General features: G+C 55.8%; 5 protein-coding genes and 1 long non-coding RNA gene across 14 annotated transcripts; 5 read left to right on the forward strand and 1 right to left on the reverse strand.

The window, feature by feature from the left end:
* Window positions 1–12,284: 12,284 nt before the first annotated feature.
* On the reverse strand, window positions 12,285–24,862 carry LOC118535169 (uncharacterized). 3 transcript variants are annotated; one of them, XR_004917076.2, is made up of 3 exons: window positions 24,603–24,862; window positions 19,132–24,255; window positions 12,285–18,926 (listed from the first exon to the last, which is right to left on the reverse strand). It is a non-coding gene; the product is annotated as an uncharacterized LOC118535169 (long non-coding RNA). The 3 variants fall into 3 exon arrangements; XR_013450000.1 differs by having other exon boundaries at window positions 12,285–16,626; window positions 17,080–24,255; XR_013449999.1 differs by having other exon boundaries at window positions 12,285–24,255.
* A 5,905-nt stretch (window positions 24,863–30,767) lies between these two features.
* SLAMF9 (SLAM family member 9) lies at window positions 30,768–33,539 on the forward strand. Its single transcript, XM_036091426.2, has 4 exons — window positions 30,768–30,936; window positions 31,385–31,726; window positions 32,504–32,776; window positions 33,159–33,539. The coding sequence occupies exons 1-4, from the start codon at window positions 30,891–30,893 to the stop codon at window positions 33,359–33,361; spliced, it is 864 nt and encodes a 287-aa protein (XP_035947319.1). The 5' UTR covers window positions 30,768–30,890; the 3' UTR covers window positions 33,362–33,539.
* A 4,319-nt stretch (window positions 33,540–37,858) lies between these two features.
* Window positions 37,859–55,952, forward strand: IGSF9 (immunoglobulin superfamily member 9). Of its 3 annotated transcripts, none has more exons than XM_036091468.2 (21): window positions 37,859–38,304; window positions 40,287–40,536; window positions 40,747–40,935; window positions 44,978–45,130; window positions 45,810–45,964; window positions 46,222–46,339; window positions 48,913–49,054; window positions 49,152–49,297; window positions 49,398–49,540; window positions 50,556–50,696; window positions 51,203–51,319; window positions 51,498–51,648; window positions 51,854–51,977; window positions 52,203–52,378; window positions 52,679–52,929; window positions 53,100–53,184; window positions 53,284–53,460; window positions 53,684–53,726; window positions 54,048–54,905; window positions 55,158–55,285; window positions 55,488–55,952. In XM_036091468.2, exons 2-21 carry the CDS (start codon window positions 40,479–40,481, stop codon window positions 55,667–55,669), a joined length of 3,537 nt encoding a protein of 1,178 aa, XP_035947361.2. In that variant the 5' UTR covers window positions 37,859–38,304; window positions 40,287–40,478; the 3' UTR covers window positions 55,670–55,952. The 3 variants fall into 3 exon arrangements, with proteins under 3 accessions (XP_035947361.2, XP_035947367.2, XP_035947364.2); XM_036091471.2 differs by lacking the exon at window positions 37,859–38,304 and adding an exon at window positions 38,743–38,865; XM_036091474.2 differs by lacking the exon at window positions 53,284–53,460.
* Window positions 55,953–57,474: 1,522 nt separating this feature from the next.
* Window positions 57,475–64,171, forward strand: TAGLN2 (transgelin 2). The gene is made up of 5 exons (XM_036091475.2): window positions 57,475–57,608; window positions 62,371–62,578; window positions 62,932–63,106; window positions 63,373–63,475; window positions 63,760–64,171. The coding sequence occupies exons 2-5, from the start codon at window positions 62,399–62,401 to the stop codon at window positions 63,899–63,901; spliced, it is 600 nt and encodes a 199-aa protein (XP_035947368.1). The 5' UTR covers window positions 57,475–57,608; window positions 62,371–62,398; the 3' UTR covers window positions 63,902–64,171.
* Window positions 64,172–79,967: 15,796 nt separating this feature from the next.
* On the forward strand, window positions 79,968–102,835 carry CFAP45 (cilia and flagella associated protein 45). Of its 5 annotated transcripts, XM_036091438.2 has the most exons (13): window positions 79,968–80,073; window positions 82,913–83,030; window positions 85,101–85,226; window positions 87,635–87,771; window positions 89,600–89,744; window positions 90,041–90,211; window positions 91,283–91,461; window positions 93,283–93,412; window positions 96,339–96,485; window positions 97,995–98,108; window positions 98,708–98,901; window positions 102,049–102,273; window positions 102,637–102,835. In XM_036091438.2, exons 4-13 carry the CDS (start codon window positions 87,755–87,757, stop codon window positions 102,713–102,715), a joined length of 1,401 nt encoding a protein of 466 aa, XP_035947331.1. In that variant the 5' UTR covers window positions 79,968–80,073; window positions 82,913–83,030; window positions 85,101–85,226; window positions 87,635–87,754; the 3' UTR covers window positions 102,716–102,835. The 5 variants fall into 5 exon arrangements, with proteins under 5 accessions (XP_035947331.1, XP_035947328.1, XP_077934602.1 ...); XM_036091435.2 differs by lacking the exon at window positions 82,913–83,030 and having other exon boundaries at window positions 79,980–80,073; XM_078078476.1 differs by lacking the exons at window positions 79,968–80,073; window positions 82,913–83,030; window positions 85,101–85,226; window positions 87,635–87,771 and adding an exon at window positions 87,793–88,851.
* Window positions 102,836–112,137: 9,302 nt separating this feature from the next.
* Window positions 112,138–119,023, forward strand: VSIG8 (V-set and immunoglobulin domain containing 8). The gene is made up of 7 exons (XM_078076889.1): window positions 112,138–112,186; window positions 115,411–115,586; window positions 116,022–116,223; window positions 116,311–116,532; window positions 117,097–117,216; window positions 117,523–117,733; window positions 118,518–119,023. Exons 1-7 carry the CDS (start codon window positions 112,138–112,140, stop codon window positions 118,792–118,794), a joined length of 1,257 nt encoding a protein of 418 aa, XP_077933015.1. The 3' UTR covers window positions 118,795–119,023.
* Window positions 119,024–130,225: the final 11,202 nt, after the last annotated feature.

Below are 130,225 nucleotides of genomic sequence, written 5' to 3' on the forward strand. Positions count from 1 at the left end.
AATCTCCGCGGCATCCCCTGCCCGGGGAGCCCCCAGAGTTATCTCCAGGTCCACCTTCTCTCCCTTCCTGGAAGGAAGCCCTGGAAGACCCCGGGCCATGATCTGCATCTTAGAACCATAAAGACCGGGGTCGAGGGGCACTACAGCCCTGATTCCCAGCCGGGCTGCTGCAGCCACCAACCCCATAGTGAGCGGGCCCCAGAGGCCTGGCTGTTCCAGATCCTTCTCACGCCCCCTGTGGCTCTGGGGCACCTTGCAGACCCAGTCCACACAGGGCTAGCTCCCCGCGAGGGTCTCTCTCCAGCAGTTTCCCGGGCTTCTCCTGACCCCCTGGATTGAGGCTATAAAGAAATCCTGGAGACCTCATCGGTTTATCAGGGACAAGAGGATACGAGGGGTCGTTGTAGATGGTCAGTCAATACCCATTAGCTGCTCAGAGACTGCCCAAGCACCTCTCAAACTGTAGTGTGGGTTAGATTGGCTGGGGGTGCTTTACCCCCATAGCTCTGCCCCTGAAGAGTCTGACTCAGCAGGGCGAGGACTGTGCATTTTCAGCAAGTACCCCAGGAGACTCTGACTCAGTGGCTCTGGGACGCCCCGTGCCAGAGCTGCTCTGAGAGGCTGGGGAGCCCCTGCTGTTTGGGAAGGTGGGTGGGTGGCTCCCAGGCCCGGGCCTGGGGGTGGTGGGCATGGGGTCTGGGAGGAGCTAGCCTTCCCGGGCAGCCTCTTGGGCTCCCCCCCAGCGTCACTGCCTTCTCAGCCCGGGGCCAAGTGGAAGATTCTTGGCTTAATAGAGAGAAGCTCAGGCTCTCCAACTGAGAGGCAGAGAGTCATTTATATTAAATTACATTAAATTCATCACTTCCCGGCTGCCTTGAACTGAGGCCCTTTCCTTCCTCTTATATTGTACCTCTTCAGAGCAGTGAAAGCCTCCTGTATTAGTCGGGGTTCTCCAAAGAAACAGGACAATCGGAGATACACAGATATATGCAGAGATTTATTATAAGATTTGGCTCGTGCGATCATGGAGGCCAAGAAGTCCCCCAGTCTGCTGTCTGCATGCTGGAGAGCCGGGAGGGTGTCGTTCAATCCCTGTCTGAAGGCCGGGAGCGCTATCCACAGAGCCGCGCACCCCGTCCGCCTGGTCCTTCTGCCTCCGGGGAAGGGAGCAAGGTTTCCATCATCATCGTTTATGAATTGAATACTTCCCATGCAGAATGTATTGAATATAAAAATAGCACCTGACCCTGAGTTTTTCACAATCTTTTCTCAGCCAGGCAGTGCAGGCGCTGAGGCTGATGGGTCAGATTCACGCGCCCTTGGATTAGTTTCCAGGTGGCACTCGCCACGCTAATGATGCTCTAGCTGCACCCAGAAGCGGGCACCTCTTCCCCCAGCAGCGACATGCTCTCCACACTCCTGCTGTTTCTTCTCTGTGATGGGAGTCTGAGGTCACCCATCAATCCCGATCCCCGAGGCCTCAGCTCTCTCGCCCGGAGGCCGGGGCTGCCCAGCGAGTGCTCTTGCACCCCTGTGCTCTCCTCCTCGAGGGCGTCCGGTAGTGTGGGGGCTCCCTGGCTCCCGGACCTGGGCGTGAGTGCTATTTACTCCACCTCAACGGGACTCACATCAATTCAACCGAGTCTTAGTATAGTCTCTCCTGCTAATTAACCACACTTTCATCTCGCATGTATTCTCTTCTAAGTTCACAATACATTAATGACATCTGCAAAGACCCTATTTCTGAATAAGGATGCATTCTGAGGTTCTGGGTTGACATGAGTTTTGGGGGACGCTATTCCATGCACTGTGCCCTCCCACCACAGTGTGTATGTCACCCACATACATACCTGATCTCAGCCTGTCTGTTGTCCCTTATGTACTTTATCAAGACAAATGGCTGGTATAAATATTTTTTGAAAACTAAACATCAAGATTGATAGATTTTATCAAATTTTATCTTAAAATTCATGGGCCATGAATCTGGCCAAATGTCTACAAGTTTGATTGAATACTGCTGAAAGACAACCCACAGTATAAATCCAAAAAATGAGTCTTCGTCCACATTTTGAGCCTAAGAATCAATGTTGCACATTAGTTAATAGTTCCTTTTTATTCATCTTTGCCTGTGCACATCTTTGAAATGCATACTTTATACTATTTAGGTGTTTATAAACTGTTCTTCCTTAAGTGTATTGCTGAGTGTCGGGGGTGGTGTAAAGGAACCTAAGAATAAGTGAAAGGTATTTACATTTGAGAGGTAAAACTGTAACAAAAGAATTTTTTGTTGGTACATTTGATTACTCGAAAATACAAGGTTCATATATAGAAAATTAATATATACTCGTTGCAAAAGACTTGGAAAACCATATCAACAGGAAGAGAAAAGAAAATGCTCTTGTACTCCCAACCATCAGGAGTAACCACTGTTAATACTTGGGGTATGCTTTCCAGTCTTTTTTTGCAACCGTCGTAAATAGTGAATATGTAAATATGAAGGGTAAAGGAAAGAGATCCATGTTGACACACATGCATTCACAGGATGGCAGCTTCTTCTGCCTTTACGAGGACAATAGAATTCATCTCAAGGAAGATTTATTTTAATTTAGAGACATTCCTAACGTGTGTATACAGTGTGAATGGTGGGCACCTCCCACCTCTCCTCCCTTCCAGGGAGTGGAAAGAAAAGGAGATGCTGAAAGAGTAATGAATGGCAAGTTTGAGCTGGCAGCTGAAGAGATGGGGATGCCCGAGGGCCTGGGGTGCAGAGCAGGGGGCCCGCGGGGGAAAGCTCTGCCAGCGTAGAAAACGGTAGAACCTCCAGAGGAGCACGGCCGGTGAGGAATTCCCCATCGCGGGCAATGTTTGTTGTTAAATGGGAAGTGGTTTCCTGCCCTGGGCCGTAATGTCTGCCATGACTCAACATTTCAGTAAAAGTGTGCTATTAACAACACCCTTGGGTTGTGTTGCTTTGGTTGAAACGGAGCATGGAATAAAGTAGAGAGGCAAGAGAGCAAAGGAGCAGAGGCCACGGAGGACACTGTGGGTAACCAGAATATACTGGGCATGTAGAATTTTGTGTCATTTTTGTGTTTAGCAAAAAATGTATCAGCATAGCCTCACGTCACTGATAGTCTTCCACATCCCCGTGGTCCCCAGCCTGATAGTCATAGCACTTTTCAAAGACTAGCATTTCCGGTGGGACAGTTGAAGGGATGACAAGACTCAGGACAATATTAAACGAGTTAGCAATAATTACAGTCCAGGTGCAAATGTGGTGGAACAGTGTCTACGGTTTCTCTCCCCCGGAGTCTAGATAGAGACCCTGCGGCTAGATACACATGTGACGCTGTAATGAGCATCTCTGTACCTGCTGGTTGCCCACATCCCTAATTATTTCCTTTAAAACCCCAGACGTGGAGTTGCAAGGGTCCGAGGAGCATTTCAGAACGTGGTGGACTAGCATTATCAATTGTCTTTCCCAAAAGTGGTATCAATGTTACTTCAACCAGCCAATTATCCTTCCCAAGACTGGGTGATATCCTTAGTTCATTTTTCCCCATAGTGTATAGTTTAAAAATAGCCTTATTTATATTTTTGTTTTTTGGTCACTACTTATGAGTTTGGATGCTATTTTGCCCATCGACATTTTACTTCTATGAATTGTCTGTTTCCATCCTTTGCCTATTTTTCCTATTAGGGTGAGCATCTTTTTCTTAATGACTTTTGTCATCTCATAAAATAAGAATGTACCTTGGGTCGCCTGGGTGGCTCAGTCGGTCAAGTGTCCAACTTTTGGTTTCGGCTCAGGGCATGATCTCAGGGTGTGAGATCGAGCCCTATGTCAGGCTCTGTGCTGCGCATAGAGCCGGCTTAGGATTCTCTCTCTCCCTCTCCCTTTGCCCCTCCCCACCCTGCTTGCACTCTCTCTCTCTCTCTAAAAATAATAATAATAATAAAAGAATGTACCTCTACTGGTTAATTATTGCATGCACTTTGTCTTGATTTAGTATTTGCCTTTAATTTTAGTTATGGTATTTTGGGACTGAGAGATGTTTTAAATTTTCCTGCAGTCAAAATTGTCTATCTTTTCCTTTATGGATTTGGTGTTATAGTTTAAGAGTCTTCCAAACCCAAGATTACAAGTTTTTGTCTAGCTCCTTTATGATTTCATTTTTTAAATGTTCAACTCTTTAATCCAGTGGGAATTTATTTTGATATAAAATATGAAGTGGCTCTTTAGCTTAACTACTCTAAGGGCTAGCTGATGATCTCAGCACCCATTATTAGATAACCAGCTGTCTCCACTGACTGTAAATGCCACCTCTACGTTATGCTGGATTACACTAAATGCTCAAGTGTATGTTGGTCTGTCCCAGAGGCATCCCAATACCCCTTCTCCTCTTCATCTTTAGTAATGGAACTTCCTAATTTAGCTGGGCACGTGGTTCCCCCAATTCAAAACTATAGTCCCCAGCCTCCTTTGCTGGTAAGTATGGTCATGTAGCTTCAGGACTTGTCCTTAATGAGAAGGACCATGCTCTTCTTGATGTCTTTTCCTCCTTTCTGACAAATGTACTGCAATGAAGAGAATTCTGGCAGCCTTCTTGGACCATGAGTACAAGTTACTTGTTGAACATTATTGCAAAATAGAAGTCTTGGTGCCAAAGGAGTTCTTGATGACTTCCTATCAGCTGTGGATTGTTTACCTTGTTTGGTTTTGTTGTTATCTTACATTGTTAATTGCTTTTTCTGGTAAATGAGAGAAAAATAAACTTCCATACTGTTTAAACCATTGTTAGGCTGTTTTATTGGTCATTGCAGATGAACTAAATTCTAACTGATGGGGCTTCTTTTTAAGTTCCCTTAGTATCTGCATATTCATGTAACAACATTATGCCATTTGATTTCAACATTGTAACACATTTGAGTAGGTGACAATGCAGATACCTGTCTTTCTTCTTTTTGAATATTTTCTTGGTGATTCTCATTTGTTATTCTTCATGTTACACTTTATGATAATTATGTTGATTTGCAAACAAAGAAATTCCCTTGGGGTTTTGATTGAAATTGCATTAAATTTATGAGTTAATATAAGAGCACTGACATTTTTACAATATTGAATTTTATCACCCAGGAATATGATATGTCTCTCTCAAATCTTTTTTATATTCCTCAATATAGGTTTATAGTATTTCCTTATATCCGTTCTATATACTTTTTATATTTATTATCGAGCATCTTTTTTATTGTTTATATTTTTAACAGAATTTATCCCCATAAATTCTTACACTAAAACATAGTTGATTTTTGTAAATTCATATTGTGTAAGAGAGCAGACAAAAGTAGATTTAAAGAAAGAACTGCTACTTCTGCCTTCTAGCCCAATGTTGTAATTCATCTTCGGAGTTCATGAATCTGTGTATTTTTTTTTTAAAGATTTTATTTATTTATTTGAGAGAGAGAGAGAGAGCACAAGCAGGGGGAGCAGCAGGCAGAGGGAGAAGCAGGCTCCCCGCTGAGCAGGGAGCCTGCCATGGGGCTTGATCCAAGGACCCTGGGATCATGACCCAAGCCAAAAGCAGACGCTCAACAGACTGAGCCACCCAGGCGCCCCCATGGATCTGTGTCTTAAGCATATGCCTCAATGGGCATTTTTGCTTGAGGAAGTCACAGCCTCATATTTGGTTAGGCAAAACTCAAAGAGGCCTGAATGACATTATTATAAAGTGAGAAGAATTTTAGTATATGCGCTGCCGAAGCGAGCACTAAGTGAGAAGAATTTTAAGTGTCAGCAAGCAGGCTGGGAGATGGGGTGAGGGGCCAAGAGCAGGAAGGTGAGAGGAGGGTGAGGGACATCTGGAGAGGGAGGAGGAGGAGGACTGGAGAGAAAGAGGATGAGATGCTCATGTAGACTGGCACCCAAAGTCAAGTTGCTAGTGTAGACTAGTGCCCAAGGTTGATACGCTAGTGTAGACTGGCACCCAAAGATTATGGTCAGTGAGAAAGTCCCCATGTTGAGGAATAAAAGATGCATTTTTAAGACAATGATGCTTATACTCAATGTTGTCACCCACACTGTTCTGCAATAAAGAAGTCTCTTTCTTAGTTGCTTTGGCTCACAGCCTGCTATATACAACAGGTTTGGATTCAGTGCTCTGGTGATGAAGGAATAAGGCAGTGTCCAGGGTGGAGCTAAGGGATGATGGAAGAATAAAATTGTCATGAGAGGCAAAGACTAAGAATCCAGTGAAATGTAGGAGTCACAGCAAGAGATAGATAACTGGGAGAAATATAAATTCCTCTGAGAATCTCATTTAATTGGATGCTGAGTTTTCCACATGGGATGTAGGATCAAGCTGTTTTGTTTGAATTAATGAGAAAGGTAATTCAAGAAGCCTGAACTACTCAGATACTCTGGTGGCAGAAATCTAGGCTACAACTGTACTGCATTACCTTATTATGTTATTGGTTTTCATTTCTTTTTTGGCTGATATTAACAGATTAAATATACAAATGAACAACAGTCACATCATATATGACTGTAGCACTCTGACCCACAGCCTTTGCAGCAAACAACCAGGGAAGTCAAACCAAAACCTCTGTAACAATCAGCTCAGGAATTGAGGACTTGCTCAATGACAGCCATCCGCCCCAGTTTCTGCCCCTGATTCCAACTCAAGACCAACCAGAGAAAACCAAATAGGCTCCCCAAACCAAACCTATAGGATGCACCTCATTAGCCTGCCCCCAGCCTCCTCATGCCAACAGCCTCCTATCTGAGCACACTTGAACCCTTCCCTGTTTCTGATTTAAAGCCTTCCTGTCCCTGACCTGCCTTTGAGTTTCCACCAAAGCAAGGGAAGGTGGTTAATTCCCATGGGATAGTAAGCTCTGAGCAAAATAGCCTCTGTTTTCATTTGGGTGGTCTTCGTTTATTTCCACAACACTCTTGGATTTTACAGATAGGCAATTATGTGAACGGCAATTAAGACTTCCTCCTTCCCGATAGCTATACATTTATGTTTTTTCCTGTCTTACTGCGTGGGGTTGAAACCACCACCACAGTGTCACCTGATGGGGGCAGTAGCAACTGTGATTTCTTACTCTTTACTGTATTGGGAATGTTTCTACAGTTTTGCCTTTATTTTTTATTTTTATTATTTTTTTAAAGATTTATTTATTTATTTGAGAGAGAGCGTGCATGCACACAGTGGGGAGGGGCAGAGGGAGAGGGAGAGAGAATCTCAAGCAGGCTCTCTGATGAGCGCAGAGCCCAACAAGGGGCTCGATCCCATGACCCATGAGATCATGACCTGAGCGGAAATCATGAGTCAGACACTCAACCAACTGAGCCATTGAGGCTCCCCTAAAGTTTTGCCTTATATCCAACATTGCCTATTGGTTTGAAATGGATATTCCTTTTCCTATTAAATAAGTATATTTTCAGCTCTAGTTTACATAAGTTTTTCTTTTTTAATATCAGAAAGCAATGTTTATAGCGTCTATTGAGTTAATCTTTTAATGTTTCTCTTTATGGGCAATAACATATTAATAGATATTCTAATTTTGGTCCTTACTGTATTTTATAAAAATAAACCTACACGATCACAGTGTGTTATTTTCTTAACACACTGCTGCATTTAATTGGCTAATATTTTATTCAGAATTTTTGTATCTATATTCATAAGTCAGGTTGGTCTGTAATTTTCTCTTTTTGGTGCTATTTTAGTCAGACTTTTGACTTGAAATCTATCTCATCCACTATTAATATTGTAGAGTCTACTTACTTTTTCTGCTAGCATTAACAACTGGCTGTTCGTTTGAGCTATATATTTTTCATTACGTTAGGGGACTCTGTCTAGACCTACCATATTTGGAAGATGTAGTTCTTTGGCAATGATTTACAATTTCTCCCATGCTTCTTAGTTTTCTCAGACTTACATTCTTTTGGGTCAATTTTGATAATTGTATTTCCCCATAAATTTGCCATTTTGTTAAGATTTTCAAATAAGCTGGCATAAAGTTTTACATAGAATTTTTAAAAATTTACTCCGTATATGTGTGGTTATAACCTTTAGTTTAAATCTGTGGCTATTATCCCTAATTTGGTACATTTTGGTTTTCTTTCTTTTTTTCCTCCCTCTATAGGTGCAGACTCTCGTTTATTTGTTTGTTTTGGATATTTATTTGGTGTACAGTTAGGGTTTCCCCAAGACAAGGATTTGAGTTCAAGCAGGTTTTCTTTTTCTTTGTTTTTTTTTAAGTAAACTCTATGCCCAACATGGGGCTTGAACTCCCGACCCCGAGAACAAGGATCACGTGTTCCACTGACTGAGCCTGCCAGGCGCCCCTGAGTTCCAGTAGTTTATTTGGTTGGTGCAGGGAAATACCGGAGGGGAACAGGGAGGTGACCCTGGGGAAGGAAAGCAGCCAAAAAAGATGAATTGTTCAGCCAGCCCCCACCATGGGGACTAGAACGTGATCCCGGGGACTCTGGGGAGTAGAGCCTATCTCAGAGGCATCCCACCCAAGGGATGGTGGAGTGGAGTGATTTACACACAACTCTGACAGTTATTGGTTGAGGGCTACTGTGAGTGGAGGTGGGGTGTGTTGGGGGGGCTTAGGCATGTGCGGAAAGGCCTCCCACAGTCTCAGAAAAAGCTGTCGTGTCCTGCAAGAGGATGCAGATCCTGACGCTGGGATTTCTCCAGAAGACGCCAAAGGGATTGTGCCCTGGGTATATGGGAAGCCGCTGCTACACACCCTCTGGGGCTTATTTATCAATTCCGCTCTTTCACGGGATTAAATAAATAAATAAATAAAAGATTAATTTCATTTTTTAGCTTTATTAATTTATGTCTTTTTTTTTTTGAGCTTTAATGTTCCTCTTTTTAACCTCTTCGATTACATGCTTGATTCATATTTTTTTACTCTCCTATTTGATAGTAAAAGCATTGCAGGTCGGTCATGAGAAATAATTGAGAAACTACTTAGCACAGTGCCTGTCACATAGTAAGTGTTCGACAAATGTTAATTATTATTTTTATTGAGCACTTCGAACTTGCTTCTAATTACAGATTTGGCGATCTCCTCTTGATGTCGACACATGGTATTTTCATTGCCATTATTTTCCAAGGTTCTGAAAATTACAGTCTTGGTTTCCTCTTTGATCCATGGCTTATTTTGAAGAGTGTTTTCCTACCAAGTAGTTGGGCATTTTTTGTTTACATATTTTTCCAATTTCCGGTTTTACTGTATTGTGGTATAGGATGTAGCCAGGTGTAATTTCTGGGTTTGGAATTTAAAGTTTTGGTTGGCTTGATATATAATCAATTTTTATTTATTTATGTATTTTTAATTTTTAAAAAAATATTTTATGTATTTATTTGACAGAGAGAGAGAGAGAAAGCACAAGCAGGGGGACCAGGAGAGGGAGAAGCAGGCTCTTCGCTGAGCAGGGAGCCCGATGAGGGGCTCGAACCCAGGTCTCTGGGATCATGACCTGAGCCGAAGGCAGATGCTTAACCGACTGAGCCACCCAGGGGCCCTATAATCAATTTTTAAAACAATTCCATGGACATTGAAAATGAGTGTGTTCTTTTTTACTCATTTCCCATTTGCTGCCCATATCCCGGCAATGACTTCTGTCAGAGGCTCTACACCTCTGTGTTTCCTTTTTCCATCAGTGGGAACTGACAAAGTCACCCCAGCAATTGTGTTTGGACCACTTTCCCTGTTATTCAGGAACTAAAGTTTCATGACAAACACGTCTTCATTGCAGATCTTGGTTCTCATTAATTCTTCTTTATTTTGCCTCAAGTCTGGAACTTTAACTCTCCTTTGCTTAATATATCTTATTCCATCTTTTTATTGTTGAACACGGGGTTATTTGTTTGGGAAGTGTCTTTTGTGGGCAATATCTGGTGGGATTCAGCATGAGAATCTTTGTCACTTCACAGGGCGGTATAACCTTTAGACATATTGTCACAACTATTGTGTTTGACTTTCTGATGAATTTGTCTGGGTCCCTTGGTGTGGCATAATAAGAAAAAAATATCTGATCTTTGTCCCTGGTTCTTGGCATAAAGCTCCTAAAACCTCTGGATCTCTGCAACTATGGGGTGACGGGGACATCTTTTGTTACTCATAACGAGCCCCTTTCAACCATGTGTGTTTACAGTAATGAGATGACCCTAGAAAGCTTCAGGATAGGGGACTGGTCACCAGAAGCCTGGAACCTTCAGCACCTCTGGGCCCCCCACCCTGCCCCCAACCTACAGGGAGTTGGGGGGGGTGGCCAGAGATTGAGTCAATCACCGATGGCCAATGACTGACCAATCATGCCGTCGTAACAAAACCCCATAAAGCCTTAAATTATGGGATTCGGGAAGCTTCTGAGTTGGCAAAAACATCCGTGTGCTGGGCAGGTGGCTCTGGGCCATCCCACGGGGACACAGGTTCCCAGACGGCAGGACTCCTCAGGACCTTGCCCTCCGGCCGTCTTCATCTGGCTGTTCACTTGTGAGCTTTATGATAAAAGAGAATCTGAAGCATATTAAAACTTTGAAGAGTTTATTTGCGCAAACATGGAAGCGGTAAGAAGCGCTCTGCTGAAGACATACAGAGAAGGTGCGGAAGCAAGAAAGGGAAGTATTGATCAGCTGTAGCTTCAAGCTCGTTGGCTGTTTGTGTTTGTCCTGAGGCTTTGGTTTCCTAACCCGGAGGCATTTATGAACTTAGGTTTGGGTTTGCTCTCTAGGCCGCCAGAGGAGTTAGAGCTACCTCAGTCTAACTGCCTTTTTGTCTAATTAACCAAACCGTAATAAATTGTAATTGCAAATATAGAATTTTCCAGATTCTGGGAGTTTTCCAGCAAATTATGGGACCTGGTTGGGGGCGGGCTTGTGGGAATTCCTGATTTTTAGCCACGTTGGACAGCTGTGTGAGTGAGCCGGGAACTGACTGAAGGGAGGAGAGAGGAACGGGACTGAGCCCCGCCCGCGTGGGTCTGGTGCCGGCTCGCGCACTGAGTCTACGCACCCAGTGTCAGAATCGAGGGGAAGCGTGCAGCATGGCGGGGGGGCACCCCCCTGGTGCCAGAGAAGCAGAGAATCAGTGGGCGTGAGGACTAAAACCTCATACTTGGCAAAGATGGAAATCTACTTGTATGCGTTTGCTTACATTTAGGAAATACTTGCCATTTAGGCTGTAGACCCGTCCATGCCCAGCCTCGTTGCTGGTGGGGCCACACAGAACCCAGACGTGATTCATGTTGCTTCTTTGCTGCTGCCGCTTTTTATTTACTGTAGCTGCTCCTGCTGGGCCTCCTGCGTGGCTCCTGGGGAAGCTGTCCCCCTGGACTCTAGCTGCACCCTTCCTAGCCCTTCCCGGGGGCCTGCCCTCGTGTCGGCCCTGGCCTGCGCAAGAGCAGGGGAAGTTGCAGAGCTGGGGGAGGAGGGACGGTTGTGCTTCCTCGGGGAGGAGAGGTGAAAACCACCCTGTCGTCTTTCTCCAGGCTCTCAGTCCCACCGGAGCTTGTCTCATGTAGATGCACCGAAGTTTCCGGCGTGTGTTTGGCAGTCTTCTTTGGACATTGGTTAAAGTATAGTTTTTCAAACAGATAAAAGCCCTATTCTCATGCAAATATAAAATAAGCCATGTCAAAAATTTTATTCGGCCAACTCGTGAATTAATATGGGAACCAGTAAGGTGTTCAAATGGGTTCAAAGAGCGTGCGAGAAGTAGATATAGATACGTAGACACAGATACGCGGTTTAATAAGGGAGTATTAAGTTGAGATGCTGGATTAGGTTCAGAACAGGTTCAAGCGTTTCAGGGCAATAAGCTGCAACCTTCAGGGTTGTGTGCTCCACCTGAAAATAGATTATTTATTGGATGAAGAACTTCAAGTTAGCTTCTTAAGTATTGTGAAATGACCCAGTCGACAGGCATCAAGCCCGGCGCTGCACTGGGAGACTCTTAGAAATCTCTTAGGCCTGAGTTACAGATCGTTTTTGTGACATGCTCTTTTTCACTTTTCACTAATTATTTCTGGCCTGGGTGGAGATGGAGGACCTGCCCTAGTCCTTAAATATTCGTGCTCTGCTGGGGCCATCTCCTGGGAGACTGTTCTCGTTTCTTTTACTAATGGATTATTGGCAGGCTCCATATCGTCTTGGCTAAACGAGGTGTCTTAAATTATAAAAGAAGCTTCTCCAAAATTTATTACAAATGTCTTATTCATTTAAAAACGCGAACACCAAAGCTCAAATACAGGAGAATTACATGATATACTTGTTTAATGAATAAATGTGAGAATATAGTGAGCCAGAGAGCACTTTGCATAGGAAGGGAGGCTGCACTTGCTGTCCCATTCAGTGTCTTTACCGCCGGGAAGGGGATGAGAGGAGACACAGATCTGCTTGCATCATTAATCTCAGCTTTCTTGTGTGAGTCGCGGTATGCTGAGTGTGATTGTGGTGTTGAAAAACACATATATTTTTGAACCACATGGTCCCTAAATGAAAGCCACCTACTTCAACTGGTACTATAAGTTCCAATCTAGAAGGGAAAAACCTAGCTCTCATGTCGGCTTTCTTAAGGGATTTTCTTGCGTAATTTTTACACCGCATTTCCTCTGCCTCATGCAATGTCTGCAGACGTTGTATTAATGGTTTTCTTGCTGTGTAACAAATTGTCACACATTTAGCAGCATGAAAAACACATGTTCATTAACTCACAGTTCCTGAGGGTCAGGAGCCTGGGCGTGGTTTAACAGAGTCTTCCGCCACGGTCTCGCCAGACAGCAATCGAGGTTTTAGCTGGGCTGTGCTTTCGTCTGGGGGCTTGGCTGAGGGCACCTCTGCTTCTGAGCTCATTCAGGTTGTTGGCAGAATCAGTTCCCTTGGGGTCATAGTCTCCACGTCAGCTGGAGGCTATGCTCGGTTCTTTGCCGTGTGGACTTCCTCCGAACGGCTCTGACTTCGTCAGGTCAGCAAGGAGATCCCTCTGACCTTAGGAAGGACCTCGTCTTTCTCTTAAGGACTTTCACCTGATTAAGTCAGGCCCACCCAAGACCCCCTCTCTTTTTATTAACTCAAAGTCAAATGCTCTGGGACCTTAATTACGTCTGCAGAATTCCTTCACCTTTGCCGTGTTCTCTGGTTGGAAGCAGGTCAAAGGTCCTGCTCATGCACAAGGGGACATCATACAGAGCCGGCACACCAGGGGGCAGGAGTCACAGGGGTCACTCTAAGGGTCTATCTGCCACAGACCTTAACCCCTCCCATTGCAGTCAGGGTCCGGCTACCAAAACCCCCACCATGCTAGGTATTCTGGCAGAAAATATTTAATGTAAGAAATGGGTTAAATAGTTATTGGAGGACTAAAAACACAGACCAACGGTGGGTAGCGAGGTAACAAGGGCAACGGGTGCACGCACAGGAGGGCTGAGGTCAGGCTTACCAGGTGGTGAGCTTGAAGGGCCACTGCTGCCGTTGCTGGGCCTACCTGCCAGGAGGAGCAAGCCTGGGGAAGAACTGTGCTCCCTCCTTCTGCCTTCCCGCCCCTGTCCAGCGTCCTTGTGGGCAGAACCCAACAGTCTCAAGCGGGCAGAGGGGAAACCTAATTTGCAGAGCCGTGCACCCAGCACCACAAAGCAAGCAGGAAAGGGCACGCTTGGAACCTGGAGACAATACCTTCCTAACCAGCGTGCACCTTCCTTAGGTAAGCCTGCCCAAACCTCGGCCGGCAGGAAACTCTGCACGTGGCCTTCTGGTCCAATATGGGCAGCGCTGGGATTTTAGGTGGTCATTGGAAAATACCTCTCTGCCGTGGGCTTGACTTCCGAGCCAGTCATGGGAACATCTGTGGTTAGAAGAAGAGACAGATCTCGGCTTTATCGCAACCGGGCTCTGCTGTCAGGCGTGAGGCCCACGGTGTTTGCCAGAGTCTCAGGAGCCGGGCTTACCCCCTGCGCCCCCCGCCCCCCGTGCGGGCCCCGCTGTGCGGTCGCACGTGCACTCCTGAGGCCCAAGGGCAGGCCAAGAAGCGTGTGAGGGAAGCCCAGCAGGAGGAGTGCCTGGAGCGGCCGAGAGAGGCCCGGGGGTCCCCCATGGGGGCTCCTCTACTCCAGAAAGGGAGGGGTGAACGAGGAGTTTTCCAGACTGGTAGACTGAGAGATCTGTTTGGTCACAACCTGGCTCTGGTTAGAGATCTAGAAACTCAGATTTTTCTTTTTCTAAGTTGGAGGCACTTTTTGTTTTAAATTGTGGTAAAATATCCATAACATAAAGTTTACCATTTTAACCATTTTTAGAAGCGTCCAGCTCAGTGGCATGAGGTACGTTCACACTGATGCGTGACCCCCTCCACCAGGACCCTCCAGCACTTCCTCATCATCCCAAACTAAAGCTCTGCACCCTTAAACAGGACGTGCCCCCCCCACCTCGAATCTGCTTTCTGCCCTAGGCACCGGACTCCTCTTCGGCCCTCATCTAGTGGGTCCTACAGTAGCCGTCCTTTTGCGTCTGGCTTGTTTCACGGAGCACAGTGTCCTCGAGGCTCATTCGTGTTGCAGCAAGTGTCCGAATGTCCTCCCTTTTTAAGGCTGGAGACTGTTCCACCGCGTGGATGGACCCCATTCTGTTCACCTGCCCACGGACACGCGGGTAGCTCCCAGTGAATAACGCTGCTGTGCGTATACTTGGAAGGTGGGCGCACTCATATCTGTTTGGAGTCGCTGCTCTCGGTTCTTTGGGGTCTAGACCCAGAAGGAGAATTGCTGGATCTGTGCTAATTCTCTGTTCCTTAGAAACACAGACTTTCATGGGGATTGTGAGGGGTGTCCCGCGGTAGGAGCAGGGGGTGAAGTGTGCATCCCCCAGACCAGAAGCCGCCTTCGGGCCTGGGGTGGTGAGCCCCCCCAGCAGTCTGGGCAGTGGTGGCCGCCCACCTCAGTGCTGCAGCTGGGACTGGTCGCCAAGAGCCGAGTGGGGCCCATTTGCCCGGCTCTGTCCTCCGTGGGCAGCGTCCTGTCGTGAGTGGAAGTGAGGCCGCAGGTGCGGGGCTGCACGCGTCTTCAGGGACAGAGTGGACACGGGGGCTGGGAGCTTCTGGCCTCAGGCCGCTCTGGGGGCCAGAGAAGCCAGGAAAGCGAGTGGAGGCCGTGGGTTCCGGAGACTTACCGGTTGTAGGACCCATGCTCCGCACCCAGATGGGGTTCAACGTCCTCTTCACAAGCATCGCCCAAACGGTGCACTTTCAGCTCTGGGGCAGGCTGGGGGGTAAACATTTTGGAGCAGACGGCCGGGATTAAAAGAACAGTCCGGCGCGGGGGGTCCAGGCGCCGGCTGAACCCCACGTGAGGCTGGTGCTCCCCTCTCACTGGGTGTCTCAAAGACACGGTGGCGGTTACCCATTGCCGCTGCCCCGGGGGCCGACCCCACACTGGGTCTGAGGCCACCTGGACTTACTCTCCTGGTCTCGCTGTACTTGGCAGTCACGAACCAAGGGTGCTCCCAGAACGTCCGGTGGTCATCATCATGGACTTACCGAAAAGAAGGAGCAGGTGAGCCCTGGGGGGGGGGGGGTCACTTTCCCTGAATGCGCCCGGCTTGCCTCTTTGCTGGGGCCAGCAGGGGCCCGAGACTCCGAGGACACTGCCTAGTGGAAATACAGTGGGAACCACGGACAGAAACCTACATGTTCTAACAGCTACTTTGCCATAAGAGTAATGCCAAGGTGACAGGAAACAGGTGAAATTAGTGTTAATAATTTTTTTACGTATCCAATACATCCAAAATATGATCATTTCGATGTGTACTCCATATAGGAATTATTGAGCCATTTTACGTTCTGTTTTTCTTGGTACTGAGTATTTGACATTTGGGTGTATTTTACTTGCGGCCTCCCTCAATTCAGACGAGCCAGGTTTCAAGTGCTCAGTGGGTCCGTGTGGCTTGTGGCCCCATTGTCGTGGGTGGTGCAGCTCTAGCAGCCCCACGGATAATTATAACAATGAGCATTTATTGAACGGCTACCATGACGGGTATTCATCACTTAGTCCTCCTTGACTCCGGGGTAGCGATGCTTCGAGGCAGTTGCCGTCCACTAAGGAGGGCCAGTGTAGCTTTGGTTTGCAGACCCTTCTCTGTCTTTAAAGAGCCCGTGGCATAGCATCTTCTGATGCTGGCCTCCTTTGATGGCGACCTCTCTGGAGTCCCTTTTCTCAGGACCCTGTGGTGACATCAGGCCTTTCCAGATCATCCAGGATCATCTCCCCTTTGCAAGATCCTTATTTTAATCACATCTGCAAAGTCTCTTTTTGTCATATACTGCAGCAGTGATAGGTTCTGGGATTAGGGCGTGGACACCTTGAGGGGACATTATGCAGCCTGCCCGGAGGGACGGAGGGACAGGGCCTCTGTTTTCATAATCACAGCAGGGGGATTTTGTTCCACCAGATCTGAAGCACCGGCTGCTGCTGGGGGAAGTATGGCCACTCCGGTCCCTCCTGTGGCCCTGGTGGCTTGCTGCTGTGCGTGACTCTGTCGGGGTTTACATGCGTCCCTCCTCCAAGGGAACTGGAGATTTGTGAGGAGTCCTTATTCCTGCTTTTTGCTCCTCATTTTGGGGGTAGAAGAGGGAGGAGACTGGTCAGCATCATGCACCAGAAGAGACACCTCTGTGCTCCTAGAAGGGACCTCAAACGTCATCCAACCTGCCCCCCAGCCCTGCCCTGCCACCACCCTGTCCGCTGTGTCCTCGCCAACACTGACTTGCAACCGAAGCTTGACCTCTCGAGCAGGTCGTTTCCTTTCTAACAAAGATCTTTCAAATGAATTCATTAAAGTCCTTTAGTAGCAAGTAATAGAAACGGACTTGATTTAACTCATGCAAAAAAAAAAAAGAAAAAGGTGGCCAGGAAACATCTCCTTGGGGGGATCTGATCTCTTGCTTTTCCTGGGGTAACTCGGGGACTCCTTCTCTAGAAAGGGAAACCTCCCTGTCCACCTCTGACCCCCAGCACACACTCACACCTATGATGCTTCAGGCTGTGGTTCCTCAAATACCCACCTGCCATATGTGCCGGACTCCACGCAGGGGACGAAGAATCACAGACCTGTGAGTGCCCCGAGGCGGGTGCTGAGCGGCAGGATGCGTCACTAAGAGGAGCCTGGCCGGGGTGCCTGGTGCCTGAGCAAGACAGTAGTAGGGGAGCCGCACCGTCAGTGTTCTTCTGTGTGTGTGTCTTGGGTGGGACGGGTGCTGGGGAACGGAGAGCAATGTCCCAGGAAGAAGGGATTACATGGCCCTTCCTGCGGGTGCGCCTGGAATCCCCCTTCTTGCAGGCAGTTGGGGAGGAGTTCTCAGCAGAAGAAGAAACAGGAAGGAACGGCAGACATGCTGCTGATTGGCCCCAAGCCCCTTGACCTTGGTCTTGCTCTGAGGGTCCAGTCTTCGCCCCCACCCTTACCTTCCCCTAACTCCCCGCTCCTGCCCCATGCTCCATCTGGAGCCGACCATCTGATGTTTCCTGAAGCGTCCTGTGACTTCCCATCTCTGTGCCCTGTTCCTGCTGGTGCCTTACCACACAGCGTATCCCACCTCGGGCTGTCTCCAAATCCCTTCCGGACGCCGGCTGAGCCCTCCGACTGGGTGGGCTGCCTCCCTGCTTTCAGCTCTCCCGCTCCTGCTCCTCCAGCCCTCGGCTTTGTGTGTCTGTGTGTTTGGTCTTGCGTGGCCAGACCGCCTGGGAATGGGGCCGCCGTATGCCATTTTGTCCCCATTTCCAGCCAGCACAGTGCCTTACTTGTGGTAGCATTAAAGAGATCTTTGTTGAGTTGAACTGAAGTAGAAGAAGATGTTATTTTCTCTGGGTCATTCATGGCAAAGAGGCCCACGAGGGGCTCTTCCAGTCAAGAAGGTATTTTTTTGGCGACCGTCCTTTGACTCTTAACTCCTGCCCTTTGAAGCTTAGATTGATTTAAAGCCCTTTGCTTTAAATGCTTAAGCACATTTGCCTAAATGAGCTCACGGCTTCATCTAAGCCTGCTCGCTCAGGGACATTTACATTTTTCTGCACATTTACAAACATATGAGAACGGTTTCTAAGCAGAGATATGTTGTGGTTTCCTCTTATCTTCCTAGCACTGTTTGCATGTTAAAAGAAGAACTTGGGGAAAGTAGTGACCAGAAAGAGATCAGCGGGATTTCGTGTGTGTGTGTGGGGGGGGGGGGTGGTGGACCCCAGAGACATGTGATTGGAGGAGCTTCTCCGAAACAACTGGGAGGACCCCAGCCTGCAGCCTCTGCTCTCCCTGCTCTGTAACCCCTGAGACCCCCCCACCCCACTTCTGCAAGGTTTCCTTCTGGCAGCCGTGCCCAGCGAGGCACGGACAAGGAGAACTGAACACGGCCAGCCACAAGTTCAACGGACAGAAAGCTGCAGCTTCAGGGGACCCGTGTATTTACATCTGGGACTCAGGGGGCGCCTCGTGGTAAATAAGCACAAATGAATCCCCTACACCTCAAAACCCAAAGCCGCCTGTATTTTCACAGTCAAATGAGGTATTTTCTGGGAGCAGTTTGGGGAGAAGATGGAGTGGGTGAAGCCCCCTTCCTGCAAGAGGAGAGGGCCAGTTACCGCTCAGTCTGTGTTTTCGCAAGGAAGCGTTGCCTTCTTAGATAGTAACGGAATTCAGGACTTAGCCAAGTTGGGCCTGGAACCCGACTCTCCAGTGGGGGGGAGCTCGGGGAGGCAGCTGGACCCCAGAGACCCCACATTCTCTCCGTCCCTGAGGCTCGCCTTCTCTCGGAGGCTCTCCGTGGTTCACCGCCGATGTCTCCCGTGCTGGGCTCTGGGGGACCGTGCTTCCCCTCCAACACATGGCTGACCCCTTCGGACAAGCATCTACTAAAGACTGGGGTAAGCAAAAGAGAAACTTGAGGAAAAAATAAGAGTACCAGGAAGCTGTCTTATGAGACATGATTTAGGCATCTTTAGCTGCCTCCCTTCTGAGCTCCTGGTCCGTCTGAGTGCCATCCTAGCGTCTGTCAGCCCCGTGACTCCAGGTTGGAGCTGGGCTCCCAAGGGATTTGGAGTCCTTTCCCCCCGCCGAGACCCACCTCATCAGACCTGGTGTGCTGCGTGGAGATCTGCTCTTCCTGCAAAGCTGAAGGAGAGTCAGCTCTCCTTTGCTAAGTGCCCACCCTGGCCCCGGGGCTTGTCCTGCTTGGGCTTCTTAGGGGACAAGGTGGCTGTCATCGGCTTCCTTTTCCGTGTGCCTCCCGAGGCCGGGCGCACAGACTGTGGGGAGGGGTAGGCCCTGGGGCTGCTCCGCCGAGCCCCTGAAGCCAGCGTGGCCAGATGCCGTGTGGGAAGCTTCCTGGGACGCTTATCGGGAACGACGACCAGGAGTGGGGGGCACTGTCCGGATCTGCGCGGGAAGATGAGTCAGGGGCTCACTTATCCTCCTGTGCCCACTGTTCCCACATGTAACCACTCTGTCTGCCGTGATGGAAAGCTGCGTGCATCCTGAATTTCACATTCCTGCTGTTCCTATGTGTTTGCCAGTGTTCGCATCCATGCTGACCACCCTGGCTGTTTGGAAATATCTGTCTGAGGGGCCACTGTCTGGCTGAGGTCTGCATAGCCCTTGACTCTAGATTGGTCAGAGGGCTGGCTCCACCCTACAGGGCTCAGGCTTCGTGCCCATCGGTGCCGTGGAATGTCCCAGATCTGGAGGCAGGAGAGGTGGCCTGGGACTGGGAAGGTGACCTTCATCCCGCACCTGGGCGCACAAAGGTCAGAGATGACCACGGTTCAAGTCCAAGGTGAGTCACCAGCTTCGGGGGGTGGTGGGGACTAGGGTGCTGCTCAGGGATCTGGTCTCTAGAGGTCAGCAGCCCTCCCTCTCGCTGCCCCTGATGCCGGGACGACCACAGAGCCCTGAGATGTCCACCATGCTGTCCAAATGCCCTGCCCCCGCGGGGTACATCTGGAGCTCGGGGAAGGAGGGGGATGCCCTGGGCTGCGGAATTACCCTGAACCAGCCTGGCCACTCGGTCCCAGAGACCCTGGGCCAGACCCTTCCCTTCTGGGGACCAGATGCCCTATAAGGCCCTCTGGCTCTGGCTCAGGATTCCAGAGGGGCTAGGGTGTAGTCATGGGATGAGAGGTGGGTCCTGGGGGACAATGACAGTGTCTGTCATGGGGCACAGGGCTGTGGCCTGGGATGTGCCCTAGCTTAGACCCCCGCCTCTGGGGACTCAGGGTTCAGGAGTCCCCCCTGAGCCTGGGCCTGCTTCTCCCCAGAGCTGTTCCCACCTCCAGTGCTGAGCTCTGTCCCTTCTCCCGAGCTCCTTGAGGGGAGCCCACTGACCCTGAGATGCCAGACGGAGCTACACCCCCAGAGGTCGGCCTCTAGGCTCCTCTTCTCCTTCCACAAAGATGGTGCACCTTGCAGAACTGGGGCCCCCACTCAGAGCTCTGCCTCCCAGAAGCCGGGTGGGAGCCTCTGGGCCTTACTGGTGCCAGGCCACCCCTGAGGGTAGCAGAGTCCAGAAACAGAGCCCCCAGCTGAAGGTGAGGGTGCAGGGTGAGTGGCAGAGGCCCCTCCGCAGAGAGGTCCACTCCAGCAACAGGGGAGAGGGAATGCGGCCAGCTCCAAGGAGAGGGCGCCTGCAGGCCCGGGGAGAATGGAGCCAGGTGGCAGGTCTTCCTGCGGGTCTCTGGGTCCCCGGAGCCCCCCCTTCGCACACAAGACTCCAGCTCCCGCGTCACCCTGCTCACATCTTTCCAGTGCGTGCCTCCCCACCTTTCTGTGTCACGGACTGTCTTCCTCGGCTCAGCTGCCATCCCAAAACACCACAGACCGGGTGGCAGGGGGGTGTTCAACAATGAAAATCGTGTTCTCACGGTCCTGGAGGCTGGAAGTCTGCTATCCAGATGCTAGCGCGCTCGGTCTCATTCAGGGCACTCTTCTGTAGGCCTGGGGACGGGAGGAGGGATGGACAGAGGGGGGAAACTCTCCGGTACCTCTTCTTAGTCCCACCGTGGGGGCCCCACCCTCATGAGCTCCTCTAACCTTGCCTACCCCCCAGAGGCCGCATCTCCAAGTACCATCTCACTGGGGGGTTGGCTTCAACAGATGAGTTTGGGGGACACAAACTTTTGGCACATAGCACGCCCGTGGCCTAAGTGCAGGAGAGAAGTCGCCACCAGGACGCTCATGAGAGCGACTCTGAGGCTCTGGACCCTGGGTACCAGCTGTGACCTTGACCCGGCGTCCTTTCCAACAGCTCTGCAAAGCTGCCAGGACTCCCCTTGTACCGCAGCATGCCCACGGCCCCGACTCTGCCTGGGAATCCCTCGGCTGGCATAGACGAGATGGGGCGAGGCCTCGTCCGCCTCTGTCCACGTCAGCACGTCTGAGCCTTCCTTGCTCTCCGAGGGCACCGAGAGATGACCCCCGTCCCCCCACTCAGGGCCGAGCGCAGCCAGCTCGCCGAGGGGCTCAGAGGCTGTGGGCCCAGTGTCCCTGCTGGAGCCCCTGTCCCTCGTCGCTCCCCAGGGCTGTTATCGTCAGGAGTTGGTCGCGCCTGGAAGGAGGCGATGTAACGGATTGGCTCATCTCGTCTTTCCTTCTCCTCACTTTGCTTGAAAAACGAATGTAACACATTGTGTAGTGAAGGATTCACTTTACCCGAAGAGAGGTCTGGCCTTTGCCGGGGGCTACTGGGTTGATCTTTCGATATGTCATGTGGATGGGAGTGTCTCTGTTTGCGTGGGGACCTTGGCCACCAGACGGTCTAACGGTGTGATTTATGATGAGGGCTCTGGGCCATGCGGTATCAGGTCTACCTACGAGGGTCTGGACACTAAAGGTCTGAGCCCAGCCTTCGGAGGGACCAGACGCTGACAGTCGGCCACGTGGCTGCACATCCTCGAGCTCCAACAGCGCTGGGCGCCACGGCTGGCGTGAGCTTTTCCGTGCGTGTGGTCACGTGGACGCCAGGCGTGTAACCCAGGGAGAGGACAGGTTCGTCTCTTTTCGTGGGCCTACGCACTTCTCCCCTGGGCGGAGTTCAATCTGTCACCTTTCCCTGTAATAAACCACAGCTGTGAAAGTAAAAGCTTCCAGTGTGTTCTAGGAGTCCTTCTAGCTGATTATTGAAACCACGGTGGTTCTGGGAACCCCTGGACCTTGCACTTGGTGGTCTTGGGTGGACCGTGTTCTCTAACTGTACGTGGGGCTAACCTCTTGCACGTGGTCTGCAAAATGCACGCAGGATAAGACACCAATCAGCCAGGAAGATGAGATTCAAAGCAAGCAGGGTGGGATGAGGAACTGGAGCCAGGAGCGAGGTCAGGATCCAAACAGCATGCGTTAGTGCTCTGTCCTGGCTGTGGCCGGGCGGCAGGTGTGGCTGTCCCCTGACGGCAGGACTCTGGGAGGGCAGCGAGATCTACGCAATCACAGGACTGCTCAGGGCAACGGCCCTGGCTGGCGGCAGCGAACAGTACCTTGAGCTCATCTTTTCCATAGCCCCGCCGACTGTTCCTACTTCGTGGGCGCCTCCACACAGGCTCTGGGCCTTGCAGCAAAGCACTTGGGAGAAGGGCAAGTGGGCAGGGTCCTTGTGTGACGTGGTTTGGCTTTCAGCTTTTGGGACTCGGCCCCTTGCCCCTCCTGCGTGCCCTTCCAGCGCACAGTCAGCCTACCTGGACGTCCCTGGAGCCGGGAGCTGTCCATCCTGGGACCATTCTCTCCACCGCTTCTCCCCCTCCCACAGAGCGGCCTGGTGGCTGCCCCCAATCCTTCACTTCTCCTTATGACCTTCCATTTCCTCTTCTAGGAGACGGGGGGATCCCCGAGGCCTTCCCCATTCCTCAGCCATTTCCATAGATGGAGAGAAAATGTCTCATTGTTGGTGTTCTGTTACCAAGCTGCTGTCCCCTTGGAGAAGGGAAATCTCTCTGTTCCAGGAGACCACCTAGCCTCCAAGCCACCTTCAGCGTTCTGGGTCAGGACTCCAGACAGCCCCTCTCTTGCCGAGGAAGGAAGATTTGACCCAGAGAGCAGACTGACCCCATAGGGTGTCATGAAACCTCTCGAGGGGATCAGCTCTTTGGACAGGGTAGAGGGAGCCTTCCCTGGTGATAGCGTTTTGTATCTGAGATGAGGAACTGAAACCTTTCTCAAGAAAAGTATTTAGAGGGGCGCCTGGGTGGCTCAGTTGGTTAAGCGACTGCCTTCGGCTCAGGTCATGATCCTGGAGTCCCGGGATCGAGTCCCGCATCGGGCTCCCTGCTCGGCAGGGAGTCTGCTTCTCCCTCTGGCCCTCCCCCCTCTCATGTGCTGTCTCTCTCATTCTCTCTCTCTCAAATAAATAAATAAAATCTTTAAAAAAAAAAAAAAAAAAAAAAAAAAAGAAAAGTATTTAGAGTGTGTTGGGGGGCGGTGGGGGGGGCAGGGGGAGGACCAGGTAGCCCTGGAGAAGGGGAAAATGAGGTTGTCTTCTGAGTCCCAAATTAGTAAATCGATACTTAGTGGATCAGAGATGAGATTTGCAAATTATCCCCAAAGAAACAAATGATCAAATTGAAGTATCTACCTTATTAGGAAAAGGAGATGGGGTGCTTGTGGACTCATTGCAAGGAGAGTCACAGAGGTGAGCCCTGACCGTGGCTTCTGGCTTCTGTCTGGGGCTCTGGCGGCCCAGACAGAGCCAGGCAGAAGGAGCGCCATGGAGATGGACACAGTAGGTCGTCACCAAATTGTTGAACCCCAGACCATCTCCTTGCCCCAGACCCCATGCTCCCGGCAGCCTTCTGTTGATAACTCCTCATACTGACTGTTCGTGTGGGAGACGTTGGGGCAGGGGGGCTGCAGCTGGTGTATGGGATCTGAGTGCCCTCAACCACGTGGACTTCTTGCCCCCATCCCTGGTCATTCCTTTGTCCAGCTCAGTTCTTCTCACTTTATTACTTGATGTTATATGTTTGTTTGCTTGCTGTCTATTGCTGATCTCCCCCAACCCCACTCAGTGATGTGGCCTCCATGTTTCCCTGCTCACTGCTGCGGTCCCCATCGAGGGCTTCATAAATACTTGCAGGATGAGGGGATGATTGTATACGTCAGTTCATGACAGCTCTGGTAAAATGAGGCTGCCTCCCAGATTCTGATCACCCCTGGGACGCGGGAGAGCTGGAGTTTTGAGCCTGTGCTGTGAAAGCCGGGGTCTGATCTGTAAGAAAAATACCGTCAGGTACAGACCTGCCTGGGCTCCCCGCCACGGCTTTCTTTTCTTTCTTTCTTTTTTTAAAATTTCTTTAAATTCAATTAGCCAACTTAAAGTACATCATTAGTTTCAGATGTAGCGTTCAGTAATTTATCAGTTTCATATACTGCCCAGTGCTCATCCCATCACGTGCCCTCCTTAACGCCCGTCACCCAGTTACCCCATCCCCCCACCAAGGCCCCGGCTTTTCTCTGCGCCCTCCCCTTTAAGCGCCTCCAGTCTCAAATACAATGAGCAATAACAAATGAATACAAATACAAACTAACAATTCCCTCAACCATGATGACACTTACTGAGGATTTTCTGTGCGCTGGGACATCACCAGATGCAGGTCTGTTACCTCCCGAACTAGTCCAGTCCATCCGGCCAGCAAGACACCAGGTGACCTGGATTTGGGCTCAGCTTTGCTTAGGCCTCTGATTCCGGGCCCTCTGGTTTTTGTTTTTGCTTTTTGTGGTTTTAATTTGTAAAATAAGGGGCTGGACAAAACCCGTAGATTCTAAACTTTTCTTCTTTTGGCAATGGTGCCCTAGTCCCCAGCAAGTTCTGCTTTGGCACCCCCGATGTCGACAGGAAAGCACACGTGTCACGTGCCAGCTCCCAGGCCTCACCCCTGCTTCCGGCCGCAGTCCGGGAGACGCGCCCCCAAGTTCCCCAGGGACCCCCCAGGAGGACAGACCGAAAGCCCCAGAGCCCCTCTCATGTTCTAGGAAGCCCAGCCCAAGAAGGTGGCAGTCTCACCGCCCTACTCACGGGGAAAGAAACCTTTTGTGACACAAGACAAAGGCCTACATTGGGGAACTTCCTCTCTGTTTCAGTGAAACACAAGAGCAGACAGAGGGTGGTTTTCTCAAACTTTAGCGCACAGTGGAATCCCCGGGGGACCTGGAGCAGCAGGTGGATTTGCAGCCCCTCCCTCCACAAGCCCCACCCGATTCCCTGGGTCTGGAGTGGGGCCAAGGGAACCAGCACTGTGCCCAGCCCTCCCCGGGACTGCGTGTGATTTCCCGCCTGTACACGCTCCAAACCCCGCATTCTGAGAATGAGAGCATTTGGGAGAGAAGTTGTGGGAAAGGGGGGTGTGGGAACCCACTCTGGGATCCGGGATGAGACAAGGAATGAGTTGCCAGGCTGACCTGGCGCAGGGTGGGGGCACGCCGACTCCCAGCTGGGCTGAGCATCCCGCAGCACCGCCCACTGCCTCCCAGACTGGGGCTGATTGGTGCTGCCAGAGAACGTTCTTGAATAAACCCATTCATGTGTCCCATATCATAGACTTCCTGGGTATTCTCCTCAGTAGTCAGAGACCCTGGCCAGTGACGCGGGGGCTCCAGGTCCTCCTGGTACCAAAGCCCTCGATCTTTCCACTTCACCAGCCATCAGTGATAGGCACAGCTCACAGGCGCCGACCCTCGCGGTGTGCCAGGCTCCGGCCCCGTGCTTGGCAGGCTCATTGTCTTTGTCATCTCCTTTCGTTGCCCGGCTGCCCCACGGAGCACGTGTGGTGAGTAGCTCGCTCCGCAGAGGGAGGAACCCAAGCAGCGTGGCTGCAGGTCATTCTCGTACCCCTGCCCCCCGCCGCCCTCCAGATCTGTGAGGCAATTCGTTGTCCAGAAAAGCTAAGGGTGGCCCCGGACTCTCAAAGCTTAGCTAGCTCACCAAGTAAGATTTTGCTCCTGTTCTAGAGTAAGCACATAATGTATCCTACAAACAAGGCACTTTCTAAGAGTGATTATTGATAATCAGGCTGGACAAGAGGCTTAAACTGGAACAGTCCCCAGAAACCTGGACACACAGTCACCTCATCTGTTTCAAAGCCTGTCCTTCCTCCCAAAATACCTGCCTTTGACACACACTCCAACCTCAGTTTCAGCCGATAATGTGACCTCTACTTTGCAGAGAAAATGGAAACCACTAGACAGGACTCCCCTTAACTTCTTGCCCCAGACAAATCTCCCTTCATATCTGACCAGCTTATTATAATAAAAGACCATCTTGCAACCTAAGGCTGGGTCTTCCTGCTGGGCTCTGAATCTGAGTCCCTCACCTCTTCCGGGGGCAGTGGGGGCCTCGCTCTGTCCACCAGCTCCTTTATGTCTTGCTTCCCCATCCCCACTCCCTGCTCAGCATTTAGGTATGTTCAGATCTCTCCCATCTTAAAAAAAACCAACAGCAATACAACTTTCCCTCTACCCCACGCTCTCCCTTCCCCTCCCGTGCTGTGTTTCTCCTGCCTCTGAAAGGTGAATGCTGGAGAGAGGGGCCTTATAAACCCAAGCGGCCCGTGAGGCCCAGGGAGCTGACTTCTGCCCCCTCCGTGCCCGCTCAGCTCCTCCACCCCAGTGTCTCGGCCCCACCAGGTGGAATCTGTGCGCTTTCATGGGTGGGTGCTGTTCTCTCCCACCTCAGGGACCCCGCAAGGGCTGGTCCCTCCTCTGCAGGGAGGGCTGCTGTCGCCTCTGTCCCTAGTGGCCCCTCTGGGTGCACCTCGACTGTCGGCACGCTGTTTCAGAGCTCTCCTGCTGCCTTCCTGGTGTGGCTGAAAAACCAGCCTGTTAACCCTGACATTTAAAAACAGAAGGCAAACCCTGCGGGTAGAATAGAATAGAAGACATGTGCATGACCCTATATCGCCGCCCCTCCCCTCCGTCAGAGCAGGACCGGCTTCTCCCTGGTTCCTCTTTCCCAAGGTTGTTATGGCAGGAGAACTGGGGCGGGGGGCTTATTTCTCATTAACGTATTTGCCCCTAAAAATCCAGGCAGAAGATCTAAATTTTACTGGCTCAACTACTTTATCATGTACGATAGTATCATAATCTAGGTTCCTCCCAGAGCAGGGCCTTGGACATGGACTTGGGTGGAGGACGTCTTTATGGGAGGTGATCCAGGAAGCCAGCCGGGAAGAATGAGGAACACAAGCCTGGAACGGGACGAAAGCCAATAAAGGGTGTATCAGTGGCTGGGGTTGCTCAGGGGTCTGCACACTCCCTCCCCAGACTTCCCGCGGCACTGCGCCGGGGCTGAGTGGCCTTCCGCTGCTTCCCAGAAAGGCCCAGAAGGGAAAAGCAGAGGTGCAAACAGGGTGGAGGGGAACCCTCATGGAGCTGTCCAACAGCAGAGCAGAAATCAGCGGGGCCCGGGGCTGCGGGAGGGGAACCCCAAGTGTCTGCTGCATGCAGGATGTTAGCTGGAAGCCTCCCTGCGTGGTCCCACCAAGGTGTCTAGGAGACAGGTGTCAGCAGATCAACGGGAACAAAGGGGAACTTGTATCACTGCTCTGGAACCCCTCACCCCGGGTGGGGAGTTCACAGTGGGAGACTGGAAAGAGATATCTTTGGAAACAGCTGTTATTTTATTGTGAGTCGGCACCACTTCCAATGGAGGGACGCGAGCCAAGTGAGAGGGTGTCAAAGAGAGGACTTGCGGAGGTTTGACACGTGGGCCTCACGGGGGTGGGTCCAAGGGGACAGGGACCTACACCAGGCCTGAGAGAGTGGAAACCATCGTACACTGAGATCAGAGTCCTTGCAGGCAGGCAGAATGCAGTGTATGCTGTAGATTTTGGTGTCAAGCAAGGAATATGGCGGGCCACCGAGCACCAGCCATGAGACACAGCCTTGTTGCTGGGTCTGGTGCCACACAGTGGGGACAGTTGGCCAGATGTCCAGGGGCTGTGGGAGGACCTTCAAAGGACCAACCCAGAATAGAGATGTATCCACCCTGGGTCAAGGGTAGGAGAGATGGAACCGGTGGAAACTCTTAAGAACCCATAAAACTGCTCCTCTAAAGAAGAGACCATCGTAACCATCTGCCAGACCCACAGAGAGCAAAGCCACTCAGCCAGGTGAGAACGATTCCATCACCTCTCCTTCATGCCCACCCTCCTGGAGACGGGGGTGGGGGGGTGGGGGGAAGGAAGTGAGTTGGGGGAAGGAAGTTCAGGGCAGCAGAGGTGCCGGGGTAAGCTGGGAGTGAGGAGAGAGAATCTCTCCCATTCCCCAGTGTAGGCTTCCAACCCGAGACAGACCCAAGCCGGGGGAAGGGGAGAGTGATTTGAATTTAAGTTTGGAATTTTGTATATTACAAGAGACAGGAAGTTCTCATTTCTGAACTGAGACAGAAATCAAGACCAGAGTTCTCATTTGGGACAGGAGAAGACCACCCTACTGAATAAAAGTGAAGGGGTGGGGGGTGCCTGGCTGGCTCAGTTGGCAGAGTATGCGGGACTCCTGATCTCAGGGTTGTGAGTTTGAGCCTTATGTTCGGTGTAGAGATTACTTAAAAATAAAATCTTTGGGATGCCTGGGTGGCTCAGTTGGTGAAGCCTACGACTTCCATTCAGGTTATGATCTCAGGGTCCTCGGATGGAGGTCCAGGTCAGGCTCCCTGCTCAGTGGGGAGCCTGCTTCTCCCTCTCCCTCTGCCCCTCCCCCTGCTCGTGCTCTCGCTCTTTCGCTCTCTCTCAAATAAATAAAAAAGCTTTAAAAAATATTTTAAAAAAATAAAAATCTTTTTTAAAAAGTGAAGGGATGGTGAGAGACAGAAATGGAGTTGAGTTTGGATCACAATCCATGAGCCAGAATGAAAATCATCTTCTGAGAAGTCTTTTCTCCACATTGGACTGGGAGGGTGTGTGTGTGTGTGTGTGTGTGTGTGTGTGTGAAAATTATCTCCTTCTACTCAATAATCATGATGTGCTGTTTGTTCTTGTTGATGGAGACAGGTCTAATCAATCTGAACACAGCTCCTTTTGGTGGACCCCCGTGGAACAGCTGTGAGGTGCCCCTGGATCCCCTTTCCAGAGAGCTTGTCTTCCACTGCAGGGGTGTAGTTGACGGACGGCCTCCAATGCAGCCTCCAGCATTCCCGCTCCTCCTGGGCAGGCCCAGCCGGGACAGCACAGTGAGGGGGTGGGATCTTTGCCCCAGAGCCCCCACCAACTTAGCAACTTGACTTAGCGGAGAGTGAGATGATCTGCTTTGCATGGAGGGGCTCCCCCTGCCCGACTCTGTTTCCTTCCCTTTTATCTTCTACAGGGCGTTCCCCTCCACAAAGAGGAAACCTCCTTCACACCCAGCCCCGGCACCTGCTTCTGAGAGACCACAACTGATAGACTCACACTTTAGACTCTGGATATTATGCACGTGACCTTGTTTTCTTTTCTCCTTTTTTTTTTTTTGCTTTAATTTTTTTTAATTGGGAAGACTACATAAGAAAGTTTTCATCTACATTTAAAAAAACCCCACAACCTCCAAGGTTTGATGCTCCCAAATTGAATTTTCAGAACTGCCCACCTCATTTTCTTCTTCACTTAGCAGATCCTAGTACCCTTGAGGTCATTTCTCCTGGAAGGCTTTCTCCGACCTCCTGACTTCAAATTTGCTAAATCCCCTTGTCCTTGGCTCCCCAGATGAGTCCTTGGGTGAAACTCATCAGACTCGCAGTTAGTTGTCCACGGTCAGATCTTAGCCCCTGATCTCCTCGAAGTCATGATCTAAAGCTCTTGGTCACTGCTAATCCCTCAGAATTTAGGACAGTGCCTGGGCCACGGAAGCTGCTCAGTAAGTATCTGACGGGTGCTGAATCTGATACCCTGAAGACATGAGGTGCTGCCACAGGACCGGGGCTGATAGATCTGCCTCTGTGGTATCATCTATCTTGAGGGCTTCACTCTTGCTTCCCGATCACAGCACAGACCTGTAGGATTGAGTATTCGAAAAAACGTAAAGGTTCTCCTGTCTGAGTACCCATCCGATGCCAGAGATGCTGTAGACACCCACCGATCCAAGACTGGCCCGTGTTAGCTTGAACACCAGCGATGGAGACTGGTGTCTCCCAAGGCCACCACGGTGTCCTGGGCAGCACTCACTGTTGGATCTCCTCCAGCTTTGGTCCACGTCATAGTCTCACAGAACAAGTTAGTCTTTCCATAATATTAACAACCTAGATGGGTTCTCAGGCCCAAAGTGTGCTTTTTTTTAAGGGGGTTATTAAAATTTTTCTTCCTCTGAATAGTCTCTCAAGTGGGAACCTAGCAAGCTTAACATAGGACTACTTCATTTATTCATCTATTCCAGAAATACCAATTGGGTGCTACATGCGTCTAGCATGGGACATACAGAGATGTCCCAAAAGACGGAGTCCATCTGGGGAGACCAAAATGCTTATAAGGTCAAAGGATCATAGCAATATAGGAAGTGCCAAGCGAGAGCTGACCCAGAGTATGCTGAGGGCCAAGAGCTCCAGGTGGGGCAGCGGTGGGGTGTCTGGGAACACAGGGGGCAGGGCGCCTAGGAAGGTTTCTCGTAGGAAGTAGGATCTGAGTGGTGTTTGATGGACAGGAAGCATGAGTCAGTGCGTGAACCAGCCGGGCAATCAGGCTCGGAGAGAGAACTTCCCAAGATGGACAGGGAGGGGCTTAGTGGGGATGAAGGAAGTTGGAGGCTGCTGGGGGGTGAGAAGCATTTCCCCTCCTAGAGACTGCCAATCAGTCACTGTCTCCAGCAGCTTCCTGACAGCTTGTCTCCTTCATTGGCTTGGGGGCCGAGCAGGTCAACCTCCTGGGGCACGGGGCTGCTGACATGGGGGCCCTTCTGTGGTTGCTCCTGCTTTTGCGGCTCCAGGCAGGTGAGAGAGAGAGAGAGAGGGCAGTCCTGGGATGGGAGCGTCTCCGTCCCTCTGCTCTCCTGTCCCGCCGCGGTTTGGGCTAGCAAGTCTTGGGGCTGGATGCTTTGGCTCTTCTGCCGTAGAGAGAATAGGGTGTGGCTTCGGTGCAGGGCCAAGAGGTGAGGAAGCCTGGAATATAGAAGGGGGACCAGCCCACTGCAGTCAACGGCGAAGGAAAAATGTGGAGGGTGAAGGCCCAGCCAGAAGCCAAGCCCTGGTAGGTGCTCACATCAGGTGTGGCGGAGAGCCAGAGAGGCAGCTGGGCGCGGGATGGAGCACGGGATCGAGCACGGGGCCACGGAAGCCGCGCGGTGGAGACCGGTGCGCCCACATCAGTGCCCCGCCGCCAGGCTCAGCAGCCCGGAGACACGAGCTGGGCTGTTTCCATCTGTTCTTCCTTTTTCTGCAGCCAAAGGGTATTCTGGAGATGATGTGGATACAGAAGAAGTAGTTGCGGTCCTTCAGGAGTCCATCAGCCTCCGCCTGGAAATACCAGCCGATGAAGAGGTTGAGAACATCATCTGGTTCTCTTACATAAGGCTTGCCACCGTGGTTCCGGGGAAAGAGACACAGCCGGCTACCGTCATGGTGACCAACCCTCGATACGAGGGCCGAGTGAGCTTCCTGGACCCCAGCTACTCCCTGCACATCAACAATCTGAGCTGGGAGGACTCAGGGCTGTACCAGGCTCAGGTCAACCTGAGGACATCGCAGATCTCCACCATGCAGCGTTACAATCTACGTGTCTACCGTGAGTCTAGGCTGGGAACTCTAGCGCTGCTTGTTTCTGGCTCTCCTGAGCTTTGCACACAAAGGAGCGGTGGTCTCGGGACTGAGTTATGGTTTGAGGGGCGGGGACTGGAAGGCTGACAGTCTCCAGCGTGCCCAAGCCCGGTGTCTGAGCTGCGGCCACAGGCGGAGTGACCCGCATCAGTGAGGCCCTGGGCACGCAGGCTGTTCCCCTGGACCTTCCCGATGGAGTGGGAGGGGTCCGGAGCTTCGTGTGCAGACCTCCAGGGCCCCTTCTCCCCCACTGAGATTCTGCATCCTGGGGATGGATGCCATCTTTAGTCCCGAGCCTTTTATCCTCCTGTGCCATGGGAGGGCTACTAATCAATATCTCCTCTCTGCCTGAGCCAGATTTCTCAGTGCCTGTGACGCTGACTGATATTCTAACTTGAATCTTGCAGAGACACTGATTAAAGTATAAATGCCCCCAGGAGGTGTGATAATATTTTCTGGGATCAAGGAGGCAGAATGGGGTTTGGAGGAAGGTGGGGTGCACAGGTGAGGGAGAGAAAGCAAGGACATGGGGGGGCACGTAGAAAATGCCATAGGCAGCTCTCTCTGCCTTAGCAGCTGCCCGGGGGCCCTGGCACCAGATTTCATGGTGGCTGGGTTATGTTAGTTTCTGTTTATGTGAAGAGACCTTCAGAAGGCACACCCGTCACCCCAGGATTGAGGACCTTAAGAGAACAGACCCGAGCCCTGATTCCTTGGAGGGTCTTCATGTCCTTCCTTCATCTAGGACGGCTGTCGGAGCCTCGTGTCACCGTGAACTTTGAGATTGCTCAGGAAGATGGCTGCAATATATCTCTGACCTGCTCTGTGGAGAAGGCAGGCCTGGACGTGACCTACAGCTGGATCTCCTGGGAGGATGGCAGGGACACAGTCCACGAGAGCTCGGCCCTGAGCACGTCCTGGCGGCCTGGGGACGATGCCCTCTCCTACAGCTGCAGGGCCAGCAACCCTGTCAGCAGCATCGCCTCCCGCCTCATCCCTGCCGGGCCCTTCTGTGCAGGTACCAGGCCCCCGGGGGCACCCCCTGAGCGACCGCAGGCCTCCAGCTACCACCACCCTCCCCCCGTTCTTCCCAGGTGTGTACCTGGAACCCAGAACCGCACTCCTCCCCATGGGGCCTTGCCCCCTGGACTGGGGCGGGGGCTGGTGCTCCCACCTTCCAAAGGCTCTCGAGTCTCTCGCTCAGCTTGAGATTGCTCCTCGCATCTCAGCTCCTGAGCTTCTGTGAGCAGAACACATAGTTCCAGAGACACTGGCAAAGGAATATCAACTGACTGTGAACTTGAGACCCCTCTGTGGGATCTGGGCTGGGTGTCTGCCTCCAAATCCGGACTTCCCCTCCCCCTGGCGAGCCCCCCTCTCTCTCCCTTCTTCTGTCCCAGATCCCGGTTTTCCTTCGGAGAAGGCGACTTACTTCTGCCTCTTGGCCAAGGGACTGCTTCTTCTCTTGCTCGTCGTAATTGTGGCCGCGGGGCTCTGGCTCATCCGAGCTCAGAAACGATGCCAAACGCCAAGGATGAGGAAGCTCAAGAGAAACAGACTCAGACTGAAGAAGAAGGAGAAGCCCCGCCCCAGCCTGGCCTGAGCGCCCCTGGGGACCCCTGTCCTGAGCACTGTTTCTCCCCAGCCCCTGGGGAGTCCTCCCCCGCCCCACCTGGGGGCTTCTCCTCCCAGGGGGCAGCGGGGTGGGTATCCAAAGGGCCATACTCCTCAGGTCGGGGGGCATGATTCTCTGGCAATAAAGTCCTATCAGGTGACAGCCACTCTGGAGCAGCTGCGTTTGGTCCTTTGCCAGGTGACTCACAAACCTGCTTCCCCGACTTCCCTTCCGTTCTAGGTGTCCTCCCCCCAGCCCCTGTGCTTTCCACACTGCCTCTGCTAAGGAGAGTGAGTCCAAAGCCCCCTTCACAACAGTATTTATTCTTCAACGCCTATCCCATTCCCACCAACACACGTAACATGTACACTTCCAACAGCGAAGTGAGCGATCCCTGTGACCCAAACTGAGTCTGTGACCCCTAAGCAGGAGAGTTCCCAGCACTGAGCAGCCACGGAGGGCGGGGGTCTTCCCGCTGAGACTCCTCTGCTCTCAGACTCGGCTTCCGCCCTGGCTCAGTGCAGAGGCTGTGAGGCACAGGGACGTGTCCAGCGTCCTGGGCTGTCCTCCGTCCTCCCCGGGGGCTGAGTCAAGCCCGATGACCCTCAGTCATCTTCGTGTCTGCCTGACGCTAGCCGCACTGGGCCTCTGGGGCCGGCCGCAGACGGACGACAACTCGGCTGGACCGGTAGCTGACGTCTGGACCCCTGACCGCCGTTCGTGGTTAGTATCACTGTCCTGGCCTCTTCTCAAGATTTCCATGTCCCAAACCTTCTCTCTGGACTCTTGTCCTGAGTGCATGCCCACCCCCTCCCCACATACCCATCCCGGGCCAAGGCCCTTACGCTGATCCCCGCCAGCAGTCTGAATCCCTCACCTGGGTCTGCTGAGCCCTGTCTTGGTCATCCTCCCCGGACCCTGTCTTGTGGGTGTTATGCAGGCCGGGCAGGTGGGGAAGCGTGAGGGGAGGGCCCTGGAGGCCAGCAGGTGACAGGACACATAGGTGGTGAGTGAGCTGCAGGAGGTGGTGTAGGACGTGGGGAGAGCCCTGGGTGGGATCACAGGAGCTCTGGGCCCCTCTCTGCCACTCGCCTGGGACACTTTGTTCAGCAAACACCCATCAGGCTCCAGTCCCTTTCTACAAGGAGCGCTCTGAAGGAGAGGCGGGCGTAGGTGGCCCTGAGTGGGCTCTTACAGCGAGGTGGCTACGGAGGCGCAGGAGGGCTGGCTGGTTCCCCCTGGGGGTCTCCGTGGAGTCTGAGGGACTAGGGGAGGGCCAGTGGCAGAATGCCTGACGTTCCTCCTGCTTGTCTTCCCCTCTTTCAGTGAGAAGGATGCTGATCTCCAAAGTGACTTCCAAGAAAAGAATTATCGGACTGTGCAGGGGCAGTGGGATGCATAGGGGAATTGTGGGGACCCAGGACACTGCTTTTGGGAAGACAGGACAAGTGGGCCAGGCACTAGGACACCCGGGAGGAGGGTTCTTTCCGGGTTCCAGACGGGAAAGGAAGCAGGGCCAGGAGGCGAGCAGGGATTTCCTCCATTTCTATGCAGGACATGGAGCCCCTTGGGGCCTGGGAAGGAGTTGGTGAGGTTGGGAAACCAGTCCCCAAAGAGCTCCTCAGGTGGGCAACAGATCAACTCTACTACCCCCTGAGGGCCTGAGCCCTTGTCCCCCTGGAAGACAGTCCCTGCTGCCCCGAGGCCGATTCTCTGCACCTCTGCCCCGCCCCCCAAGAAGTCCCACCTTCAAAAAGGCCTGAGGTTCAGGGCCAAGCCTGCAGCCCCAATTCCTCTAGCTCCTGTAATCCGTTTCTGGAGGCTGACTGGGAAGACACGCGGGGCCGCTGGTTTTTCCTGTATCTCAGGGTCAGGCCCACGGAAAGTGAGTAAAGAGATGGACGGTCCCTGTGCAGCTGAACCAGGGCTCTCCCTGGGAGCTGGCCAAGTCTTTCTCCCACCATCTCTGAACAGAGAAGGGCTGAGGCCCCAGACCGTCCAGGGGGAACCTGGAAGAGGAAGGCAGAGCCCCTCAGAAGGTGGAATCGCAGCTCAGGGAGGCCCGGGGCCTCTCCCTCTGCAGGAAGCCAGGATAATGATCGCCTGGTAGCACTTTGCAACGCTTGCCTGTCCTTTGAAATAGGTGGAAGCAAATGGGGGTGGGAGTGGGGTGCGGGGGAGGGTACTATTTAGGGATCCATTAAGAGCCAGGCACTGGCTAGTACTGCAGGGGCAGGAAGGACACTGCCTTCCCTCAAGGAAGTCTTCCTGCAGCGTGTGAAGATGTAATTACAACGAGGTGTGACGGGTGTGACACGGGCCGTGGGCGAAGGTCAGGGCCCGGTGGGAGGAGCGGGACCGTGCCCCGGAGGAAGAAGAGGTGAACACAATTCTGACCCCAGATTAGCAGGGGGTCCCGGGAAGGGACATTCTCGCCTGACAGAAGATGAATGGGAAGACACTGGTTTGTGGGAGAGCACAGTGACTTCTAGGGACGGCGAGGCCACGCCCGGTGTGGGGACAAAGGCGGAGGTAAGAAGCGTGTCTGGAGAGGCTGGGCCCCTTGGACGGACTCAGGGCTGTGGGGGCATTCAAGCACGAACGAGACAAGCGCCACACCGTCCTGGACCTACGGCCTCACGGGGACAGAAGACAGGCACGCCCACGGCGAGGGGACAGTCTGTGAGAGACCACACCGGGTGACAGGGCCAGTGCTCCCAGGGGTCAGCAGTGTCCCTGGGACTGACCACATTGTCTGACCTTCTTGTCAGCAAGTTGAAAATACGTGGGCCGGTTGATACTTGGGTTACATGAAATCCTAGTTTGTTGGTTGAACACACTTTCCCAGAGAGTTACAACCACAGATCGAGGACGAATCAGAAGAAAATCTTAATTTTGAGCCTCAGGGACTATTTTTATCAAGTTTCACTTCTGACACAGGTAACAAGTTTCAGGGCTAGGTTCCTGTTCTTTCCCAAAAGCCCATAAGATACTTCAGAATCAGAGCAAAATGACAATAATAATACAATTCACAAAATAAGCATTCGGGGCGGGGGGGGGGATGACCATATCGTAAACTTTTAAAAATGGAAAGTTATTCTAAATCCCAAGTTTACAAAAAGTTATTTATTTATTTATTTTTTAGAATGGATATATTATGATTTATTTATTGATAGACATTCAAGCTTATTACAGTTCCATGCCATTAACAAATTCCATATTTGTATAGCAGACTCATTTCTATTGAATAGACCCTCTAAAAGTGGTACAAAAAGTTATTTTAACAACCAAACGAAATTAGCTCTTCCTCAAAAAACACTGGAAAGAGCAGAAGTGAACCTTCGGATCAGAGGTGTGCAGATCCCACCTGGGGGGAGGGAGATCTTCCCTGCTGGCTAGTGAGGGGCCACGGGGTAAAGCCTGGCCTGGCTTTCGCACGGTGTCCCCTAACCTGTGCTCCGAACGGTCTCATCACTGCCAGGTAAGTCTGTTACCTGGTCAAGTAATGCGGGAAGCTGCCACTTTGGGAGACTTTGCTGGAGGGATGGTGGGAGAGACCACACCACGGCTCCTGCCTCCCCTCCTTCTCACCCTTTCCCGTCACATTTTCATCTCAGGCTGTGGCAAGAAGCCCCCAGCTGTTCACACCTGGAAGAACTTTCCAGCAGTCTGTCTCTAAGGATGGAATGGATTACTAGGGGGGATGGTGAGCTTCCTGGCCCAGGATGTGGGCCGATGGGGCCAGGGGCCACCTGGAAGGAGGATGTGGCTGGGATCCTGGAGTGGTTCAGTGCATCCTGCAGGGTCTCTCTTGGAAGAAGTTGAGGCCATGATTCCATGAATCAGATGCCTGGGAGGCTCTTTTGGAGTCACAGGAGTTCAGACTGGGGTGAGGGCAGTGAACGGGGAAGACCTGGACAGATATGGCTGCTTAAGCCTGCTGAGGAAGGCATGATGACCCTATATCCCTAAGGGGGCCCCCAGCTCACCAAGGAGAAAGCTCTGAGGGGCAGAAGTGCCAGATATCTTCTGGCCTTAAGTCTCAAAGGAAGTGGGTTTCATGAAGTCCAGGTCGGTGTGCGTTCAGCTCTGCGCAGTCCGAGATGGAAAGGCTGGGGCAAATCCCCATTTTCTCATTAGTAAGGCAGAGCCGTGCCTACTTCCCAGGGTCTCCGCCCAGGGGACCTAAGCGCTACAAAGCCTGCAGTCCAGGGTATGGCACCCTGCAGCGTTCAGGAGGCGATCTTTCCATGCCCCGCGTCGGGATGCCTCTCGTCCTGCCCCCCCGGGCCTGTTTCGCTGGGTCGCTGGCGCTGGGAGCTGCAGCGGGGGCGACTTGGCAGCCTCGGCCCGGGCGCACGGTCCCCTCGGCACCCTGTGGGAGGCGCCGGGGCAGGACCTGGGAGCTCGCCAGCGCAGACAGGTATTTCCAGTCGGGCTACCCCAGAAGCGGGTGGGTGGCGGCGGGGGTGGGGCGGGGGAGGCGAGCCCGGGGCCCTCGAGCTGCGCGGATCCCCTGGGGGTCCTGTTGCCGGCCGGGCGCTCCGGCCCCGGCTCGGCGGTGGGCCCCGCGGCTCTCCCCGGCCGAGCGCGGACGGCGGGGCTCGCGGGCGGCTGGCCCGGGACGGGGGCGGGCCGGCTCCGGCCACCGGGGGCCCGGGTCCCGCGCGGCCGCGGCCCCGGCTGGCGCCTGGCGCACGGAGCTCCGCCAGGGGGCGACCCGAGCCCGCGGCCACGCGTCCCGCCCTCCCGAAACTACAACTCCCAGGCCGCTCGGGGGTCGCGGCCGCCCCGCCCCACTGGTCGGCCCCCTCGGCGGCGGGCGGGGCGCGGCGGTCTCCAGGGCGACGCGGGCGCTAGGGCGCCGGGCGGGAGGCGGGCCCGCCCCCTATTGTGTGGCTGCGGGAGCCGGGCCGCGCGGCGCCGGGCAGGTGAGGGCGGGGGCGCTCCGGGGGCAGGGACGGCGGCCGGCGGGGCTCGGGAGTCCCGGGGGCGCGGAGCAAGCGGGGGCTGGGGCACCGTGGGATTCTTTGGGGAGCAGAACTAGAGTTCTGGGGAGTGAAGTGGGATTTTTGATGGGCGGGTGGTGGGGGGTTCCCCGAGACCCGGAGGCGTCTGGAGGTAACGCGTGCGCGTGCATGCGTGTGTGTGTGTGTGTGTGTGTGTGTGTGTCCGCGCGGGCGCGCGTCTGTGCAGGGGGTGGGTCCTGGGGGGTTCCGGAACGGAGAGTTCAGGGGTCCGGAGCAGGGAATTGGGGTGGGGTATCAGAGGAGTACTGTGGGCTGAGGCTGGAGAATTTTGGGAGGGAGGTTCCGGGGAAGAGGATGGGAGAAGTGGGAGGATGGGGATTCTGGAGGAGACAGGAAGGGAGTTCCTTGAAGCGCGGAGGACCTGGTGCAGTTGGAGATCAGGGGTGGAAGCTGGGAATTTGGGGGGGACTGTGAGAAGTAGGGGTAGCTGGAATCGGAGCACTTGCTGGGGAGACCCGACAGGTGAGGACATGGTGGGGGGTGTGGGCAGAGGAGTAGGAAGATGTAGGAAAAGCAGAGGAATTCGGGGAAACCCGGGAGGGAGCTGGGGTTCCTATCCACTTGGAAAATGATGTCAGGGAAGAATGGGAGAGCTGGCTGGGGGCAGAGGGAAGCAAGGGGGAATGTTTGCTGGTGAGTTGTCAGTTCCATACCCGGGGCCCCCAAGTGGAAGCCGGGGTCAGGCTGAGGGACTTGGAGGATGGTTTACGGCCAGTCCAGAACTGGGAGATCTGGAGTGGGGTGGAGACCACAGAGCAAAGTCCAGTTGGGTTTGCGGGGCCCACCCAAGGCCGCCGCACCCCTGCCCCCAGCCCACTGTGATTACCCTAGATGCTCTGGGGCTGGAGCAGCCAGGGTTCCTACCATCCGTGCCCCAGGGCTTACTCTGTACACCCTAGGGACTCGCAGGCTTTTTGGCTTCTGAGTCTTGCCTCTAGGGTTGGGGAAGGGAAAGCCTGGCAAACCTTGGGCCCCCAGGTCACTGGAGGACAGTGAATGGGAAGCCCTGGGGTGAGGCACCTGGGTCATGGTGGAGGGCTGCCTGGCAGCATCATGAAGGAAAAGTAGTACCAGCCGCCTGCCCATGGACCTGCCCAGACCTGGAGGATGCTGGGGGGGGGGTGCTTTCCAGCGGGTTGGGGAGGCCGCCCCTCTTCTCCCAGTGCCTGACTCACTTACTGCCCAAGCAGTATTGACAGCCTGAGTGGAGAAAGAGATGCAAGGTTTCCAGCTTCCAGGGTTCACAGTGGCTGGGGAAATGGGCAAGGAATTGTGCGTGTGGGTTCCCTGGGGGCCGCTTTGTGGGGTTCTGATCCAGGCTTTGCCCTTCACTGGCTCAGTGCCCCTGAGCGAGCCTGTCTGGGATCCTGGGGGTCCTTATTTGTCACTGTGGGGTGGAGGCGCTGTACCCGTTCTACCTTGCAATCTTGTTATTAGCAGCAGGACTAAGGAAGGAGCACAGAGAGGAGGCTGAGCCACGGGGCCTCTTCATCTCCCATTTTCCTGACACATCTTTTTCCAAGTGGATAGGAACCCCAGTTCCATCCCAGCTCAGCTTTCTGAGCACTTAAGTAACCCCGAGTTTCCCTGGAGTTCCTCTGCCTTTCTTAAGATCTTCCTCCTCCTCTGCCCCACCCTCCCCATGTCCTCACCTGTCAGGTCTCCCCACCCAGTGCTCCCGGGCTCTTCCAGCGCTCCCACCCCGGCCCTGGGGGGCCCTTATTCCCTAGGCTGGCAGGATCTCTAGTCTCTGTGCACCTCCCCTACTTATCTGCTCTCCTCTCTCTTCCTTTGCTCTTCTCCTGGCCTTTCTGTAACTGTGGGGTTTCTTCTGGTCCCAAGTATTGGCCAACTCTGTACGTTGCCTTGCATTTTGCATTTAGATCTGGTGGTGCTCCGGGGAGCGGCTTCATCAGGTGTTATGTGAACCAAGTCCTAATCGTCCAGAAGAGTGAGAGCTGAAACCTGCCACCGATCAGAAGGCTTTGTGGGGCTTGCTGGGCTGTGGACACCCCCGGGCCCCTCCATCTGGGCCCCCGTGGATAGGAGGGGCCGGGCGAGCAGGCAGCTGGGCTATGGTTTGGTGCCTCAGTGTGGTCATCCTCAGCCTGATCATCAGCCAGGGGGCTGACGGTGAGCCGGACTCCCTGGGCTCAGGAGCTCCCCGCTGGCCTTGGAATGGGGGACGTTCCCCAGGAGGGGTAGAGGGGGAATAGGGCTGGTTCTGGAGAAGTGGAGGATTCTCTCAGTCGCTTCACAAAGTCCTGGGGAGCCCTCAGAGCCAGCGAGGAGCGTCCTCTCCCAGCCCTGACTGGGGTCCCTGCTGTCGGCCCCACCCTGCAGGTCGAGGGAAGCCTGAGGCGGTGTCAGTGGTGGGCCAGGCTGGCGAGAGTGCGGTGCTGGGCTGTGACCTGCTGCCCCCGGCTGGCCGGCCCCCCCTGCATGTCATCGAGTGGCTGCGCTTTGGATTCCTGCTTCCGATCTTCATCCAGTTCGGCCTCTACTCTCCCCGCATCGACCCTGATTACGTGGGTAAGACTTGTCCTCAGGTGGGAGGTTGGGAGGTGCTACCAACGCACCAAAGAAGGTGGGCTGGGGGTGGAGGGCAAGACCTCTTCTTTACTGCTCTGCTTCCCCCTCCCCACTGTCTCAAATGCCAGTTGGGAGGTTCTAGGGCTCTCGGGAGTGGGCTGATGGGCAGCAGGGTGGGTGGGTCTGTGACCCATCTGCTTCTCCAGTGGGGGCTCAGTCTGGTCTGAGTACAGAAGAGCATGTGCGTGGGGAGGCGGGGGTTGGTGAGGGCCAGTTTCCCTAAAGATCAGGGAATGGATGAGGCCAGGCTGGGTTCCTGCTTCAGGTGGCTCCTGTCCGGATTTAAACTAGTGTATAGGCCTCCCAGGGGCCGCCTTCTGCGCCTTCTGCGCCCCCGCTGGCTGGCTCCCTCAGAGGGCTTGGTTTCCTCCTAATCCCAGATGGATCCTTAATCTGAGCGGGTTTTCTGCAGGCCTCAGAGGGCAGTGTGTGGGAGGGCCCAAGGTGGGGGCTGGGGCTCCTGCGCAAGACAGTCTTTGTGCCTTCTTCTTCTGAGGGAAACCCGGGAAGGGCCACCTGGGCAACGTTGGTGGGGGAGGAGACCCCCACCTTTTCCCTCGAGTTTGAATCCTGAGAGCAGCCCTAGGATTGGCTGAGCTCTTCCTGAGAGGCAGGCTGAGCTCAGGCAGGTGCCGCCAGAGGAAGAGTTTATTTTCAAACTGGGGGCAGTTGTTGGCAAACAGCCTGGTGGGAGCGTATGTGTCTACACAGGCCCTGTGAGAGCTGATGAAAGCAGGCCCCAATTAGGACAGTGGGGGAAAAACAGCTGTGCCCACCAGCCCTCCCTCCCTGCCTCTGCAGGCTGGCCCGGAGGAGTTTGGGTCCTGGGGCGGAGGCTGGGCCACTACAGAATGTTCCCTGCGTGAGGACGGAGCAGGTGCAGGTGGGGCGGTGGAGGGAGAGGGCTTTTCCTGGGGGATGTGAAACTGTCTCTCCAGCCTCTGTCCTGGCTTGGGATTCCTCCGGCCGACAAGCCACTGGGTGGCTGGGAACTTTGTGACCGGAGGGTTTCCTTTCTCTCTCTTGCTCCTTGGAGCTGCAAGGGCTGTGAGCAGTCACCCCTGGGGCTCTTCCTACCCTGCCCTTTGTGTCCACCCCTGCCCCCAGTCTGGAGCTCCTGGTCTGGCCAGCGCTAGTCTGGGGAGTCAGGGCCCTGGGGGGAGGCCCCCCCCCCCCCCCCGCCCGCGCCCATTAACTCTCTTACTGCCTCCCAGTGTGGAAGGGGCCTCTCAGCCTTTGTGTAGGGGACGGGAACTGCGGTTGCTAGGCAACAGGAGGTGGAGGTTGCTAAGGACAATGCTGTCCTGTCATAAGCCCTCTGGGCAAGGGAAGGAGAGATGGTCCCGGACCCGTGTGTGAGGCCTGTGGCCTAGAATGTGGGAGGGACCGCGCCTGTGACCAAAGCTCCCCATCTTTGAGGACTCCACAATCCATCTGGTGGAGGAGCCGGGATTTACAGACTAGCACAGAGTAGGAAAGAGCAGTATGGACAGGCTGAGAGGGCATCCGGGAGGAAGGCAGCAACTGTCTATCAGGCCCCCGGCACAGAGCCCACACGGGGTGCCTCCGTGGCCCCAGAGCCCAGAGGGATGGCGGCCTTGGCTTACTTACGCCAGCTCCCCGGGTGGGACCTGCTCTTCTAATCCAGGCGCCGGCTTTGGTCTTTGGTCTTTGGTCTTTGACTTTCGTGCTGTCTTTCTCGGGAGTTTGAAGGTAGCCCGCGCGGCAGAAAGTCACGGGTTTTCTCTCTGCCCTGAGTTGTGTGGTTCAAAGCACACAACTTTCTGTTCTGTTCAGAACCCCTGCTCTCTCCAGTCATCTCCCCTTGCTACCCTCCCCGTGGTCCCTGGAAGCCCTCAGTATTCCTCTCGCTCGGCGGTCCTTGGAATATCTGGACACGGCAAGCACCATTTCCTGAACTGTGTGTATGTGAACTGTACATGTACATGAGTGTGGGTTCTCTGCCTTCTGAGAGCTTGAGAGCAGAGTCTGGGTCTCCTGCTCTCTTTACACACCCCTGCATGCGGGAGGTCTGGAGCCCACCAGGCTCTGGCCCTGCGGGTCCTTTCCTCTAAGTGAAATCTTGGGAGGATTAAATATGGTGCTGGTACTTAATGCCCGTGGTCCAGGTTCAGTGCTCAGTCTCCCTTCTCTCTCCTTCCTTCCCTCTAGAACTTGAGGGTCGCCATCGTGAAAAGTTGCTATCTTATGGCACTTTGGAGAGGTCATATGCTGGGCTCTGCAGGGCTCTGTGGCCAGGCCGATTAGGGTGACGGAGGAATCCCGAAGCGGGGCAGAGGGGTGTGATTATGTTAAATATTTACCTGCAAAGTCTAGGCTTATCTCCTGGGTGGGGATTTCAACAGCTAGCCCTTGAGGTACCTAGTCCACACCCATTCTGGAGAATCCACACCCCTGGACCTCATCCTTGGAAGAAGCAAGTCCCTTGCCTAAGGTCACCAGGCCAGCCTGAATGGGATCATTCTCCTCCTCCTCCCTGACAGCACTAGGAGCACTGCAGGCTTCGATTATATTTTGGAAAGATCACCCTAGAGGTAGAAGAGAAGCAGACACACAGTGTCAGAATTTCTAGTATTAGGAAGGGCTGATTAGGGCCTCTGTCTGGACGGTTGGTGTGGGCACGTGGAAGGGACTTGGCTTAGGGCTGCGGTGGTTTTGTGTAACCCCAAAGATTTAGAAAATCTCATCCGTCCGCATCAAAGGTCAAGGTGTGGTGGACTGATGCTTGTAACAGAAGTAACAGAAGGTAGGCTCAAGGCAGGGAGACGACCTAGCGGGCTGTGGAGTAACTCAGGGGAGAGGTGCTATGGGACCACACTAAGGTGAGGATGCTGGAGAAGAAACAGATATTGAGAGGGCAGAATTTTGAAGATTTACTGAACACGTAGGTGTGGGAGATAACGGATAGGAGTCTAGGCGGTCCCAGGTTTCTGGTAGGGCAGCTTGGTGCCTCATGGAGCTGGCCACTGCTGGGGGCAAAGGAGAGGATGTGTTACCAGGCAAGGGGCAGGGTCAAGCTCGAGTCCAGCTTCTGATTTCAAGTGTTGTGCTCATGTGTTTGTTCAACAATATGCGAGCACCTGCTGAGGCCCCGTGTTCCCTGAGCTCCAGCCCGTCCAGATTTGCCTTCCCTCTCTTACAGATGAAACTGAAGCTGTCTAACTTGTCCAAGGGAGTCTCTCTGGCTCCCGAGTGCGGGCCTCTGTCACTAGGCCGCCCTGCCAGGGACACCCGAAGTGGTGTGGGGAGTGTGCTGAGGGATTTGTGGGGGCGGCCTCCGTCTGAGCCTGGTGGTGTGCCGGATGCTGACCGAGGGTGGACATGTGTGTCTGCCTGTGCTGGGCTGTGTGTCCTTGTGAAGCTCCACGTGGCCAGCCAGCCGGGGCCTGGGTGCCCTGGGGCGTGAGGGGATGGGGTGAGGAGGCTGCTGACCTTGCTGCCTGGCTGGGCTGGACTCTGGCCACCCTAAGGCGCTTAGGCCGTTGATAATAGCCCCGACGGATTAGGGGCTTTAGGAGGCGAGGTCTGGGTCCCTGCTCAGGGCCCCAAACACTGCTGAGGTTTCCGGGGACCGTCCTCTGGCAGGAGGAGTACTCTGGGAGCCAGACCTTGCCCCTATAAAGAGTCGTGGGGTGGGGCAGGTCCTGTAAGAATCACGGGGAGACTAAGTGTGGCTCTTAAAGCCCCCTACCCCAAGAGCCCTTGAAGCCCCCTGCGGTTCAGTGGAGTGTCTTGTCCACCTGCTGCCACTCTGGGTTTTTCTTTGCCTAAACTGGGTCCCAGCTGCTGAAAGGCAGAGGTGACCCGGGGCTGAATGGAGGGATCTGCCCTCAGTGACCCCAACCCCACTGTGTCTCTCCGGGCCAGGCCCCACTTGATCAGGGTAACTGGAGGAGACTGGGCCTGTTCTTGAGCTCTGAGAATAACCAGTGTGACCAGAGCCTTGGGGCTCCTCTCCCAGGGCGAATCCGGCTGCAGAAGGGGGCATCTCTCCAGATCGAGGGGCTCCGAGCGGAAGACCAGGGCTGGTACGAGTGCCGAGTGCTCTTTCTGGACCAGCACAGCCCGGAGGACGACTCGGCTAACGGCTCCTGGGTGCACCTCACAGTGAACTGTATGAAGCTGGGAGCAGGTGGTGGAGAAGGGAGGAGAGCAGCAGGATGGGGACCTGTGCCTGGGGGTGGGGTGTGGTTCCCATGCCCCACTCTTGCTGACACCCCTTGTTTGCTGGCTTGCTATCTGCATCTTACCCCTCCCACCCCCACGCCGGCCCTTCCAGTTCTTCAGTCTAAGTCCCAGCTGCCTGCTAGGCTCTGTTCCCGTCTCCCCTGTTCCTGCCTCTCTGGCCAGGAGAGGGGAACGGGACGGGGGCTGTTGGGGACGGGGGCTGTTGGGCCTGGAGTGAGGTAGCTCACTTATATACACAGCATGTTGTTTTTTCAAAACACCTTTTAACCCAGTACCTCATGAATTCTCTCTCAGCCCTAAGAAGGAAGGGATGTCCTAATCATTCCCATTTCATTGTGGAGACTGGATCATGCCATGGATAGGGGCAAAGCAGAGTCTCCCAGAGCAGTGCCAGAGGCCACTAGCTCCCCCCACCCAGCCCCGGCCCGTGTGCAGCTCCCGTTGCCAGCTCTACAGGCCTGTGCAGAGATGGGCTGGCGCATTCCTCGCTTGGCCCCGAGTGCAGCAGGGTGGCCCTGGGCTGACGGGCTGACCTGCCGCCTTGGCCCTCGGACCCTGCTCTTTGGACTGATATCTGGCACCCCCTGATGCCTCTCTCTCTGCAGCACCCCCTCAATTCCTGGAGACGCCTCCCCAGGTGCTGGAAGTTCGGGAACTGGAGGCTGTGACCCTGCGTTGTGTGGCCCGCGGCAGCCCACAGCCCCGTGTGACTTGGAAGCTCCGAGGACAGGACCTTGGCCAAGGCCAGGGTCAGGTGCAAGTGAGTCCTGGGCTAGGCAGGGGAGTAGTTAGAGTGTGAGGGGCAGGTGGAGGCCTGGGGGCGGGGGTGGGGGTGGTGGCTAGAGGACAGGGGCAAAGGCCATGCTGGGAGACTGGCTTTGCACTGGCTTCCTGGGCCTGGCGTGCTGCCTCCCTCTGCCGGTCAGCCTCGGGAGTGCAGGGTCTGAGGCCGCCCGAGGGAAGGGGCGGGAGGGGAGGGGAGGCACGTGGGACCTTCCTCATCCCCTCCTACCCTAGGTGCAGAATGGGACGCTGTGGATCCGACGGGTGGAGCGAGGCAGCTCCGGAGTCTACACCTGCCAAGCTTCCAGCACTGAGGGCAGCGCCTCCCACGCCACCCAGCTGCTGGTGCTAGGTGCTGTCCGGTGGGGAGGGCTGGGAACCGGGCCTGTGACCTGTGTGACCTGTGGCCAGGGGGGTGCACACAGCAGGAGTGGGGACGGGTGTGTGGAGAGAGAGGGAGCTCCCAATGCAGGCTGGTGCTCCAAAACCAGCATCTTAATTTTAAAAGGATCAGTGAATGGACAAGTAGATATTTAGTGCCCAGCAGTGTGGTGTGTGACCCCCCCCGACCCCCAGTTTCCTCGTCTATATATAAGGAGGTTCAGATCTGCATTTTAGGACTGTTACAAGAATTTAACCGAGCACAGTGATCAGCACTTAGTAATTCCTGTCCAAGTCCTTCTGAGGAAAGCTGAGCCCCAGGGCCTGGACTCTGCTGCGGGGAAGTCAGAGGACCGAGCCAAGTGTCGCTCTCCTTGGTACTGGGGGTGGGCGAAGTCGGCTGGCGGCCCCAAGGCCCCAAGGAGCCTTGCCTACCCTGCTGACCTTGGGTAGCGCTCCTCACTTCTCGGCCTCTGAGCCTTTATTTCTTCATCTGTGAAGGGGAGACAGTAATTCCTCCCACAGAAGGCGCCGGTGAGGATTGAAAGAGATGGTGCGGCAACGTGCTTACGCCAGCTCGAATCGTTACCTCTTAGGACTGATGCTGGTGCAGCGGGGCCCGGGAGGGGGCGAGGGCAGTGGAGCAGCAGATGGGAGAGACTGTGTGGCCTGGCCAGACTCTGCGGGAAGAGCATTCTGGACGGGGTTCGGAGAGCAGAGGCAGGGCAGTGGAAATGAGGCTGGCACGGGACAGAGCCCGTTGCGCATACTGACCTGAAAGAGTCTCTAATGGTTGGCCAGGCCGGGAGCAGTTGTGAGTTCTTGAGCAGGAGCGTTCTGTGGCCAAAGGGGGCATTTCTGCATGAATGGCCACTGGAGTGGCAGAGATACGGGAGCCGGGGTCAGGGCTTGCTGCAGTATCTTGGGGTAAGGTATTGGGTATCCGCAGTAGGGTAGGACGCACAGAGGTGACTTCAGATGTGACAGATGAGGATGTAAAGGGTAAGTGAGCAGAGAATAAAACCGATTCCCCCCCCCCCCACACACACGCACATGCACACACACTGCATGCATGGTGCACGAACACACAGCTTCTAGGCAGGGGAATCTGTCCTCCCCCCCCCCCCCCCACGCACATGTTCACACACTCCATGCATGGTGCACGAACACACAGCTTCTAGGCAGGGGAATCTGTCCTCCCCCCCCCCCCACGCACATGTTCACACACTCCATGCATGGTGCACGAACACACAGCTTCTAGGCAGGGGAATCTGTCCTCCCCCCACCCCCCCCACGCACACACACTGCATGCATGGTGCACGAACACACAGCTTCTAGGCGGGGGAGTCTGTGCTCTCCCCCAACACACACACACGTACATGCACACACACTGCATGCATGGTGCACGAACACACAGCTTCTAGGCAGGGGAATCTGTCCTCCCCCCACCCCCCACGCACACACACTCCATGCATGGTGCACGAACACACAGCTTCTAGGCAGGGGAATCTGTCCTCCCCCCCCCCCCCCACGCACATGTTCACACACTCCATGCATGGTGCACGAACACACAGCTTCTAGGCAGGGGAATCTGTCCTCCCCCCCCCCCCCCCCCACGCACATGTTCACACACTCCATGCATGGTGCACGAACACACAGCTTCTAGGCAGGGGAATCTGTCCTCCCCCCCCCCCCCCACGCACATGTTCACACACTCCATGCATGGTGCACGAACACACAGCTTCTAGGCGGGGGAGTCTGTGCTCTCCCCCAACACACACACACGTACATGCACACACACTGCATGCATGGTGCACGAACACACAGCTTCTAGGCAGGGGAATCTGTCCTCCCCCCCCCCCCCCACGCACACACACTCCATGCATGGTGCACGAACACACAGCTTCTAGGCAGGGGAATCTGTCCTCCCCCCCCCCACACACGCACATGTTCACACACTCCATGCATGGTGCACGAACACACAGCTTCTAGGCAGGGGAATCTGTCCTCCCCCCCACACACACGCACATGTTCACACACTCCATGCATGGTGCACGAACACACAGCTTCTAGGCAGGGGAATCTGTCCTCCCCCCCCCCCCCCACGCACACACACTCCATGCATGGTGCACGAACACACAGCTTCTAGGCAGGGGAATCTGTCCTCCCCCCACCCCCCCCACGCACACACACTGCATGCATGGTGCACGAACACACAGCTTCTAGGCGGGGGAGTCTGTGCTCTCCCCCAACACACACACACGTACATGCACACACACTGCATGCATGGTGCACGAACACACAGCTTCTAGGCAGGGGAACCTGGGTGAATGGTGGTGTTCCTGGAGGGAAGGGGAGCTGGTCTGGGGGAGAGAAGGAACTTTTCTCACCTACAGGGTTAGGGCCCGTTGCATCTCCCCGGGGCCCTGTAACAGCCCCTTCTGTATTCCAAGGGCAGATCCGGGAAGAACTGCAGAAGTGACCTCAGGGTTCTGGGAGGGCTGTGGGCTGAGGCCCCTCTCTCCTCTTGTGCTCCCCCCACAGGTCCCCCAGTCATCGTGGTGCCCCCCAAGAACAGCACGGTCAATGCCTCCCAGGATGTTTCCCTGGCCTGCCGGGCTGAGGCGTACCCCACCAACCTCACCTATAGCTGGTTCCAGGACAGCATCAATGTATTCCACATTAGGTGGGGCTCTGGGCTGGGTGGGGGACTGGTAGGCAGCCTTTGAGGAGCCCCTCAGCGGAGCAAGCCTGGAGCCCGGCCCACATGTGCCATTTTGCAGCCGCCTGCAGCCCCGAGTGCGGATCCTGGTGGACGGCAGCCTGCGGCTTCAGGCCACCCAGCCCGATGACACGGGCCGCTATACCTGTGTGCCCAGCAACGGCCTCCTGCGCCCACCCTCGGCCTCCGCCTACCTCACGGTGCTCTGTAAGCCTGACCCAGCTCCCTCCCCAGCCTGCTCCCCCTCCCCTGGGCCAGGCTGAGCTCCTGCCCTCCAATCTGCCACTGCTTCCCCCGCCCCCCCCAGACCCAGCCCAGGTGACAGCAATGCCTCCTGAGACACCCCTGCCCATAGGCATGCGGGGGGTGATCCGGTGCCCGGTCCGTGCCAACCCCCCACTGCTCTTTGTCAGCTGGACCAAGGACGGGCAGGCCCTACAGCTGGATAAGGTAGGGGCCTCGGGCCGGGGGAAGGAAGGGCATAGATTGGTGTTCTGGTCAGGACAGCTGGGCTGGGGTTAGCTCCGTGGAATTCAGGTCGGCCACTAGGGACACGCTTCTTCCCTGGGGCTGTGTGGGCTGTTCGGAGAGCAGGAGCACCACATCCGTCCTTAAGGAGGGCACAGCCTGGAGGAGTAGGACAGCGCACACGCTCTGTCGAGTTGGGGGGGGGTCACAGTGCCTGTGGGGACATGAGGCTACCGAGAAAGCTCGCGGGGCAGGTTGGGGCCAAAAGGGAGCACTGTGGATGCCAAGTGACTATTCCCTCGTTCCCAGGCAATCTTTGTTTGTCTTCAAAGAGTACACGTTCTGCGTGGGCTACCACCGCGTCCTTGAATCCCAGTGCCCCCCAGGGCTTCCGCAATAGGACTCAGTACATTTTTGTTGAACATTAGAAAAAAAAAGTCTGCAGGCAGTTGGAGTCCGTGAAGTTGTCTGAGCAGAGGTGTGATAGTTTTGGAGCTTGGAGCAGGAGTTGAGTCTCTCAGTGAGTGGAGGACAGAGTGGACGCAGGGAGAGGGGTTCAGAGGCTGTTGAGAAGGTCCAGGGGAGAGGTGAGGAGGTCATGGGGGTGGACGGGCTTGACGCCTAGACAAACGCCTTCCCAGAGGACAGAGCTGGTGAGCATTTGGATGGGGGAGTGGGGAGTTAGGAGTCTGTGGTTAGTAGGGACAGTGAGGCCCTTAACACAGCAACAGGGAAAGGAAGGGCTTTGGGGTGGAAGATGCTGACTTTCATCATGGAGTGCTGGAAAGACAGGCGGGGGACACCCCAGCAGGCAAGGAGCCCCCTACCAGGGCTCAGCTCCAGGGGGCGCCCCCAGAAAGAGAAGTGAAGGACTGGAGTTCAGAGAGGGGTCAGGCCTGGAGGAGGAGTCCTCTGCAGGGAGGCGCCTTTCTCCTCCCTCTCCCGCCCCCGCCCAGCTGCTTTGACTAGTGGCCATCTCCTCTCCTCTTCCCTCCAGCTCCCTGGCTGGTCCCAGGGCCCGGAGGGCTCACTGATCATTGCCTTGGGGAATGAGGATGCTCTGGGAGAATACTCCTGCACGCCCTACAACAGTCTCGGCACCGCAGGGCCCTCCCCGGTGACCCGCGTGCTGCTCAAGGTGAGGCTGTGGCCGGGCCAGCAGCACTGGGCCAGGTGGCTGGGGATGTGCCCTGGCTGACGCCGGCCGACCAGGGGGTGGGACAGTCAGCGTGGGGAGGGGCTTCCGAGTCTGTTTCCCACGGTGGGCACAGCCGTAGCTACCAGACGCCGTCCCAGAGGTTTCTGCAGAGATGGTGCTGGGAGGTGGGATGGGAAGCACACACATCCCCGAAGTAAGATACCCCGCCGGTCCAGCTCACTAACCTTGGCCTCTCTGGAGGGGGAGGGGTGAGTAGCAGAGGGGAGGGTGAAAGTTCTGTGGAGGTTTATACATCCCCAGAGAGGCCTCCCAGCCCCCAAGTCCTTGTGCAGCCCCCCATTTCCCTTCAGCCCTGCCAGGGAGCAGAGACTACAGGTAGGGAGATGGGGCCTGAGATGGGGCATGACCGGAGCCCCCCGAGAGAGGAGTGTGGTCCTTAGATAGCAGGGTGAGAGGCCCCTCCCGATGCCAGATCTGGCTTGCAGGCTCCCCCAGCTTTTCTAGAACGGCCCAAGGAAGAATATTTCCAAGAAGTAGGGCGAGAGCTACTCATCCCCTGCTCAGCCCAAGGAGACCCCCCTCCTGCTATCTCTTGGGCCAAGGTAAGGCTCCGGATCCTGCTCTGCCCGCGTTCACGCCCACTACGCCCCTGCTTCTCCCTGCCCCTGGTCATTCTGTGGGAAGGAGGGGGCGGTCAGGGGCAGGGTGGGGAGGACACTGGAGCTGCCCTTGGTGAGGGGTGGCTGCGTGTGTCCTCAGGGCTGACCAGTGGTTCTGTAGGTGGGCCGGGGGCTGCAGGGCCAGGCCCAGGTAGACAGCAACAGTAGCCTCATCCTGCGGCCACTGACCAAGGAGGCCCATGGGCGCTGGGAGTGCACCGCCAGCAACGTTGTGGCCCGAGTGGCCACCTCCACACATGTCTACGTGCTGGGTTAGTGGCTGGAGGGCCGGCCGGGGGCTAGAGGAAACCGTGTGGGACAGGAGATGGGGGGATTATTTTTGGAGGTCCTCGTGGGCATGGTGGTTGAGGGACGCTGGGATGATAGGTAGAGGTCAGAGGCCCTGGGACTCCCCTCAGCTCTTCACTTTCCCTCAGGGCCCTGACCATCGTCCCTCCCTCAATTCCCCCTCCCCAGGCACCAGCCCCCATGTTGTCACCAACGTGTCCGTGGTGCCTCTGCCCAAGGGTGCTAATGTCTCCTGGGAGCCTGGCTTTGATGGTGGCTATCTGCAGAGATTCAGTGTCTGGTACACCCCGCTGTGAGTGACCTGCCCCCCATTCCATCTGACCCTCTGCCCTTTCCCCCACCCCTCCAGCCCAGCCTTGCCCTAACTCTGCCCTATTTCCAGGGGATCTGAGGTGTTCAGGGCCCAGGTTCTGAGACCCCGGAAGGCTGAGGGGAGGGGACAGGTCAGATCTCTGGACTCCAGACCTTCCTGGCCCTTCTAGTTCATGAGGTGCCCCCATTTCCTCCTGTCCTCCAGGGCCAAGCGTCCTGACAGAACCCACCATGACTGGGTGTCCCTGGCAGTGCCTGTGGGGGCTGCTTACCTCCTCGTGCCAGGGCTGCAGCCCCATACCCAGTACCAGTTCAGCGTCCTAGCTCAGAACAAGCTGGGGAGTGGGCCCTTCAGCGAGATCGTCTTGTCTGCCCCTGAAGGTGAGAGACCTCTGCCCCGAGAGCAGCTGCCAGGGTGGGAAAGGACTGGTAGGGAAAACCCAGATGTGGGACGACCTGGGTGGGAGGGGTCAGAGGTGCTGGGCGGCTTGGGGTCCACAGGAGTTTGTGGAACAAGATTCAGATTCGTCTTTAGGGGCTCTGGGAGAATGGTTGGGTACGGAGGTGGGGGCAGGGGTGGTGGTGAGAGGGGTTGGAGGGCTGGCATGTGGTAGAATGGTCAGGGGACAGGGGAAGGGCACTGGGAGCCCTATCTCCATCATGCCTATCCGTCCTGTTCAGGGCTTCCCACCACACCAGCTGCCCCCAGGCTTCCGCCGACTGAGATGCCACCTCCCCTGTCACCTCCCCGAGGCCTGGTGGCAGTGAGGACACCCCGGGGGGTGCTCCTGCATTGGGATCCCCCGGAACTGGTCCCTGAGACGCTGGATGGCTATGTCCTGGAGGGACGGCAAGACTCCCAGGGCTGGGAGGTGCTAGACCGGGCCGTGGCAGGCACGGAAATGCAGCTGCTGGTGCCAGGACTCATCAAGGTGTGTGGGGGAGGCAGGCACAGGGAGCTTCCTCCTCTCGGCTGTCCAGGCCCCAGCTCCAGCCCCCAAACCTCAGCTTCCCACCCTAACCTCCCAACTGCAGTCTTTCTGAATGGGGCTGGGGTGGGCGGCGCTGGCCCCTGACCCCCTTCCTGGACCCCCGCCCCCAGGACGTTCTGTACGAGTTCCGCCTTGTGGCCCTCGCGGGTAGCTATGTCAGCGATCCCAGCAATACGGCCAACGTCTCCACTTCCGGTGAGAACCGGGCGGGAGGGCAGAGCGCTGGGCACGGGGGGCTCCAAGCCCACTGTCGCGGGCACCGACCCCCTCCCCCCCTCGTGGCCCCTCGCCCAGGCCTGGAGGTCTACCCCTCGCGCACACAGCTGCCGGGCCTCCTGCCCCAGCCGGTCCTGGCCGGCGTGGTGGGCGGGGTCTGCTTCCTGGGCGTGGCTGTCCTCGTGAGCATCCTGGCCGCCTGCCTGACCAACCGGCGCAGGGCAGCCCGCCGCCGCCGCAAGCGCCTCCGCCAAGGTAGGCCCCTGAGGCCGCGCCCCGCCCTCCCTAGGCCCCGCCCACCGGGGGGTGGAAGGCCCCACCCCCAGGCCCCTCTGCGCGCGGCCAGGTGCGTCCTGTCCTCCTGCACGGTCCCCGGGGCGGGAGGGCTTGCCAGCGGGTGATGGCTGAGCCTCAGCGCCCTGGGCCCTGGAGGGCCTGAGTTTTGCCGGTGTCCTCTCTGGTTCTCCTGCCCAAACAGATGCGCCCCTTATCTTCTCTCCGCCCGGGAAGTCAGCTCCACAGTAAGTCTCTCCACCTCCTCGGCCTCCTTCTGCCTGCCCTCTGCGCCCACTATCTCGGCTCCCGTGGTGGTGCCTTGGGGTGGGCTGGGAGGGGCGGAACAGAATGAGAACGAGGTGAGGGTGGGAGTGCAGAGACCCCAGCTTGGGGCCTGTCCACTGTTGCCTCTGCCTCTCCTCCACCTCTCCACCACGTGGGTCCTTGTCTCCGGTACTCTCCCTAGCTGTGCTCTGTTGTGCAGCAAACCTCTCAAGGCCTGATGCTGGTTCCTGGGAGGGGGACTGGCCCCCTGCCACAGAGCCTGATCTCTTGTCCTTCCCCAGCTCTGCTCCGGGCTCGGGCAGCCCCGATAGTGTGGCGAAGCTGAAGCTCCAGGGTTCCCCAGTCCCCAGCCTGCGCCAGAGTCTGCTCTGGGGGGAGCCTGCTGGCCCCCCCAGCCCCACTCCAGATCCTCTGCCTAGTCGGGGGCCCTTACCCCTGGAGCCCATTTGCCGGGGACCAGATGGCCGCTTTGTGATGGGACCCAACGTGGGGAGCCCCCAAGAAAGGTCAGGCTCTGAGCGAGCTGAACCTCGGACCCCCGCCCAGCACCAGGCCAGGTCCTATGACTGCAGCAGCAGCCCCAGTGGGATGCCCCAGCCCCTCTGCATTGCAGACATCAGCCCTGTGGGGCCCCCTCCCGCAGCCCCGCCTAGCCCTCTGCCTGGTCCAGGACCCTTGCTCCAGTACCTGAGCCTGCCCTTCTTCCGGGAGATGAATGTGGATGGGGACTGGCCCCCTTTCGAGGAGCCCGCTCCTGCTCCACCCCCCGATTACATGGATACCCGGCCCTGCCCCACCTCCTCTCTCCTTCACCCCCTGGACTCCGACAAGGTGTCCCCCAGGGCAGCGCTTCCTGGGGCTGTGACGGGGGCCGGGGCCACCCCAGAGCCCCTGTACACAGCACTGGCTGACTGGACGCTGAGGGACCGGCTGCTGCCAAGCCTTCTCCCTGCCGCCCCTCGGGGCAGCCTCACCAGCCAGAGCAGCGGGCGGGGCAGCGCCTCGTTCCTTCGGCCCCCCTCTACGGCCCCCTCTGCAGGAGGCAGCTACCTCAGCCCTGCTCCGGGAGACACCAGCAGCTGGGCCAGTGGCCCTGAGAGGTGGCCCCGGAGGGAGCATGTGGTGACAGTCAGCAAGAGGTGAGGACAGTCCCTGCTCATCCCTGCCCAGGCTCCAGTTCCTGCCCAGACTTCCCCTAATGCCCTGTGCCTTCCGGGCTCCACCCCCACCCTGGGACCAGGAGAACTTATCTCCTGTTAGAAGCTTTTGCTGAGGTCCAGGGATCTTCAGGGGACGCATGGCCCCACCTGAGCTTGGGGACTCTGGGCTGGGGCTTTTTTGGTCACCTTCAGTTCCTCCATCCAATACGGGACATTTGTCCCTTTTAACAGGAGGAACACGTCTGTGGATGAGAACTACGAGTGGGACTCAGAGTTCCCTGGGGACATGGAATTGCTGGAGACTCTGCACCTGGGCTTGGCTGGCCCTCGCCCCCGACCTGAAGCTGAGCCAGAGCTAGGTGTGAGAGCCCTCCAGAGAGGCTGTGTGGCCTTGCTGTTCCACGTCTTGCCCATCTGGTCCCCGTCTGGTCCCAGTCGGGCCCCGTGCCCTAGGCTTGCTCCCACTCCTGTGCCTCATCTGCACTGGCTGGGCCTGGGCGGCTTCGTGGTGCCAACGACCCTCAGACCTCTCCCTGTCCTTGTCCTGCCCTCCCCTTGCAGATGTGAAGACTCTGGAGGAGGGCGGCCTTCCGAGCGTGGCCCATGCCCCGGGCCCTGAAGCCCGCTGCGCTGCCCTCCGGGAGGAGTTCTTGGCTTTCCGGCGCCGCCGAGATGCCACTAGGGCCCGGTTACTGGTCTACAGACAGCCAGTCCCCCATCCTGAACAGGCCACTATGCTGTGAAGGCTGGGTGAAGGCACACAGGCCCTGCACGCGAGGGCCCCACAAGACCCAGCTCTGGCCGGGGACACTGCTTCTGCCCCACTTTGGTGCCCAGGCACAGCCCCTGATGGTGGGCAGGGGTGGGCTAGGTATGAGATGTCTGCTGGGCCCCTAGAGCCTGGGGACTGGAACAGGGATCTTAGGTCTGCCCGTGTGTGTGCGTGTGTGTGTGTGTGTTGATGGTGATGGTGTTTGTGGTGTGGGTGAGGTTTTTTACAGGTGAATAAAGAAAGTCTGAAAAATGTTTGTGTGTCTTCTGCCTTTGAATCTGAGAGGGAGGTAGGAGAATCCCTGAACCCTTAAAAAGGAGGGGACTCTTCCTGAATGAACAGAGGTTCATTCAACATTCTTGTAGAAAGCATTTATTGAGTGCCTACTGAGGTCAGCTACTAAGACCAGCCATTGAGTTAGATGCTGAGAAAACAAAGTTCACTAAGTCAAGCCTTTGCCCTTGGCAAGTTCCTTCTAGTCCGTGAAGCAGACAAAGGGACAGTTACAGTGTGATGTGATAAGTTCTGTGATAAAGCTATGTGTTGCATAGTGGTCGCACAAAGGAAGGCGTCAACAATGAGTGCTTACAGCATGTGCTGGGACAGTGCTACCTATGGGGGGTCCTCATGGAGTGGGAGTAACAGCAATAGCGAGCAGCTGAGCCCCCACTTTCTCGGCGGCGCCGGAAAGCCAAGAACTCCTCCCGGAGGGCAGCGCAGCGGGCTTCAGGGCCCGGAGCATGGGCCACGCTGGGAACATGCTCATGGGACGACTTTAAGCTCCTTACACGCTATTTTCCACCACTCTGAGGTAGGTAGAATGCCGGGCTCCATTTCCTAGACTGGGGAACTAAAGCATAGAGGTTTTAGGAATTTGTTCAGAGGTCACACAGCGGGTACGGAGTAGGGTAGGTCAGAAGTTGGTCAAAAGAGGGAAAGCACCCCAGGCAGAAGGCACAGAGGAGTGAAAACACTTGGTCTCCCAGGGACTCACTTGGCACTGGATTATAAGATTGGGGAAGAGGGGATGGCGAGGTGGAGGGAGGACACTGGTGGTTGATGTCCCTGGAAACCAAGCTAAACGGGTAGCTTCTACCAAACAGGAAGAACCCCACTGTCTGATGAAGGCAGGGACTCCACCCGAGGGGCACAGCTCAGGAGAAACCTGAAGAGGGGTGCTCCTTCAACCCCTAAACTATGCTCCCCTCCACCCTCAGACACAGAACTGCCGACCTCCTTCTCTCCTGAGGCCTCCTCTTCTGATCCCTCCAGGATTAAGAGAGGCCAGGTCAGGGAGGAGGAGACTAAGGGGAGAGAAGTCAGATCTGAACCCTGGGTCCCAAGGCTGATCACACCTCTTGAGCCCTGGGCAAAGAGTGACCTCACTGTGAGTTCCTGCCCAGGCCTGAAGAAGGCGAGAGCAGGAGCACGTGTGGGTACTGCCCTGGCCTGCAGCCCTAGTACTGTCACACCCAGTCACTTGGGGGGCGGGGAGGGTCCTCCTGCGCTTCCGTTTACCTAACCACCCTTTTTAAATCAAGAGGCCTCTTCCCACATAAACACGACCATAGTCTTGAGCTAACCTTCCAGGCAAAACGCTTCCCACCAAGGCGTAAGTTTAAGAGCTCCGGGCTGGAGGCCGCGGTTCTCACGGGTGGAGACCACTACTGTGGCTCGCGTAGGCCCGGACTCCCCAGATCCTTTCGCCCAGGCTCCCGCGCACCGCCCCCCTCCCCAAAGCTCTGCCCTCCGCTCCCGCGCTGTGGCGCCTTTAAAGCCTCTGGGCGCTCGCCCCGCCCCGGGTCCGCCCCGTCCGAGGCGGGAGCCCGCTGAAAACCCCCCGGGCCGGGCCGGGCGCGCCACTCGGCCCGCAGCCCCTGCCAGGAGTGTGCCGCGCCGGCCCGCCAACGGTGAGCAGGGGGAGGGCGGGGGGCGCGCCCCCAGGAAGCGGGAGGCCAGCGCTGGCGACTTGCTCCCCGGATGGGGCGAGGGTCCGACGACAGCTCTGCTCGCCCGGTGCTGTCGGGTCCTGTCCCCAAGCCCCGACCCGGCGTTGCTGGGCGATGAGGTCAGCCGAGGTTGCGGGTGCACGGACGGGGCGTCCGTCCGAGCAGGGGGGGGACTCGGCCTTCGGGGGAGAGGAGCGGCGGGCGTCGGGGCTTGGCTGGCGTGCCCGGAAGGCGGGCGCGCCCTCGGAGCTTCCCCGCGACCCTCACTTCCCGGTCCCAGGAGCACGTGCGGGAGCTGCCCGCGCTCCGCGACCCCGAGGCCGCCCTTTCCGTTCCTCTTCCCGCCGCTGACCCGCTGGCGAGTCGGGGTCACGGGCCGGGGAGGACAGTCCCCCGACCTCGGGCTCCGGGGGCTGCCGCCCGCGCCGGCGGGCGGTGTGGGGAGGGGGCTGCTTACGGGCGATCCTGCCCCCGCGCCCGCGAGGGCCCCCACCCCGCGCCCCCTGCTGCTGGGAAAGCCGGCGGGGGCTGCGGGCGGGCGGGCTGCCCAGACCACTGCGTCACCCCAGCGGCGGGCGGTGGGTGACTCATCCGCCTGTAACGGCCCAGGGTGTGGCGAGGCGGGGCGGCGGGGCCGGACCCGCAGGACCGGAAGTGGACGGCCGCCTTCCCGGCCCTGCAGGCCCCGTGGAGCCTCCTGGAGCCCGTGCCGGGGAGTTCTGGGGCAGCCTGGCATCTGGGAGCAGAAAGCGTGGCGGGAGTGGGGGGTGGGGTGGGGGGCTGTGGAGGTCCCGGGTACGGGGGGCCCTGGGCCTTGGCTGGGCTCTCCCGAGTTCTGACTCCAGAGCACCAGACGGAGGGACAGCTCCCCCTCTCCAGCGCCCCTCCCGATTTCTCCTTCCTCGTCCCGCGCGCGGGGAGACCTACAACTGCGGGGGAGGCCCGGGTAGCGTGGGGCTGCGGGGCCCGGCCCTGCGGGAGGCAACCGGTAGTCTTCGTCCGACTGCAGCCCCCCTCCAGCGCCCCAGCCCTCCTCTGCCCCCTGGATTGGCCTCGAGTCCTTCCTTCGCCCCAGCCCTTCTCCCTCCAGGATTTTCAGGGAGCGGGCTCTCTAACTCCGAGCACACCCTCCGTTCAAAGAGCATGTCTTCTCTACCCCCAAACTCGTAACTTCCCACGCCTCCAAACGCCCTCCTTAGCCTCCGCCGCTGCCCCCCGGAGGGATCCCTCGCACCTGCCTGCACCCGGGAACTGCCGTGGGGGGGGGGCTTTTTCCCCGGAGGCCGCCTCTGGCCCCGGTGCACGCAGCCTCCTCACCCTGCGTGTGTGTTGAGTGCGTGTTTCTGCCCGGTGCCCCCACCCTGCCGGGTTCCTGTGTTTGGTACACAGAAGCCATGGCAACCGCCCCACCTCACCCCTCCTCCCGCAAGCCTTGCGGCTTCCTGTTTGTGCCGCTTCAGCTTTCTCTTCTGCTCGCTGACGTGATGGTGAGGGGCTGCGCCCCGGGTGGCTCCTCGGTCACAGGTGTCCACCACCCTTGCCCTGCCTGCCCCCTCTGCGCTTCCCTTTGGGGGCAGGGGCCCCCACTGGCGCCTTCAGAATAGCCCTAAGCGCGATTCCGACTTGGGAAGTTCCCCTGCGACCTGTGTGCACAATGAATGGAGAGTCTCTTTGTCTTCCCCTGTGAGATGCCCCGGGCCCCAGCCACCCCAGCGGGGACCCTCGCCCTTGACATCTGCGTGGGGTGGGGCGAGGTGAGCGTCCTGCCCAGGGTCTGGGGGGCCCCTCCGCCTTCCCGGACCATTGTAATCTTGTGGGTGGGGTGAGGGCTGTTCCCACAGCTGCAGGCAGCTCTGGCTTGGGTAACTCACCCCCGCCCCCCAAGTGGTTCGGCTGTTGTCTTCTCTTCGGATCCCCAGCCCTGGGCATCTCCTACACAGCTCCCCACCCCAGCAGGCACCTGGCCCTCTTCCCTTCCTTTGAGGGAGGGCTGCGGAAGGTCCCTTGGGTGTCGCTAGGGCGGGCCACCCCAGCTCCAGCACACCAGCCGCGGCCCCTCAGCTTGCGGCTGCCCAAGGGGGCGGGGAGGAGAAACCCCTGCAGGCAGGCTGGCCGGGCCGCCCCTTCCCGGAGCTCGGCCCCACAGCTCTGGCACCTCCGGGCCCCAGGGCAGTGGCCCCCAAGTGGAGCCGAGATGCTGCAGCTGGAGGCTGTGACACGGCCATTGGTGCCCAGGCTCCAGAGTGGGGGCGGGGCCCCCAGCATTCTCCCGGAGCCCAGAGGTGGGGCTGGGAGGCCAAGTCTGTTCTGCCCCTGGGGGGGGGGGCGCTTCAGGCCTGCTCTCCCCTACTGACCCTGGTGTCCGGGTTAATGATTCTTCTGCCCTTTCTCTCCCTGGGCCATCGTGATCCCTTGGCCCTAGGCCACTTGGCTCCAAGGAGACACAGCTCCGAGGCCCAGGGGACCCTAGTGAAGCTGCTTCCAGGAGAGAGGTCTGGACATTGGGTTGGGAAAAGGGGGCTTACTGGTGGCTTCTGCCCCGTCCTCCCCCTTTCCCCCCAGGTCTCCCAGCCATGCCCCTGTGTGTCAGGGGCCCCGGGCTGAGATAGAGCGAGTGGTGGCTGAGCTGCTTGGGGCTGGGCTGGCAGGAGAGAATCTTGTCCCCCTTGCTCTGCAGGCCTCGGCTGCTCTCTGCTTGCCCTCCCCCGGCCGAGAGTGTGTGTGCCTGGTGGTGTGGGTCAAGGCCCAGACCGACATTTATCTGGGCCAGCCTTCAGGCTGGGGGGGAGTGAGGGTGGGCTGGTCTTAATGAGGTATAAAAATAACTGATTTAGGGGGAGGATCGCTGCCGGAAATGTGCTGCTGGATAAGCTGGCGTAGAAAGGAGCAGCGCTGTTGGAGTGTGGGGGAGGGGACCGGCCTGAGACCAAAGGCTGAGAGCAGGAGGGGTTTGAGGCGGCTCTGCCCCATGCCTGGCTCCTCTGCTGAGCCCCGAGGCCCATGGAGGGGGTGGCAGGATTGTGGAACCTGGGGTGTGTGGGAGAGAGTGAGACAGAGTGACTTCATCCCTACCGGCTGACCTGTCCTGAAGCCAGGTGTGGGAGCAGAAGTCTCCCCTCCCTGTCCTTGCACACAGGTGCCTGTTCTGGGGGATCCCCCTGTCTGAGCGGCAGACAGCTAGCTGGATCTCACAGTGGAAAGGGAAGCTCATCTGCAGAGGGGATGGGGACAGGGAGTGAGGTCCTGTCCCTTCTGTGGTCCTGGCTCCCCCCTGGCATGGGTAGCATTTTTGGGACTTGCTCAACAGGGTCCCGGGAGTGGGACGTAGGCAACGAGGTAGGAGGTGGGGACAGACTGCCCCTGGGCCGGCGGTCTGGAAACCGCCCACTTCTTCCCAACACAGGTTCTCAAACGAAGTTAAATCCTCCCATGTGTTTCCCCAACTCTCCCTCCCCTCCAAAGTTTCCCTAAAAATACCACCCACACTCCTGGGTTAGTTCCCTATTCCTGCTGTAACAAATTAGTACAAATTTAGTGACTTAAAGCCACACACATTTCACATGGTGCAGTTTAGAGACCTCAACAGAGGTTAAAATCCTCAGCAGGGCTGCCTTCCTTCTTGTGGAGTGTAGGGGAGAACCCCTTTCCTTGCCTTTTCCAGCCTCTGGAGGCACCTGCATGGCTCTCCCCTGACTCTGCTTTCTTCTTGCTTCTCCCGCTCTGACTTGCCTGCCTCCCTCCCTCGCTTATAAAGCCCCTTGCTGTGAGGACACTGGGCCCTCTTGGATGATCCAGCATACTCTCCCTGTGTCAAGACCCTTCATTCAGTCCCATCTGCAAAGGCCTTTTTTGCTACGTAACATTCACAGGTTCTGGGGTTTAGGATGTAGACACCTTTGGGCGGCACCATTATTCTGCCCACCATAGCTTCTAGAAGGGGAAGTAGGATTGGTTTTGATTGCTTGGTTTCTCATGGGAAGTTCCTTTTGTCTGCTGAAATCTTTTAAGGGCCTACTCAGACCTCCTCTTCCAGGAAGCCTTCCAGGGTGCTTCTGCCCACACTCTTCTCTGCGTTTCCATGACCAAGGGTCTGACTGCAGATTTGTACAGTATTCACCATGGACAAGACTTACCTTTTCCTGGGTGCTCTCTTTGTCTCTCTGTTGGCATTCTAGGACCAAGAACTTCCTTCTCTTCCACAGTCCCCAGCACAGAGAGTGGGTGCTCAGTTAAACCCAGAGGCTAACTGAGGGTGGGTGTGTCTAGTTCTCTAGCTCCCGGAAGAAGTTTCCCTAGCCATGTTTTCCTCCTGTCCCCCAGTCCTCCTCCTTCCCAGGGCTGGGGTTAGAATGACCAGTTTGCCTTTGCTAAAGCTAACCACCCCAAATGAGGGGCTGGACCCCCAGACTTGGCCTCATTTACCCCATACTCTATTCCAGTGGGTTTTCTATTTCATTCTAGTAGTGGGGCCATTCAAATGAAGTCCAGGGCAGGACTCAGTAACAGTCTGCCTGTTGTGGGGGTGGGGGAAGCCAGAGATGGCCTGCATGGGCCCTTACCGCCAGAGCTCTGAGCAGTGTTATCTCAGCCCATGCTCCGGAGTCAGGGTGAGAGTCCCCTCATCTGACAGTGGTTCCCGCCTCTGGGTCCCACCCTGGGATACGGAGTGTGTCCCTGCAGGCTGCAGGGTACTGACTGCGGGCCTGGCCGCGTCCTCTCCCAGAGCCCCACAGCCAGCACTGCCCTTGGGAATGGCCAACAGGGGACCTGCCTACGGCCTGAGCCGGGAAGTGCAGCAGAAGATCGACAAACAGTACGATGCCGACCTGGAGCAGGTCCTGACCCAGTGGATCACCACCCAGTGCCGCAAGGATGTGGGCCGGCCCCAGCCTGGGCGCGAGAACTTCCAGAACTGGCTTAAGGATGGCACGGTGAGAGCTGAGCACTTCTGACTGGAAGTGCAGGGAGCAGTGGGAGGCCGGGGGGGCCTGGACTTGTTCTACTTCTTCCTTCTGAGCCTGGGTATCTATCCCGCAGAGGACTCACAGAGTGAAAGGGGAGGCCCCGGGGACACAAGGAAGAATAGCTCCAAGGAAAGAAGCTCGGGAGGGTGTGTTCTAGGCAGTGATGCTGGGCCAGCAAACACTCTGGGCTCGGGCAGGAAGGAGCCTGGGGCTCACTCCAGGGGGAGTAGGAGTTGCCTTCAGGTAGGACAGGAACCGCGCGGGCTCAGTCTCCGGGGCCAGCATGGCCTCACCTCTGCACACCTGCTATCCTCACCCAGGTGCTGTGCGAGCTCATCAACGGGCTGTACCCCGAGGGACAGCCCCCAGTGAAGAAGATCCAGGCCTCCACTATGGCCTTCAAGCAGATGGAGCAGATCTCTCAGTTCCTGCAGGCGGCCGAGCGCTATGGCATCAACACCACTGACATCTTCCAGACTGTGGACCTCTGGGAAGGTGGGTCAGGGCCAGGGCACTGTCACCCAGAACACCAGAGACCGGGCCGGGCCATCTTGCCCAGGAGGAGGGGGCAGGTTTATGGCACCCTGAGGACAAAGAGCGGTTGTGTGTGTGTATTTCCTGGAGGAATGGGCCATGTCGGGGGGTGGGGTGGAGGAGGGTATGGGGACAGAGGGAATTGCTGACCTAAGCGGTAGAGGTGGGACCCTGGCTCCCAGGACCCCAGCGCCGCCGAGGCCAACACACCCCCTCCCCCTTTCCAGGAAAGAACATGGCGTGTGTGCAGAGGACGCTGATGAACCTGGGTGGACTGGCAGTAGCCCGGGACGATGGACTTTTCTCTGGGGATCCCAACTGGTTTCCTAAGTGAGTATGGCGGGGCAGCCCAGGCCTGTCCCTGTCCCAAGCAAATGGTCCCGCACAAAGCACTTTCCTGTCCCTCATCTCCCTGAGTCCTCGCAACTCTCCTGGGATGGCAAGGGACTGTCCCTTTTGAGACACGAAGAGGTGGCTTGAGAGAGCTCAAGGCCTCTCAAGGGCAGAGTGGACACTAGCACCCGAGTCCCCAGCGAAGCCTTGCCCCGTCCAGGGAAGACACGCACTGGGGCAGCCTCCAGCCTCTTCCTCACCAGCACTCCCTTTCCACCCAGGAAGTCTAAGGAGAACCCTCGGAACTTCTCGGACAACCAGCTGCAAGAGGGCAAGAACGTCATTGGGTTGCAGATGGGCACCAACCGTGGGGCGTCCCAGGCGGGCATGACCGGCTACGGAATGCCCCGCCAGATCCTCTGAGCCCACCCCAGCCCTGTTCCTGCCTTCCCACGAATGGTTAATATATATATATATTTTTTAGCAGTGACATTCCCTGAGATCCCCTGGGGCTCTCAGACTCCCCTCGGCCGGGGTGGGGGCCTGGCCTGGCTGGCCTCTGGGGGTGTCCGATGGCAGGCTCTCCCCCGTGCTTACTAATACATTCCCTTCTTTAAACCCACCAAAACTGGACCAACGGGCCTCTTTTCTCCTGGGACCAAAATTTGGGGGCCTTGCCACCCCCCACCCTCATACCTCTTCTCTTTCCCTTCGGCTTCTTTTCCCCCTGAGCTCTGTCCTCAGTCCATTCCCTGGCCGGGGGTTAGGGACTCTGCCTCCTGGCCTCGCTTCCACAAGTAGGCCTCGGCCCTAGCTGTGGCCGCAGGACTTAATTTATAGGGAGAGGCCTGTGGCGACTGCCACCCCAGCCGCAGCCGGGCTGTGCTCACCACACATCAAGGCAGCCTGCCCCTGGCAGGGGCTCTCTCAGCTTCCCATTTTCCATTTCCCTTGCTGTGGCTAAGGGGTGGGGGTGAGGGGACAGGGAGGGATGGCTGCCCACCATGGGCTGGGGCTCAAAAAACCTGAGTTTGCTGATTTCAATAAATCTCTCTGTCTTTTTTGGATGGTCTCTGGCTGTGTCTGGGGCCGTGAGCCCTCCACTGGGAAGGGAGGAATGTGGGGGGCAGTACCGTGACTGGTGCGGGAGAGGGGGCTTTGAGATGAAAGGCTGCAGTCCTCACACCCATCTTCCGAGTTCCTTCCCTGTCCTCTTCCTCCCCGGCTTTAAGGGAGGGGAGGTTGGGTTGAGGATAGTTGCCGTTGGGCCAGGGGCCGTAATGCAGGAGATGTGGACGGTGTCCACACACCAGCCTAGGAATTGGGCATCCCACCTGGTGCTCCTGGTTGCGCCCCTCGCCCAGCCAGAACAGCTTCTTCGCCACGGCAGGAGGGTGGGGCTGGCTGCTGGCCCTGCCCTGAGTCCTGGCCAGTCTCGGCGGGAGGCCCCTCAGGCAGGCCTGGGGCAAGGTGGCCCCTGTTGGAGTTGGCCACACCAGCTTGGGGGCCAGGGGCCAGGGGGGCAGTGGTGGGGAGGAACTGCCAGGCTGCGAGGGAGCAGGGGGGAGTTGGTGGTGGTGGCTGGAGGGAGGAGGCCCTGTTGAGGGATCCCACGCACTTGGGAGTGCAGAGGAGAGAACTTGCCTTCTGGGCAGGTGGCCTCGTTCCAAGAAAATCAATTTTGGGGTCAGGTTGTCCGGAGCTCGCCCTGACCGAGGCATGAATGTTGCCCCCGTCGTTTCCAACTCCTAGGTGTCACCTTGACTCCATGGCCTCCCCATCAGACCCTGGGAGGACTGGACAGACCCTGGGCCAGCCCCCCACACCAAGGTCCCCCCTACCCTCTTTCTACTTCAGCGCCTGTTTCCTTAGGAGGGCAGAGCCCCAGCATTGTGCCTGAGGGGGACAGATTAGGCCCGGGTTGCTAACCAGAGAGCTTTAATTCTCTCTTCTCCCACTGCCTCACTGTGGCTCCCTCTGCCAAGGAGCACCTCCTGTGTGCTAGGCCCCGTGCCGTGCCGGGCTGTCTGTGGAAGGTCAGCTGGAAGGCTCAGCGGGGATCCTGGGGGATCCTGACGTGACCCCGCGGGAGGGATGGAATTTGCTGCCCTCCCTCGGGCTGAGGCACAGATAAGATAGGCTGGTGCCTCTATGCAAATTCCCACGGATTAGCTGTCATTCTGCCCTGTTATCTCTGGCTCTGGGAGGCTTGCGGGAAGCCAGAGAGGGAGAGTGATGTCATTGCAGAGAAAACCTTGAATTCACTAATTGTTACACTAGAACACCGAACCATTTGCACCCTTCCCTGATTTAACCATTTACAGCTACAGATTACGGGCCATGCGCCTCACAACTTTCTGAGACACTCAGCTGGTTCCAGAGCCTAGACTGAGACCCCCTGGCTTCCCCCGGTGGATTCCCACAGTAGTCCACGAGGTGCATATCACTGTGTTCTTTCCCCCATTTTGGCCCCACATGAGCACACCGGGTCTCAGGGCATCCCACGGCCACGTCAGGAGTAAAGGGAGGGACGTGGATTTGAGGCCTGGTCAACCTGGCTGTGATCCTGGGCAGTTGGAGGCTCAGCAAGAAGTGGGGCCGTGGAGGAACAGGGGGACCGAAGGGATGTGGGGGTGGCGGGTGCCCCTCATGTGAAAGCTAGAGGTGCTGGCTCCTTCCTCCTGGTGCCGTGAGGATCGTGCCAGCCCTGTGCGGAAAGCACGGGCCCTCGCCTGCAAGTGCTCCAGGGACGGACGTGTGGGGTGCAGCAGGGTTTGCCTGGACGCCTCGCAGGGAGAGAGGCGGTGCTCGGAGATGCTTCAGGCAGCAGCCGGACCCCCCGCCCCGGGAGGAGCTGGCTCTTCAAGGCAAACAGCACCGGGATCGGAGAAGTGCTTGGTTAGGGGGCCGCCTTGCTTCTGGCTGGACCGCCACCCCCCACAGGCTCTGTGAGCCGTCTCCACGGCTCCCCGCAATCCACCTGGCCGCAGCTCCAGCAGATTCCTTCTGGAAATGGCCTGCACCGACACCTCAAAATCTGCTTAGTGTTTTGTCCCATCGGAGGCCATAGTTTTGCACTGAATCTGGCCTCTTTCACCTCTCCTGGCCTCACCCCCTTCGGAGTCCTAGCGGGGGGTTGGGAGGGCCAGGAGCTCCTCTGTGTGGCATCTCGCTCTCCATGGCTCCCTGCACTGGTGTCTCCTGATGCCCTACCTGCAGGACTGTCCCTGCTGGTAGGGACCCCTGTCCCCTCTAGGTCTCACCACGGTTTGTCCTTCAAGTCTTTGTTCAAAGGTTACCTTCTGAGTAAGGCCTTCCCTGGCCAGCCTACTTAACATTGCACATTCCACCCTCGGCCTGCTCCCCATCCTCCTCCCCTGCTTTCTCGTATCACCACCTGACCTGCAGTGTATTTTACTTATTTATTTTCTGTCTCCACCCACAGAATGTACACTCTTTAAGGGCAGGTTTGTGTTGGTTTTGTTGATGTGGAGAGGTGCCTGGCATGTTGTAGGTGCTGGATAAATATTTGTCGAACAAATGAATGAATATCACCCCACTCTCATGTTCCTGAATCCCCTGGCCCAGTGACACGGTGCCCAGCCAGGCCAAGGGCTCAGCAAGCCAGTCTGTCATTGGGTCTGAGATGGAACCAGCTCATCCATCAGCTTCCTTCCAATGCTCCCCCATTGTTCATTTCCAGCAGGTGAAAACCTGAGACGCCAGGGCTCCGGACGACCAGAAGTGAGGTCGGGGAGGGGACAGAGAGCCGTGTGTCCGCCGGGCAAATGGAAGGCACACTGAGGATTTGGGGGAAGACATGGGAGTAGGGCAGGAAGAGGTAGGAACCAACTTTGGTTCATTTATTCCTTGCCTTCAGCCTTGAAGTGCAAAATCACTGCGGAGGTGGAAAGTAGGTTCGGCTCCTTGTGGCCCAATGGAAAGAATTGGAGTAGGAAGGCAGGGAGAGGTAGGGGGAGGTGGAGGGGGGAGGAGGAAGAGGAAGAGGGCTCCTGGTACTCAGCCTAGCTTGGCTCACCCTTGGGGAAAAAGCATAGGTCTGTGTGGTCCCTTCCCGTGGGTGTGTGTCCAGGTGTGTGAGAATTCTCAGGGCTAGGGCTCAGCAGGTGGGAGCAGAGGAATCTGTGACCGAGTGTGGAGGCCGCCTATGAGCATGTTTGCCAAGGAGCAGGGATTATGGGCGCAGCGAGGTGTGCGTCCTGTGTGCGTAGGCAGGATGTAAGCATCTGTGAGTTTGTACATCGTTCCGTGGAGAACAATATGTCCCATTCCTGCCTTTACAGCCGGGGGAGGCCTTGGAGAGCTTGGCAAAAGGCCCAAGGAGCAGCAGAACAGGGAAAAGCCTGGGCAATAGGGCCCTAGGGAGGGAACTATAAAGGGTCTGGGATTAAATTTGTTGAAGAGAAGCCTAAAGAGTAAGTTAGTAACTGTCTCCATGCAAAGAAATGAGTTTCAGTCCCAGTGGCCAAGAGGTGGATTAAAAGAAAATGCACTGAAGTTGCATCTAGAGAAATTTAGGTTACACAAGGAAAAACGATCCTCTTGACTCTGAAGGTTATTAGCCTCTGGCATCTCTTAAGGATCAAGAGGAATGTTTTCAATAATAGGACAGATCCCATCTTCTTAAGGTAGAAAATGGGCAATTCTGCTTGGGAATGCGTATACATACACCCATTTTTTTAAAATTCAGGTGTTCGTTCGTTCAACACTTATTGGGGTTCTCTGTGTCAGGCCTTATGGGGGAGATGAAGATTATTAATACATGATCTCTTTGCTCAAAGAACAGATAGTCCTGCAGGGGCGATAAAACAGATACGAGCCGAGTCTCAATCATTCAGGAAGCCAGCACTCTGTGCCTTCGGAAAAATGCACACAGGGCTCTTTGGGAGGATCACTCGCCAACCTCCAGCAGCTCTGGGTCATTTCTGCAGTGGAGGCTGGTGGTGATGTTGTGGGGAGCTGAGGCTGCATATCTCAGGAATCAGCTCAGGCGAGTGGGGCTGCTGGTTGGGGGCTGGGGGGCTCCTCCAGGAAGAGGAACAGTTACTTGCTCTGTGGTCAGAGGTCAACTTTCAGTGCGGGGTGAGGGGTTGTTCCTTCCATTCTGGAGTTGGGGTTGGGCAAAGAGGCCTGAGCTGGGGTGAGAGCCAGGGACTGGGTAGGGACAGATCAAGAACACGGGAGTTCTGAATTGTTTCCATGAGAGAAGCGAGAAAGTGTGGCTCAGTGTGGGCTGGGCCATAACGGTGGGGATGCGGAGATTCATTACCACTTTCTGCTGGTCACTGGGCTACGAGCTTTATCTGTAGTTTGTGTTTCTTTTTTACTTATTTCAACAAATGTTTCTCTCTTTTTTAAAGATTTTATTTATTTATTAGGGAGAGCACAAGCATAAACAGGGGGCGGGGCAGAGGGACAGGAAGACTCCCTGCTGAGCGGGGAGGACCCTGAGATCACAACCCCAGCAGGTCACTTAACCGACCCGACCGAGCCACCCAGGCACCCCTCAACAAATAGTTCTTGAGCACCCATTTAGGGTAAGGTATCTGCTGGGTGCTGGGGATATAGCATCAGCAAGACAAGTAGAGTTTTTGCCCTCCTGGGAGGAGCTAGAAAAGCAAAGGGCCAGTTATAATGTGATTTGGGGGGTGGTAAGGGGAGCGTAGGTGCTAAGGGATCCCGCAGGAGGGCACTCAACCCAGCCTTGTGCGGAGGGCATCAGTGAGGATCTCTGAAAGATGCTGAAGTCTGAGCTGGGGATTTAAGGACAGTTAGAAGCGTGAAGGCGTGGCCTGTGGTGGTGAGGAGAGTGTTCCAGGCAGGAGTGCGGCGTGGGCATGGCCTGGAGGTGAGAATGTGCAGAACCGGACTGTAGGGAGCCAGCTTACAGGCTGAGAATGCAGTTGAGAAGGAAGTCAGGACCAGCTCTTCCAAGGAGCTTCAAAGTCAAATGAAAGATTTTGGACATTTCACTAAGGGCTGGGGGCACCACTGAGGAATTTTAAGCAGGGAGCTGAAGAGATGAGAGTTGTGTCTTACTTAGAAAACTTCCCCGGGCTGTAGGGCAGAGAAAGGCCTGGGGTTGGGAAGACTCCGCGGGGGCAGGCCGACCTTAGGAGGCTACTGCATCGGTCCAGGCTGGAGTGAGAACAGCCTGGGCCAAGGGGGCTCAGCAGGCATGAGAAGGAGAGGATGGATTTCCAGATTGGCTCATGCATTGTGGAGAGTGAAGAGGGTTTCAGCAACCACGTGAGTGGTGCTGTGGTCTCCGGGATGGGAAATCCAGGAACAGGGGCTTGATACTACCACAGATTCTTCTCCGCTTCTCTCCCATTTTCCAGGTCAGGAAACCGAGGCGAAGAGCAAAAGTAACTTCAGAACCCAGCTGGTGGCTGAACTGGGATTTGAGCTGATGACCAAAGCAGTCTAAGCTCATCACGTGCCCCTTTCTGGGCTCTCCTGTGAGCTGGCTGACCCGGGAAAGGGTTCGGCTGGTAGCCAGCATGAACTGCAGTGTTTCTGTGGGTGGAGGCCAGGGCCGCAGTGAGGAAGTGGGAGGTCAGGCCTCAGAAGTGGGGCAGGAAGTTCAGCTCCGAGGCAGCCACCCCTCCAAGGCTACTGCAGATCTGGCAGCTTCAGAAAGAGGCTAGTGGAGAGACCCTGAGGCCCAGCCCCTGGATCTTGCAACTTGGGGTTGCTGTCCTCAAGGCTCTCTGACTTTCTGGAGCTTTCTGACTGCCCAACTTCTACCTCTAGCAACCAAAGCTTTTGCAACAACCAGGACATACAGAGAAGCCCTCCTGTATCTATTAATTCCGGAGGGGCTTGTCACCTCTTGGAAACGTTTTAATATTTGTATACCCTTTGGAGAAAAGAGAAAAACATACCTAACCACTGTTAAGTGGTGTGCTCAACCCAGCGTCCTTGAAACCCTTATATATCTTCCTATGGCTCCTGGTGCTCAGCAAGGTAGTACCTGGCCCAGAAGCTAGCTCAGTGGGAGTTCATAGTTTTGCACTGGTTCTGCATGTTCTAGAATCCAGATCTCTGGACTCCTGGTCACTCCCTGGACATTGAAAATACCCAAAGTGAAGCATCCCTGCAGGCTCCAGCAGACACCGGATGGTTGGGCTACCCTAGGCCGCCGCCTCTATCCCCCTAACCCCACCACAAGGAGTCCCAACTTGCTCAGACTTACTCTATTCTCTAAGTGACATCTGTCCTGACATTGCCAATACTGCAATCACCCCGGGTGCTGGTTAGAAATGAAGATTCCAGTTTGTCCTCTTAGACCCCTGAGACTCAGAATCTGTGGGGGAGTTCATGGGGGTGTTCTCTTGAATTTGCATTTTAAACTGGCTTCCCCCATAATTCTTAGGCGGTCCTGTCCTCAGAGATGCAGAGCGAAGTTTCTCCAAGCAGAAAGCTGAGGTCTGGGACGGCCCTGGCCCAAGGCCTTGGATGGGAGTTGTCCCTACCCCCCACCCCCCCACCCTGCAGTGTTTGGAGACTGTGGTGGGTTGCCAGGGGAAACAGGCTGTGTAACTTCCGGGCTTTGGCTGCTTTCCCTCCTTGGCCTTATCTTAACATCCGCCATGCAGTCCAGGGTCCTTGCTGGTCACGTAGGAGGGGAAGCTGGTGCCAGGCATGCGGAGGCGTGTCCAGGGCACCCAGGACCTGGGAGAACCTGGGATGGGCGGGAGGGTGGAGATGTGGTTTTGAAGAGGGGTGGAGGCTGTAGATTCCTTAATGTCTTTCTCCTTGGCCTGGGGGCTCTCTGCCCAGGGGCGCTGGGGCCAGGTAGGGGGTGGGCTGTGTGGTCAGCATGGTTCTGTCAGCGCTCTGGAGGTTCAGCGCCCCACTCCCCACCGTCACCACCTCCAGGCCCGAGGGTGGGAGGGTGATGGTGCCTCCTTGGCCAATGCCCTCTCCCCTCCTTCCCTCTGGACCCAGGGCCTCCAGTCACCTCCCACACCCTCCTCCCCCTCTCTCCTCCCCATCCCCCCACCCCTTTCCCTGGGGCTCACCATCTTTCTCCATGGCCCTCCAACTCTCTCCCCACTCCCTGCCCCATGCCTCATCTCCCAGTTTTTAAGGATGGGAAAGAGAGATCTGGAGAAAGAGGGAAGGCAGCAAATTCTTTGAGTAAAACAATTCATGCATTTAAGTGTTTATTTATGTGTTCAGCTCTACTTTGCTTTGGGAAGAACTGAAGGCCCTTCTGAGAGTTCAAGTGCTCCAGGAAGAAGGGGGTAGTGAGATAGGCTTTCAGGCATCCTTGCAACTTAGAGGATTTACAGTCTGATTCCTGACCGTGTTTACACTACACGGAGGACAAAGAGGTCCCCCACCCCACATAGCCCCCTGCTCTGGGGGGCGGAAAAGGAAGGAAAACCACCAGGCACTGTGCAAACTGGTTTTCGAGCCTGGTCGGCACAGTGCCGCTTGGGGCTATTGCCCCGTGTCGCAGATGAGTTCACAAGGCCCAGGTGGTTGGGCAGGTGGCCCAAGGGCTCTCGGCTGTGAGCGGCTAGGTCAGGGCTGTAACCCTGCTAGTCTGGCTCCAAAATTAGTCACCACTTTCCTTCTTCACTGTGCTGCCAGGGGAGCACAGATCATGGGAGAGCCTCTTCTGGGCTGTTCTAGATGGACTTCTTGGCTATGAACCAGCCTAGAAACAATGTGCTTTCCTGAGAACTGAGTGAGCATCCCACAGTTCCCTTTATGGACAGCTGGTCACCCTGACAATGGGAGCAGAATCTGGTAGGGCCATGGAGGCAGGTCTGGAGGAAGGAGGTGGGGACCCTATGTTGGAGAACTCCCAAGACACGTGTATCAAAGGCGTTCAGAGACTACACGAGCGAGCAAAGAACTACATGCGCTCAACACAAACTCTCCAAAGGAAATGTGGGAAGCCTCATCCCTGCTGGCCATTCTTTCCTATGGCCCTGCTACCCCCAAGCCCCGCCGAAGGGCCTCAGCATCGCTGATCCCTGGCCTGCAAAGTGTGGGTTCTAAATGCATTTCAAGCGCAGAGAGACAGAGAGAGAGGGAAGTGGGGAATCAGTCTCTCTTCTCGTTGCTCTCGGCCAGACCTGTCATTTTAACCATTGGCTCCTCCGCTCTTATCTCCCAGGCTCCTCCCATTTATTTTTTTATTTTTTATTTTTGAGACAGAGAGAATGAGAGAGAGAGAGAGCACATGAGAGGGCGGAGGGTCAGAGGGAGAAGCAGTTTCCCTGCCGAGCAGGGAGCCCGATGCGGGACTCGATCCTGGGACTCCAGGATCATGACCTGAGCCGAAGGCAGTCGCTTAACCAACAGAGCCACCCAGGCGCCCTGGCTCCTCCCATTTAAAATGTGCTTATTAATCAGAGTCAAAATTCTCGCCCCTCCGGCCCTACCAGCGTGGGGAGCACCTCGGGACGCCTGCAGGGTGGGGCCGGCCCCGGGGAGGGCTCCAAGGCCCAGTGGGGCGAGGAGGAGCTGCGGGGGCCCAGCGCCCCCCGGGGAGGCTCCTCTGAGTGACGACGCGGTGGGAAGGGTCCGGGAGCCGGGGGTGGGATTCGGGTAGGGCAGGGAGTCGGGACCGCCCTCTTCCTCAGGCTCCCCAGCCCCTCCAGCCCCGGACTGCTCTCCCGCCCGCCTGGGTGTGCAGTGGGGACGCTGCGAAGGGGCGGAGCGGAGGACAAGAGGGAACCGAGAGTCTGGGGATGGGCCCGCAGGAAGCGGACGCCCACGATGCACAGCAAGGAGGAAGGCCGGGACGAAAGGGAGGGCAGGGCGCAGGGGAGAAGGTGGGAGAGGGCCCGGGAGGAGTGGGCAGAGCCGGCCGAGGCTGCGAGGGGAGAGCAAGGGCACGCCACCCCGGCCCCACCGGATACGGCTGCACTTGGGAGCCAAGTTTTGCCGAGAAGGGGAAGGTTGCCTCCCTGCTTATCAGGGGTGGAACCAGGCTTTGTGAGGCCCGAAGCTCGTGCAGTCTGGGAAGCCCCGTTGAAGAGAAACGAGGCAAAATTTTCAATACACAATTAATTGCAAGAGTGAACCTTTATTTGGTATAATAAATCATGACAAATTAGAAATGTTTCAAAATCTGGCAAATACTATAAAAATCATAACACCTGGAAGAGTAACAGAAGATTTAAGTGAATTCACTGCCTGAGACAACTCTAAAATAGCTTTCCTCCTTCCGTTTTTTGGCCGTTTATTCTTTGTGTCCAAATGACAGTGGTTTTATATTATTTTATATAGACAGAATAGAGTGATAATTCATTCCTTCTTCTGATATGGATTGATCGACACTTTTATTATTATTAATAGATTAGGATGTTTCTTTCATTTCAGTTTGCCATTGGCAAAATCATATCAATTTTCGTAATTGTCAAATTTGGAAAAATCGGTGCTAAATTTCTTACATGAGCTATAAATTTCAGGACATTGTTCAGTAATTAAATGTTCTTTGAATTGAGGGCACTCATTAACCAACTTGTCAAAGGTTCTGATTTTAGGGTACCGATATGAGTTTTATGCAAGCTCTGTCAATGTCAATATTTTATGTCAAATCAACAGGAAATCTAATATATTCCCAATGTGTTCATAGGATTTTTTTCTCCTTGTTAATTGGATTATTAAACAATCCAAGGGCCTATTTATTCAAAATTCATCTATTTCTCTTACTGAATTAGGTTGTTGATAGAGTCTGAACATTTTTGTTACCATTTACTTTTCAATTTCCTAATAATATGTACTGATTTCATGGTTCATTTTTATCACTTTTGTTTCATAAACCTATTAAGTTCTTTTATTGAGATATAATGACACATAACATTATATTAGTTTCAGATGTACAACATAATGATGCAGTGTTTGTATACACTGAGAAATGATCACCTCGAGAAGCCGAGTCAGCATCTGTCACCACACACAGTTTACACATTGTTTTCTTACGATGAGAGATGTTAAGATCTACTCTCTTAGCATCTTCCAAATGTACAATACAGTATTATTATTTATTTTTAAAAAATATTTTATTTATTTATATGACAGGGAGAGACACAGCGAGAGAGGGAACACAAGCAGGGGGAGTGGGAGAGGGGGAAGCAGGCTTCCCGCGGAACAGGGAGCCCAATGCGGGGCTCGACCCCAGGACCCTGGGATCATGACCTGAGCCGAAGGCAGATGCTTAACGACTGAGCCACCCAGGCGCCCCACAATACAGTATTATTAACCACAGTCATCCTGTTGCACATTAATCCCCATGACTTACTTATTTTGTAACTGGGAGTTTGTACCTTTTGACCATCTTTGCCCAACTGCCCCGCCCCTGACTCCCCACCTGGGGCAACCACAAATCTCCTCTCTGGATCTATGAGTTTGGTTTTGTTTCCTTGCCGCTAGATTCCACACCTAAGTGAGTGTTGCTTTGCAACCCTCTCAGGAGCTTCCTGGATATAATCTCAAACCGGCCCCATATGTGGAGGGCAGAGAGAGGCCAGAGAGAGAGATGACCACTCCAGGTTCGAAGGTGGCAGAGTTAAGAGGCTTGTCTTGGGTGGGAGCCAGATAAATAGATCCTGCACCTGCCCCCCCAAATCTTAAAAGTTTCTATAGAGGCCTTAGCTGGGTTCAGTCACATATACTGGCCAAATGTTCTCAGTGCCACATCATTATCCAAGGCTGTGTCCTTGGAGCAGCCTCTGGGAGTGGCAAAGCCAAGTGGAACCCGCATTCCAAGGACAGAGTGGGGCTGAGGAACCTCTGATGGCCTGGGTCCAGGTCACGGGTCAACCAGTGGTCAGGTCTTTGATGACCTCCCCCAACAGCTAGATCATACCATTTGTCTTTCCCTGTCTGACTTACTTCACCTAGCAAAATACCCTCAGGATGCATCCATCTTATCACAAATGGCAAGATTTCATTCTTTTTTTAATGGCTGACTAGTATTCCATATATATATATATATATATGTCACATTTTCTGTATTCATTCATTCATCAGTGGACACTTAGGTTGTTTTCATGTCTTGGCTATTGTAAATAATGCTTCAGGTGTCATAGAAGAGTGTATATTTTTTTGATTTAAGTGTTTTTGTTTTCTTTGGATAAATACCCACAAGTTGTTCGCTGGATCATATGGCAGTTCTCTTTTTAGTTTTTTGAGGAACCTCCATACTGTTTTGCGCAGTAGCTGCACCAATTTACATTCCACCAACAGTGCAGCAGGATTTCCTTTTTTCTACACCCTTTTTTCTACCCACTTGTTACTTCTTGTCTTTTTGATACTAGCCATTCTAACAGGTGTGAGGTGATATCTCATTGTGGTTTTGATTTGCATTTCCCTGATGATCAGTGATGTTGAGCCAGTTGTATATCTTCTTTTTTTCTTTTTTTAGATCTTTTTATTTATTTATTTGAGAGACAGAGACAGAGCATGAGCAGGCGTGAGGGGCAGAGGGAGAAGGAGAAGCAGATTCCCCGCTGAGCAGGGAGCCCGATGCGGGGCTCAATCCCAGGACCCTGAGATCATGACCTGAGCCAAAGGCAGATGCCTAACTGACTGAGCCACCCAGGCGCCCCCGTTTGTATGTCTTCTTTGGAAGAATATCTACTCAGAGCCTCTGCCTATTTTTAAAGTGGATTTCTTTTTCTTTCTTTCTTTCTTTCTTTCTTTCTTTCTTTCTTTCTTTCTTTCTTCCTTCCTTCCTTCCTTCCTTCCTTCCTTCCTTCCTTCCTTTCTTTCTTTCTTCTTTCTTTCTTTCTTTCTTTTTCTTTCTTCCTTCCTTCTTTCCTTCCTTTCTTTCTTTTTGCTTGCTTGCTTGCTGTGGAGTTGTAGGAGTTCTTTATATATTCTAGCTATTAACCCCTTATCAGATACATGATTGGTAAATATTTTCTCTCATTCAGTAGGTTGCCTTTTCATTTTGTTGATCGTTTCCTTTCTTGTACAAAATAAATTCATTAATTTTAAAGTAAATTTTCTGTTCTTTAACACATACATTTAAAGTTGATGGAAGAAGAGAATGTACTCTTTTTAAAAGATTAAAAAAAAATTTTAAGTAAACTCCATGCCCATCGTGGGGCTCAAACTCATGACCCTGAGATCAAGAGTTGTATGCTCTACCTACCAACTGAGTCAGCCAGGCGCCCCAAAGAGGATGTACTCTTGATATATGTCCAAATCTGTTCACTCTCATTTGTATTATTTGAATCTTCAAAGAAACTTTCCAAGATCGGTTTAGAAAGGCATGTTCAAGTTGTATCAACTTTTTGAATAAATATTTTTGCATTTTGTTTTTTGTGTTTCTCTCCCAAGCCTTTGAAAATATGTTACAGATCCTTAAAAGATCATTGTTACCTAGCAAGGTGTGGTAGGCAGAATAATGCACCACCTCTCCTCCAAATATCTACCTCTTAATTCCCCAAACCTCTAAATATTTACCTTACATGGTAAAACGACTTTGCAGTTATGAATAAGGTAAGGATCCTGAGATGGGGAGATTCTCTTGGATTATCCTGGTGGGCTCAACCTAATCACACGAGTCCCTAAAATCAGAGAAACTTCCCCATAGAAGGAAATGTGACTTGTGTAGAGTGCTCAGTGCTGTAATGTTACTGGCTTTAAATATGGAAGAAGGGGGGTGTGAGCCAAGGAATATGGTGGCCTTCAGAAACTGGACAAAGTATTCACCCTAGAGCCTTTGTAAGGAATGTGATCCTGCTGAGAACTTAGTTTTAGGCTGGTAAGAACTCCAGGACTGGGAGATCATAAATTTGTGCTGTTTTGAGCAACTAAATTTGTGGTAATTTGTTACAGCAGCAGTAGAAAACTAACACACAAGGCTTGAACAGTTTTTAAATGGAAAGACTGTCTCATTATACTCAGAAGAGTTCAAGTGGGCATGTGGGTTTGAAATTATCTACGAGAAGAATGCAAAAAGGAAAAACCGTATCACTGTTAGAAAAACAGAACCGTCAACAAGTTTAGGTCCTCTGGAGACAGCTTTTTCTCTGGTGAGATGTATAATGTGTTTATAATTATATATGTTGCATTACTAGGTCTCTTCTTGGCCAGAGAGAACTTCCGTTTTGGCCAGGCAGTGATAAGAACAGAATCTGCACTTACAATTTTATACAATAGGAGGGTTAGAATTTATTCATGGACTGGCTGCTGGCTTTTTCTTCTTCTTCTTCTTCTTCTTCTTTTTTTTTTTTTTTTAAGATTTTACTTATTTATCTGACAGAGAGAGAGACAGCGAGAGAGGGAACACAAGCAGGGGGAGTGGGAGGGGAGAAGCAGGCTTCCCGCTGAGCAGGGAGCCCGATGCGGGGCTCGATCCCAGGCCCTTGGGATCATGACCTGAGCTGAAGGCAGACGCTTAACGACTGAGCCACCCAGGCGCCCCTGGCCGCTGGCTTCTTAAAAAAATTTCAAACTTTGTTTTTCTTCCACTTTGCAAAGCCTTCTGGGGTCGGGCACCACAGCACATGTTCCCACAGAGAATGTGGCCGGCCTTTTCCCGTCCGGACCTCAGCTGAGGTGGCCGGTGGGCAGCCGGAGGGAGCGTCCCAGGCGGCCTTGCTGACAGCCGCACAGAAAGCAGTAACACAACGAGACAGGTGATGGGGAACCACACAAACATGGAATCCAAAATAAATGGGGAACATTTCATGGAATCCAAAATAAATGGATCCCTAACTCAACTTACTTTTGCAAATCTACAAACCACATGGCCAAGCAGACACGCAGCCAAGAGGCCTGGTGATTGAGCCTTGTAAGGGGCTCAAGCACTCCGAAGGCCCGAACCTTAAGGATTGGGAGCTTTGAGGTCAATTCAAACAAAGCCTGGCAGGGGGCTCCCTTACCTGGCACTCTGTCCCCCACTCCTTCCTGCCTCGACTTTAAGACCTTGCCTTCAGAGAGGCCGCCTGGGTTGAGGAAAGAACACCAACTTTTGAGTTTGGACGGTGACCCCTCTTGGCCTCAGTCTCCTCTCTGGTGATGGGGATGATTTCACAGAGATGCGGCTGAGGATTCGGAGGAACACTTAGGGGAGCATCCCATCCACAGCAGGCTGCTCACCTCGTTGTCCCTCCTTCCCTCGCCTCACTCCCAAGCCCAGAGGATTGTGCTCCCCCTTCAGGCCCACGGGGCGTGGTAGCTGCTCTCACCTCCCCCTCGGATCCCACCTCCCACACTGTGGCCTCCCAGCCACCCTTGTCCCGCCCCTGTGTTCTTTTGAGGATCCCAAAGGAGATAAGGCTGGGAAATCCAGAGAAGGAATGTGAGGTCTGCTGGAGTTAAGTCCTTTTAAGAACAACTGGAGGTGACCCAGCTCCCTTCCTCCATCCCCTGGGGCTGTGGACAGCCCTCGGTGCCCCCAGCTCTGCAGACCGTCCAGCCCTGAGTGCGTCTCAGAGGCAGCCAGTGGCTCTGAGGCACAGAAGTCAAGCTGCAGTGAGCTTCCGCACGGCGGGCTGCGAGGGACTGGGGAGGGGTCCGCGAGTGGGAGAGCAGGATCGTCATCACTGCCTTCTGGCCCGAGCTCAGCTCATCAGGGCTGGAGGGGAAAGCGTCCTCGGTGCGTGCAGAGGCTTGGCGAGGCGTGGGGCACGCAGGCTGGGGGGTCAGCTCAGTTTCGTCCCTGCAGGTTGGGAGGTATGCGGGCCAAACCAAATTGGGAAAATCATAAAACTCCTAAGAACTCTTCCAGAACAGTCCACGCAAACTGGGAAGCGTTAAAAGGCAGATTTCCTAAGGCCAGTTCCGTAGATTTCCATTCAGATAGTCTATAGGGCCTGCCTTTTATTTTTATTTTATTTTATTTTTTAAAAAGATTTTATTTATTCGACAGAGAGAGCACAAGCAGAGGGAGAGAGAGGGAGAAGCAGGCTCCCTGCTGAGCAAGGAGCCCGATGTGGGACTCAATCCCAGGACCCTGGGATCATGACTCAGGTCGAAGGCAGCCACTTAACCGACTGAGCCACCCAGGCGTCCCAGGCCTGCCTTTTATTTGTAATAAACTCCCGGGTGACTGAGCTGGAGGTCTGAGGAACTGCTCCTGAAACTGCACACACGTCCTCAAGGCGGGAAGTACTTTCTGTGGTCTAACCAGACTGTCCTGTTGTGAAACTTGTCTCCTCTGATCCAGGGTTGGCGGGCACCGCCTGGGCAGAACTGGCAACAGGAACCATGGTAACCAGGGGGTGTCCCCGGGCCTGGCTTTTGCAGGAGTGCCCACAGATGCGTCCTGGGCCCGTGCCAGGCCCTTGAGGGTTCGGGTTCCGACCCTACGGTCCAGCCAGAGCCAGAGTGAAGAGCCGGGCTCGCCGGCGGGGCTCAGTCTTTCGGGGGCGCCGTTCCCAGTCAAGGGAGGGGCTCGGGTCCCCCCGATCGCTGGACGCCGCGTGCTTCCGCGGGAACTGAGGGGCGGGGCCGGGGTGGGCCCAGGGGCGGGGCCGCGGCGTGCACGCGCGCTCTCGTTGCTATGGTAACGCATCAACATCCAGCGCCCAGGCTGCGGGGTGGGTAGCAGAGGCGGCGCAGGCGCAGAGCCAGGGCGTTCGGCTGAGATGGTGAGGTCCCGGGAGCACCAAGGAGGGGGGCCTCATGTGTCCTGAACTGGGTTGGGGTGCTGAGCGGGAAGAGCGAGGCGTTGGGGAGGGCAGAAAATGAGTCAGGGTCTGGGGTCAGGAAGGCCCAGGGGCAAAGAAGACATGCCTAGAAGCAGCAAGGGAAGTCCCGAGGAGGGTCCACGGGAGGAATTAGGGGTGGGGTCGATAGGGATTGAAAGCGCGGAGGGGTGCTAGCCCGGGAGTTCCGGAGAAAGGGACGTTCTCTTCCCTCTCCTTCAGGCTAGAGCCTCCACGGGCTGGGGATGATGGGCGGTGATGTGGGTCAACCGCAGGTGAGGAGGCCACATGCCGGGTTATAGGACCTGCTCGGCCACTGAGAGCAGAGTGACAAAGTCACCTAACGTCCCTGAGCCTCAGGTTTCTCTTCTGTTGGTGGGGCCTTGGTTCACTCAGTAGGGCTCAACAAGTATTTGAATGAATGAATGGGTGGGTAGGTACCAGGTTTGAAAGGCCCTGGAGAGGGATCAGGTGTGCTTTGGCAGGCCTGGGGTTCCCTAGGGTGGGAAGAATCCCGCAGTGGTGAGGGTTGACAAGGACACCAGGCCTGGGAGGAGCTATGAAGGGGTGTCTGGGTTCCAGTAAGGAGGGTGTTGGTCCCTGAGGGATAAGGCAGCGGGACAGAGGATAGTCATTGGAGCCTCAGGGTGTTGGAAATAACCTTAGAATTTCTGGGGCACACCAGGGGGCAGAGATGATGCCCCGGGTATTCAGTGGACACATTTCGTGCCCATAGGTCACACTGCTTTTCTAGGGCTCAGTGGTTCCAATTCAGGGTCCCCAAGTAGGGATTTCAGAAGAGCTTTGTTAATTATATGCAAACAAGTCTCCAACAAAGAGCGGTCCCCAATTTCTGGGGACTCCCTGTGGTGTTGCGGTGCGGGTCCCCTTTCACGGATCCGTTTTATCAGGCTTAGTCATTCCGGGCTCTCCTCGGTGCTTCATAAGCACAAGGTGTGTGTCCGTCTGTCTGTGATGGCCTAGCATTGCGTCGGGCCTCCCGGCAGGCAACTAAGAACACATAGCAGCTCTCACTTCCTTTCTCTCCGGTTAAAACTATTCATATTTTCCAGTGCAAATTAATCAGTGCATTGCACTTAGGCTAGACTTGTGGGCTTTAGTGTAGTCAGATCGGGATTCCCTGCCTATGGGCCACTCGGGGCAGGGGTCGGCCTGCTGACGGAGGCCTTCTGAGATCCCCCGGACAGGACTGGGCCTGCAGGCACCTTTCAGAAGCAGTGGGTCGAGTTAGTGATCTCCACTCTTCTGGCAGGCTGTGTGTGTGTGTGTGCGTGTGTGCGCGCGCGCGTGTGTGTGTGCGTGTGCGTGTGTGTGTGTGTGCGTGTGCCGCTCGCTAGCTTTTGAGAGTGTTTGGAGGAGTGGGGAGAGGTGCTGGCGGCGGCGGGGAGGCTGGGGCTCACGATGAGGCGGATTTCCAGGACTCTGCCAAAAACAATGAATAACACCATCCTCCAGAAAGAGGCTTGGGACCTCAGTCCTGACTAGGATGCCACCTTCAGATGGCATTCCGCTGATGGCCAGCCTTGTCTCCCATTTGAGGAAAGAGGTGGCTTGAGTGCATCACTCTGTAAAAGGCAGCTGCCTGGGGCAGGTGCATCCTCACCTTCTTGGTAACCAAAGCCCACAGAAAGGGACATAGAATCGGGCTGAGCACTGGAAGCTTGCTTTGCCGGCCCGTGATGAACCTACATGCAAAAGGAGAACTGGACGGCAGGGTGAGGAGGATGTCCAGGAAAGGACGCAAAAGGTCTTCGTTCCGTTGACGGGTGTTAAGGTTACGTCAAGGAAACCCCACAGCTGTCCGCGCCACCCCCGTACCAGCTTCTTCTCACCGGATTTGGGCTGAACGTACTGGATCGGGGACGTCCGATGCTGCAGTTTTTAAGGGCTACACTTCTGTGTTCAGAGTCAGCACCAGCCCCACGGCTAAGTTTGGTTTTCAAATAAATACAGTGTGTTACCTATAAAAAGAGTTACCTCCTCAATTGCAGAAAATCATTCACTGCGAGAACCATCTGAAGATAATGTTCATCCAAAATTTCTGTTCAACATTTTTTTGTGAACATTCTTTCAATACGCACTCGGGGTGCACACCCTTCAAACAGACATTTTCGCAGGAATACTCACCTGTGCCTTCCAATCTGGTTTCTTCAAAACCTAATACATTATAGAGACTGTCCTGTGTCAATGACAGAGTGAAAATCATCCGATTGACCAGCTAATCTTTTGGCATCGGAGTCTCTCCCCAAATTCCTAGTGGCGGCCAAATTCCTGTGGTCCTGGGGTGGGAGGGTATTTGAAGAGAGGGAGTCGGCTGGGTCAGCAAGAATGGAAACATCCAAGTGGGACTGGCATCTTTATCTGTCCGCCCTCCTCATCTCCGCCCCTGGAACTAGGCACTAGACAGGCTTGTCTCTGGGCGCTGCTCACCCTCTTGGGGATATTTATTTGGTCATGCAAGAAGTCAAACCAGCCCTTCACTTCCTAAAAGAGCCTTTTGGCTACTGTCTCGACCTAGAGGGCTCTAACTTTCCATTTCTGCTTGGTTCTTCATTTTTTCGAGTGCTGTTACACAGTGACCTCCCTAATCCTTCTTGTTGTTCTTGGCTATGATGGCTGGGGCTTGTGGCTTCAAAGTCAGCATTTCTCCAGTGAGGTTTCTCAGCCACCCAACCCTAGAGAGCTCAGAGCTTCCCTCTGCCCTGCCCAGTGGCCACTTCTCTGTGGTCATCTCTTTTCCTTCCTCTGTTCTGACTTCTAGGCTCTGACAGTGGAGCATCTCATGAGCGGCTTGCTCTTGACCTGGGTGCCAAGGGCACAGGAAAGAGGCGACGGGGTCTCAGCCCTGGAGGAACCTGTCGCCCGGTGGACACCTGAGGGTAAACGGCAAACCTGCAGGAGCCCTTGAAAAGAAACAGGGGAACACATGCAAAAACAATAATAATACTTTTCATCTGTCTTCCAAAGCCCTGTCACTACGTTATTTTCCACAGTGATTTGGAAGATGTGGAGTCGGGGAGTGGCGCGGAGTCAGGCGTGTTCTGGGGAAGCTTCCAGTCAAGCCGGCCTGCGGCCCGCGAGAGGCCGCCTTGCTTGCTTTCATTCATTCGGGCTTCCTCTAATGCGTGTCGCACTCCTCTGATGTGCCAGGCACCACACCTTTTTCCTTACTTAGAGGCAGAACTCACACCATCCCTGCTGGTCCGGTACCTTCCACCTTTCCCCTCCCAATGCTTGCCCTCAGTCCCACCTACTGCAGGTTCTTTTCATTTCCTCTGCTTCTATTTTTGGTGGAAAGGGGAGCAGTAAGCCTTCCGAGTCTGTTATTAGGCATCCTTGGGGCTGCTATATTTACCTTCTAATAAACCCAAGCTTTCCTGCTTTGCTGTACGGGGCTGCCTGAAGCTGTAAAGGGAGGCCCCCACCGTAAGCCTCCTGCCGGCTGGGCCAGGCGGTGAGGAGAAGGGAGGGCACGCACAGCCCTGCGCGGCTGGAGAATAATCGCCTGATTTAGCGGGAAAACCCGAGGCAGGTGAAACAGGTGCTGCCGAATCTGGTTGGTCAGGGCGGATCGGAGAGAGCTTTCAAAACACATTGTCCAGGGCTTAGTGACCTGCAACGACGGGGTCCTTCTCCCTGTCTACCCTGTCCTCTTGACGGCTGCTGATTCCCAGGCTTGGGAGACCCCCAGTGGGTAGCTCATGCCGCCGAGACATCCCAGCTTAGAGAACTGGGGGACAGGTTGGCTCCTCCAAAGGGAGATTTGGGTCAGCTTTAGAGTAAGGTTGGAGCCGCCCCCAGTCCTGGCAGAAGTCACCTCCCGGAGACAGACTCCTCTCGGGGCTGAGCTGGGCTTTGGGGGGGGAGGTTGTACTAGTATTGGTAGTTGTAGGCAGCAGAGCCGGAACTCTGACTTAAGTACGAGGGCATAGAGGGGGGTGGATTTCGGGGAGCTCCCCGCCTGGGAAACTGTGCGTGGGAAACGGGGACAAAGGGAGGCACTGCAGCTGGAACCGGAGCCCAAATCACCACCCAGAGCGGGTCTGGCAAGGCCCCTGGATGCACCGTGGCATGCCCAGCCCCGGCAGCTTTGTGGGGTGCTGCCGCGGGTCCTCACCACGCTGCCTCGGCCAGAGCTCCCCCGGGCTCTCCGGGCACAACCAGCTCCCCTCCATTCCGGCTCAGGGGATCCGATGGGTGCAGCCGAGGCCCTTTGCCCAGGCTCAGAAGGAGCGTATCTGGTGTTTTTAGCGTCTACAGTCGGAGATAGGCCTTATCTCAACTCATTAGATGAGGAATTCTCCCCAAATAGGAAGACACTGGCTGGTTAAAAGTGCATGCCTTTGGGGTCCCAGGAGTGAAAGCCATGAAGCAATCACTCAGCCTTCATCCACTGAACTTTACTGGGCACCAACTGTGAGCCAAGCAGCGGGAAGGTGCTTTTCCATCCTCAGTGTCCTCTGGTCCCCACCATAACCTTGGGAGCTTGTGGGGACACGGAGGATGTCAGATAGCGGTGTTAGTTGTGAAAGGGGCTCAGAGCTCAGGCCAAGAGGCTTGGAGGTGGGAGAGGATGCTACCTTTCCGGAGAGGCCTCACAAGACAGTGTCCTTGTGGGAAACTGGGACCAGGATGACGATGACGTCCTCTTGCCATCCCCACTTCCTTCCTCCTCCCTTCTGTACCACACGATGACCTGGCCATCTTCAGTGTGGGGACGAGGAAATGCTCCTTCTCGCGGAGCTAGCGTGCCTGGCCCCTGCCCAGACGCCCCCCTGCTTCTGCGGGGTGTCTCCTACATTTCAGGGTTTAGCCGGTGCTTCCCCTCAGTGGCTCCCCCACATGCCTACCTGCTTCTCCCTGGCACGGGCTGGCGAGGTGTTTCCCTTGCCCAGGGTCCAGCCGACCGCTTGGTACTGACGACCCGGCCTTTCTGCCTCTCCCTGCAGCCGCTAAGCACCACCGGCGTCCTGAGTTCGTCCTCCACCACTTCCAACAGGTCGAGGAATAGGGCTCGCTACCGGACCAGAGCCGTGAGCTCCGAGGTGGATGAGAGCCTCTTCGGAGGGGTCAAGGTAACCGTCACCCAGCCCCTCCAGGTAGCTGGCCCTGGGAGGCAGTGACCAGGACTGGTGTTGCTCGGGATGAAGCCAGTCACCCAGATGACTCTCAGAGGGAGACCCGAGCAGCCGGACGCTGGCATCTAGTGGGGCCCCTGTGATCAGGGGTACCTGGCCCCTCCACCCCTGCAATCTTCACATCTGCCCTGCATTTAAAATCTGTTGTGATGTTGAGGGGGGCTCTGCTGCAGAGAGCAGGTCGTTGCCCAGTGAGTGCCCCAGGATGAAGATGTGTGAGGGCCACGGACCGAGCTCACAGACCCGGAGCAACATATTGCCCCTCCATCCAAGAACAGCATCAGAGAAAACCACAGATCCTCCTCTCCCAGTTGCTCAACTAACAGGGTTCATTAGCTTTGGGAAATCCCGAGCAGGTCTTCCTGTGCAGGTGTCGTCCCCGCTAAGAGGCCGACAGCTTCTTCTGTGTAGAGAAGGAGAGCTAGCGAGAGCATGACTTGGAATATTCTTGGTACATGGGAAGTGCAGCAGGTGAGAAGGAAGAGAGGCAAGGACGGAAGGAGAATGGGACATGGAGAGAGGGCAGTGAGAGACAGAGGGACAGAGTAAAGGCCAGGAAAGATGCCAGGAGTGGTGTGAGTGCTGGTAGGAACACCTGTGCATCCGGCAGGTGGCGGGAGCCCAGCGGATGTCTGTGCTCCTCGCTGTCCTCATTGTGAACTAAAAGGACTCTCCAGGGGCGTCTGGGTGGCTCAGTCGGCTGAGCGTCTGAGTCCTGGTTTTGGCTCTGGTCTGATCTCAGGGGTGTGAGATCAAGCCCACCGCCCCACCTCCAGCTCCGTGATCTGTGATCGGTGATCCGTGATCTGCGATCCTCGGGGAGTGTGATCCGTGACCCCGGGGAGTCTGCTTGGGGCTTCTTTCTCCTGCTGCCTCTGCACCCCCTCCACTTGCGCGTGTGAGCGCTCTCTCTCTCAAGGAAATAAATAAATCTTTAAACAAACAAACAGGACCTTCCAGAGGGTTCGAGACAGGCACCTTTCTCCATTTATTTTTTTCTGATTTACTTATTTTTAAGATTTTATTTATTTATTTACTTGAGAGAGACAGTGAGAGAACACACACAGAGGGAGAAGCAGGCTCCCCGTTGAGCGGAGAGCCCGATGCTGGACTCGATCCCAGGACCCCCGGGATCACGACCTGAGCAGAAGGCAGACGCTTAACCAGCTTAACCAGCTGAGCCACCCAGGCGCCCCGCCTTTCTCCATTTAGAAGACGGCCATCTGCATCGGTTTTCCTATCCACAGGGACAGAATCGGAGGAACGCACCCTCACTTACAGACAGGTTTTGTTTTGGGCCCGTGGGGTGATGAAGGGTTTGGAAATGGCTGAGTTCTCCAGGAGTCGTCCAGCTGGGACAGCGGGAGGGGCAGTCAGAGAAATGCCTGTTCCTGGCCCTTTTCTTTGGCCTCCTCGCTGGGGGAGCGGAAGTCTCTGAAGCGGCAGCAGGGGGCAGAAGCGGTCCGTGGCGTGCCTGAGTCGCGCCCTCTCGGAAGCAGATGGACTGCAGGTGGTGGTAGCGCTCTGGGGACGGTCTGTGCAAAGGGCGAAGGGCGCTCAGGACCCGAAGGACCTGCACGACCTCCATGGAGGCAGGATCACGGTCGCTGCCTTCATGACAAATGAAATTCTCTCCTGCGTTCAAAATTTTCCTGAAATAAGTGCTTTCATTTTCTTATTATCTGACTCTTTCATGGTTGGAATATTTTGGAAAAAAAATCATACATTTAATATGTATGCCTTCTAATGCTGATTCCCTGACTTTCTAACCAAATTCCATGTAAACGCAGGTCTCCACCAGGCCATTTGGCCATTTCTAACCTCCTCCATATGATTTTTTCGGGGGTGGGGGGACCAAAGTAAATTAATCATAAGGAAGGATTAAAAATTCCAAATATCATGGATTGCATGAGTCTGTAACAAATCGTATTATCTCAAACCACGATGTGGGTCCAAGAGAGATCATTATTTCTTCTTTCATAAATCTTGAAGGGAGGAGAACCTAGAGACCCCAGATTTTCGTGCCTGATGGTTTCAGGTTAGGAATGGACACACACTAGCCACTCCCCTCCCCATCCTTCCAGGACTATTTGCACAAGACATGGGAAGGCCTTGTTCTCAGAGGCGCTGGTCAGTAAGAAGGCAGCCATATTCACGGGCAGAGCAGCGTACTGCTTTCTCAGTGCCCTGGAAACTCTTGGTGGTCCCGCGATCTGGGCCCCAGTCAGCCTTTTCTGCCATCGGATGGGGCGGAAGAAAGAGGGGAAGGCTGCCCTTGAAGAAGTTGGGACTGACCCGCAGGATGTGGGCTGACCAGCTTCTAAGCTGGCTTCCTGACCCCACAGCCTCAGGCCCGGAGCGACAGCCCCATTGTGGTCCTCCGAGATAAGCATGCCATTCGGAAAACCCTCACTGCCCTGGGCTTGGAAAACAAGCCGGAGACCATCCAGCTCATCACCCGGGACATGGTCCGGGAACTCATGTGAGTACCCAGGGCTCAGGGCCCTGCCTCCCCATCCCAGCCTGCACTTCTGCTGAGGACCTGTGCAGGGAGAGGGGCTATCTGATCTCCTCCAGATAGTTGAGCCCCACTTCTATCCTATTCATCTCCCCTGTTCTCTTCCTAGCTCTCCTTCCTTGGCATCTTGGCCTCTCTTGTTGCTCCCCCTCCTGTATGGATTCTTGCCTTTGCCTTCGATCCCCCGCTTCTTCTTTTCCCCTGTCTCCTGGCTGCGGTGGGACTCATGGGACTGCGAGAGGGGCCGTGCTTGGTGGGTCCTCTCTGAGCCCCCCTTAGTGCTCTTGGTAAAGAGAAATGGTCCAGATGAGTCAACTCCTTTTGGCTGCACCAAGAATCTGAAGTAAAGGGAAACTGACCAGATGCTAATTGGCCCCCTGGCTTCTTCCCAGGCTCTGAGGCCAGAAGAGGAAATTCCCCGGGGCTCTTGGGTTCCTTTGGGATTGGCTCTGCATGGCTTCCTGCCTAGAGCTGCCCCCTTGCTCGGTGCCCCTGTGGTTTAGGCCTGTAGCTCAGCAGGGGGAACAGCTGTCGCTGGGGGCGGTGGGGGGTTGGTTCCAGCTGCACTCTCTGAAACCGTCCTCCCAGCCCTGGTTCCACCCGCGGAGAACTTGAGCTCCCAGGAAGTGTCGCCTGTGTCACGAGCTGGGGCAGCACGGCTGGGTCACGGCCCCAGGAGCGCGGTCTGGTCGGCCCTGGTGGCAAACGGCCATGCATGGTCCACCTCCTGCAGCCGCTGGTGGGGCGAAGGAAGGGTTCCTTTTTGGGGGGGGCCAGATCGGTCTTGGTCATTGCAGGTCCCGGGCCAAGCCCCGGATCCACTCACTCATTCGGTCCTCCTCCTGGACTGCTCCCCACCACACACACACACACACACACCTACACACACACACACAGACACACACACACATGCATTTTATGGGATGAGGTTTCACTTCCTGCCTCAGATGGTCTGCGTCTCCTTGCCGTGTCCCTGTTAAATGGCCTCACCCAGAAGCAGCTTTATTCCCGGCCCAGGCTGCTCCTGCCGCCTCCACCTTCAGTGTATGTCATTTGTTTGTAATCATTATAATTAGCTATTGGTTTGCTGAATGTGCTGGGCGGCTAGGAGGAGAGGTCCGCAGACATGCTTCTGACTGTTGTTGATCAGAGATTTTAATTAATATTTAGGGCTCAAAGCTTCTCTCTGGGCCGTTTGGACAGGGATGCTTAGGTTTCTCACAGCATCCGTTTCAACCTTGTCTGGCGTCCCCCCTGCCCTTTTTATGTCATCCTTGAGGAATAAGCTATTTTTAAAGTCCAGTTCACCAGCGTGGTTTTGCGCTCTCCCTCTGGGCCCAGCCGGGGGCTAGGCGGCCACCAGGGCCGGCAGAGGCTGCATCCTGGAGGAGTGCGTGGTCCGCGCACAGGCCGTGCCCGGGGGTGGGAGGCACAGCCCAGGCCGTGACAGCAGAGTGCGGTGGCCTCCGAGGAGGTCGGCTCTCGGCCTGGTGGGGGGATTGGCCTATGTGCACATGAGGGGCGGGGCAGGGTCTCTGATGGGTGCACCGAGAAGGTGACATGCACACTAGGCCTTTCAGCAAAAGCCCTTAAAATGTCTCTGCTTGGCCCATTCCTCACCTGGGACCCCTTCTCCCCAGTGGGCCGGTGGTGCAGCGGGCGGTCTCTCCCACCGTGGGGTGGCATCGTGGGACGCCAGCAGTGATGAGGGAGGGGCGGAGGGCCGAGCACCTGTGGTGTGGTGCTGAGAGCTTCCCGCTCCTCTCCACTGACTGTTCATCCCCTGGGGCAGCGTTCCCGCCAAGGATCCCTCTGGGGAGTCCCTCATCATGAGCCCTGAGGAGTTTGAACGCGTCAAATGGGCATCCCACGTGCTGACCAGAGAAGACCTCGAGGCCAGGGAGCAGGCCTTCAAGAAGGAGAAAGAGGCCATTGTGGTAGCTGCCCTCCCCGAGCCCTGATCTCTGCAGATGGGAGGGGGGAGCTCTAGTCTGGGGGTCCTGGAAGGAGGCGTGAATGCGCGCTTCATGGAGACCAGAGACGTGCTAGAGTGGACACCAGGTGTGGGAACAGCTGGGGGGCGGAGGACGGGTGAGGAGGAAGCCAGGCCGAGAAACTTCTGGGTTCTGCTAGCACGACGGGTGAAGCCACCTTGAGGGTCCTCCTGGGTGGCCTGTGGTAGCCGGGCCAGCGCCCAGGGCAGTCCCCTACTGATCCAGACTGTCTCCCGTAGGACGCGGTGACCAAGCGCAAGAAGATCATGAAGCAGAAGGAAATGGTGTGGAGAAACAACAAGAAGCTCAGCGACCTAGAGGAGGTGGCCAAGGAGAGGGCCCAGAACCTCCTGCAGAGAGCCAACACCTTGCGCATGCAGCAGGAAGAGGAGCTCAAGGACATGAGCAAGGTGGGGACTTCGTTCCTCCCCTCCTCCCGCCCTCCTCTTAGGCTCTGGACGGCCTCAGCTCCAGATGGACTTGGGGCAAGGAGGGGGTGACGGGTGAGGGGCTGGTGGAGGGGGGAGTTGCTGTGGTCAGAGGGAGGACTGGCCTTGCCACATGCTGTCCGTGTGACCTTCAGCAAGTCACTCACCCGCCCTGGGCCTCATTTTCTTCATGTGTCAAGCAAGAGTGGTAAAACTACTTAGCAGGGTGATTCTCGAGGTGAACTGAGCTTTGCCAAGTGAGGACCTGCCTTCCCTTTCTCTCCTGCCGGGAAACGGGCTTCTCCTGAGGAGCCCAAAGGGCTTCCTTTAGCTGAGAGCATGAAGACAAGAGGCTCGGGTGGATTTTTTGTTTCTCATTTGCATGTGGTTCACGTCCCAAGCACACGAACACCGCTGACTCCCAACCCCGTCATCTATACTTCTCTCCCAGGTTGATCTGTCCTCATGCCTCCTTTTATTTTCCAGAGCTTTCACTTGGTCGTTCTTATGGAAGGCTGTCCCCTGATGTGTCATGTTGGGCTCTTCCAGCTTAAAAAGTCTAGTCGCTTGGCCTCTGCACGAGTGTTTCAGTTTCCCTGAGAAGTAGAACAGAGGGCCTAATGTTGGGGTTCATGGGTCCCTAAGGGGGACCTTGAACCTCTGAAGTTTTATGGAAATTTTATGTGTATGTATGCAAGTGAATCTTAAGGAGGACAGAGCCCATTGCTTTCTTCATATTCTCAAAGAGTGGTCCATGGCCCCCAAAACACGAAGACCCAATGCCCTGAGAGGTACTAGTGAGGCTTCTCCTTGCATAGGCTAGCACTCTTAGGAGCCAGTCAGTGTTCGCACAGAGCTACACTCAGGGAAGGGTGAGCACAGGAATGCTCCTCCTCTCCCGGGCTTGCGCGTGGCTGTGCGCGGGTCCGGCACGCTCAGGAGTGCCCTGCTCCCATTTCTCCCCTCCAGCTTCCACATCCCATGGTGCATCCCTCCCCGTCCTTGTGCCTAGACCTGGTGCCACTGTGTCATTCCCCCTCCGCCCCCCTGCAGATCATCCTCAATGCCAAGTGCCATGCCATCAGGGATGCCCAAATCCTGGAGAAGCAGCTGATTCAAAGAGAATTGGATGCAGAGGAAAAGCGGTTGGATCAGATGATGGAGGTGGAACGACAGAGATCCATTCAAAGGCAGGAGGAACTGGATAGGAAGAGGAGGGAGGAAAGAATCAGGTACAGCGGTGGTTTTGGCATCTCCCTCCCTGTCATTTCCATGGGTCTTTAGGTCCCAGTAGCCTTGCCAAGAGGGAACAGAGGAGAAATGGTCATTACTACCATCTATTATGATCTCAAAACCTTATGATGAGATTCATAGAACCGCAGAGCTTCTCAAAGCTGATTCCTCAGATCATAACAGGTGCTTCACAGTCTGGCCCCAACGCAGCCTCGTTTCCTAGCTTTTCCTGCCATCCCTCTGCGGTTCCCCGTCCCCCAGCACGCCTGGACTCCTCACGGTTTATGCTTTTGTTGTTCCTCCTGCTTTGAATACTCTTCTCTTTCCTTTTCCCTTGGAAAATACTTTCTCTTCCTTTAGTATGTGGCTTTGCTGTCCCTCCACTGGAAAGCTCTATCCCTTCAGCAGGCAGGCTCCAGGGCCCCTTTCTCTGCGTCCTGCCACACCACGTTTATACTCCAGCACATGGCTTCTTGCACTGGGGCTCTCTGGCCCTCACCAGACAGCATTCCTGTCTTGGTTCATTCCTGGAGCTCCTGGACCTAGCAGAGCGCTTGGCCGGTAGCAGGTGCTTAACGCATGTTAGGGTGAAAAACTCAGTCCCCTTCCTTTTGCAGAAAAGGACAAGTAAATTTATCGGAGCAGGTTATTTACCAAATTTACCAGAGCAGGTAAAGTTACCAAAAGGACAAGTAGATTTACCAGAACAGGTAAATTATAGACCCACAGTGTCCCAGGTCTAGAACATCAACCATATAATGTGAGAGTTACCTTGAACCACACTGACTGGCTCTGCTCTCTCCCCCTCTGATTCTGTGCTCTTGAACCATTCACCTCTGTACTTCCCATAGGTAGCTGCTCGACTGTAGTAGGCTCCCTATAAATGTGGATTTAATGGCTAAGTGGCTCTTCATCTTCTGCATAAATAGCTCCAATTAAAGAAAAATCTCTGCCTCATCAGGCCACTCTAATGACCTGAGTTGGTCCTTATATTGAGCCCCAGCCTGCTTCCATGTAACTCTTTTACTCATTCCTCCTGTGTATTTCATCTGGAGTCATGAAGCCATTCAAGCGCTCCACCTGGATGGGAATCTCATTGTCCTTCCTCTCAATTCTACCCTAACCTGTGTCTTCTCTCATTCTCCCAGCCTTTACTCATACATCATGGGGTCTGGATGTTTCTAAGTTTATTGTCATCCTGACAACACATAGGGAGTCACTGGCACCAAAACGGATTATAAACTCTGGGTTCTCTGCTTTTTACTGTTGAGCAAGGGCATCGCTGAGTGGAGAGGCTTGTTCAGACCCAGGAGTGGGAGGTCTGTGGCACGTGAGATGGGGCATAAGATAGACAGCTAACGAAGTGGGTGTGGGAGGTGGGTGGGAGACAGGACACACTGGGTGCTAGCAGAGGCATGGGAGGATGGAGAGGTCCCGGGCTTTCTAACTGCGAAGCTGGCATAGGAACCTAGCATCCCGTGATTGCTCAGGGAGGGCTTGGGAGGCGGTAGGATTTCAGAAGCTCTTGACACACTGAAAGGCAGAATGTGCATTGCATAGGTGGGGTGCACTCTTGGGCAAACAAATGAAGAAGGGGAGCCTCAAGAAGGGGAGCTTGGAAGAGGAGAGGACAGCACCCTCATGACACCGGACACTCGAGAAGGACTTTGGTCTGGGCTCATGAAGAGTAGCGATGTGTAGGGGGTGCTTGTCCAATTGTCCCTGTGACACCTCCCATCTTGGGGGTTATTTGGGTGGAGATTGGAGCAGAGGAACGTGGACGTGGGTTTCTAAGCCCCTGCGGTACTTCTCACTCCTAGAGGAAGACAGCACATTGTGGAACAGATGGAAAAGAACCAGGAGGAGCGGTCGCTGCTTGCCGAGCAGCGGGAGCAGGAGAGGGACCAGATGCTGGAGTACATGGAACAGCTCCAGGAGGAGGATCTAAGGGTAACACGCTGGACAGATAATGCCAAATTCCACCAGCAACAGCAACAAAGCTCTCCGAGATTTGGGGGTGTCAGGGTGTGGACTGATTTTCTGTCAGGCATGCTCATTTCGCAACACCATCGCCATCAGTTTTTATGGCCTTGTTGAATGTTCATTTGGCTGTGGCGCTATACTGGGGGATGAACAGGGACTTGGACAGATTCTGTCCCTGCCTCCCGGGCACTTGGGGTCCGAGACCAACACATCCGTGGGCATGGACACAGAAAGGAAATATACAGCTATGTGCATTGCACACATAAACATAGGGATGTTTAATAGTCTTCCCGCACCTATTTAGGGATGTGATACACTTTGTAGATGTCTTAGCTCTGTCTTAGGCTCAGGCTCCCTGCTGTTCCCTCACTCCAAGTACACAGCATCCGAACGTGGTTAATTGTGTGGAGGAGCCAAACCTTTTTTCTCCGTTAGTCTAGGTAAAATCAGTAGGCATATCCATTGCAAAAGAAATGATGACATACCTGCCCAAAACCAAGTAGACTTAAATAAACCCTCTTCTGTTTGCCTGCTCCGGTCTGTTGCAATACATAAAGGCCGCTCGCACAGTGGGGGGGCAAGGGGAGCCTTTGGGGTGTTTATTCTTTCTGCCCCCCCTCAGTTTTTTACCTTTGAAAATTTTTATTCACACAGACAAGTTGAAAGAATTGTATATATCATATCCATCCATGCTCCACCTAGATTTCATAATTGTGAATCTGCCATAGTTGTTTGTCTCTTTTGGGGGCTTATACGTATTCTGTTACTGTTAAACTCTTTGACAGCAGATATCTTGAGACTTTGCTACTAAATGGTTCAGCCCTTATTTCGGAAGAACAAAGATGCTCTCTTACCAGTCATCAGTACTGGTATCTCATCCCCTCATGAAAAATTGGAATCCAGTGATGCTGTCATATCATTTAATACTTAATCCACATTCAGATTTCCCCAAGTGTTCCAAAAATGTATTTTCAGTTTTCTTTTTTTCAACCAAGATCCAATCAAGGTCCCTGCCTTGCATTCACTTAAGCCTCTTTCATGTGCTTTGACCTAGAAGAGTTCTCGTTCCTTCCTTCCTTGATTTTCTTGGCACTGGTATTGTGAGGGACCCAGGCAAGTTGACTTGAAGTGTTTCCCCCATTCTGATCTGTCAGATTATTTCCTCATGGTGTCATTTAACTAGTGGGACCTGTGTTCCTGATTTTTTTTTCCTCTTTCCCCACGTTAATGGACGACTGGGTTGTCATCCCCCAGTGATTTGATGATGGTTGGAACCAACGAAAACAACAACCTGAAAAGTAAATAAATAGGCAAAGAAGTAGGTCAATGCATGATGGTATATATGTCCTAGATCAGTGTTCAGCAGGTTTTCTCCTTGTGCTGGTCAGTGGGATTAAATAATGGGTACCGATGCAGGCCTAAATCTGGTGGGAAGCAGGTAGAAAGGAAAGGAAGAGAGGGAGAAGGGGAAAGGAGTGGAGAGTCACTGGGCCAGGTGGGGAAAAGCGGGGTGAGTGAAGAGGTAGGCACGCGGAGAGTGAGGGAATGCTGGCCGCCGTGACTCACGCTCCACAGCCGGGTGGGAGGCGGTGGGTGCTGCGCCGATCTGGTGCAGAAGGCGTTCCGGGAGGCCTGGACGTGGCTGTGAGTCCAGCTCGGGGAGAGCCAGCAGGGTTGTCTTGGATGAGTCAGGGCAGAAGCTGGGCTGAGAAGCAGCTGGAAGTCTAGGGTGGGGCATAGCCTTTGAGGGATGGAGGGAGCTGGAAACGGTGTGTGTGGGGAGTTGTTGGGTGGAAGAATTTGAAGGACAGAGCTGGAGATTGGTGGGAGGATATGGGTAGGCCAGCTGCATAAGAGTCTACGTTGGGACCTGAGAATGTGCTCGCTCCGATCTTCAGGCTTTGAAAGGCTCAGGCTCCTTCCTTAGAAGGGATCTTGTCACTCAGGGTCACACTGGCACCCTGTCCTCCATCATTCATTGTCTTTCTCTGTGTCTACCATTTTTTCCCCCTTTTTCTCCCATGCCACTCACTTTGGTTCCCCCTTTCCCTGTTTTAGTTGATTATTTGCTGTTTTCCTCTCACTGGGCTACACATATTGCCAGGGAAGACAGGAAGTGTGACATGGTCCCCGTCCTCTGGCAGGGACAGGATGAACACACAGGAATGAATGGGGACCTACAAGGCAGGGCCTAACCAAATCCCAGGAGGTGTGGCACCGTCTTAAGTGCAGAGGGGATTCAGAAATCAAGAGAGAACTGGAAGTTGGGGCAATCTTCCCGAGAAGATTGGAACTTTAATTTAGAAAGACCAGGTTTCAAAATTCTGGCACTGGATTTTGTTAGCTGGATGGCCCTGGACAAATAAATTTGGGGCCTCAGTGTCTTCATCTGCATGAGAGAGAGAACAAATTCTACCTTTCAGGGTTTGGGGATGTATTTGGGTTTCAGAGATAGGCTATATAAAGGGCCCAGTGAATAGAAAATACTCAATTAGGGCAATACTTTATTATTTCAATCATCACTATGGAATAGAGACCAGAAGCTAGGGTTTGACGAAGAGAGGGAAATTGAAGGCAGGAGAAAAGACCAGCAACAATGGGTAGGACTTCTCATGACATGTGGGAGACACCGGGGAGAATTTTAAGAGCCTCCACTTCCCCGAGAGTGTATAGAAATCATCCGAGTCGGGGCTGCCACCAGCCACGTGGGTGCAGACTGCAAAGAGGCCATGTGGCTGCGAGGGGTCATTGGTGAGGCTTGACCAGAGGCTAGCGGCGGCAGCTGGCCTGCAGATGGGGCACGAGCCCCTGCCTCTGTGTCTCTGTCCTTATGGGCCAGTGTCTCCGGGTCTTGTCCCCTTCTACTTGGAGGCTCTTTTCCTTCTGATGGCAGGACATGGAACGGAGGCACCAGCAAAAACTAAAGATGCAAGCTGAGATTAAGCGCATTAATGACGAAAACCAGAAACAGAAGGCAGAGCTGCTGGCTCAGGAGAAACTGGCAGACCAGATGGTGATGGAGTTCACCAAGAAGAAGATGGTAGGTTTCTGATGCCTGGGACTTCTGGCCACGGGGAGCGGCAGGCCTGAGATCTAGGGGACTCACGACAGGAAGCCATGTGTCCATTCCAGAATTCATGTCCTTCGTTCAAGGGACTGGCTCCTTCTTCTCTTCATCTTGGCCACTGGTTCATTAATAGAGAGTAGGCTGGAAGGGACACCCAAATTAGGATGTTATACCCTTGTTAACATCTTTGATTAGAAGTTGGATGAAGGTCAGGTACAAACTGGGAAGAAAATGAAAACTATTGGGGAAAGGAAAGTTTTTGTGGATTCCTCATGGAATGCATAATTACATCCCCAGTGACCACGGGTCACCTGCCCCATAAATTTCTTGTGAAAATTCCTGTATTGGGCATCCTGTACTGGGGGCTAGATTCTGAGAGTAGAGCTTCTCCCACCGCTGCTGTGGAAGCTGTCAGCATAAATGCAACGCGGGGCAGAGAGTGACCCCGCTCATGGTGACGGGGAGATGCTGCTCATGCCACGCGGACTCACTCAGGAGCTAGGCTGAGTAACGGAGTGATTGGGGGCAGTGAGGAATGGGGGTGAAAAAGCTTCTAAGCCCAGTTTAGATGGAGTGGTGGTCTCTGTTCTCGCAGCTGGGGCTGCCCCGTTAGAGCTAAGGGCAGAGATTGGTTGTGGATACCTCCGGAGTTCCCTACCCTGCCATCTAGTGCGAGGTGGAACAGAGACCAGCTTTGACACACAGCCCCTGTGCACAGCCCACAAGTAGGCAACTCACTGGGCTGCCCAGGAGTCTGGGCGGGTAGAACGATGGCTATGGAACATTCTTTGTGGGAACGGAGATCACGTTTCCACCCAGCTCAAGCCATTAGTCTCATGACTACCCAAGAATGGTAGTTGGGAGGCTGGGTTTGGGAAGATTTTAGGGCTATGTCTGTTCTTCCAGTGAAGTGGCAAAGGGAGCTAACTTTGATGGTTCACTCCTTGCGTATCTGCTAACCGCAGTGGAACTGCCCAAAGCATGGTTGGCCATTTGCCCAGGGACTAATGAGATAACTTCCACCTGCTGCACTTTACAAGACAGGCAGGGTGCCACAGTTGTTACTTGCAGAAACGTGGCCCAGTGGCCTTGCAACTTAGACATTGTCTGCAATACAGTGGAAGGAGCATGAAGGCTGGGCTTGGGATACCTGCGTTCAAATCCTCTTTGGTTGTTGACTAGCTATGCGATATCGGGCAGGACCCTTGATCTGAATGAATGTCAGTTTCCTCGTCTATAATACCTGTCTCATGAAATGTAGTAGGGGCCCTCTGGGATCATATAGGAGGAAGCATTTGGTAAACAATGAAGGATTTTGCAATGCTAATTGACTTTATTCATGCATTGCTAGTTATTTTGCCCTACCTTAAAAAGAGTCAGGGAGTGATATGGGAGATACTGGACAGACTGTGGCAGGGACTTTGTTTCTCTGCAAGGCTGGGGCAACGGGAGCTGCTCTACAAGACCTTTTCTTCCTGGCAGGCTCGAGAAGCAGAGTTTGAGGCTGAGCAGGAGAGAATACGGAGGGAGAAAGAGAAGGAGATCGCCCGTCTGAGGGCCATGCAGGAGAAGGCCCAGGATTACCAGGCAGAGCAGGTACCTTCTTGGTCTCGGCTTCCTTGGGGCTCCCCAGCTCCCTTAACTATTCCCTTGACAGCCTGCAAAACCAACCTGACGGACAGTGATGCGGAAGCGGGTGGGGCGTGCAGGTTACCTAGACTTGAGTCGTCTGAGGGCTAAGGGGTGAGCTGCCCCCAGTGCTTGCAGCAGTGAGGACTGCTCAGGGCATTATGTGCTGAAGGTTCAAGAGAAAGCTTTTGGCTGCCACGTAAAGAACTTTCAACTGTAACTATCACTGAACTGTGTCACCAGGGGAACTGTGGCATCTCCATCATTAGCAGTTTTTAAAATGAGAGGCGACTGTAGGACCGCCTGGAGGTGTTGGAGGTGTAGGGAAAGAATTGGGATCGGCGGTGGGGGAGGACAAGCCAAGACCCCCCAGGGTATCTTCCGACCAGAAAGTTCTACAAGATTCCATGTACGCTTTCCCGCAACTGTCTTGCTGCCAGAGAAATGCACGGCACTCCTCAAAGAGGGCTGTGTCAGAGTCTGCAGTCGGGGTCTTCCTAAGGTGCCCGGTCAGTTCCGAGGTCGGTTTGCACCCTCGCGGGTCTCCCCACCTTCTCCTTTCCCAGGACGCCTTGCGGGCCAAGCGCAACCAGGAGGCTGCAGACAGGGAGTGGCGCAGAAAGGAAAAGGAAAATGCGCAGAAGAAGGTGGAGACAGAAGCCAAACTGCGCAAAAGCCGGTTGGAGCAGGTGGCTTTCAAGGAGCACACTCTGGCCGTTCAGGTGCAACGGGACCGGGATGAGTTCGAGAGGATTCTTCGGTAGGTGGGGCTGGGCACCTCGGCTTCCTTTCCTTGTACTGTGGCAGGGATGGCCCCTACTGGGCGGAGAGGACTTGCTGGCCTGTCCACAGACAGATGTGCGTTCATCTTGCCTGGGATGGCGGAGTCATTCCAGCTAGATGCAGAGCTGAAATGCGCAAAGACAAGAACTGAGAGCCAAGAATTTTCTGATTAGGGATTTGGAAGACTGCACCTTGACGTAGCTAAGGAATTGGGTGTTATCGGGATTATTTGTCCCGGAGGATTAAAGGTGTAAGTAAAAGTATGTGTCTGGTCCCTCTGCCCTCCCCTGCCGCCATGTCCCCCTGTAAGTTAGGGATGAAGCTGCAGCCGGGAGGTCTAGGAGAGACAGAAAGAACTTCAAACACCAAGGTTGTGGGTCACTGGGGAAGAGCCTGGGTTGGGGGCTGGGGTCTTTGCCATTCATTTGATAAATATGTTTTAAGCACATAAATTCAAGACTCTGTGCTGGATGCTCCGGGAGACATTAGAGGTGAACAAAACGCTGTCCTTGCCAGTTCATGTGGGAGGATGTGGGAGACTCATATTTGGATGGACGTCACCTATATTTATCCATCTTGCCTGCCTTGCCAACCCTTCATCCTTTTATTTTTGTTCCCTTTTGGCTCAGTGAAAATTCCCACCCATAAGTGGAAGTGAAGTGTTCACATCTGTCACTTTCCCCGCCCTGCGTCCACCCCCAGAGCTGCCGGCAGCCACAGCTGCTTTGGCGTCTCTCAGTCAGATCTGCCACCACCAGACCTGGCCCCGGGGGTGTTCCCCTGGCACTGTTCTGGACAAACTGGGAATGACTCCTTTCTTGCTCTGGTTCAGACTCTGTAAGATCAGAAGTTTTCAAAGGAAACAAACAAAACAAAATTGGAATGGGGGGTGTAGATACAAAATAACAGAAATTATGCTCAGGTAAGTGGAGAGTCAGTGGTGCAGCCCGGCTTTCTGGTCTACCTGCTCTCGGTCCTTGGCACCGCCCCAGGTACTTGCAGACCAGACCTGGGCCCCCACCCAAGACCCACCAGCCAGAGGCAGAGCAGACCTGTAGGAATCTCTGCCCTTGTCAGAGCCAGGTTCCTGGTCTTTTATTGGACCGTGGGCCCCCAGCCTGTCCCCACCAGCTGTGGTGCCCTTTGGCTCCGTAGCTTTGCCTGCCCACAAGGGTCGTGCTATGGTCTCTGGAAACCTGCTGAAGGAAGCGGCTTCCTTAACAGCCCCACAGATTCCGCCCCTGGGCTCCAGACTACCTCTCAGATGTCTGCCCTCACCAGCCTGTATGCCCTTGGACACCTGTGTGGCCTTTAGCAGGCACTAACAAATATTAATGGGAAGAAATTAAGGGTCCTACTTCTGCCACTGACCCATTTGTCCCTTCTTGGCTTTGTTTGCCCAAAGCATGTGCACTAGCCAGTTATTAAAGTGAGACCAGCCCTTTGGAGACGTTCAGCTTCACCTGATGTTCTAGGTTAGCATCTAGACCTGCTGTCTCCAGGGCCATGTGACCACCAGCGCGGGTGTCTTTTAGCGCTAGGAGCGTCTCTGCTGTAGCCAGCAATCCAACTTTTCCTCCTTCAAAAGCAGGACCTCGTCGATGGCCTCTGTATGTGCTTCCTGCTTCTGGAGAGAGGGATGCCTTTGTCCGGGAGCCCCCTGACTAAGCAGAGATAGCTGACCTACCCTACCCGGTGGCTCTCAGAAACACCCGGGAGCTCACATAAAGTCCTGGGCCCGGGCTCCACCCCCACAGATTCTGATGTAACTGGTCTGGGGTGAGGCCCTGGGCGGCAGCAGGTTTTGGAAGCTCCCGGGTGACTGTAGTGCAGTCAGGCTCCAAGGTCACGGCTATAACCCTATGAAGTGACCAGGCTCGCCCCATTCAGATTTCCAGCTGCCCAGGGGCTCCCTAGTGACACGTGCAAGCTCCCGTTTCCAGCCTGTTTTGCCTGAGGTGAAACAACAGAACCCCATTCTCTGTATAGGAAAATACAAGGGCAAGGCGAGGACGTGTGGCTTCTTGCTATCACGGGGGCGTCTGAGTGGTTGGGGTTGGAGTATAAATGGAGAGGGGTGAGGAAGTCGGCAGGTGTCTCCGGGCAGACCGGGGGGCCCTGTGGCAGCTGCAGGTGACCGCGGGTGTGCGGGAGTTACCGAGAGTTGAGACGACACCGGTGTTTCTCGGGGCCGGGGAGATGGCTGGCCAGAGGGAAGTGAATAAGTGACATGGTGCTTTTCGGAGCTTTGTGGGGCACCAGTGCCCTCAGGGCAGGGAGCAGGTGAGAAATCCCTGCCCAAGATGATTTTACACGTTGTTCTCGTTTTTGGTTATGTCGAGAAAGAACTAAGATGACGGCTCAGGGTGGCCGAGCTCAGGGCTTCCCCTGAGATGCGAATACATTTCATCTGAGGTTTTTTGGAGCCTGTCTGGCCCACATTGGCCGCTTTCTCCAGGATATCAGGGCCCGTGAAAATCCCCTTGCGAAGAGGCTCCTATGAGGAATCTGGAGAGCTGGAGAGCTGGAGCACTAAGAGGCCCCAGGGACAACTCCTTCCTTCTTCCAGCAAGTAGGAGAGCTAGCTCTACCAACACCAGCACTTGTCACTTCTGAGTATCCCCTTTGCAGTTTTGTTAATGTCATTAGTATTGTTCGTGGGAAGGAAGAAAGGGAGAGAGAGAAAGAAGGATATCTTAGAACCAGCTAGAGAGGAGCTGTGCATCGTTGCAAAAGAGAAGGTTGGAATAAAATAGCTTCCAGTGGGTGAAACCCTGAGTATAGGCCAGCTACATAATTTGCAGGGCCTGGGGGATCCCTTGTTCAAAAAATATTAAGAATTTCAAAACGGTGACGGAACAGAATGAAAGCAAGCACGGGGCCCGTCTAAGCATGCCCCTGACGTGGAGTGCCCACGGCGCCGGGCCTGGCTGAGGAGAGGGGCGGCATGCACGGAGGCGGCCTGGAGGCTGGTCTCTGAGCCTCAGAAGAGGGTGGGAGTGTGCAGGGCTGTGGTCTCTGAAGCATGTTCCCTGGAGAAGCCTTTCCAGAAGGCTCCCTCAGTGCCTCTCCTCGCTGGGCCAGCTCGGCCTAGTCCATTCGGCAACCGGTGTCCCCCCTCCAGGGCTCAGAGAGAGCAGATTGAGAAGGAGCGGCTGGAGGAGGAGAAAAAGGCCACCGGGCGCTTACGGCATGCCAACGAGCTCAGGCGCCAGGTACGTGAGAACCAGCAGAAGCAGGTGCAGGACCGCATTGCCACCTTCGAGGAGGGCCAGCGCCTCAAAGAGGAGGCCCAGAAGCGGCGTGAGCGCATTGATGACATCAAGAAGAGGAAGATTGAAGAGCTGAGGTGCGCTGCAATCCCTGTGGCCCACCTCCCCTCCCCCTCCCCTTCCCCGAGGGCAGGGCGTGTGGGAGTCAGGGGCCCGGAGGGAGGTGGCAGGCGCTCTGGGAGGGCCCTTTCTCCTGACTAAAGGCTCACCCAGGTTGTTGCCCCCTGAAGGGGGCTCCCGCTGAAGGCTCTGGGACTGGGGCTGCCTGGCTCTGTGGGAGCTCCGAGGCAGGGGGCTAGAGCCTTGAGGGGAATGTGTTTGGGGGATGGATTGTGGGAGCAGGGGTGGGGGTGCGGGCCCCCCGGTTCCGGGGCCTGCTTCCTGCTGCCTCCTCTCTGGTCCCATGCCCCCCTCACACCCGCCCTGTGTCCCCCCTGCAGAGCCACCGGCCTTCCTGAGAAGTACTGCATTGAAGCAGAGCGCAAAGCTAACATCCAGCCAGCCGCCTCTGTGAAATGAGGGGAGTCTCCGTGTCCCCAGGGGTGCCTGCAGGGGACAGGCTCTGCCCAGTCTCTGGGCACCCATAACTGCCGCTAACCTAGACATTTTATAGTTACAGATTAAATTTATTCCACTTCATTAAGCAACAGCCCAGCTTTCTTGGGGGGCGGGGGGGGCTGTGGCTGCTGAGGATATGTGAGCTGTGAGCCCAGTGGGCTATGGGAGCCGGGGCCGTGGGCGATGTGTTGCTCTGGGGGGGATGGAAGGGTGCTCCCTGCTGGTGGTCCCTCCTAGCTTCACGGGCCCTTGCCCTGCATCCCCTGATTTTTGGGGCCCTGGGGATGTTTCCTTCCCGTCCACCTTCAGCACGGCCTTGCTCTGGCCCTGTTCCAAGTCCAGTTCAGAGGCCTTTCAGGGCGGGGGGCTGGAGCCGCTCTCTCAGGGAGGGGCTGGGGCAGGAGGGACCAGAGCTGCAGACGCAGAGCTCCGACCGGGCACCTGTGACTCAGACCACACCTGTGGGGGGTGGCATTTGCCCCCGGCTTACCCTCTGGCTCTGCCCTCCCCTGCCAGAGCCCTTTCCGCTCAGGTGGTGCCACAGCACAGACACCTGCCGTCCCCCCCCCCCCCCCAGGCACACCCAGGACCCTGCTCCTCACCCGACCTGGCTGCCCCGCACTCAAGCGGCCGGGCTCTCCTCACTCCACCTCACCCTGACGGGTGGGGCGCCCCACGGCCATTGCTGCCTGTGTTAGCGTGCCTCCTGTCTCCCCAGAACACTCTTAGTCATTCATTCCCTCATTCAAATGCTGCTTGAGTGCCTCCTTCGCTGGGTGCACGCTGGGAGCTCAGTGCAGCAGACCTGGGTCCACCCTCGTGGACGCTTCTCATCTGGGCCAATCTGCTCCTGTTCCTCCCTCAGCTGCTCCACCACATGTCTTGTGCCTTTACGATAGTCTCAGCTTTTTTGGAAGCAGCCTGATTACCAGGCTCCTCGTGGGCTGAAGAGCTGTGGTTCAGGGATGGAGGCTTTTTCCCGTTTTGTATGCCTGGGGGGTGGGGAAGGGCTTGCCTCCCAGCTCCCAGCCCCACAGCGTCACCCTGCCCCCTCCATACTCCCCTCCAATCCAGAGCCCAGTCTTGCCTCCCTCGATGGGTCCTGCCCTAGAGGAGACAGGGAGCCACTGCTGAGCGCGTCCTGGGTGTTTACAACGCCAGGTTATAGGGGCCTTGGGCAAGAGTCCTCTTTTCATAAGGCCCAGGGAGAGTGGGCAGGAAAGCTGCTCCCTATGCTTCCTTCCTCTTCCTCAGAGAAGCCTCCCCAGGTTCCTTCTCCACCTGCCCCGCCCTGACCAGGCTAGCTGCTGGGGAGGGGGGCTCTCACCCTCCTGCTCAGTGCTCCTGAGGACGCCCCTCCTACCTAGGGAAGCTGCTCCCTTCTTCCCAGAGGTCTTGGAAAGATGTGGTACTCGCCCAGGATGGGAGGGCTCCCTTGATCTCATGGCAGCACCACTGAGGTTTCTCGCACCTTCTGTGGCTGGCTTACTTGCTCAGGCTCCCTGGGTGAAGCCTCTTGCAGTTCATACCTGCAGAGACGAAGCCTTGAGCCCTTCCTTGTTCCGGGGGACCCTCCTGCCAGGAAAGCCAGAAAGGGCCTTGGGTGCCTGGAGTTTGCCCAGACCCCGACCTGAGTCACCCATCTCAGGACCAGGAGGAATGGGTTTCATCGGGGTGAGGGTCGAGAACAAAGGACGTTCCAGGCCCATTGCTGACTTGTGAGGCCACGTGGAGAAAAACGGGTGACATTCACAGGCTTAAAGCAAGGCTTGCATTTCGGCAGAACTGCTGCCTGAGAAACCGCAGGTCTGCGGGGTCTGGCAGAACCCACAGCCTAAAACTGAGACCATCCTGACCTGGCCTGGACACGGTAGGGGCGGGCAGCCATAGGTCAGAATAAAAGCCTGGCTTCAGAGATGGGGGGCACAGAGCCTCCTCTGAGCAGGGGAAGACAGTTTGGGGGAGAATCTCCCAGTTCTGCCATCAGAGTTGCTCCCTCTGGGAATTCTTGGAATTGGCCTGTGACGTGGAAGAGAGGTTTGGTTGCTCCTCTTGGGATTCCTCAACAGCCCTGCACTGGCCTCCTCGGGCTTCGGGACTGGCCTGAGTCGTCCGCAGGAACCCAGTTCCTAGAACTGGGACATTCCTCAGTGCCCGGCAGGCAGCTGGCTTCGGAGGCAAGCAGGGAGCATCTGGGCTGCGTCTTTTATAAACCCTCCGCCCCCTCGCTGAGAACGGCAGGGGAGATAGTGACAGGGAAGAGGTCCGCGGCATTAGTGGGGGCTCAGGGGTCGGGCTGCAGGAGCTTGGTGGCAGAGCCCGGCTTACAGACTGGGGGTGGGCCACTCTGGGGCAAAGCAGAGAGACGAATGGAATTCCTTGAGGACTTAGTGGGCCCAGAGCTCAGGAACAACCAGCCTCAGTCTTGTTGCTAGAGATTGGGCCTTTGGGCGGGTGGTGCTTTCCCCTAGGGAAGGCTTTGGTTTTCCCTCCTCTGCTCTGAGGCGGAAGTGAGCTCTGAACCCCTCAAGCCACTGAGGCAGCCCCGGGGTGTCTGGGAAGCTGCAAAGGGGAGACCCGTGCTGGGCGAATCAGGGAGTGTTTGGTGCATTGTCTTTGTTGATGTAAAGATGTTAGAAGCTTGTGGAAAAAAAAAAGAAGCATGCCCAAGCTACCGACTTAGTTGTATGGGTACCCAAGGGACTCCCCAGCTGCCTGTCCCCTGCTCCTTGGGTCTTCTGGTCCTGGCAATGTCAGACTGGGCTGGTTGGTGTAGCCTGGCAAATCCAGAGGTTGGGCTCCACCTCGGAGCCCTGGGTCAGGTGTGCAGGCGGCTGCCTCCCGGGCACGTGACCCCGGCTCCTGGCTCCTCCCGTGTCCCTTCCTGCCTGTGTGCCAGTTGCCTGCTCCCTATGCTTGGAGCCCCGTCATGCTCCACTGTGGCTTGGAGGCGGTCTCAAACCTTTGCACCTGCCCAAGAAGCAGCTCCAGTTGAGTGTAACTCAGCAGCCTTCCCTGGTGGCCAAGCCAGGCTGTCCCTGACTCAGTGGGGTGCTGGGATGTCCTCAGCAACCCTGACCACCTCAGCATCCCCATCTGTGACTCGGGTCACAGCCGGGCATTAACTGGTCTCAGTAAAACACTTTGATTAGGCTCGGATGAAAGAGGCTCAGAGAGTTCAAAGCCACACAGGGCTTTTGGGATGAGAAAAGGGAGAGTAGAGGGGAGACGCGGGAATCTCAGACAAGCGGTCTGGCTGTGGAGGCCATGGAGCTCCTCACTGCTCTCCCTTTTCATCTATGCCGACAGTTCCTTCTGCAGAGTGGGAGCCTGGAGACAGCTGTGCGGGAGGACGGCTCGCTCCAGACCAGGGTCTCCTCCGCATCCGAGGCTGCTGCCAAGGTGACCTGCCTCCTTCCCTCCCCCTCCCACACTCTGGGAGGTATCCCAGCAGAGCACCCAAGGTTACCGGGAAGAAGCTCATTTCCGACATCACAGAAATCCAGAGTCCCAGAAAAGACTAAGTTGCTCTTCATCTGCCCGGCTTTAAGTAGTTAGACCTTCCCTCTCTCTCAGCTTTCCTAGCTCAAGCTCCGCATCGCTCCTTGCATTCTGCATATCCTCTTGGGAGACGCGTGGCCATCACCTCAGTGCCCATTGATGGCTTTGAGGCTGGGACAGGAATAGGGTTGAGCTTTTGGGTGGCTTTTTCAGGAGACTCCTGGAAAGAGGAGTCAAGGGGGTGGGTGAGAATGGAGAGCAAGAGAAAGTGCCCAGAGCTAATGAGCTTTTCTGTATGGCCCTTGGGGAGAGACCATCCCCAGGCCTAGTGGGGTGAGCACCAATCAGAGAATTTCAAGTCTGGAAGGGACCTGCAAAGACCCTCTGGTGCTTGAATCTCCTTTGTAACCTCTAATCAAACGACTGGGCAGTTTGAGCTTGCACACCCCTAGAGACAGGATGCTCATGACCTCATAAGGCAACCCAAGCTATCTCAGACCAGCCCTGATGGTCAGAACGTCTTCCTGTGCATCCCCCTGCCAGCTGGGACTGCAGTAAACAGGTCCAGGCCCCTTTTACACACCACACCCCTTCAGGTACCTCATATCCCGGTTCCTGTGTAGTCTGGCTCCACTGTCCTGGCCAGCCCTGGCCCAGCTGTGCTGCCCCTGAGCCCCACCCCCTGCACCGCCTCCCCCACCCCTCCCAGTGTCCGGGCAACGGGAAACAAATGAACACAAGGAGAGCAGAGTGAGGGTTGGCCGGGCGGGCTTAGTGGAGAAGGCTGAAGCAGACACACCCCGGGCTTGTCTCCTGCCCCTGCCGGCCTCCACTGTCAGGGGCCGCCCCGGGCGCCGAGGAGGACCACCGGGCCCCTCTGCAGTATGTGTTGGGGGCGGAATCCACATGGCACAATCAAAAGCAAATTTTATTTCTATAAATTCAAAGCAATGTGCCCCTGGACGTGTGGAGTAACCCATCCCAAGGTCTCTCCACACACAGACGTGCAGGCGTCTGGGACGACCAGTCTGGGTTGTCTGGTCCATCCTGAAGGCCTGCCTCCAATCCCACTGAATGCCCTGCTGGAGTGGGGAGCAGCTCCCCAGAGGTCCGGGTCTCCAGGATCTTCCCCTCAGTGCGAAAGGCACCATCGGCCGACTCACCCTGCTTCACCCTCTTCTCTGGCATGTCTGGCACCTCCCTGGTTTATGTCCCGAGGACCGACACACACTCCCGGGCGCATCATGAGTGGTCCTCCAGAGCTATTGGAACGCCACTCCCACCAGGTCAGGGGGCAGGCCGCCCATCGCCGTAGCTCACGAGCCTGTGAGCGAGGGGGCACCCCTTCCCTCGCTGCTCTCCCCCCCAGGCCGGGCGCTCCAGAAGGACAGAGCAAGTTATGCTAATGGCTGCCGCTTGTGGAATGGATGAGGATCCCGCAGGATATGGATGAACTCCGTGAGGTGAACACAGCTCGGATCTTCAGAGTCTCTCCATTCTTCACCAGGAACCCACATACTCTTTCTAAGCCGTTCCCGTGACGGTAGCTCAGTTGGTAATGTTCAGCCCGCCCAGCCCCTCTGCTGTCCTGGCCTGGGAGCCGGCAGGCCCCGCTCCGGGATGGGGACCCTTCGTGCTGCTTGCCCTTGTCCGTCCGGGGCATCACTTGATGGGAGGGACTGGGGCACATCCCAGCCCCCTCCCAGGGGCCTCCCTTCTTCTGGGGGGGCAGCAGGAATCGAGGAGGCTTGGAAGGCCTGACAGGGGCTGGGGAGCTGCAGGGCTCAGAAGCTCTTGCCCACCAGCCCTGACCCGGCCTCAGCCCCTCAGCCCCCCAGCCCCAACCCAGTTCCTGAAACTGAGCCCACACGTGGATCTCGGCCTTCTGTCAGTCACCGACCAACACTTCGTCATCTGAACTCGGCAGTCTCCCGCCACACCAACTGTGCCCCCGTGCCCCCACTCTTCTCGTCCCCCTGTGGCCTCACCTGGCTGCCCGCCCACAACCAGCCCTTGCTGAGACCTGCTGGAAAGCATCAGCCGCAGAGGTCTTCTGCTTCTCTGCGACCCTGCGCCTCAGACGCCTGTCTGCTCTCCTGACTTGGTGTACTGGTGTCCCTCCCATGGCTGTTCAGACGTCTGCTCCCAGACCCTCTCCTCTGGGGCCACTCCTGGGGTCTGCTGCCTGGGTCTACACGGGGACCTGAGTGAGGGGCTAAGGAGCCTGCTGACTGTGTGAGTGTGTGTGTGTGGAGTTTCGTAGGGGGCAGGTTGCAGACCCAGGGCCCCGGAGGGGGGACGGGAGCTTGAGCTTGAGCCTGGGGCCCCCGGGAGCGGGGCTGGAGCGCAGGGCCTACAGGGCTGTGTGGAACTGCTGTGCAGGGCTTTGGAGGAAGACGAGGCTGGCCAAGGCCTCTGCCTGTCCTTCCCCAAGACATCGTGGGGCTGGGCTGCACCTCGGCTCAGAAGTAGCCTCTGGGCTCCTCTGGGTCCTGGGCCTGCCTCTTCCCTTCTTCTCGGTGTCTCCGTTCACTCCTTTCCACGCCTCTGTCTTGAGATTCTGCTTCTGTCTTAGGATAGAAGCAAATACAACCCACACTGGGGGGCTTGAGAGAGGATTTCTTAGGGAAAAGCAAGAGGCCCTTTGGAAATGTGTGCACTGGATCGCAGATGACAGCCTGGGCCCTCTCCCTCTTCTGTCTCTCAGAGCCTCTGATGAGCCATCGGGGTGTCACATGCATTTCTCTGCCCCTTCCCTGAGCACCTGCTCTCCCGATCACCCTCTCTCTCCCTGGGGCACAGACAGACCGCAATAGTCCCCTGGAGCTGTCCAGACCTTTCTGAGACCTGCAAAGAAAGTGGGTGGGGACACGGGATATTTGGAGGTAGAGACTGGGTGGGGGAAAGGGAGACGGAGGAGTTGGGGTAGGGGGCTCCCAGTGTTGAGGATGAGCCCAGAGCGACACATGGGCTGGGGGCCGGGCCTATGCTGTGAAAACCAGGTTGATACCCCAGGGCCCTCCCTCTGCCACCTCCCCCCCAAAACCCTGCAGGGCTCAGGGCACAAGGCTGGAAGGCTGGCAGCTTCATTTATGGGCCCCAAACTATAAGGAGGTGGCAATTAGCCCTCAGTGGGTCAAAGGAGAACAACAATGTGCTTTGCCTTTTGAGGCTTTGAGGGGCCCTAGTGTGGAGCCCTCAAAAGTGACTGTTCTAGGAGTATCTAGGCCCTCAGTCTCTCCCAACATGCATCCCCTAGACTCCAAAACCAGGACCCTCCTCTGAGCCAGTAAGACTGCCTCTGGTCGGTCCTGTCTTCTGGTTCAATATGGCACCCAAGCCCCACTCACTGCATCCCACCCCCCCCATGTCACTCGGGGAGCTGGACTGGTGGCGGGCTTGGGTTGTGGAGCAGGACTCCTGAGGTTATATTTATTAGGGGATGAGGTTGCTTCAGGTGGGCTCGTGCATACTTGGAACTCTCTCCCGAAACTTGGGACCTCAATTCACACACTGGTATATGTTGATATGACACTGGTGTTCTCCTAGAGCAAAGGGATGAATATTCTAGCCAATCTGGCATTTAGCAGTTGGAGACTGAAGTCTTTCTGTCTCATAAATAAAACCTCACTTTTGATCCCCACGAATCACCCTGCCCATATAACTGCCACTCATGTCCTAAACATAACCATAGCCCGTCCTAAGTCAAATCCCAAACTCAAATTGAACAAATCCCAAACTTAGCTAGCAGGAGCCCCAGCCCAAGTCAGTCTCAGCCTGGCCTTCAGCTTCCCGTGCCAGGCTGTGAGTGAAAGTAAACCCCTGTTCATGCCTTATCCTAACACGGACCCGGGCCACAAACCCCGGCCTCAGCTCCCGCTGTTAATCGAGCTTAATCTAGCCTTCGTTCCCATCCGAGCCTCAAGTTGAACCTTGAGCTCCTTGGTAATCCCAACTAACTGATCCAATCTTCACCCCAACTCTGGCATGAACTACCCAGGACCTAATCCACCAACCGTATACTCGAGTGTGTTCAATCCCCTTCTTCCTGGCCTACCGTTCTCCCCCTGTCTATCCCTGACCTTCTACACTTTCCCCCTGCGGGTGGGTCTATGAACCCACAGGGCCACCCAGCCCTTTCCTTGGGCCACTCTGGATTGAGAGTCAGGATGCCTGGGTGTCCCCCACTCTGTCAGGCCCACCGCAGCACCTGGGCTGCATCCCCTTTCTGTAAACTGGGGAATAATAATGATCCCTGATCTCCCAAGCCTGCAGGGCAATCCCATAAACTTCAAAATAAACAAGGAAATAAGGATATTCATCGGTACATCAGTGGGTCCCAGAGCACCCTGTCATCGCTGAGAGTGCAGGTGGAGAGGTTTGGAGCGCAAAGACGCGTGGAAGCCTTGTGCTTCCTTGTTTTGGGCTGCCCCTGAGCCCAGAACTCTCTCCAAGACTCTTCCCCCAACCCCTGCCCTCCCTGTGCCCCCTGCCAGGGAAGGGGAGGACCCTGGATTCCTCTGAGGGGGTTGAGCTGCTGCAGCAGGGCCACTCAGGACCTGACCCCCACCATCGTGTGCGGGACAGCCCTGAGACCCCTCCAGAGCACTAGCCAGGGCTGGTGCTCTGCCCTCTCCCTTTGCCTGCTAGGACCTCCCCACCCAGCTCCAACCTGCCCAGAACTGTGCTGGCCTTGTCCCCCCAGCGAGCTGCTGAGGTCATAAGGGTCCTGGTCTGCTTTCCTGGGCAGAGAAGCAAGGACAGACACAAAATGATCCCTAAAATAAGTATACACAGCAGAGACATAACTCACGTCGGGTGAGCAGGTGCACATGGGCTCGCCCCCTTCCCTGGCCCTCCTGGTGCTTCCCCCCTCCCCCCCGCTGCCCCCATGTATGCCCCTCACCCCCTCCACAAACCTGGCTCCTCTCCTCCCAAGCCCCGCTGGAATGGGGTTGGTTCTGCGGGGAGACGGGGGGTTTGATCTCCCCAGCAGCTCCGCTCCCAGGGATCCCCTGCCCTCAGGGCTGACCTCACCTCAGGTATGGGTGGGGGACACAGCTCCAGAGGGGCAGCCAGGGGAAGACCCCCATTCCCAGACGCCCCCCCCTTCTCTTGCAGCTCAGGAGGCTTGACTACCTTTGAAGGGCCAGAGGCCTCAGCGGGAAGGTGGGCTGGACATTCCCGGGTCCCTTTCACCTGCCTGGGCCTTCCCTCCAGCCTGTGTCCCTTTCCTTGCAGCCCCTTTCCACAGACCTCAACTTGGGGGAGGCCCCTGAGGGTCTGTCGGTGGGTCTGGATGCTGCGGGGGGGGGGGGGGGGGCGCTGAAACCCTGGAGCCTGCGGGGGAGGTGGAGTCAGACCCCTGGACTCAGTATTAACCCTTCAGGGCCTGGTCACCCTTCCTCCCCAAGCCTGACTCTCCTTCCACTTCTCCGTTTCCCCCAGAGAAGGAGGCAACAAATGAGTGGTGATGAGAGGAGCCCTGTGGACGCTGTGAAGTGGGGCGACTGTTGTTATCCCGAGGATGGGGCCAGGAGGAAGTGGAAGTTTAACAGGTGCCTAATTACAAGTCCCACTGGCCGCCCTGCGCCACTCTTGGGATCGGGAAGAGCTTGGGTGAGGGCCGGGTAATGCCTGGGTAGGCCACTCTGTCACCCTGATAATTAGGGTTCCTGGGGCTCCTCCCTAAGGCGGGGACCAGGCCCCCTCCCTCCTATAGAAATAACTCCGGTTGCGGCTGGGCACTCATTGCACCTTCCTGCCACCCCGGGCAGTGTCTAGGCCCTCAGTACCCCCTCCCTCCACCTGTCCCCACACGCCCACCACCACCGGCCCCCAGGATACCCAGCCCAGGCGGAGGAGACGCCAAGCCTAGAGACATGGGAGTTCGAGGAGCATTCCACCTTCTACTCGTGTGCCTGAGCCCAGGTATGGGGCCGGGCATCCAGCAGGGACACCCACACGATGCTGGACGGGCAGGGAAGGGGCAGCAAGGGGCCCGCAGACGAGCCTCGGAGGTGGTCGGAGGTGCCTGCTGCTACCCCACTTTGGATATCGCCAAGGGGCCTCTCCCCAGGAGAGCCTGTGCCTGAAGGTTTGGGGCACGTGTCTACGGGGCAGGAGTCCCTGATGGATCTTTGCTGTGTCTGTGAGCCGTGTGGGCTCAAACATGCATGCACAAGGTGTGCATGGGAGTCCAGGCCTGCCTGAGAACTGGGGGGGCCTGGGGGCGGGCCGGGGTGTCAGGTGAGCAGCAAAGCTGGAGGCGCTGAGGAGGAGCCAGGAAAGACCCCTTCTCCTCAGTGTGTACTATTCCTGGAGGAGGGACCCACCCCGGCCCCCAGGCTCGAGCCAAGGGCAGGGAGGGGCTTGCCGCGAGAAGGCAGAGCCTCGGTGTAGTCTGCGTGGGTGAAGCAGGGACGTCTGCTCCGGGCCCCTGAGCTCTGAGAGCTCCTGGGTAGCGCCACACCCCCAGGATGAGGCGGGGGGGGGGACGGCGCCTCCCAGGGCCCCCTCGCCCCACCGGGGCGCACCCTGAGAGCAGGGCTCAGGAGCAGATGCCGTGGCTGCCTGCCAGGCTGGGGCAAGTCCCGGCAAGGGCCCTTCTGTGTGGGCCTCGCTGGAAAAGGCTCTGAGACCCTCGTGGGGTCTGGATTTGGCACGAGGGGGTTTGTGGGAGGAACTCGGGGAGGGGGGAGCGTTTTCAGCCTTTGTTCATGCACGTGCGCGCACGTGTGTGTGCGTGTGTGTGTGTGTGGTGTGTGGTGTGGGGTGTGGAGTGGGTGTGGGAGGGCAGACCCGGCCCCCCCCGTGTATCCAGGCTCCAATGCCCTCATAAGGGCTGCTTTTCTCTCCTCCCTCACCTCCAGGCGGAGGGTTAGGCGCTGGGGAAGCAGCTTGACAATTCACGAAGGATTTACAAGCTGAGAGTAGACACCCCCAGAGGGAGTGCAGCCCTGGGGCTTTCGTGGGGGGCCATGCATCGCCCCTGCCCCTGTCCTCCCTCCCTCTCTCCGGGGCATCCTGACCAGCTCGCTCTCCCACCCTGGCTTTCTTCCCTCTCTCCAGCCTCTCTCTTCTCTCCCATTCCCTGGAATACTTCCTTAGTGCCACAGCAAGAGGGACCAAGGTGAGACAGCAGGAACAACGTCCTCAGGGGAGCGTGAAGGGGTGTGGAAAGGCTGGAGCCCTGGCGGGAGGTTTAGAGGCTAGGTGAGGCCCCCTGGCCTGGGACCACGGAGGACACAGCCTCTTGCAGTGTGGTTCAGCCTGTCCCTCTTTCCCAGGCCCCTTCCCTGCATCCTTGCCCTCCTGCCCACTAGCCCCCTGGGTATGGAGACAGGCCTCAGGGTTGTGGGTTGCTCCCAGCAGCCCTTCCTCGGGGGGAGCCTCTGCTCTCCGCTGGGTTCTGGCTCCTACCTGGCGTGCCTCCAGCTGCCCCGGGATCTGGCAGTCAGCATCAGGATCCTTATCTCAGGAGAGCTGGCGTTCTCTTGGCCTGGGGCTGGAGGAGGCGGCCCCGGATCCCGTTAGTGCCCCAGTGGCCAGCCTACCTGCTCTGGGTCCCCCTGCAGCCCAGGGGGTTAGGGTTGCTCCCTACCAGGGGTCCGAGGGGCAATTTCAGGGATCCCTGAGGGGTTGGGGGTGTTGAAAGGGCCCCTCTGGCTCTTTAGAACCAAACTAAGCTTCTGCAGGTGTGTCGAGTCTTGAACGAATGCAGCCGGGGGACTCTAGGAGTGTGCGGTGGGCGCGTCTCCTGCATTAATATGTACCGGTGTTTGTGTGCAGATGTGGGTCTGTCCGGATCTGACGGTGTCTGGGTGGGGAGGACGGTGGGACTGCATAGGCCGACGTCTGCATTTTGGAGGTCTGCAAAAGTGTGTCACTGTGTGACCACACGTCACTGCATGTGTGACACTCTAACAAGAACGGGGGCCCCAGAGAGATCGAGAGACGGGCAGAGCAGAATGAGTGGCTGAGACCTGGGCTGGGACTCCAAAGGATTTGCCGGCTGTCACGAATGCAGGAGGAGATGAGCCAGGCTGGGCCAGGGCCCAGGGCTGCAGGAGTCTGGGAGGTGGAGCCTGCCTGCCCTGCTTGCTGAGGTTGGGGCCCCGCACACCACCAACCCCCCCTCCCCCCGCTTCGTCTTCCTCTCTGGGTCCAACCGGTTGGGGCTAGTGCTTGCCTGGGGCTTCAGGGTAGGGAGGGCAAGGAGCTCAGGCCTGAGCTTCCGGATCCTGGCTCCTCACCCCGGCTGAGTCAGTAGAGCGAGGGCTGTTAGGAGCGGGAGGGGCCCCAAGGGGAGCGAGCATGAGAGGGCGGCTGCCCCGGACCACACCACCGTGCGGGGAAGGACGCAAGCCACAATGCCGTGGCATCACGCGAGGCTCAGACCGTGCCGCAGACGCATGCGGCCCTATTCCCAGGCACACGGCACCGCGCACCGCCGGACAGACACAGCCAGGCCCCTGCTCACAGCTGCCCCCTGCCGCCACAGGCACAGATGGCCACCCAGAGCACTTACACAGCCAGGCACACGCGGTCACACCCATGCAGTCATACCAGACGCACACACAGGCACGTCCAGCCTCCTGCTCCTCGGGCTGGAAAGGGACCCTGGAGGCCGCGGTGTCCGTCCTCCTGCCTCCAGACAGGTGCGTCTCACTGGCCCAGACAGAGGCGCCTTTTAACGAGCCAGGCTTCTCCATCAGAGCATTTAACAACTCTGGCGGCTTCATGTGCTTACACACACACACACACACGTCATGTATGTACGATACCCTACCTGGTTCTAGGCATGAATACCCCTACGTACGCCGACGCAGCCGCAAGTCCTCATAAGCACCCTACATGCACCCGTGTGCGCACGCAGTCTTGCACAACCACGCACACACACAAGCACACGTAACAGCCGTATACACACAAACAGTACTCCGAAGCAATCCCACAGTTACAGAATACGGACCCGCGTACACGAGTATGCACAGACCTCACAGAACAATCCCTGCATTCTCACACGCGCACACACGTGCTGAAGGCAGCCACCGCTTCCTAGGGAACTCCACCGAGAATGGTGGAGAGAGGGGCTGAAGCCGACCCCCCACCCCCTGGTCTTCTCCCCCACCCCATCTGCCCTGCCCCTCCCCTAGCGCTGCTGTCTGCTGTGCGGATCAACGGGGATGGCCAGGAAGTCCTGTACCTGGCAGAAGGTGACAGTGTGAGACTGGGCTGCCCCTACATCCTGGACCCCGAGGACTATGGTCCCAATGGGCTGGACATCGAGTGGATGCAGCTCAATTCAGACCCCTCACACCGGGAGAATGTGGTGAGTGTCGGGCTTAGGGTTCCCCTTACCATACGCTTCACAGTGTCTACCTGCAGGGCGCCAACACCCTGAGGGGAAAACGAGGGCAGATAAGCAAGTGAGGACCTCGAACTTACCCCATGGACTCTCTGGGGATGGGGGCAACAGGGACGAGGGCTCTGCAATCACAAATCACAGTCCGCCTTCTCCCACCCGCTCCAGAGGAGGGCACGGGAGGCCTCAGGGCAGTCCCAGCCTGAGCTTACACTTTCCAAAGCGCCTGATCTCATCAGCTCTCACACACTCACTACCAGGTTAATGGGTCTGGTGTCATCATCACCATCATTACCATCAATAGAGTCTCCGAGAAGTTCAGTGAGGTGCCCGAGGCAGCCGCGCCATGGGGGGCTCCTTGGCTCTGCCTGTTTCACCATCTCCGTGTTCCCTTCTTCACAGTTCCTTAGTTACCAGGACAAGAGGATCAACCATGGCAACCTCCCCCATCTGCAGCAGAGGGTCCGCTTTGCAGCCTCGGACCCCAGCCAGTACGATGCCTCCATCAACCTCATGAACCTGCAGGTGTCGGACACAGCCACGTACGAGTGTAGGGTGAAGAAGACCACCATGGCCAGCCGGAAGGTCACCGTCACTGTCCAAGGTACAGCTGCACGCCTCCGGGTGCCCCTTCCCCAGACTTCGGAGCCTCTTGCTGGGCCCTGGCTCACACCTGCCCCATTCTCTGCAGCACGGCCCGCGGTGCCCATGTGCTGGTCTGAGGGCCACATGACCCACGGCAATGACGTGGTGCTGAAGTGCTTTGCCAATGGGGGCACCCCGCCGCTCTCCTACAAGTGGGCCAAGATCAGCGGGCACACCCACCCCTACCGCGCCGGCTCCTACCACTCACAGCACAGCTTCCACTCCGAGCTCTCTTACCAGGAGTCCTTCCACAGCTCCATGAACCAAGGTGGGACTGGGCGAGCAGCGGGCCCCGGGGTGCAGGGAGCAGGGTCTGGGACAGGTAGGTAAGAGCTAGGCTCAGGTCCCGGCTGCATCACTGCTGGCAGCACGTCGCCCTGCCTTGGCTTCATCTCACACGGAGAAGGAATAATGACGTCTACCTTCCAGGGCCATGTGAGGAGGAAATGGGGGGGAGACAGGGAGAAGCTGCACAGGACTCACAACCAGACAATATCAGGGCTGGAGGGGCCTTTAGAATTCCTCTGGTCTAACCTTGTCCTCACTGTTCAAAGAAGGACACCAAGGCCCAGAGAGGGGACACATTTCCCTGAGGTCACAGGGTGAATGAATGGTGTCTCTGTCCTGTTGCTGGGAGAGGGGCCTGCCTTGCCTCTCTGAATGCTGGGAAAGCGACTTACCTGGAGAGTGGGGTGGGCCTGTGTGTGTGTGTGTGTGTGTGTGCACACCTTCCCTCCTTCAGGCCCCACCGGCAGTGGCCTGGGCTGGGGTGGTGCTCTCAGACACCAGGCCCCTGGCCTTCGCTCCAGCCCCCTGGCGTTCCTTGTTTCAGGTCTGAACAATGGTGACCTGCTGCTGAAGGACATCTCCCGCGAGGATAATGGGCTCTATCAGTGCACAGTGGCCAACCACGTGGGCTACAGCGTGTGTGTGGTGGAGGTGAAGGTCTCAGGTGGGTGCAGTGACAGTGGCCCTGGGGGCCCTGGGACCGGGAGGGCGGGGCTGGAGGAAGCTGGGCTGTGTTTGGAGACCCCCCTCCCCCGCTGCCATCAGTGTGTAAGGCTCTGCTGGGGGTGGCTGGGAACCCCTGGGAGAAATATGCACTTTGAGGGGTAACTGGCATCTCCCCATCCTTCCTCACTGGGTGTCCCAGGGCCCTGAGATCCCCCGGGGGATCCTTGCTCTCTTTCCCACAGAGGACCCGCCCTGGCACCTCCTGGTGAGCCAGGCACCTGACTGTCTTTACTTCTCTCCACAGACTCCCGGCGCATAGGCATGATCATAGGCGCAGTGCTGGGCTCTCTGCTCATGCTGGGCTGTCTGATGGTGGGCATCTGGGGGCTCATCTGCTGCTGCTGCGGGGGCCCCGGGGCCGGCGGCGCCCGCGGTGCCTTCGGCTACAGCAACGGCGGCGGGGTCGGCGGAGGGGCCTGCGGAGGGGCCTGCGGCGACTTGGCTAGTGAGATCAGGTAAAACCTGATGCATGCTGCATGCTGCCGAGCGGCAGGGGACCGGCGCCCTGCCCCTCCTCACCCCTGCCTGCCACCGGCCGGCCGGGATCCCCACCCCCACCCTGCCTGCCATCGCCAGGAGTGCTGGGACCGCAGCATGTCGACCTGCCACTCGTCGTGGCTCCTCTCTCCCCCTCCCGCGCCAGTCTTCACCTCTACCCCCCTGCCCTCCGTTTCCCTCCTGTCTGTGCACCTCTCTGTCCATCTTGTCTAGACTGTAAGCTCCTGGAGGGCAGGGTCTGTATTTTTGCATGTTCCCCCTATTTCGCGCCGGTGACAATTCTGGACATGCTTATTTAAGAAGAGTCAATAGTAAGAATAGTGCCAATAACTTATATTAGAAACCAACTAGAAATAAAACTAGAACAAGACTAGTCGTGCTAATGGCTGCAGTGCCCTGGGGATGGAGGAAGAGAGGGAGCAGGACGTTGAGGGGCAGAGGCGCGGAGAAGAGAAAGCGAGAGGGCCAGGCTGGTGTTAGCTAAGGAGAGAGGGACAGGTAAGGCAGCTCCTCTGGGTCCCCGCGAAGGCGGGCGGCCGTGCGCACGTCGGACGGGCACGGAGGGCTCCTGAGCGGGGGCCGCGGCGGGGCCGCCGGCCAGGAGGAGGCCGAGGGAGAGGCGAGGCGCAGGCGGAGGGAGGGGCGGGGCCGAGAGGCTGCCGGCTTCCCCGGCGCCCGCCAGGCCGTGCCCACGCCGCGCCCGGAGGAGCCCGCTCACCCGCCCGCCTGTTGTTTCCACAGAGAGGACACCGAGGCGCCCGGGGGCAAGGCCAGCGGGCGCGGCCGCAGCGTCACCCACCTGCTGGGGTACCCGACGCAGACCGTCAGCCGCTCCCTGCGCCGCAAGTACGCGCCCCCGCCCTGCGGCGGCCCCGAGGACGTGGCCCTGGCGCCCTGCGCCGCCGCCGCCGCCGCCTGCGAAGCGGGCCCCTCCCCGGTCTACGTCAAGGTCAAGAGCGCCGAGCCCGCCGACTGCGCCGAGGGGCCGCGGCCGCGCACCGACGGCCTCCTGGTGTGAGCGCGCCAAGGGGTTGCCCGCCCGCCGCTGGGGACGCGCTCGGCCCCGCGCCCGCCCCGGGCCTCCCGGCCACCGGAGCCCACGGCGCCTCCCCGGGGCCCGCGCACGAGGCGGCGCCCCTGCCTCGGCGGGAGGGGCGGGGAGCGCCGAGCGCGGTCGAGGCCGGAGGCGGAGGGCCCCGGGGCCGGGGAGTGGGTGCGGGTTCGGACTGGCCGGTGGCGCGAGAGATCGGAGCTCCCAGGCGCGGTGTTAGCACAATAAAGCACCTGTAAGACCTCAGACTGCTGGCTGTGGTTCCGCCGAGGGCGGCGCGGGGCCGGGGACGCGGGCCTCCCCGCCGGCCGCTGCTTCCGCCGGTTCCTCCCTCCCACCTGGGGCGGGCGGGCTGGAAGGGGTAGCTGGGGCAACTGCACCGTACGTCCCGCTTTCCCCTCCCATTCCGGAAGGCAGAGGAGGGGAACCGCGGGACTGACCGGGATGACCTCCCCGAAGGTTCCCAGCCATCCTCCGCACTCTTCTTCCTCCTCCTCCTTCCTCATCTCTCCCGGGCGTATCCCTTCCTTCTCAACTGCCAGGAAGGGTTTCAGAGCCACGCTCTGCGGTAGAAGACCTTCGAGGGCATCCAGTGTAACCTCCCCCAGCCGGCCCCCCCTTTAATGGAAAGGGGATGGACATTTATTGGGAACCCATTAAGTGCCAGGTGCTTTCCAATATTTTTGTCTTCTTTAATCCTTGCTCTAGTCGTATGATGTCGTGCAGTGTCCCATTGTGCAGATGAAGAAACCGGGGCTTGAGGGATAGATATCTTGGCCAAGGCCACAAAGGTAATAATGCAGGTGTTGATCCAGGCATGTTTGACTCTAGGAGATCAGGCTGTTTCTCTGATAGCTGAATTCCTTCTACAGCATTCCTGACAAAGGATCCTCCAACCTCTTGGGTACCTCCACTGGCATCTGGCTATCTCCCAAAGCAGTCCATTCGGCCTCTGACTGTCAGAGAGAGATTTCTTCTATTGAACCCAGTTTTTATTCCCTAGAGCTTTTATCCCCTGGTCCAAGTTCTACTCTCAGGGAGCCCTAAGCGTCACATTTCCAAGTCAGCTGCCTCTGGGGGACCAAGTGGTTGGACTCTGCACAGGATGGCTGCAACAGGCAACAGCCGGGAGTGTGTCCGGTCTAGGGGCTGAGGGTCTTCTGAAGAACACAGTTCTACCTGCCTCTGCCCAGCCACCTGCCTGTTGAGAGCCCAGGCGTTTCCTTCTCTTTGCCTCTTCCCTGGGAGGCTTCCTAATGCTCCCTGCTCCCACCCTGGGACTGCATGAAGTGCGGGGTGTGGATGGACCCCCAACTTACCTGGGTTCCATGTTTCTAAACTGAGAAAGCCCTGAAACCCTGCTTGGTTATATGCAACTACAAAGCCCTCTGGTTGGCTTGGGTATTGGCCAGAGGGTGCGGGCATGGCTGGCTCTGTCTTGCTGGAGCTTGGGAAGAGAAAGGAGAGACAGTGGTGGGACTGAGGGAGCCAGGGACAAAAGCCTTGGGGGTGGGGGTGGGTTCTTGGGGATGGGTGGGGTACAGGGGGTAAGGGGATCGAGTGGTGAGGGGAGCAGAGGACTGCAGGAATCATGCATCCCCTCGTTGCGTTTGGACATATCAGTGAGCATCTATAGGATGACTTGCTTGCAGATAGAGTTACAACTTTGGCGGGCACAGGGCCTGGCACACTTCTTCCCTAAGGCAGGAGCCTGCACAGGATGACTTGGGGAGGGCCCTCCCAGTCTGAGGAGCCTCCAGCTCAGCCTCCTGGAAGGCGATGAGGGATGGACTGACAGCTAGCTGGCTGTAGAGGTTCTGTTGAATGACATCATCTTCCCCGTTCCGGGAACCAGGGAGCCATGCTCAGGCAGCCTTCGTTGAGGGCTGAGAACAGCGAGGTCTGGCAAGAAAACCTCATTATGAAGCAGTAAGAGAGATTTTAGAGAGGCTCTGGAAACGACTTCCAGTAGGGTGACCCAGTGTACCCGGGGAAGTTCCTAAACCCCAGGCGGGCTCTCAGTCAGTCCCACAGCGCTCGCTCACCTCCATGGCGGATGGGAGAGGTGGTTCTGCTCCTGCCATTTTGCTCTAGGGGCACCTTAGTCTCTTCTTTGTCCTTCATGAACCCCTTGTCAGTGTTGGGGGAGAACACTTGTGGTGGTGAATGTGTAACGGTGGCTGGGGCGGGGGGGCGGGAAGCCCTGATTTGTAGCATTTGCCCTTTCTGAGATGCGCGCACTCCCAGCGGGGCTGGTTTCCAGCTAGGACATGACGCCCTGGCGCGGACTGGGAGCAGCGTGCCACAGGACGCCACCGTAGACTAGTTCCACGAAACAGGTTCCACGGAAGTAAATGACCTCCAGCACCGAGACAATAGTGAACCTTAGTAGGGGCACCTGGGTGGCTTGGTCAGGTAAGCATCCGACTCTTGATTTCAGCTCAAGTCATGATCTCAGGGCTGTGGGATCGAGCCCCACGTCAGGCTCCGTGCTGAGTGTGAATTCTGCTTAAGATTCTCTCTCCCTCCCCACCCACTGCGCACGCGCGCGCTCTCTCTCTCTCAAAAAAAGGGAACCTTAGTAAAATACTTAGGAAGTGATGAGTTTTGAGTACTTATCTCTTTTGTTTTAATGTAATTTAACTGTAAATTTATAGAAATTAATTTTTAGTAATGGCTGCATTTAACAACGGGCTGGTAAATTTTGGGTGGGCCATGTCACCGGGCAAGCACACGGCTGTGCGCACAGATGCTGCCTCAGGAGAGGGAATCCCAAGTACAGTCCTGATTCTTCGCTGTTTTTCCGTGGAGATATTAGCAGCACAAAATCTCTTGTCTCCCTTCTGCTTCCCAGGGCTGCTTTCTGTGTGCCTCTCCAGCCTTGCCAGAGTGGAATTCTAGCTCCTCTGCTCACTGGAAAAGTAGATCATTTATGTGTCCCTGGTCACCATCAGGGTGACCACAGAATTCCCGTGAATTCGTCTCCCAGCATACCCTGGGAAATCTATTCGGGAGACACCGAGTCCCTCCTGACTCAGTTCCTCCTGAGTCTCTCCAGGTTTTAGGAAGTGATGCTCTAGTCATCCTCTTTTAAGCCCCCAATTCTTAAGACCTGAGAAGCATGGAATCCCAGTGAATTTTCTTCGCTGGGTTTCCACTAGAGTAAGTTTCAGCATCATGCTGCCCAATTACATTGTGATTGCTCTGGGCCCGCAGACTCTGGTGGTGACTCTGGGAGGGGGTGGTGGTTTTTCCTGCCTCCCTGGAAACCAGGGGTTTTTGAGAATTACACAATCACTGTCTGGAGGTAGGGGACTGGTCCGAACTTTAGCCTTGTCTCCTGTGCTTCCCTAGAATGTCCTGGGAAAGCCCTGCTTGCAGTTTACCCTCAGCACCCAGCCCCTCTGCAGCGATCTCTCGTTTATTCCTGGGGTGTGGACCAAAACCCATTCCGGTCAGTTCCTTGCAGTTAGATCAGGAGGGACATGCAGAAGGCACAGAGCCTAGAGGGAAGTGGGACCATGCAGGTGAGGTGGGACGGTGTCGCTCTGGGTAAAGCTGGGGGCGCTCGGGTGCGGTCGCTGTGCGGGCTAGTGAGGCGTGGACAAGACAGCCAGGTGCCGCCCCGCAGTGGCCTTCCTGCATGCGTTTTAGGAGGACAGGGTGGGACACTGTGTGCCTGGGAGGGGACTGAAGCCCTTGACCAAGTCAGGAAACAGAGTGGAGGGGGATGGGGAGACTCTAGGGGCTGAGGGGCTGAGTCCATGGTGATGATGGACCCATGGTGGGTGTTTGGGGAAGAAAGAAGGAAAGGTGAGGGGAAGAAAACTTGTAATAAATATGTGTGGGTTAGTCACGTTCACACATGCAAGGGAAAATACCTTAGTTCTGGAGACAGACAGACCTGAGTTCATAGTTATGTAATAAGCCCCAAAGCCTCAGCTTTTTCCTCTGTAAAATGAAATAGTAACAGGGCTATTTTGTGTGAATGCTTATTACAGAGCCCGGTACATCGCTGGGGCTCTGCAAATGGTTGCTCCCCAGGCCCCCAGCCCTCAGTATGGCATTTCATACGGCAAGAGGGCAGGCTTGCGGGCGGACATCTAACTGCACAGGGGTGGGGGCTGGGGCAGTGGCAGGCCCGCAGGGAGGGAGATGGAATGAGTGAAGCCTCGGGATTGAATTTGGAGGTGACTTCCCATCTGGGGGAAGAAGTGAGGAGCCAGCAAGCAGCAAATAGGGAAGTAGGAGGAGAATCAGGAATCCACGTGCATGTATTAATATTGATGACAATCCTCATTAGTAATAGCGATGCTAATAATAACAGGAAGCACCAGAAACACAAGTTCAGCAGGGACCCAGAGTCAGGCCTGGGGACAGGCTGCCCAGATCCTCAGGGCCACCTCCCCCGACCAGGGCGTGCCGTCCCTGAAAGAGACAAGACTCTTTCTTGTCTACCCACTTGCTCTCAGCTGCCAGTCCTCAGGCCCGATCTGGCGCCTGGAGCACTGACCTCCACAGCGTCTCCCAGGTGTGCGGTCTCTGCTGAGGGGTCTCCACTCCCCGCCCAAAGCCGAGGAGGGACCCTCCCAGCAGGGGCCACAGAGATTTTCTTAAACATTTTTGGGGAGAATCAGTTCCGTCTTAGAACCGAGCTCCTTCAGCTCAGGACAGGTCCCACTTCCTGCCTGTCTCCACCTGTCGGTCCCCATGGGCATCCCCTGGTCTTGTGTTCCTCCTCCTCTCCTGCTGGGAGGCCACCCCGAAGCCTGTGGCCCCAACTCGTCATGACTGGCCTCAGTACGCTTCCCATTTTACTCAGAGCCAAGGCCGACGTCCTTCCACTGGTCCTCCCGACCTTGCACGGTGCCGCAGGGACCAAGCCTACGGCCCTTCTCCCCGTGGCCCTCTCCCCTGGATCCACACTGGCTCTAGCTTCTGGAACACTGGCAGGGGCTCAGCCCACGCAGTCTCTTTGCCCAGAATGGCTTCCCTCCAGATTTCCCAATGGCTAACTCCTCACCTCTTTCAAGTCTGTTCAACTGTCTCATGGAGTCTTAGTTAGGGTTGGAGGGCCCTGCTGCCCACGCTCCTGATGGCCCTACCCCTCTATTGTTCTTTAACCCAGAAGATGCACCCCTGCTACCATGCCGTCATGGTTTTGCTAACTGACACCCCCACCCGTCAGCTCCACGGGGGTGGGGATCTATGTTTTACTCACTCATGGACCTAAGATGCCAACAATGCCAGGCAGTTCGGAGGCATGCCATACATTTTGTTTCAAAGATTTCAAGAGGCTGGGGGGAGACCGGCAAGCTGCAGCGAGGGGAGGTAAAGCCCTGCCCAGGGCCCCCGAGGGGGTGGGAAGTGATGCAGAGCAGCCTGTCTCCTCCTGAGTGGCTGTGAGCTCCCTCAGAGGCCCAGAAGGTGGTCTGAGCCCAGCCACGGGATGCTGCCGCCTCAAGGGGGCCATCCAGATAGAAAATCTCCCACCCAGGGCGCCTGGGTGGCTCAGTCGTTAAGCGTCTGCCTTCGGCTCGGGTCATGATCCCAGGGTCCTGGGATCGAGTCCCACATCGGGCTCCCTGTTCGGCGGGAAGCCTGCTTCTCCCTCTCCCACTCTCCCTGCTCCTGTTCCTGCTCTCGCTGTCTCTCTCTCTCTGTCAAATAAATAAATAAAATCTTTAAAAAAAAAAAAAAAGAAAATCTCCCACCCTGAGACTCCCGGCTTCCTCAGCGGAGGGGATGTCTGAAGAACAGCCCCTACTGTCCACCTGCATGCGCCGCCCCCCCCCCGCATTAACCACTTTGTTCACAAGTGTATTTTGGCCACACTCTTCCCGTGTGTTGTTGGTGGGAGGTGGTATTCAATCTGACCCTTCCAGGAGCTCCCAGGCTCCCCAGGGACACCATTAACCCCATTTGGAAAAATTAAAGAAGAACGCTCATGACAGTTGATTCAGCTTCTTGCAAGGCTGGGACAGTGGGTGCTCTGAGGTCACTTGAGGGGAAGGTCCTGGGGCTGGCTTCAGAGCTTGGACTGGAGAACAAGATGGATACAGGGCTATATTCTCCCTAGGAGGTATGGGAAGAGCCTGGAAAAAGAGGCAGAGAGCATGACTGTGTCAGGTTCAGGGCACAGCCTACCACCTGGGATGGAAGGTGCGGGTCGGGTTGCCGAGCCATTTCTATCATAAGGCCCTCGCAGGGGAGAGGGGAGGCGAGGTACGTGTGTCAGCTGGGATGCTGGCCAGAGAGGGGTAGGGGTGAGGGGGGTGTTCCCTCCTCCATCCTGCAGGCTGAGGAACCTCATTTCTTTTGCTGAAAACTGTCCAGTGAGGCCTCATCCCTCCAGGACTCCAGCTTCCTCTCCGCCTTCCCCTGCCTCCCAACCCGGGCAGGACAGGACATTCCTCTTCTCGGTGGTGTGGGGGACCAGGAAGGAGGCGCTGATCTCATGGCATTATCGAGGCTATGCTGGTCCCTGAGGCAGAGACAACTTGGTGATGGGATGTTTGCGTGTCCTTCAAACTGGGTGGTTGAACAACCTCACAGGAGGCTGTGTGTGCGGGGTTAGGATGTCCACCAGGGTCAGTGGTGGCCAGATGGCCACGGCTCCAAGGGATGGACCACAGCAGACCGCCAGTACCCTCCTCTGCCTACGAGCACCCCCCCAAGGCCCTGACTCACGTACCCCTGACTCTCTGCCGGCGCTCCCCTCCCTTAGGCAACTCATTGACCCCTCAAGAGGAAATGGGACATTTCCAGCCCGGAGTCGCTGTGCAGCCAGATGTTCCCTGCTTCACCCCGACTCCAGCTCATGGCTGCCCCCTCCCTACCATGGCCAAGGCACACCAGACTCTCCTTCCACCAGCCAGCCTGATCCTGAGGCAAGTCCTCTTGATGTCCTGAGCACCCCATGGCCTTGACCTGGCTGGTGCGACTTAGCCCGTGCTGGACGGTTGCGGTGTCTGAGCATGATGCTGTCCCTTCGCGGGGAAAGGCTCTCCGGAGCAGCACTGGGGGCTCCACCTGGGCGATCCAGGCAGGACTCAGGATGCCGCAGCCGTGGGGAGGGTGTCCTCCCTGACCCTCCCCATAGCCGAGCTATCCGGGTCTCTGTCTCCATGTCCCTGGGGCCATGGCCCAAGCTCAGCTTTCTGCTGTCCTGCTCCAGACGTTCTCCGTGAGGCTGCCAGAGTGAGCTTTTAAACCTGCAAGTCTGGTCCTGTCGTTTCCCTTCTTACAACTCTGCAGTGGCCTCCTTTTACGTTGGAATTAAATTTTCAATCTTACCGTGTCCTACCAGACCCCACATGGGCTGACCTCTGCCCTTGCCTCCTCCCAGCGAGCTCCTTCTGGTCACCCTCCGGCCGCGGGGGACCTTCCTGCAGACCCTCCTCTAAGCCAGGAGCTTTCCAGAGGGGCTCTCAGGCGGCCCGGTCCTCAGCGCGCCAGGCCTCCCCACTCTGCTCGGCGACTCCCGTCCCCGCGGGCCTCCGCCTAGGCCCTTCCTCAGAGACACCCCGTGTATTGCCCAGAGCCAACACCACTTTTCCCCCTCGTCATTCTTGCTTGCAGTTTTCGCTTCTTCTCCTCCGTAGAGCTTAACACAGTTTTAATTAAACGTTGTGTGTATTTGGTTTTTTTAAAGGTTTTATTTATTGGGGCGCCTGGGAAGTTCAGTCGGTTGAGTGGTTGAGCGTCTGCCATCGGCTCAGGTCACGATCCCGGGGTCCTGGTCGAGCCTCTCTGCTCAGCGGGGGGAGTCTCCTTCTCCCTCTGCCCCTCCCCACTACTCGTGTCCTCTCTCGCACGCTCTGTTCTCTCTCTGTGAGACACAGAGAGAGGAGAGAGCATGAGCTCCATGTCTGAGCTCCGCACTGACCGCCAAAGCCCCCCTCTTAGCTACCCTCAGACGTATGGGTGCACATACAGGCACTTTGGGCCATCTTTGGGAGGACGAACGCGGCAAAGGGGCTTGTACAAGTCCCAGATTCCCGTTTGGACAGGGAATTCCAGGATTCTGGATTCCCGGAGCGTGTTCTAGAAGGGCAAGAGTGAGCTCCAGGTGGCCACAGCCTTGGCCCATTGCCTGTGGAGGCGAGTCCCAGCAGGCCCTGCGGTACAGACCCCGGGCAGCGGCCGTCTTGCCTTGGTGGAAGGGGGATACTCTCTGTGCTCACGGCCTCTGGGAATAACTGGACAGGGAATGGACCGACAGACATCCTGCTCTATCTGTCCTCATCACACACAACCCCCAGAAGACTCTCCAGTGACTGCTCCCCGGAGTTGGCTGAAGCTCTAGCTGGTAACTCTGGCCTTCGGTGTTCGACTCCCTCCTGCGTGAGTCATAGGTGAGGGCTCTCCGTCTCCTCCCGACTGCCATCCCTTTTCTGTTCTACCTGGAGGGGAGCCTAAGGACAACCTGCCAGCCTGGGAACACAGTGACCCCAAACCCTGATGCTGCTCTGGGACACCTGTCCCACGAATCTACCGGCCATACCTTCTTCCATCCCTGCCCACTGAAGCTTTGCTCCCAGCCAGAGTCTCTGTCCCTTTCTCCGCTTCCTTTGGGGACCTGACTGGCCCTCCTTGGGGACACAGTTCTCACAGGCCAGAAGAAGCCTTTGAGACACACTGGGGGCCGTATTATGGTTGTTGACACGTTGCTTCCCCACTAGGCTGTGAACTCTTTGAGGGCAGGGGTGGGGATGCCACGATTCAGACTTCCCTGCATCCCAGTCGGGCCCGGTGCACTGGGGGATCAGCAGGTGAGCAGTCAGTGCTTCCTGAATGAACAGATAAATGCATTTCCTTCCCTACCGATTCCTGTTCACACTGCTTTTTTATCCTTTATTTTGTTAAACCAATACTCCTTCTGACAAGATGTAACTCTTCTCCATCCCCTAGAGGGAGGATCCTTGACCCCAGCTAGGCTGATCAAGCTCTATCTGTTTGTTGGGAATTTTAATCTTCAGGGAGCCACATGGGAACAGAAACAGAACAGATTTATTCCATGGTGGCCCTGAGGAGGTTGTCCCAAGACCTGCATCCCCAGGGCCTCCTGGCTTTGTCCCTTCTGAGGCCCAGTTCATCAGTGTTTTCTTTGGTTCTCAGAGTGCTATAGACTGAATGTTTTTGTCCCCTCCCCCCCAAATTAATAGACTGAAACCTAATTCCCAAAGTGAGGGCATTTGGAGGTGGAGCCTTTGAGGAGATGAGGTCCTGAGGGTGGAGCCTCGTGAGTGGGAGGAGTGCCCTTAGAGAAGAGACCCCAGAGAGCTCGCTCACCCTCCCGCCGCCCCGTGAGGACACAGCGGGAAGCTGGCCGTCCATCCATGAACCAAGAAGCCGGCTCTCACCAGACTCCAAATCTGCTGGCGCCTTGATCTGGGACTTCCCAGCTTCCAGAACCACGGGAAATCAACTTCTGTTGTTTAGAAGCCACCCGGACTACAGTATTTTTTTACACCTGCCTGACCTGACGAAGACACTGAGCTACCTACAACTTCCTAAACATTTCCTTCTTTTGCTTTAGTTAAAACCAGAGTTGGTTTCTGTTCTTTGCATCCAAAGAACTCTGATGCCAGGGTTTTCACATTATTCTTAGATATTCTGAAGAACAGTATTGTTTAAACGGCCAAATGTATGATATTGACTTTTTTGGCTCAAGTCCTGTTGTTTTGTGCTTCCCTGGCAGTGGTATTACTCTTTTCTGCCGATCTCTCCTTCTTTTCAGTTCTGATGCATCCCCAAGCCGCACACTGAGGAAAGGGCAGAGGAAAGGGGGCTGAAGAAGTCTCGTTTGCAGGAAGCTGGCGTGTTTCTGACACACGAGTCGACTCCTTTCATTGGCCTCTTTTATTCCACGGTCCACTCATTCTTTCCATCTTTACTTTATAATTCGTTTGTGATGTGGGGAGGATCTTACGGGTCGTCTAGGGCAGGAATGGCTAATAGGTTTTGTCTTGGCTCCCAACCTCAATTAATCGGCCCGAGTCACTTGAGCGTCATGCTGCCTGCGGACTCAGTGTGTCATCATTATTCCTCCGTGCCCGACACGGTCCCGGAGGGCGGAAGTCTGTGTACATGTACCGCATATTTGTCATTCCTGATCTAATGCAACTGCCCACCTAATAGGAAAAGTCTCTAGTCTGTAATACCGCTCTGAGATGGTTTCAGCTTAAGCACATTCACTGAAACAGCTCACGGCTTCCTCTGTTTGTCAGAAAGTTCTCCCTGGTGGAATGGTGCAGGGGACGGGACTGGACGGATGAGATAAACCTCCAGCTAATTCTGCCTCTGCCATGGACCAGTTATGTAATTCTAGGGAGTAACAATCTCTTTGGGCCTCGGCTTTCCACCTGAGAAATGAAAACTTGAACTGAGAAACCACAAGGTTTCCTTCCAGCTTTAAGATCCTATTACTCATGTGAGTCATTGTCTGCCTCTCAGGGCCATACTCCAGTGGCCTCAGTTACACAATCTGGCTACGTGACAGCCCTTCAAACAACGGGGGACCTTCCGAGTCTTTTGTTCTAGGCTCAATATGACCAGTTTCTTTAATCATTTTTCATATGATAAGGTCTCTAGACTTTTCGCCGTGTGGGTTATTCTCTTCTTGACACTTGAGTTTTCGTGCTGCATGCAGAAAAGATGTGGGGAGCCATGGAGTCAAATCTGGAAGGAGATGGTGCTTGCCCTGAAGACCAGTAACTAACCAAGTGCTGAATAACCAAACAGGTGTCACTTCTTAACAAAAATGGAAGATTTCCCAGAGATGTCATTTGCAGAAAATTTTTTTAAAAAGATTATTTATTTGAGAGAGAGAGAGCAAGAGAGAGAGAGAGAGAGAGAATGCGTGCATGAGTGCAAGCAGAGGGCAGGGGGAGAGGGAGAAGCAGACTCCCCGCTGAGCAGGGAACCCGATGCGGGGCTCGATCCCAGGACCCTGGGATCATGACCTGGGCTGAAGGCAGATGCTTAATCAACTGAGCCACCCAGGTGCCCTGCAAAAAAAAATATATTTTTTTAAACAAGGCACTGGGTATTCCTATCCCTACTGATGAAAATAAATATGTCTGTCTCAGCCTTGCCTTTTGCTATGCCCCCTCTCCATTCTCTCTGACATCATGTCCCCTGACCCCGACGTCCTATCAGCTCTCGCTTTGCCCAGAGGACAGGTACAAAGGCTCAAGGAAAATTTAATGAAAACAGAGAAAAGCGAAAACAGAGGGACAGGATTCTGGTCTGACTATGTGCCAACTGGAAATAATGGTGTAAAGGTAGTCATGGGAAGAATCTGACTCCCAAACATACAGGGGTGCTCCTGGCTACCCTAACCCCAGGCACATGTGTTGTGAAGACCACAAGGTCCCACGTGTTGTGGCCCAAG

This window comes from Halichoerus grypus, chromosome 7 (assembly GCF_964656455.1).
Source record: "Halichoerus grypus chromosome 7, mHalGry1.hap1.1, whole genome shotgun sequence".
In the NCBI taxonomy this organism is placed as follows: Eukaryota; Metazoa; Chordata; class Mammalia; order Carnivora; family Phocidae; genus Halichoerus; species Halichoerus grypus.

Coding starts and splice junctions, on each gene's coding strand:
- SLAMF9 (XM_036091426.2), top strand. CDS start 30,891: ATGGGGGCCCTTCTGTGGTTGCTCCTGCTTTTGCGGCTCCAGGCAG. Junction 31,727..32,503: donor TTACAATCTACGTGTCTACC/GTGAGTCTAGGC, acceptor TCCTTCATCTAG/GACGGCTGTCGGAGCCTCGT. Junction 32,777..33,158: donor TGCCGGGCCCTTCTGTGCAG/GTACCAGGCCCC, acceptor CTTCTGTCCCAG/ATCCCGGTTTTCCTTCGGAG.
- IGSF9 (XM_036091468.2), top strand. CDS start 40,479: ATGGTTTGGTGCCTCAGTGTGGTCATCCTCAGCCTGATCATCAGCCAG. Junction 40,936..44,977: donor CATCGACCCTGATTACGTGG/GTAAGACTTGTC, acceptor CTCCTCTCCCAG/GGCGAATCCGGCTGCAGAAG. Junction 45,131..45,809: donor GGTGCACCTCACAGTGAACT/GTATGAAGCTGG, acceptor CTCTCTCTGCAG/CACCCCCTCAATTCCTGGAG.
- TAGLN2 (XM_036091475.2), top strand. CDS start 62,399: ATGGCCAACAGGGGACCTGCCTACGGCCTGAGCCGGGAAGTGCAGCAG. Junction 62,579..62,931: donor ACTGGCTTAAGGATGGCACG/GTGAGAGCTGAG, acceptor ATCCTCACCCAG/GTGCTGTGCGAGCTCATCAA. Junction 63,107..63,372: donor GACTGTGGACCTCTGGGAAG/GTGGGTCAGGGC, acceptor CCCCCTTTCCAG/GAAAGAACATGGCGTGTGTG.
- CFAP45 (XM_078078476.1), top strand. CDS start 88,523: ATGGTCCACCTCCTGCAGCCGCTGGTGGGGCGAAGGAAGGGTTCCTTT. Junction 88,852..89,599: donor CTGCCGCCTCCACCTTCAGT/GTATGTCATTTG, acceptor CCCCTGGGGCAG/CGTTCCCGCCAAGGATCCCT. Junction 102,274..102,636: donor AGGAAGATTGAAGAGCTGAG/GTGCGCTGCAAT, acceptor TCCCCCCTGCAG/AGCCACCGGCCTTCCTGAGA.
- VSIG8 (XM_078076889.1), top strand. CDS start 112,138: ATGGGAGTTCGAGGAGCATTCCACCTTCTACTCGTGTGCCTGAGCCCA. Junction 112,187..115,410: donor ACTCGTGTGCCTGAGCCCAG/GTATGGGGCCGG, acceptor CCCCTCCCCTAG/CGCTGCTGTCTGCTGTGCGG. Junction 116,224..116,310: donor GGTCACCGTCACTGTCCAAG/GTACAGCTGCAC, acceptor CATTCTCTGCAG/CACGGCCCGCGGTGCCCATG.